Source organism: Syngnathoides biaculeatus, chromosome 11, assembly GCF_019802595.1.
Source record: "Syngnathoides biaculeatus isolate LvHL_M chromosome 11, ASM1980259v1, whole genome shotgun sequence".
NCBI classification, from domain to species: Eukaryota; Metazoa; Chordata; class Actinopteri; order Syngnathiformes; family Syngnathidae; genus Syngnathoides; species Syngnathoides biaculeatus.
The window spans coordinates 17,521,876-17,666,054 of NC_084650.1; the positions used below are offsets into that span (position 1 = coordinate 17,521,876).

A 144,179-nucleotide genomic window follows, 5' to 3' on the forward strand; every position below is an offset into this window, starting at 1 on the left:
GGACCAAAAAGCCATTTGAAAATTTATTCTATATCCTTCATAGGTGGTTGAAGGTGTACTAGTACACCCTTTGTCCTTATTCATAAAATAATTTACACCATTTGTATAATGACAATCTTTCTAGTTTTTTTCTCACTCGCAGAGCAACTTTTGGTCTACTAGTGCACGGATTAAATAAATGCTCGAACATCTTTAAAACTACTAAGACAGTTTAGCGCACTAGTAGAACAACCTTTTTTCCAATTATTATTATTATTATTTTTTTTGTGCTACAACTGCCTTGCACAAATTTCTATACTCTTGTAGGACAATTTATGAGCATTTTGATGCTACTTGTTGGTTCCTGGACGCTAGTAGTGCATTACTATTTGAGCCTGGTAGTCTTAACAGTGCAGAACAATAGCTAACTTCTAAGGTTCAATTGTGTACTCGACCGAGAGTGACACTAGTCGTGGCAAAATATTAGTAGTAACGCAAATTCATTGTACTAGTGAGCTGATTTGTCTTTGTCGTGAGGACAAAAAGCGTACTCTTACACGGACCTTGAGGTGGATACCAAGGATGGTGATCAAATGGGCTTCCATATGCCCCTGCGTGCACTTGACTTCATATTCAAGAGTTGGGAGGGATGTGAAACTATTCATAAGGATGACTCAATCCAGGTGGGAGGGGGTGCAATGGCATCAACATGGGCAAGAGGGAAGAGCAAAAGAGTACAGCCAAACCTGCAGCACACAAATACTGCAGCAACAACACTGCAAAAACTTTAATCTGCCGCCCCCCCCACAAAAAAAAACCCAACAGGATATAGATATACAGCATTCCTTCATTTATCACGGGGAATTATGTTCCAGAGGCGTTGAGAAAAACTGCAAAGAGTATATAGTATATTATTTATATATTGAGAAGTGCCTTGATTTGATTTACGTGTTTTTGTAATTTATGTCTTCCTCTTCAGGGTAGTACAATTAATCAAATTTTTTTCATTTACCGTAATTGCCAGCCTACAAGCCGCGAATTTTTGCACACGCTTTCAAGCCTGCGGTTTTATGTGATGATGCGGCTAATTTGTGCATTTTTTTTTCTAACAGCCACAAAGGGGCACTCTAGCGGAAAAGGTAAGAGTGAGACCGGTGGAATACATGTGCCGAGGAAGTGACTTTTACCGGTCTGGCCCTGTTAGCACTGCGCTTGGGTGTTACTGTTGTATCTCTGTGATTTTTACCAGTATGTGCCAAGGGAGTGACTTTTACCAGCCCAGATAGCGCTGTGCTAGCGTTAGCGCTGTGCTAGCGTGTTGCTGCTGTGTTACTGGCGTGTCTCAGTGACCGGTAAGTTTTATTTTAGCATTAGCGCTAGCGTTAGCAGCACTAGCACGGCGCTAGCGTTAGCATTAAACTGTTTCTGTGTACCGTTTTTCTTTGTAATAATCTCATGTTTCAATGTGGGCACTCGGGGCTTTTACACAGCTGCGGCGCATGTATGTACCAAATAGTATTTTTCTTTGCAAATGTACTCGGTGAGGCTTGTAACCAGATGCGCTCTGTAGGCTGGGAATTACGGTAGCTGTTAAACTCAAGGGACACACGGTCTTAAATGTGGAAAAGTTGGTACGAGAGGATTTTAGAGTAAAATGGATCACGTACCTAAACTGAATGGAGGTAATATTTGTGTTTCCCATCTAAGTCTTCTTCAGTTTAGCTGGTCTAAGCCACGGACCTATTGTAGTACAGACCACAATTCCAATACAGTTGGAATGTTGTGTAAAACTTAAATATATAACCAGAATATGTTTTGATATAAATACATGGTATGAACCTTTTCAACCATCCATCCATTTTCTGGATCCTTACAAGAGTTGAGGGAAATCCTTTTCAACCAGAGCATTCAGGAAGGGCATCCGGTGTAAAAACTGTGCCAAACAAATATAAGCGTTTCATCTGAGAAGACACGCTGCGGCGACCCCTAATGGGACAAGCCGAAAGAAACTTACTCTATTCAATTGAAAACATTACAATATATTTAACGCCCCCCCCGCGCCGCACAAATATTCTGTCATTTTGAATTTAATGCCTGCAACACGTTCCCTGGTTCCAGGTATTTTGTCCACTTGTGGGTCACCACCCTCGCATTCTACACTGTATTATCTGTGACTTTGAATGCACAATGCGTGTGGTTCTTAAAAGGCGGGGCTTGGCCTGGTGAGTCAGCAAACGAGTGTAGAGTGTAGAGTTGGCTTACCGTTAATTAGTGCACATATGGGAAAATAATTAACGCAAAATACCAAGCTATAGCAACAAATCTGCGTTGTAAAATTAAAATATGTAGTATGATTTGAAAAATCAGCCGGCACGGTGGATCATCTGGTAAAGAATTGGCCTCACAGTTCTGAGGTCCCGGGTTCAATCCCAGACCTGCCTGTGTGGAGTTTGCATGTTCTCGCCGTGCCTGCGTGGGTTTCCTCCGGGCGCTCCGGTTTCCTCCCACATCCCAAAAACATGCAACGTTAATTTGGACGCTCTAAATTGCCCCGAGGTGTGATCGTTAGTGCGGATGTTTTGTCTCCACCTGCCCTGCGATTGGCCGGCAACCAGTTCAGGGTGTACCCTGCCTACTGCCCGTTGACAGCTGGGTTAGGCTCCAGCACTCCCCGCGACCCTCGTGAGGTTAAGCGGCAAAGAAAATGGGTGGATGGAAGTTAATTTCATAAGCAGGACATTAAAGAAATGGCCTTGATGCTCAGTTACCGCCGTGCTTATTGGTTTTCACTGCAATGTTTAATATCTATGGCATGAATGCTTTTAATACAGATGTACTGTAATTATAACTTTACTACGACCTTAGCATAGGTTAGTGATTGACTACGATTGGCTTACGTTGTTTTTAAACTTTTTTTTTTTTTACACCACCAGTTTTATTTTTCTATTGATTCGGATTATCTGACAGAATATTACTCTTAATTAAACAGCCTCTTTAAAAAAAGCAACCAAAACAAACACACAACACAACAAAAGCATTTCATCAGCAGAACCAAATGAGGACACGAAGCAATAGAATAACACTGTACTCAAATAAACACAGACATACAGTAGTAGTCATAGTAATAACAATCCACTGGGGAAATTTCTTTGTCTAGATGTATTCAAAATAAACATTTTAGGGAGTATTTAGACTTAGTTCTATAATATGTACATAAGTGCAAGCGAGGTGAAGGTTACACATTCGTAGAGGCTGAAACATTTGTCAGCAGCTGACCCCCTCTCCCTCCCCGCACCCCAAAAAATAGGAGACTTGTGGATTTGTATGAGTTTAAAAAAATAATAATAATTCAAAATTCAGTCCAAAAGACCTTTCTTTCGACACACAATCAGTTGGTTAGTATGGAAATATAGCTGTGCCATCAGCTACAATTTGAATTTATTGTACTCAAATTTTCCATGAAATCTCAAATCCAGGATGTTTATTAACAATAACAAATGTAATGTAAAAATATAAATTTAAAGGTGGCCCTGAATTATTGAAAATTTTTTGAGACTCAATGTTTTTGATGATTTAAAAAAAATGGTAAAAATTCAGAATAAATCTGAAATAAATTAAATCTTTAAAGTTATATAGTTTTAGAAAATGACAAAATTTTACATGTAATTTTCATCCACAAATTATAAAAACTTCTGACAGAATTTTGAAATTTTTTTTTACAGAATTTTAATATTTTGACAAAGAATTTGGATTTTTTTAAAAAACTAAACTACCACTAATTTGTTAATATGGTAAATCAAGTGATATATTTTATTGCAGAAAGAAAAAAAAATGTTAGAAATTTGTTTGTAAGAAAAATTAGTGGTAGAAATTCAGTTTAAAAAATACCCAGAAATTTCATCAGGGAAATTAGCATTTTTTGACAGAATTTTGAATTCTTGAAAGAAAATGTTTGACCATGAATTTTATTCACAGTAAAAAAAAAAAAAAAAAAAGTTTGAAACGGTTAAAAAAAAACATTTAAAAATGGCGCTGAATTTCGGACAATGAATTTAAAAATGTTTCGACACTGAATTTACACAGCAATACTTCCATAGTTTTAATCCCAAAACACCACATACAGTACAAGGATTAAAAAACAAACAAAATAAAATAAAAACATGGTGGACTAAATAAGACACCTGATCTCACAAAAGAACCTTTGGATATTTCCATAATTCAGCATAATCATTCCTTTTTTTTGTTTGTATATGTTAATGATGTGTTCCCCTCGCTCTATATAGAGGATACTAGAGATGTAGCCATGTTGTCATTTGTCGCCATAGCAACTAGCATCAACAATCACTCCACTATTGTGTACAAATGTCAAATATTTGATATTATAAGTTTCTTGTTGCTATCGACTATGTATAAAGATTTTTGTATTTCCATGCTGTCTTTTCCCTCTCAAATCAAACAAAAAGATTCAAAACGATTGATTCATCTTTATACATACAGTATGTTTTTACAATGAAGACGAGATGTGATCCATTTTTGTTTGAAACCGGACTAAAGCGGGGTACACACAGGTTCCCATGCTACCATAATCACATTTGTAAAATTTAAACCTGGTCAATATTTACAGTTACAAATCTTAACATGAATCGCAAAAATCCACTGATTCTTTTCCTTGTTGCGGTGAAAAAAATTGGATATGGAAAATGAAAAATTGGTATGGAGTACCGCGCTTTAGTTCTCCAGCAAACAGTAACGATCGGATTTCACACCTCTTAAAGACAGACGAGATTTTTCCACTATTGGGTGATTCAAAATAAAAATAAAGATATCCTTCCGTGTACTCGTATGCTCTTTGTTCTCACTAGTAGTATCACTTTGGCATACTAGTAGGACAACTACATGCTACTAGTGAGGCCAAACAAGTAGTGGACGCTCCAGAAAGTTACAAGTGCGTGACATTTGCCTAATCGTTGGGCCCAGTAGTGTTTAGTGCAGCACAGAAGTTTACTAGTAAGGTTTAATTGCCAAAAGCAGCCAACCACAATGTCAGCCTGCCATGAGAGACAGCCAATCACAGCGGGATGCCACAAGTATTTTTCGAAAATATATTTTAATGCTTTGTTGATCACGCAATCAGTGTCACCGTGTCCAACGGTCATCCCGATCCCGCCAATGTACTAGTTCCGATAGATCAAGTTTGTCTGTTTTTGTTGGTCGTGTGTCCAGCCTTCTGATTGGCAAACCCGAACGGCAATTCAACAAGGTTGAGGTTGCTGGTTTCTATGACTGTTGGATCAGCCTTTTCTGGTTTGGACCTTTTTCCTGGGTACCTGTGGCGGGTTGGGGATTCTGCCGAACGACCAACCACATGTTCTTTGCAAATCGTGAATTACCAATCGAGAAGTTTTCGGATTCCCGACCTCGACTTCCCGTGAGGATTCTGCGGATTATGCAGCATTGCATCATTTTTGTCCAATCTTCAAAGCTACGTCATCTCGACTGCGAAGTTGACCGCTCTGTACTTTGGCTTTGAAGTGATCGTTCACAATTGATCTCAAAAGTCATTCAAATCATTTTTCAATTATTCTCAAAGGTTTGGTGTGCTGTACTTGAATCGGACACCACACACGTATGATTTCATACGAGTGGTGGGAACAAAAAATGTTATTAGTAAGTAACAGTTGTCCTCCTAGTGTGCACTAGTTGTGCTAGTACTCTATGCTTAATTGTCTCACTAGTGAGGACACAGACCGAACAAGTACACGCAGCTTAAGATAGATATCAGAGACACGAAATAAATGCTCAAAAACAGATTTTCATAGACGGCAGAAAAAAAAAAAAAATCCAAAAAGCATCATGAGGAAATTAAGGCGGCATTAAATAAAGGGACGTGTGTTTCTTTTCTTGGGTGGACAAAACTCATGTTTAAGAGGGGAAGGTTCAACAAAATACACTTGTGTGCACGTTCCAAGTATTCATCATATGAGCTGAGAGAATAACACCTCGTGGCTTTGATTCCTTGAAGTAAGCCGGCCTCGGGATTGCAGTACAACAGGCAAACAATGTATTTGCTTTCATTTGTGCTAAAGATCATACACTTTTTAAATGGGTCAATATAAAAACTATGTATTTTTCATTTGATGGGCCACTGGGATACAGTTTTTTCTTTTTTTTAATTGAACACATTTTTATATATCCTAAAATACTATGACAAAATTGTAGGGCAAAAGTAAAAAGTTGTTTATATTTGAAAACGTTTAATGTGGTGTAATACATTTGGGAGAAAGTTTCAAATCTTTTCCTCATATTTTTATGGAAAAGTTGCAAAAAAAATTTGGGTTTTTCAAGGTGCAAAGTTGTATAATGCTACAACAATTTCATTGTAAATATTTACATAATAAAAGATTGCACATTATTTAGATTAAAGTGGTTATATAGCTAGAATAAGGTCATACATATTTTCAGAAAAGAAGATGGAAAAGTGTTAAAAAATAGATTGATGGATGGATGGATGGAGTTGGATATTTTTTAGATTAAAGTTGTAATGTTATAACAATAGGTAGAATATTTTTGGGAAAAATACATATTTCTGGGGGGATAAAAGTAGTATTCCAAGACAAAAAACTTTACATTCTTCAGAGATTTTTTTCTTTAAATTAAAGTCAATTTCCAATAATTAAGAAAAAAACATTGTTTGAGATTAAAAAAAAAAAAAAAGTACTTTGGGACTAAATTTATAGTCGTATGAGAGTCTGTGCATCTCTAATTCGCAGGCTAGCTAAGCGAGTTCATGACGAATTAATCCATAATGTTGTTACCGTAATTTCCGGCCTACAAGCCGCGACTTTTTTCCATACGCTTTGAACCCTGCGGTTTATGCGGTGACGCGGCTAATTTGTGCCGCATGGCGGGCACTCGAGCGGAAAAGGTAAGAATGAGACCGGTGGAATATATGTGCCGAGGAAGTGACTTTTACCGGCATTGTTAGGGTTAGCGCTGTGCTAGCGTGTTGCTGCTGTGTCTCAGTGACATTTACCGGAAAGTTTTATTTTAACCGCTGCTGCTAGCCGTAGCACGGTGCTAGTGTTAGCACTAGCGTTAGCACAGCGCTAGTGCTAGCATTAGCGCTACGCTAGCGTTAAACTCTTTCGGTGTCCTGTCTTTCTCTGTAAATATCTCGTGTTTCAATGTGGGCACCTGCAGCTTTTACACAGCTGCGGCGTACGTTATGTACCAAATGATATTTCCTTTACAACTTGGTGAGTCTTGTAACCAGGTGCGCTCCGTAGGCCGGGAATTACGATAGTTATCTTTTATATGGTTACGTTTAGCATCCGAGCTTTGGGTACATTCACAAAACTGTGACGCGATTTATCAAAAATGACTCTTGTTCAGTGTAAAATCTTCAGCACCCAACTAAACAAATACTTATTTCAACACAATTCACTGTCACTAGCAACCACACTTTTGACAAAACGAGACAGCACAGCTGCCCCGGCGACATCGGCAATGTGTTCACAAGCAATCGTTAATACACAAAATGAAACGTAAAAGTGTAGAAGGACGTCGAGGGAATTTGAAAGAGGCACATTTGAATGTCTACAGAAGGAAATTTGTAACACACGACACACACGACCGACAACCGAAAACAAATTCCCTTGTCAACATCTGACTATCTGCGGCTGGCATATTTACAGTCTGCCAACGTCGGACCGTCACAAAAACAATCGTAACGTGTTTTTTTTTTTCCCTTTTTTTTTCAAGTTTAGCGTGCCCTTCGAGAGCCACGAAAGAGGAATTTTATAGTGTCAGACATTCAACCCAAAAGGCTTCGAAAACAGACGGAAAATGACACAAAATGACACTTTAAAAAGTCCGTGTGTACATTATAATCCAGCATAACGTTAAATGGTGCAGCTCCTTTGCATATAACAACAGACTTTGGCCCGAATAAAATGTCCTCAATCATTGTGACACTCTTCACATCCTCATCATCATGTCACTTTTGTGGCGTGAGGCCAAAATGAAGATTCTAGAAGCTAACACCATGTTTCTTTGCCACGAACGAGAGAAAAAAAAAACTAAACAGTGACTCAAATCAAAATTCCACCCGTCTGTTCAGTTAATTATGGTTATATTATTCCTAAATCCTTCCAGAAACATTATTTTACTTCTACTGTTGCGTATACACTAAATAGACTCTTAATGAAACACATTTCAATGTTTCTGTAAATGGCTTTTTTTTTTTTTATTATTATTTTCTTTTACGGTACTGTACATAACTACAGTGAAAGTTTTTTTCATTTTTTTAATGTATTTTTCCCATAGGAATCATGGAAATTGAGTTCATCCACTCAAATGGTCAACGTTGGATTTAAAGTGTAAAAAGAAGAGCGGTAAAAAACGTCGCTTGTGCACCTGCCCTCGTCTTGACGGCGAGTGAGCAAAACGACTAGTTATTTTGAGAATGAAAATGACGTTCTTTTGACAGTAATCTATTATTATGAATTTTTCTCTGTTCTGTATTTTTATACAGCACATTTGAGAACCGCTGTCATACATGCCAAATATTTTTTGTGATTTAATCATTTTTATGCTGTCTTTCCATATTATGAATTTTCACCCATTGAATGTAGGTTTGTATTACTATTTTTTGGGGGGATTTTTCATTATTATTATTTTTTTTTAATACAATATGACAGTTGACTGTATGTTCCTTACAGGACTTTTGTGTTTGCGTTGAGCAGCTCAAACAGAAATCACATCCAACCTGACACGGTAAAGACCAACAAAATGTCACACAAGTTAAAAGTAAAAATTATGTTTTTTTTTGTTTTGTTTTGTTTTTTTACATGAGACGCCGCGCGTAAACGCGTCGTGACCGCAAAGCACATCTGCGGCAAGTCCGTCATTCGACTGGTCTCCATTTCATTGCTTCTGACCGGTCAGATATTTTCGTCTGCCTTCTGAGATGAGTCCAACGTATAAAGGGGTTGGGGGGGGGGGGGGGTTTAGTCATCTGTTTGTGCATGTCTTACGTTTTACAAGTTGAGCCACTTGGAACCAGAACGAGCCAACTGCATTTTATGTCATGAAGACCGGATCCAAATCGAGATGAAGTCTTCCGCATTCATCAGAGCAACACGAGGCCAAGTCCCGTTTCTGAGACGGGTGTCCCCATTACACCAGGCTACACCCACATATAGTGGGGCATTCCATTATTGCACCCGGCGCTTTTTTTGGACTCGTCAGTACGACACTGGGTCGACTCCATTTCCCAAATCTCAAAATGTTTGTAGAAAATAAGTAGTTTGTTCGCTTGTGTCATTGTATCTCCATGTTATCCATCCATCCATTTTCTTTGCCGCTTATCCTCACGAGGGTCGCTGGAGCCTATCCCAGCTGTCAACGGACAGGAGGCGGGGTACACCCTGAACTGGTTGCCAGCCAATCGCAGGGCACATGGAGACAAACAGCCACACTCACAATCGCACCTAGGGGCAATTTAGAGTGTCCAATTAATGTTGGATGCAGGCACAGGGAGAACATGCAAACTCCACACAGGCGGGTCCGGGATTGAACCCAGGACCTCAGAACTGTGAGGCCAACACTTTACCAGCTGAGCCATCTCTGTGTTAGTGAATTTTATGTACCATCTTTCATGACATATTTTTCAGATTTGATTGATGTTTAGACTTTGACATTATTGCACTTTTTTTTAGATAACCAATAATAATAATAATAATAAAAAGATTGTGATTGGGATCTAATCTATGAAACTGAAAAGGATGACAGTACCTAAATTGAGCATAAAAGCAATATGAATATCCAATATGATCCAAGTCCAAAATTCTTATATTTGGGAAAATGTGACGAAAACAAAACGTTCTGTAAAAAAAAATACATTTGGATGGCAGCCATAAAACTTTCAATCACTCTCCAAACAAAGGACAAAAAATGGGTAGTCAAACCGCTCTAGTCCTCATTGGCTCAGCCTGCACGTCTTCTGCACTTTTAAGGTATCGGTATGTACGGTATGGCTGAGAAAGAAGTTGGCGTCTCTCAAGCACAGCCTTCAAAGTGGGCGCGCAATTGGCGAGGCACACGTTTGTCTTTCGTCTATCCATTTTTTTTTTTATTTTTATTTTTTTTTTAGGGATCTTAAGTGGCGTTTGGAGAAAGGCTTACTGAATCGAGGGCCACTGGAGCCACCATCAGCAGTTTGGGCACGGGACACAGGTGGGTCTCCATGTCCGTGGGGAGACACGGGAGCTCCACCGGATCGGAAGTCAAAAGCTCTGAAGGGTCTACTGGGAGACACAAGAAAAACGGGGGGCCGGGTCAGCATCATTTTTATGTTATTATTTGTTATTTGCTTCTTTCCATTCATGCAGAACATTAAAAGCCAACCAGGCCCACATTTTCACAGCAAAGTTAATTTGCATGTAAATTAAGACAATTATTTTAATATGTGGGAGGATGGTGGAACAACTGGTTATAGCGCTGGCCTCACAGTTCTGAGGACCGGGGTTCAAATCCCTGGCCCCGCCTGTGTGGAGTTTGCATGTTCTCCCTGTGTCTGCGTGGGTTTTCGCCGGCCGCTTTGGTTTCCTCCTACATCCCAATAACACGGAGACTCTAAAATGCCCGTAGGTGGCTGGCAACCCGTTCGGGGGTGTGCTCTCATGTAAAATATCTGCCATAGCTTGATAACAGCTGGGCAACACGGCCTTAATAAACAACCATACAAATTACCATAATTTCTGGCCTACAAGCCCCAACTTTTTCCATGCGCTTTCAACCCTGCGGTTTATGCGGTGATGTGGCTAATTTGTAGCATTAGCGCTGTGCTAGCGTTGTGCTGCTGTGTTACTGGCATGTCTCAGGGTTATTTTAACTGGCCCAGTTAGCGCGGCGGCGCTAGGGTTAAACTCTGTGTACCATCTTTCTTAAAAGATAAATTAATTAGTTAATAATTCATAGATAAATTCTTTGTAATAAGAATGAGACCGGTGGAATATATGTGCTGAGGAAGTGACTTTTACCGGCCCTGTTAGCGCTGTGCTAGCGTGTTGCTCTTCTGTTATTGGCCTGTCTCAGTGATAATTTAACTACTTATTACCGTGGTGCCGCTAGCCTTAGCATTAGCGCGGCGGCACTAGCATGAAACTCTCTGTGTACCGTCTTTCTTTGTAATTAGATAAATTAATTAGTTAACAATTAAAAGATAAATTCTTTGTAATAAGAATGAGACCGACAGAATATATGTGCCGAGGAAGTGACTTTTACTGGCCCTGTTAGCGCTGCGCTAGCGTTAGTGCTGTGCTAGCGTGTTGCTGCTGTGTCTCAATATTTTAACCAGCCCTGTTAACGTGGCGGAGCTAGCATTAAACTCTCTGTGTACCGTCTTTGTAATTAGATAAATGGATAGATAAATTAGTTAATAATTAATAGATGAATTCTTTGTTACAAGACTGATGGAATATATGTGCTGAGGAAGGGACTTTTACCGGCACTATCAGCGCGCCGGTAGCGTTAGCGCTGCGCTGGCATTTGCGCACTGGTAGTGTGTTGCTGCTGTGTTACTGGCATGTCTCAGCGGTATTATAACCGGCCCTGTTAGCGTTAGCGCGGTGCTAGCGTTAGCACTAAACTCTTTGTGTCTCGTCTTTGTAAATATCTCGTGTTTCAATGTGGGCACTTGCGGCTTTTACACAGCTGTGGCGTACGTATGTCCCAAATGGTATTTCCTTTACAAATGTATTCATTGAGGCTTGTTAACAGGTGCGCTCTGTAGGTCAGGAATTACGGTAGTTTATTTGTAATTGCTCAAACTTAATTAATCGTGTCTGTCAATTATTGTTTGTGCTCATTTGCTCTTATGCAAAATGCACTGACAAGTGTAGAAAGATGAATATGTGACCACAATACACACATGCACGCACACACAAAATAACAATGCTGATGACAAAAGGAATGGAAAGCTGCTTCCGGATTTATTTGATATCCTTGAGGTCCGCGTCCTACTTTTGGTATCCTAGTGGGAAAACGACATGTGACTAATGAGGCCAAACAGTGCATACGTGCTACTAGTTCCTTCAGCTGCATATCAAGGATATGGAACAATGCGCCAAGGGGCTTTCCATACTCGAGAGCTCGGTTAAAAGACAAGATGAGGGCAAACCTGATCGGAGGCGGCGGATTCCGCAAAAGGAACATTGGCGACAGCACCGGAGGCCGAAGAAACAGTGGAGGAGGATGCGGGCGCGCCGTGCATCATGGGAACTTTTATTCAGGCAGGGTGAGACAACAGACGAGGATGGGGGAGGGCAGGAGGGGGGGGGGGGACAGGAATGATATGGTTACCGTGGCAACAGGTCAAGCCAGGATGAAACCGGAACGAGTACCGGCAAACGCGGAACACAAAATAAAAGACGCGATTGTCCAGTTTACCAACAAAATAGCCGAAGGAATCATACAATGTGATCAGAGTGTGATATCTGTCAATTGTATTCAAAATGGACATGAACATGGGGAGAGCAAATGATCAATAAACAACACGCCTATTACAGTAAGCTTTACATCAAACAAATTGAATGATCCATTTGGAATTGTAACTTTGATCTTCACTAGGCTTCACTGCTTCCCGTATGTGTGTAAATGGACATTAATATTATTTTTTTCATGCCCAATTAGAATTTACCTTCTGTGTGTTGCCATGTCAGTCTAATCTGCCCAGGAACTTCACAATCAGTTGTATATTCGTCCCACATTTATGTATTTATTCATTAGTAAGATGATTACCTTTTTCATGACAATGCAATTTTTTTTGTCCAAATGCAAAAATAAAAAATCAGAATTTAGTTATTTATTATTATTATTATTTATTTAACCTTTTTTTCTCAAAAATAGGCAACTTTTTAATTCCTATGAATACATGTATAGTATTTTCGCTCAGTGGTTAGAGCACTGGTTTGGTAAGGGACAAGCTGAAAGAAACTTACTTTTTTGACATGTATAGTATTTTTTCAATAAAGTATTTTGGCAGGAATGAAAAATATACAGTAAAATAATGAGAATAAAATTTCATTTTTAAAATTCAAGTGTTAAAATATGACTCTTTTAATATCATATTACAACTTTTTTCAAAGAAAAATTCGTGAGTCATAATATTACGACTTTCTTAAAAGAAAAGGTCGCGAGACATTTAATTCCTAGCAAAATTATTTTTCTTCTTTTTTTTTTCCCTTAAGAAAAACTTTTATTGTTACATTAAGACTTCAATGACTTTACAATTTAGAATTTTCAACTCGCAAAATACATCTGTGTTTTGAGGAATAAGACTTTTTTTTCTTTTTTTTTTTTTTAAATCCCCTGCAATAAACCCTTGCCTATTCTCATAACATTACAGCTTTATTTTCTCTGTAAAAACATGAATTCGTTCTGGTAACATTACAACTTTTGTCTTGGAAAAATGAAACAATTTTAACGTTATAATAATAGATAATAGATAATGTTTGTGTCCAAATGACATTTTTTTTTCTCACTTGAAAAAAATACAACTTTATCCTCATAAAATTTTAAATTTCCACTTTACAAGCGTGTTCCTCGAAAACAGGGCGTTTAAAAATGACTAGGGCACATGAGAGTACACTTAGGTTTTATGTTCAATTGATGCTTTTTTGGGGGGAAATTTCTTTGTTTGAGAAGCCTCCGGTGCTGTAGCCCAGGCTCAACTCACCAGCGGAGATGAAGGCAGGCTGTTGTAGCTGCATGCTGGCCAGGGCCTGCTGGTAGTGGAACATGTTGGGGTTGAAGACGGCGCTGCCGTTGCTCTTCTCAAACATCTGCCTCTTTGGCAGCAACTGCACGCCTCCCGCGGAATGACCCTGACACCGCAAAGCAAACAAAACTTTCATGACGCAAAATGAAATGGTTTGGTTGAACATTTCGGCTGTTTGAAGCTACAATGTTATATGTGTTTTTTGTTTTATGCTTAATTTTACAGAAAACAATTCAGAGTGACAAACATCTTGAACGTTGTGAATGTAAAATATGCACATTAGCTTGATAAACATTGGGAAACACTAAAGTATACCTTAATAATAATAATCGGTTATCTTTATAATGTTTATAGTGAGTCCTGGATGCAAATGTATGATGAAAAGATGCTTGTTAATTTGATTTACATGTTTGTTCATCTCGCCACAAGAGGGCGCTGCAGTATAAAATCAGTGCTTAAGTGACGTCAGTTTAGTAACAGCCAGGTCAGGACCAAAATAATTAAATAATTTAAAAAAAAAATCCCCTCTTTTTAAATGAGTTTGACTGTTTTTGTCCATACATTTTTTTCCAGTTATATTTTTAGGGCAGCACATTTGTGGTTGTGAGCGTGAATGCTAGTTTGGATGTGCAGCTGGTTGATTGGCTGGCGACCAGTGGTTAATTTGACAGTTTGAAGCAGATTTTTGAAGAATATTCAACTGCTGCTTGTTGAGAAGTGAGTGGAGCCGCCTGTCGCCGTACAGCACTTGGATCTCAAGTTTGGGCTCGTAAATCAAAGCAAAAAAACTCGTCCGAGCGATGGCTTGCATCTCAAGGAACCACTGTAATAAACTGTGTGATGTTAGGTTAGGCAGACTGCTTTTTTTGTTGGGATTTATTTAGATGAGCATCAGATGACATTTTGTGACCAATTTTGACAGAAAGATTTGGTAGTTCCAAAGAGCACACATAATTTCTCCTCTATCCACACTTACCTACCGAGCGAGCGACCTAGGATTTACCGTAATTTCCGGCCTATAAACCGCGACTTTTTTCACCTGCTTTCAACCCTGCGGCTTATGCGGCGATGCGGCTAATTTGTGCATTTTTTCTGACGGCGGCAAGCGGCAACTCGAGCGGAGAAGGTAAGAGTGGAAAATATGTGCCGAGGAAGTGACTTTTACCGGTCTGTCCCGGTTAGCACTGCACTAGCGTGTCACTGCCGTGTCTCAGTGATTTTTACCAGTATGTATTTTTTTTAACCGGGCCTGTTAGCTTGGTGGCGCTAGCGTTAGCATTAGAGTGGTGGCCCTAGCATTAAACTCTCTGTGTACCGTCTTTCTTTGTAAACATCTCGTGTTTCAATGTCGGTTTCAATGTGGGCACTTGCGACTTTCACACGGCTCCAGCCTATGTATGTACCAAATGGTATTTCCTTTACAAATGTAGTGGGTGAGGCTTATAACCAGGTGCGCTCTGTAGGCCGGGAATTACGGTACCTTTGGTGTAACTTACCAAGGCTGCAGAAGCTGTGTTGTGTCCAGCTTTGATCCTGGCCTGCAGGTGAGTAGGAGGGTGGAAGTACTTGCACTTGTCCCGGCCGCAGCGTCCCTTCACGTAGTCCATGCAAACGATCACCGAGTTCTCGTTGCAGTCCACCATGCCGGCCTCCAGGGGGTGAGCGTAGCGACAGTCGCTCTCCCCGCGGGTGCAATTTCCACGCTGGAATTCCCGACAAACCTGCGAGACCCGTGATCTGCGTTTAACTTTGGACGTAACACAAATAACGCACGTGCCGTACCTCCAGCTTGTCTGTGCGTGCGTGCTTTGACGTGGTCGTCCCGTTGCCGGTGGCTGCCAGGGCGGTGGGACTTCCGGAGACCAGCAGTGGAGTACTGGGGAGCAGGTCAGGCATCAAGCCCATGCCCGGGCCCATGTGGCTCAGGTAGGGACTGAACGGCATGCTGGGACTGGTTGCAAGGGAGGGCGTCACAGGGAATGTTGTCTATGGGTTTCAGAAAATCATCAGTTTCCAAACATTTACTGATTAGCCCACGCACATATCTTAAATTACAAAAATCTCATGGCATAAGACCGAATAATAAATGTCACCAAAAGTACGCAGTTCATTCGGTACCTTGTCTTTACTTTCTAGTCCCACAATATAAGTAGCAGTGAGAGAAGTATTGAAATAACTTTGTTAATTTCTATTAGCCAATTCATGGGATTTTCCTTCATATTTTAGCATTGAGTTTTTTTTAAAAAACTTGTACAACATTAAAAAAGACACGTGCATGATAACCAAATTTTAATGAAAATGAGCACAGAGAATCTTGTTTTTTTTTTCTATGCATTTTTCTGGATGATATTCATCCTTTCATTCACTTTGCGCTTATCCTCACGAGGGTCGCGGGGAGTGCCGGAGCCTATCCCAGCTGCCAAAACGGGGTACACCCCTGAACTGGTTGCCAGCTAATCGCAGGGCACATGGAGACAAACAGCCGCACTCATAATTACACCGAGGGGCAATTTTGGAGTGTCCAATTAATGTTGCATGTTTTTGGGATATGGAAAACCCACGCAGGCACGAGGAGAACATGCAAACTCCACGCAGGCGGAGCCGGGATCGAACCCGGTTTCTCAGAACTGTGAGGCCAACGCTTTACCAGCTGATCCACTGTGCCGCCTATGGGTGATATTTCACATTCAAATCTCCCTTTTAGATTGTCTACTCAAATAAACCCACCAAAGTCTTCTAAATGATTTGCAACCTAATTTGCAGAAAACTACAGTACATAAAAAATGTAATACAGTCTCTTTAAATCTGGATGGGTCTGGACTGTATCCCACGTCATAAACGGCGGGTTTACTGTAAGACTGAATTGTTATAATATTTGAGAATGTGGCCCATTCCCATCTACTCACGATGGGCTGCAGCTGCGCTCCGGGCAGCATGAACTGCATCTGTTGAGCCAACATGGCGGCGGCGGCCTTCTGCTGGATCAGGTTGTTCCTGCCGTTAATCTCCAGCTGGGTTTTTAGGTGCGGAGGGGGGTGCAGGTATTTGCAGTTCTCCCGCGCACAACGGCCCTGAAAAATGAAGAAAGGTTACGCTGCGGCGACTCGGAATACGTGGCCGTATATTTACTTAAACAAAATGATGCTATCGGGGCGCCACAAGAGATGAAGCTCACCGGTCAGAGGAGGAAATTTTATTTCAAGCATCACGTTGCTCAGACCAGCTTAAAACAAAGGTCAATTGTCAGAGTAAAATGTCGGCATTCTCGACAGAATCATTTGAAGGGTTGTAAAATGAACACCCATTTACCACATTCACCTGCCATTGATGGAAAAAAAATGCAATAAAGTGGAAAATATACAGTGAAGAAAATAAGTATTTCAACACCCTGCCAGTTGTTGCCGTCACTCCCTCCACGCCAAGTCCGTGCTTCAAATCTCTCCCTAGTATTCGCTAATAGTGCGGAGAACATGTCGCGAGTTGGGACTGTGATAGTGCCGTTTGAATGTGTTAATGAGCCAAAGTTAATTCAGAATTACTGAGTAAAAAATATCTCAATTTAGCTTTGTCCTCACATGTACTAGCCACGTTTTATGACCCCAGTGCCACATTTGACCAACTTCTATGCCATTAAATCGGACTAGTAAACTAATTTCGTGAATAAGGACAGGCTAGCTATCTTAGCAAATGTGCTAAAGTAATGGCTAGCTTTACCTTGTTTTACTTTCTAGCTAGCTAACATTCTACTTACCTCCGCATCTTTCAGTATAGCTGTATTTGTCTATTTGTATTATTTGTCGCCTCGTAATTTTCTAGTTAACTATACAGTGAGGAAAAGTATTTGAACACCCTGCTATATTGCAAGTTCTCCCACTTAGAAATCACGGACGGGTCTGAAATTTTCATCACAGGTGCATGTCCACTGTGAGAGATAATCTAAAAAGTCCAGAAATCACAATGTATGATTTTTTTTAATGATTTATTTGTGTGATACAGCTGCAAATAAGTATTTGAACACCTGTCTATCAGCTAGAATTCTGACCCTCAAAGACCTGTTAATCCGCCTTTTGGATGATACAGAGGAGTCATGGGAGAAGGTTTTGTGGTCAGATGAGACCAAAATGGAACTTTTGCGTCATAATTTCACAAACTGTGTTTGGAGGAAGATGAATGATGAGTTCCAGCTCAAGAACACCATCCCTACTGTGAAGCATGGGGGTAGTAGCAGGGGTGTTTTTCTGCACATGGGACAGGACAACTGCATTGTATTAAGGAGACGATGACCGCTTTTTGGGGAACAACCTCTTTCCCTCAGTCAGAGCATTGAAGATGGGTCATGGCTGGGTCTTTCAACATGACAATGACCCGAAGCACACAGCCAGGAAAACCAAGGAGTGGCTCCCTAAGAAGCATTTCAAGGTTCCGGCGTAGTCCAGCCAGTCTCCAGACCTAAACCCAATAGAAAATCTTTGAAGGCAGCTGAAACTCCGTGTTTCTCAGCGACAGCCCAGAAACCTGTCTGATCTTGAGAAGATCTGTGTGGAGGAGTGGGCCAAAATCCCTCCTGCAGTGTGTGCAAACCTGGTGAAAAACTACAGGAAACGTTTGACCTCTGTAATTGCAAACAAAGGCTACTGTACCAAATATTAACATTGGTTTTCTCAGGTGTTCAAATTCATATTTGCAAACGTATCACACAAATAATTCATTAAAAAAAAATTCTTTTTAGATTATCTCTCTCGCAGTGGAGATGCACCTACGATGAAAAGTTCAGACCCCTCCATGATTTCCAAGTTGGAGAACTTGCCATATCGCAGGGTGTTCAAATACTTATTTTCTTCACTGTATAAAAAGAAAAAAAACTTAAAAAATACAACACAAAACACACGCACACTTATTATACGACTTAACAGTTTTTCCAGTTCTTGCTGTTAAGAAACGTGGGGCTATTGTATCATAAAAATAGACGTGTTCGCACAATTCTCCTAAGTAGAGGTAAAGTGTGCTTGTTTCAAGCTATTTGTCACTCCCAGCTGACGTTTACTGGAAAAAAACAACACGTAAAGGAGAATCAAACATTTAAACACCAAAACATTCAAGCAAACCATCTCAAATTTATCTGATGAAAGCCTGCTAGATCAATGCTCACGGACCGTATAATGGACCTGGTAATAAAATTTGAGAGATGTTACGGTAACCCGACGCATCTCATTTGATTTTTTATTTATAGAGCACTTTAAAACAAACTCAGCTGCACGCAAAGTGCAACACCTTATATCAAAACTATTGAACAAATGAAAACAATAGATTACTAGTGCCTGAAATTTAGGGGGGAGTTTGTTCCATAGAGATGGATCCACAACGGAAAAAAGCTCCATTCCCTCTGAGGCTGAAGCAATGTTCAGGAGTGTAGGGGGGGGGGGGGGGGAACCAGCTAGGAGAGGTAAGGTGGCATGAGACCATTTAAAGACTTAAAAAAATACACAAGAATCTTAAAAAGGACTCTAAATTGCACACGATCCCAGTGAAGGTAGGTCAGAATTTGGGTCATGTGTTCCCTCCTACGTGCTCCAGTTAGGAGGCCAGCAACTGCCTTTGGAAGCAACTGAAGACGTCTGAGGGAGGACTGGCTGAAGTACGGTAATTCTAAACCTTTAAACTGCTGCTACTTATAGGTCAAGTGTCATCCCTGTAAACATTCTAAAATAGATATTGTAATGAAAAATACAAATAACATTATTCACTTCAATGTCGATATGAAAAAATAAAAATGAGCGAAGAGCGCATCATCCATGTGCAAAGTTGCGGAAGTCTCATTCGACACCTAGGTAGTCGCCATATTGCCTGCATCCTCTGTCCGTGATGTCACACTGGGACATTCCCTATTGAAAACACGCTATGCCACCTACTATGGGAGACAAACACGCCCCTTCTGACATGCAAGCTCTTTTCGAAGAAGAAGTGACCGGGGCAACATCGCCCTATTGTTTTCAAGCCATATTTAGATGATATGCGGATCTTGGCCGAACCACCTCCCTGCCGGATCCACCTCCGCGTGGCGGTAATAAAAACAACGCCGCCCGTGGGCAATGACGACTCCGCGGCCAAACCGCCTCCCCGTCCGATCCACCTCCATGGCGAAGATGAGCCACTGCGGTCCAGCGCCGCGATGAGCCATCCCGGCGGCGCAGCGTCCGCCGATCGCGGCTTCGGCTGGGGTGGGACATCGACACATTTAGCACCCCTGATTTATGGATTACGCCACACCCCAACTATTATTTTTTTCAGTAGCTGTATACACAACTACCTGTCATTTGGAACCCACAGAGCTCTCGTCATTTGCACCTGTGGAATCCATTTTTCATTACGAATCAGGTCTTTTTGAAAAGTCCTCCCGAGCGTTCAAGCAATATCCAGTAATGGAACGAGCTAGCATTTTGGCTAACACGAAGGAACAACAAGCTACCTTCCAGCAGGTAAAACTAGAGTAAACAAATGGGACCGTTTGAGTGCGCTACTGCGCCTCCATACGCTAAAAATCCATTAAAAAACAAAACAAAACAAAAAATCTGCGAATGCACATCTCAAATTTTATTTAAATTTAAACTCTCCAAAAACTCACAAGTTGAAGGGTTGTACGAATTGTGAAGCTATGATCAAATTAGCATCCTATCTCAAAATATGACTTATCATGGTTTTGATTTCAATATAAACAACCCTCCTCATGCTCCAAATTCGATAAATGACTTTCACTTCTTTAAAACCTGTCAAAAAGTGCATAATCGTTTGGAACAGTGCAAGTTTTTTTTCCCCAATAATAAATTCCAATAATGGGAAGTGTTGATGCAAATGTTCTTGTGGATTTGCACATAATTTTGTATTCCACTACTTTCAAAAAAAAAGAACCAAAACGAACGAATATGTGAATCAGATCTACATCTAATAATTACAAAACTTGCTTTTTTTTCCCTATTATCAATGCAAAATAGCGCAATTTGCTAGCTAAGCGTCGAGTGGGTTTGAAATATTTGGAGGTTCTGCTGGAATAAAATACTAATAAGGTCTCTGAGGAGCTCTCGCTGGATAATTTATGAGGAATGCACCAGCCGTCTCGAAAACTGTAAATGGTCAGACGCGCTTGGCGATCTTCTGTCTCAGCAAATCATCGACACGTAATACTATTGTGCAATAAAAATATCCATCCGTCCATTTTCTCTTACACTTCGGATCACAGGTGAGCCGTGACTCAGCTAACTTGAGGGCGAGGCGTGGGGTACGCCTGGACTGGTCGCCAGCCAATCGCCGGGCACATATAGATGAGTTCACACTCATATTTGCACCAATCAGTACCCGCAAAACGAGGAGTTACCTGTCATTGATTTTCATGTCATGCCCATCCATCCAACCATCCATTTTCTTTGCCGCTTATCCTCACGAGGGTTGCGGGGAGTGCGGGAGCCTATCCCAGCTGTCAACGGGCAGGAGGCAGGGTACACCCTGAACTGGTTGCCAGCCAATCGCAGGGCACATAGAAACGAACAACCAATCGCACTCACAATCACACCTAGGGACAATTTAGAGTGTCCAATTAATGTTGCATGTGGGAGAAAACCGGAGTGCCCGGAAAAAAAACACACAGGCACGGGGAAAAAACATGCAAGCTCCATACAGGCGTGGCCGGGATCAAACCCGGGTCCTTAGAACTGTGAGGCCAACGCTTTAATCAGCGGATCCATTGTACCGGTCATGTCATTTGATCAATTTTTTTTTTTTGCTCATGAAATACCAACAAAATTTGGGATACGAGTATTTCAGAACTCTCCACTAGAGGGTAGCAACATACGTTTCCCCGCAGAACAATGAGCAAGGATAATGTTATTACGTTGTTAGTTCATATTGTTGTGTTCTGCATTTTCCGTCTTTGCATTGTTATGCAGGGAGAAAACCTTGTTACTGTATGTTTTTATACATGAACTACAGTAAAATAGAGTGGTAAAAAGTCTTTAATAATATACAGCCGTTATGTTTAATATGTATTTGCAGCAGTTTTGGAATTTTCACCAGTCACAAGTTGAACAAAACACGAGTGACAAGAGATAAAGCTGGCGTGTGGAAACACATGGTCAAGTCTCACCACCTCAAGTTCACTATTTGCGACACACTCGTAAATTGAGGAACTTGTAAGTCAATGTCAGCATTATGACAAAATATATTTTCTCTAACTGTATTTAAGTTGGCAACTTGGTGGATCAGCTGGTAAAGCATTGGCCTCACAGTTCTGAGGTCCCGGGTTAAATCCCGGACCCGCCTGCGTGGAGTTGGCATGTTCTCCCCGTGCCTGCGTGGGTTTCCTCCGGGCACTCCGGTTTCCTCCCACATCCCCAAAAACACGCAACGTTAATTGGACACTCCAAATTGCCCCGAGGTGTGATTGTGAGTGCGACTGTAGTCTGTCTCCATGTGCCCTGTGATTGGCTGGCAACCAGTTCAGGGTGTACCCCGCCTCCTGCCCGTTGACAGCTGGGATAAGCTGGAGAAATCCCGTGACCCTCGTGAGGATAAGCGGCTAAGAAAATGGATGGATGGATGTATTTAAGTTCGACTTACAGCCAACCTTCGATTTTGTAAATTCCTTCTTCATTATCATTAATGTTCATGTAACCCTATGATAATGAACAGAGAATATTCTGTTTTTTATCCTGTAAAGGTAAATTTGTTCCATGACCAGGCTCATACGCTGACAAGCACTTGTATCTCAAATCATCTGTCCCCATTGAAATGCATTGAAATTCATTTAAATCGTTCCAACCTACTAATAATCTAATAATTTATTATACGCTGTTTAAGGGTTAGCGTTGTTAAAAAAAAAATAGCATTCCATAATATTGTGTACTCAGTGATGGTGTGCGTGTGTGTGATTGGTTGTGCATTGTCTATATGTGCCCTGCGACTGACAGGCAACAAGTTCGAGGTATGGTCCGCTTTTCGCCCCAAATCAGTTAAGACAGGTTCCAGCCGCCCACAACCCTAAACAGAATCAGCGGTACTGAGAATGGATGGATTGACAATAAAATAGTGGAAAGAAATTACAGTTTTTGCCACTTTTTTTTTTTTTTTCGGGTGACATTCAATGGACATCGCAGTGCTCCTTCTGGTGGCTCCACAGATTGCCCACCTGGGAGCAGCTGGGCAATTCATGGAGACGGTTACAAATTAAAATAATGTGTCCTTCTTTGCAGAAGAAAAAAATAGTTGCCTTTCAATATTGTTATAATCGGTCTACGTCTGTTGCTAAATGTTTACGACGCAACGACACCACATCGTTTGTTAGCATTAAGCTAACCGGAATTTAAAGCAAAGTTGTGGTTTTTTTTTTTTTCAATACAAAAATTTCAATCATTTTTTTTTTTTGTTGGGTTTGACAGTAGATTTGAACCGGGCATGGCATAAACCATCTTGAAACCTCTTTTTAAAAATGAATTTTTCACTGTCAAACTGCTGCTTATTATGACATTAATGGAGTTCACTGTCACTCGTACCTTAATTTTTTTACTCATAAGTCCAAGCAGAAATTTGTTCCATATCTATTAAAATTTGTAAGCCAGGTCACTCGCATCTCGCGGCTGAAGCAATTCCACATATCTGAAATGATTAGCATTAGTAGCTGTGATATTACTTGTGCGATAATGTCTTAAAAAGGAGTGTCCTGGCTCCTTGTTGGTGCAGGAGCACCGCAGGTCAGCCGGGAGGGCGGGGTGGGCATGTGGGGTGTGGGAGACTGCGGTTGCCATTAACCCCCCCCTTGCCCCCCGCCCCCCTGCAGAAGGGCTGTTAAAAATTACCTCTGCGTAGCTTCCGCCAGCCCCGCGCTTTGTCATTAAGCCCCACCCACGAACATCATCTCTCCACCAAAAGCGTCCACAGAAAAAATGGGGAGAATGTGACATGACCAAGCAAAAACTGTAATGGTATGCTACCTTTTTTGTAAAAAACAAAACAAAAGTAAATAATTATTAAAAAATAAATAAAGCTGAAGCAGTATAACAGGGATTCCCAGAGTTAACCCACTAAAAAAATTAATTCATACACTTCTGTTTTAGGTAAAACATTTTCTTATTTCAACCAGCAGAAACTGAGAGCAACTGTTTAGCGTGCCGGCCTCACAGTACTGAGGACCGGGGTTCAAATCCCGGCTCCGCCTGTGTGGAGATTGCATGTTCTCCCTGTGGATCCGGATGGAGAGCACATCTGTGATTCTAATAAAGAATCATTCCTGTTAGCTGAATGTCTCTTGTTCTTTGTTCTTGTGCGTTTGTTTGTTCTTTGTTCTGAATGACGTACCAGGGCGGCACGGACTGCCGGAGACAAATTCCTTGTGTGTCGTTACACACTTGGCCAATAAAGCTGATTTTGATGCCGGTCCAAAACTAGAGTGGCGTGCCTTAGGTGTAGTACCACATTACACCACAAAATGCCAGGCAGCACTGCGGTCTACTGGAAGACTGGCAGTGGAATTAAGAGCAAGAAGAAAAGGCAGAGAAGGTCCCCTACTAAGTGCAGTAACAGTTGCTACATGCTGCTTCATGTGTGTAAATTAGCAGTTGTTTGAAGGCGTATTGAGTATTTACCGTAACATCTATGCTAATGTCTGTTATCCTCCCTAGGGCATTTCACTTTTTATGTTAGCATTAAGCTAGATGACATATGTTATTACATGGTTTTGTTGATTTTGTTGTTTAAATATACAATATAAATACCTACAAAATTTTAAATCTGTTTTTCAGTACATTTAAACTGGAAATTAAAAAAAAAAAAAAAAGACTTGAATTACCATAAAATATTAGCTAATTTTCAATGGCCCTTTATGATGTTTTATGTTATACGTTTGAAAAAGCAAGCAGACATCCGTCAAGGTAAATTTTACTATGCAATATTTGAATCTGGCGGCACGGTGGCGCAGCTGGTAAAAAGCGTTGGCCTCACAGTTCTGAGGACCCAGGTTCAATGTGTGGAGTTTGCATGTTCTCCCCGTGCCTGTGTGGGTTTTCTCCAGGCACTCCGGTTTCTTCCCACATCCCCAAAACACCCAACATTAATTGGACACTCTAAATTGCCCCTAGGTGGGATTAGGAGCGCGACTGTCTCGATGTGCCCTGCGATTGGGTGGCGACCAGTTCAGGGTGTACCCCGCCTCCTGCCCGTTGAGAGCTGGGATTGGCTCCAGCACTCCCTTGTGAGGATAAGTGGCAAAGAAGATGGATGGATGATTGAATCTCTTTTATTTTACGTTGTCAATTTTACAGTATACACCAACCTTGGGGTAACAAATATATTTTAGAACTGTGCAGATGACTTGTTTTCCTTCTCCTCGTAGTGATGCTACGCGGCAGTCTTGACAGTGTGAAAATGAGACCAAGAAAGGAATACTTTGAAAAAGCACGTTTTAATGTTGTAATGTGCTTTGGTAAATGGTGTATCTAAAAAAGTATCGAAAAAATACATATTTTTTTTAATACAGTGGTACCTCGGTTTTCGAACGTCTTGGTTTTTGTACAAATCGGTTTTCGAACGAAAATGTAGAGGTTTTTTGTTGCTTTGGTTTTCGAACGAAAATCGGTATTCGAACATCCCGACAAGCGGATCTACGACGATTTGTTATTGTGCTTTCGAAAAAAAAAACCACGGAAAAGACGTAACACGCGCGACCGCGCGCCAACCAGTTGACTCACACATTCCTCTGCTCGGGGACGTTTCCCAGTATTGTAGTGACTTTTTTTTTCCTTCAAATTGAGCAACACTAACCCGCGATCATGGCGCCAAAGAAGGCAAGTGGAACTGCTGGTGCTGAAAAAAGGAAAGTGGTGCATAAAACTGTCGATTTCAAGAAGGATTTGATAGCCGAGCACGAATCTGGATAGTGTTGGCGAGGACGGAGGAGATGTCGTGTGATGAGGCCGGAAGGATGTCTCGATGTGCCGATATTAAAGCTATCTGCGCTAAATGGAACGGCATCCATAATTTTGTAGAACTTCATCACCTGAATAAAGCTGAATGTTGCACTGCACTGCAAAATTTTAATGATGTTATGAGCCACTTCAGAAAAGTGCTTAAAAATTCTTTGCCACCGAAGACATTTGAAACTGTTGTTTTGCATTGCTTTTTTCTTTTGCTCCATTAACCCTATCTCTAGTTGCAAGTTAATTTTTATTTTTTTACGTTACGCGCTTTCTTTGCAGATAAAAAACAATTTGTTTTTTATCCCCCTGATTATTGCTTGTTTAAAGTTATTCCGCACTTTTGTTAATAAAAAAAAGGTTTACAAGGCTGGAGGCAGAGTTGAGCATACAATTTAAGCAAAAAATAAATATTTTTAAATGATTTAATTATATGAAGTATTTAAACTATACATGTATTTCTACTATGCATTATTCTACTATTATTATCAGGAAAAGCTTAAAAAAAAAAAAAAAAAAAAAAAAAAAAAAAAAATCGCTTAAAAAATATTTTTTATGTTTGGAACGCATTTTTTCATTTTCCATTCATTGTAATGGGAAACTGGGCTTTGGTTTTCGAACGAGCCCTTCTGGAACGGATCGTTTTCGAGAACCAAGGCACCACTGTATGTAACGGAGGGCTGGTAAAGGGTTGGCCTCACAGTTCTGAGATCCCGGGTTCGATCCCGCCTATGTGGAGTTTGCATGTTCTCCCCGTGCCTGCGTGGGTTTACTCCGAGCACTCCGGTTTCCTCCCACATCCCAAAAACATGGAACATTAATTGGACACTCGAAATTGCCCCAAGGTGTGATTGTGAGTGCGACTGTTTGTCTCCATGTGCCCTGCGATTGGCTGGCAACCAGTTTAGGGTGTGCCCCGCCTCCTGCCCGTTGACAGCTGGGATAGGCTCCAGCACTCCCCGCGACCCTCTTGAGGATAAGAAAATGGATGGATGGATATGTAACAAAACTTCACCGATTGCGGCGGTTCGGAACATATCCCAGGCTAATGAAGCTATCTTCTATTTATCTTTAAACTCCTAAGTCGAGTCACCCTTATCTCAAGGCACCACTGTGGCTCGAGGGCATGACCTTCCAGAGGCACCAACTTGGAAGTCGTTCTCTCTCTCGACCTAACCATCATGACCTAGGAGCTTGCGACAGTCACACGTGACCTCGAGGCGTCCCCCTGGCCTTTGGCACAAAACGGCAGCAGGCCTCTTCCTGCCCTCGATGTCACCAATAACCGAGGCAGACTGTTGCTCGGTGCTAAAAACAGCTGTGACACTCAGGAAGATCAAACTAACCAATGGCTACTCGCTCCCGTGCTGTTGCTAGGCCCCCGTCTATTCTCCCTTCTCCATCTCCCTGCTGCTCTGAAGGACATAATGCAGAAAAATGGACCAATAATAAATTCAAACTCAATAAGCAGGGAAACTGTGGCTGCCGGATTAGCTGGTGCACAAACCATCATGTCTGGGTCACACTTTGTATTTTTGTGGCAGGAAACCCAACACCTCGCAAAGATACAATTGGAGTGGCTAAATGTAGCCTCTCTGGAGGATTTTGTTGGAGTTTTAGGACTAAGTAAGAGGGTGGCGCCAGAGGACCTCACGACCTGCGAGGGTCAATATGATAAATCAATCAAATTAATATGTCTGTGAGTATTGTTGTATGCGTTACTGCTCAGTTTTAAGGTTTATAAATCTATGCTAATTTCTGTTAGGCCATCTATGGCATTTAAATGTTAGCATTAGGCTAGAAGACTATTAGCTAACATTTTATTTTTTAATCTTCATCTCAAATTTTTTAAATTCAAGATGCACAATTCTACATATATTTAAGATATTTAATTTGTTCAAATATTGGTCAATAAAGTTAGAATTTAGGAGTTTCCTTGACACAAATGTAGTCTAAAGCCACCATTTTGTGGCATCTTGGCGCCATGTAACTACACTGAAAAATGTCCTTTAAACAAATGTACTTAATTTGAACTTGGACATCAGTTGCACAGAATTAAAATGTTGTAATTACACCCTCTTCTACCTCTCCTCTCAATTAAATGTATTATAACTCATATACAGGTATTAAAAATGAGCATTCTATTAAAACAGGGGTGTCAAACTAATTTTTGTGACGGGCCACATTGTAGTTACAGTTTCCCTCAGAGGGCCCTTATGACTGTGAAACCATAAAAACATTTAATAGTATTGTCATATTGCACACAAAATTTATGAGCTTGCGTTGGATTCAGAAATTGAGGGGAATGCGTTTTTCAACTATTCACATTTGCTTGCAATATCTCAACGTTATCATTAAAAATTAGAAATTTTACTTGCAGATTTTCACAAGACTCATGGAAGTTGACACACGTGATTTGCCTCTGTGGGCCACATAAAATAATGTGGCGGGCCGGATCTGGCCCCCAGCCCTCAAGTTTTACACCTGTATATTACAACATTATTTCATTGCATTAATTTAGCCACTTTCACTTACAATTGGTTAATAAAAATAAATGTATAAATTTGACAAATTCAACTTGTGCATTAAATAATGAATATACTACTGATTTATTGTAAATAAGAAAATAATGAGTATTAAATGCATAATAAAAATGCCAAAAAATCATAAAATCAATATATTAAACATTTTAAAATTACATTTGATTTCATTGCAACAATGTATTTTATAATAAAAATGTAGAATTTTTTTCACATTTTCTTTTTTTTTTTTTTTTTTCTTTAAACCTCATCTACAAATTACCAGACCTGATCCAGATACCAGATCTGTTCATTTTACAACTTGATTGTGGCCCTTGCACACCCACGCACCAAGGTAATGTCCACGCGGTGTTTCTACACTATATGATGTCGACGTACGATTGTTCGTGTAGCTGCATGCTACTGTCCCAAATTTGTCCTTCGGGAGACAAATAAAGATTGAACCTTAAACCTTGATGTGAAAATTACATCAAGTGTGACCTGAAACTTGGGAGCACAAAGCTTCATTGAAAGTCTGCAGGCGGTAAAGCAACATTTTCCGACGGTTTGGGTTGTGGTCGTGCAGAAAACGGGTGTGAGTCAGAAGCGCCGCTGCGGTGATGTTGAGGACACACCTTTGAGCGGCGCACATTATTGGGAGAAACGATAAAAACTCTTTGGGAAATTCACTTTCTATTTCCATTCATAGGGGATTTGAGCCCGACCTTGCCAAGAATAGTGGAAAACCGAAAGTAAATCGACAGCACCCCGAAATGTTTAGAATTGCCGATGGGAGTTTCCTGATCGTCTGACCACCGACTAAGCACCTGATCGTCGAAGAGGGGGGCTAGACTTACTCATGGAATTTCGCTAACGCTGGCATCTATGTGGCAGACTAGCAAGTGAAAGTATAGTGGCCCTGGCTCCCACGCTGCACACGGCAGAGAAACTCTCGCCTAAATAATATAAAACATTTCAGAGAAGAAGTATTTTATCATCAATATGGAAGGGGCAAATTACTCCTGTAATAAGTGTGCTTATGGAGTTGGGGAGGGCCGACTCATGCTAGGTGCTCGCTGCTTGCGTCACCAGGCCACCGTTGTAGCCACGCCCAGAAAATCTGGACAATTGAGATGTTGAAAAGGAGTTTAATGCTACAGTAGATCGCAATAAATCAGAACTACATTTTTCAGTCTTTTCACGTTTTCTCAGCCCTTACCTTCAAACAAATTAATTGCATTTAGGAAAAAAAAAAAACAACAAATGATTTTACCATGTATTTAAAGGGGAAATCCACTGGTTTGCATTAACAATGTATCCAATAGGTCATGTAATATGTACTCTATTTTGATAATGTGATGTTAAATCCTCTCTCATTTAATAGTGTTTTGAGAAGATTATCGAGTATGAATTTTCAGGGGCGCTGCCATTTTCGCGAGTCACATGACCTACGTGCGCGGATGAGACGTGTTAAGTGCCGCGACAAAGCCTCGATTACATGGGACACCATTTATGCCCAGCGCTGATTTCTCGGATTTATCCTCATCTGATGAAGAAATAGCAGTATCGATTGATCAGGAAGACGGAGGAATACTTTCATACAGATTTGAACCTGTGGCTGTAATTAATGTTGAATATTCAGATGGTTCTTCGGGTGCAATGACGCAGAGTCTGACTACTCGGAGGCCTACGCGCGACATACCTGTAAGTGTGTAAACAAAGGCCCCCGGGAGCTCCGGACCGGCACCCGCGGATGGTTCTTCGGACGGGTATGACGTAGAGTCTGACGAGCGAGCTCCGGCGGCCCCCGTGAGCCGAGGTTCCAGGCGGCGGAGGCTGTTAGCCATGGACGCCGAAGCTAGACTAAAGGCCTCCGCCACCACCGAAGCTCGGCTAAAAGCCTCCGCCACCTGAAAGCTTGGCCCGTGGCTTGCCGCCGCCCGGTTTGTTAGCCCCAGACGCCGAAGCTAAGCTAAAGGCCTCCACCAACGCCAAAGCTCGGCTAAAGGCCTCCGCCGCCCGAAAGCTCGGCTGGCGGCCCGCCGCCGGAGCTCGCTCGTCAGGCTCTGCGTCATTCCCGCCCAAAGAACCATCCGAATATTCAACATTAATTAGAGCCACAGTGGTGTCCCACGTAATCCAGCGTTTGGAACGGCACAGTACAGGTCACATATGGCCACGTACATAATGTGACTCTCGAAAATGGCAGCGCCCCTGAAAATTCATACTCGATAATCTTCTCCAAACACTATTTAATGAGAGAGGATTTAGCATCACATTGTCAAAATAGGGTACATATTACATGACCTATTGGATACATTGTTAATGCAAACCAGTGGATTTCCCCTTTAAGGAGGCTCTCCTCGGATCGCACAGCATACCTCCGACAAATTCATCGGGCAGACGGTAACAAGTCGGCGTGCGAACAAAAAGACACACCCTAAGGTGCCACATCTTTGGAGGGGATCCATATTCGAGCTGTCGCGTTAGTCTGGAACAATTCCAGGGGAACCTGTTTTATTGTGCTGCTCATGAAGGCACAGGGAGTGGTTTATGAAAATTAGCGGGTTGAAGGTACACTGACACCTTGACTTACGAGTGACCTAACCTGGAATTTTATTTGAGTAACGAGCCGTTGCTTGATCGATTTTTTGTGCTTTGTGTTGCGAGCCAAAATTTTACTTATGGGTGGAAAATGAAACTTAACTCACTACAACGTAGTTCCCTGGCACCAAGATCCCACAAGATGGTGGTCAAACCACAAATGTGTAAATGAAGCTCCTCATCTCACTTCAACATAATTCTGGTAACAATGGTGGTAAAGCACTACTTTTAGGTAAATAACACTCCATATCACACTTCAACATAGTTCCTTGGCAGCAAAGCGCTACTTTTGTGTACTGTAACTGAAGCTCCGTAACTCACTTCAACATAGTTACCTGGCACCAAGATGGAGCCAAAGTAGTACATTTGCACAAAAAGAGCAAAAAGTGGATTTATTCAATGAATAACGAAGGATACGTAACAAAATAAGCGTGACTAGGTAAATCCGTGAATGTTGAAGCGTGAATGCGGCGAGGGTTTTATGTATTGCACGTTGCTCAAATATTTTGCTGGCCCGTGGGTCAGCGAACCCGACACGGTGGCGCAACGTGTCCAAATAAAGAAACCGCCAGACAGCCGCTGGTTACCTTCAGGGAGTCGAAGCAGGCGATGACTCTGCCGTTGTCCACATGGCAGCTGCGCGAGGGGTGCGCAAACTTGCAGTCGGCGTCCGAGCGCGAGCAGGTACCTCTTTGGAACTCGCGGCACACTTCCAGGGTCAGCCATTTGGTGTCTCTCCCCACGCTCATGCTGACCGCCATGACTGCGTAGAAGCACTGGAGCAAGAACAGCAACGGCTGGAAAACTGTCGTCAGGGTGACTAATGGTGATGCACGTGTGGGATACCTCCAGCGGAAGATTTCCGAATCGCTCCTTTTCGCTTGCTGTGCTTTATTTACTCTTCCCGGGAAAAGTAGCAGCTGAAGTTTAACTGGGGTGAGATAGCAGGGTTGAATGTCCATGGGGAAAAATAAACTACAGTGAGGACATCAGTGTGGCATGGTGGGGAGTGGAGGAAAAGCAGGAGGAGGGGACTTGGAGGGGAGGGGGGGGTACCAGTGCCAGGCCCACCCTGTGTCGTTGTACCATTCACGTCAACATGCTGGAGGCAGAGGCAGTCACTGCAGCGCACGCTTATCCCGAGAAGTAGTGACTTAGCAGGTCAGCGTCCTTGAAATGTCCAAGACAAAAAAAGGTGGAGCTTAAAAAAATGAAGCCTGCATTCCAGTCCAACGGGCACTGTGCCGCCCTCATCCAGCAAAAAAAACAAAAAACAAAACAAAAAAAACCCACCATCAGATGATGACTCCTCCTCACTTCCGAGTTCCACTTCCTCCTCTTACTTTAGCCTCTTTTCCATCCTTTTCCCCCAACATCGTCATCTGCTTGGCTGGGAAAAAAAAAAAGAAAAAGAAAAAAGAAACACACAACGGTTGACATAGAAGGAACGTAGCACGACCAGGAAGATTGTGTGGAGCTGAAGGCGTAGGAGGAGGACGAGGCGGAGGAGGGCGGCTGATGAGGACCACGAGGCAGGAAGGGAAGGAAAGAAGCGATCGACGACAAACAAACAGGGGAGGGGAGCAGCCGGAGCAGTGACGATGGAGGGAGGGAGGCAGCAATGAACAGGAAAGGGCGAGCTACTGTAGTTCTTGATTAAATGATGCATCAGAGAGAGAGAGAGAGAGAGAGAGCGAGAGAGAGAGAGAGGGAGTGGATGGACAGAGACGTCACTTCAACTTCTCCTCGAAGCGGAAAGTCATTGGCTGCGTTTCGAATCAATCCCTCGCCGCTAATGTATACGCCAGTGCAGCGATTCTCAACCGGAGAATCGGGACCCAAAAGTGGGCCGTGGAGCCATTTTGGGTGGGTCATGGACAGATTTCTCAAAAATTTGCTAGGGGGGTTTTCGGTTTACGACAGCAGCAACATGCAAAATTTTGAGAGTACAGTTTACTAGTGCTACCTGAAGGCACCACCCTACAGTGCAGTTTGTGTTTTTCATACAAATATTTACTGTAATTATTGCTTTCAGACTACATTAGCATTGGGAAAACATATACAATGTGTGTTCGGACTTGCGTACAAATTTGGGTTATGTCGCTGCCACTACATCAAGTTTTTTTTGGGGGGGGGGGAATACCCAATTTAACAGGAATGTGTCAGAAATGTAATTCCTTTGGGCATTTACATGTTTTAAGTACGCCATTAGTGTTTTCATAGCATAATTAAGCCTTCATTCAGAATTCAATGAGAAATATTCACATTTAAACATGCATACTCCAAAATCTCAATCTTACCAAGAATATTTCTTATTTGAAGTCAAAACTAACCTGACTAAATGAAAAATAAAATTCATCACGTAAAATATTGTTTTTAAACAATTTTCTGTTATTTCAAGCAAATTTGTACTTAAAAATGGTAAAAAAAAAAAAAAAAAGTCTCTCCAAGGGAATTTGTTCTACTTGTTTCATTTACATGTTGAGTATGTAAAACAATCACACAACTTTGCCTTTAGTAAATTAATGCGAATGCATGAAACACAGCTCCATAGACAGACTAACAAAACTAGCATACATGTAGCAGCAATTATAACTTTTTAAAGGAATGGATATTTGAACACAAATGGTGCAGCAACACATGTAGACAGACAATAGAATAGGCATCTATTCTTTTGTCTTCTGTGTAAAGTCACTATTGCTGCATCATACAGGGTTAGTTTTTTTTAAATTAATGTCTGATGTACTGCCCCCTGGTAGACAAAGTGCAAAGACGAGAAGACCCAGAATGCCAAAGGGTATTATAATCATGAAATTATGGTTCACAAAATTTGTTTCTATTGAATTATGTTATTACTGTATGTTTTTAGAAAGTCATTCATCGTTCCCAACTCCCCAATCTCTTCAAAGGGATTTCTGTGTATGGGGGGGGGCTTTTTTTCATCAATTATACATTATAATAAGCACATGAAAATTTAAATACAACTGAACAAATCTTATTTAGGTATTAATCTTTCCAGTTGCTGTGTTGGGAATGATTCGCTCATTCCCAACACAGCCACGGACTAACTGGACATGAATCACACACACGGCGAGACAGGCGGCGTCCTTGAAAAGAGGCCGCGCCGATGATTAACACCCAAGAGACAGACACTAACGAGGACGGTGGAAAAGAGGTGCAAAGATGGAAGACGGCAGGGAGACTACTGACCACCTGCCACGGCAGCCAATCCGACGCTTCAACGAGCCGGAAGTCGCAAATGAGCGGCCAATGGCACGGAAAATCAGCGCTCTGTACCGAAAGCACCCCCTGACGTCGTTTCTTTAAATTGTATACCGCAATTTCCGGCCGACAGAGCTCACCTGCTTTATAACCCTCACCCAGTACATTTGTAAAGGAAATACCATTTGGTTCATACATATACCGCAGCCATGTAAAAGCCGCAACTGCCCACACTGAAACGCGAGATAATTACAAAGAAAGATGGTATACATAGAGAGTTTTCAAAGTTTTAATACCTTAGCTTAGGACAGCACTAACAGAGCCGGTTAAAATAAATAAATAAATAAATCACTGAGATGAGGCAGTAACACAGTAGAAACACACTAGTGCAGTGCTATCGCTAGCGCGGAGCTAACAGGGCTGGCTTAAAAAAAAAAAAATACCGGTAAAAGTCACTTCCTCGGCACATATATACCACTGGTCTGCCCTACCCACCTGCAGGCAAAGATCAAAGCTGGACACAACACAGCTTCTGCGGCTTTGGTGAGTTACACCAGAGGTACCGTAATTCCCGGTATACAGAGCGTACCTGGTTATAAGCCTCACCGAGTACATTTGTAAAGGAAATACCATTTGGTACATACATAGGCTGCGGCCGTGTAAAAGCCGTAAGTGCCCACGTTGAAACCGACATTGAAACAAGATATTTACCAAGAAAGACGGTTCACAGAGTTTAATGCTCGTGCGGCCGCACTAATGCTAACGCTAGCGCCACCACGTTAACAGGGGTGGTTTAAAAAAAAAAAATTACTGGTAAAAATCACTGAGACTCAGCAGTAACAAGCTAGCACAGCGCTAAAAGGGCCGGACCGGTAAAAGTAATTTCCTCGCCACATATATTCCACCGGTCTCACTCTTACCTTTTCCGCTAGAGTGCCCCTTGTTACCGCTAGAAAAAAAAATGCACAAATTAGCCGCATCACCGCATAAACAGCAGGGTTGAAAGCGTGTGAAAAAAGTCGCAGCTTATAGGCCGGAAATTAATACGTATTATACGGTATATTGTATATAAGGACTCCACAAGGAAGTAAAAAGCGATAACGTGACTACTGAGAAGATGACACTGGAATTCGCAAGTGTGCGACACGAGCTTCAACAATTAATATTTGTAAAATAAGAGAGGGGAGCAAAGACATACCAATATACGTCATCGATGCCAGAATTCTTTGTGGGTGCGTCATAACGCAATTTTTTTTTATATTTGAATAAAAATTCATAAATATGTAACTGGAAGGGACAGCGGTTGTATTTTAAAACTAATAATAGCCTGTGAAATGCCATAGACGGGCTACTGGAAATGATCATGTTTTCAAGCAACTGATACTTTACCACATAGAAACGCACGCAAACACATTCACATGTAAAAGTGTACAGCAATACTAACAGGTATGTACTCTATTTGCTCTGCGGGAACAATAAATATTACTGCGGTTTAGTTGGACGAAATTGGACTTGCATGACATTGTAAAAACCTATTTTTTTTAATTTTTTTTTTGGTTTAAAACGGACAATTTCGAGAGGGTGCGCTGCAATACGTATACCGTAAATTTCCGACTGTCGACTGCATTGCCGTACTCGGGCGGCACCGAATACCGGCGACAAATTCCTCGTGTGTGTCGTTACATGCTCGGCCGACAAAGCCGATTCTGATTCTGCGTGGAAATGAAAGGAGCTCGCAGGAGGAGGGCGACGGCGTTTTGGAGGAGATCTTGTCATGTCTGAGCGTCTGAGGGTGGCAGACACAGACGGAGGAAGCCGGGGGGGGGGGGGGATGTAAGGCAGCGTGTTTTTGTGTATATTTGTGTGTGAAAGCTAGAGAGCATGAAGATAAGACGACGTCGGAGGAGAACACTGCAGTGGAGATGGAGAAGGGGGAGGAGGAAATTGAATTTGAACATCCACCTCCAAAAGGAAAGAACAAAGGCACATTGACTTATCAAAAATAAAAAAAAATAATAACAGCGCATACGATGTCCAGTTTTTCCCCCCTTTCATCTCATCTTCCATTCGGATCGATACAAACTTGACTCAGGGGGTTGGTGGTGGTGGGGGGGGGGGGGTGGCCACATGCGGGCCCATTTCAGGGTCTGCACGTGACATCGTGAAAACGCTCCCCAGTTGCTGCCGTCACTCCCTCAACGCAAAGTCCGTGCTTCGAATCGCTCCCTAGTATCCGCTAATAGTGCGGAGACCATGTAGCGAGCTGGGACTGTGATAGTGCCGTTTGAATGTGTTAATGAGCCAAAGTTAATTCAGAATTACTTGGTAAAAAAAAAAAAAATCTCATTTTAGTTTTGTCCTCACATGTAAGACAATTAAGCGCACTAGTAGAATGAATGTGTCGTACTAGTCACGTTTTATGACTCCAGTGCCACATTTGACCAACTTCTATGCCATTAAATCTTACTAGTAAACTACTTTAGTGAATTTCCCTTGTGAATGAGAGCAGGCTAGCTATCTTAGCAAATGTGCTAAAATAATGGCTAGCTTTACCTTTGTTTTACTTTCTAGCTAGCTAACATTCTACTTACCTCCGCATCTTTCAATATAGCTGTATTTGTTTATTTGTATTATTTGTCGTCTTGTAATTTTCTACTTAACCATACAGTGAAGAAAATAAGTATTTGAACACACTGCTATATTGGAAGTTCTCCCACTTAGAAATCATGGAGGGGTTTGAAATTTTCACTGTAGGTGCATGTCCACTGTGAGAGAGATCATCTCAAAAGAAAAATCCAGAAACCACAATGTATGATTTTTTTAAATGATTTATTTGTGCGATACAGCTACAAATAAGTATTTGAACACCTGAGAAAACCATTGTTAAAATTTGGTACAGTGGCCTTTGTCTGCAATTACAGAGGTCAAATGTTTCCTGTACTCGTTCACCAGGTTTGCACACACTGCAGGAGTGATTTTGGCCCACTCCACCACACAGATCTTCTCTAGATCAGACAGGTTTCTGGGTTGTCGCTGAGAGAAACAGAGTTCCAAAGATTTTCTATTGGGCTTAAGTCTGGAGACTGGCTACGCCACGCCAGAACCTTGATATGCTTCTTACGGAGCCACTTCTTGTTTTTCCTGGCTGTGTGCTTCAGGTCATTGTCATGTTGAAAGACCCAGCCAGGACCCATCTTCAGTGTTCTGACTGAGGGAAAGAGGTTGTTTCCCAAAATCTCACACTACATTGCCGCGGTCATCTTCCCCTTTATACAGTGCCGTCGTCCTGTCCCATGTGCAGAAAGACACCCCCAAAGCTTCACAGTAGGGATGGTGTTCTTGGGATGGAACTAATCATTCGTCTCCCTCAAAACACGGTTAGTGGAATTACGATTGAAAAGTTCAAATTTGGTCTCATCTGACCACAAAACCTTCTCCCATGACTCCTCTGTATCATCCAAATGGTCATTGGAAAACTTAAGACGGGTCTTGACAAGTTGCTGGTTTAGGAAGGGGAATCTTCCGTGCCATGCGTGATTTCATACCATGACGTCTTTGTGTATTACCAACAGCCACCTTGGAAACGGTGATCCCTGCTCTTTTCAGGTCATTGACCAAGACCTGTCGTGTAGTCCTGGACTGATTCCTCACCTTTCTAAGGATCATTGAGACCCCATGAGGTGATATCTTCCACGGGGCTCCACTCCGATTTAGATTGACTGTCACGTTTAGCTTTTTCCATTTTCTAATGATTGCTCCAGCAGTGGACATTTTTTCACCAAGCTGCTTGGCAATTTGTCTGTAGCCCTTTTCAGCCGTGTGGAGTCGTACAATTTTGTCTCTGGTGTCTTTGGAGAGCACTTTGGTCTTGGCCAGGTTACAAGTTTGAGTTTTACTGATTGCATGGGGTGGACAGGTGTCTTTATCCAGCAAAAGACCTCACACAGGTGTTTCTGATTCAGGATAATACATCAGGTGGAGGTGGACTTTTAAAGGCGCACTAACAGGTCTTTGAGGGTCAGAACTCTCGCTGATAGACAGGTGTTCAAATACTTATTTGCAGCTGTATCACACAAATAAATCGTTAAAAAAAAAAAATCATACATTGTGATTTCTGGATTTTTCTTTTTAGATTCTCTCTCTCACAGTGGACATGCGCCTACGAAGAAAAAAAATCAGACCCCTCCATGATTTCTACGTGGGAGAACTTGCAATATAGCAGGGTGTTCAAATACTTATTTTCTTCAATGTACATGTACAAATATCTGACTATAAAAGGAGTGTGTAATCGTGTATACTAGATGAAAAAAAGATGTCATCCAGCATGTATAAAATCAGGAACCCATGTTTCATAAACATCTATATTCATTTAGTCAACACAAACAAAGGATCTCCACATGAGGCTCCTCAACAGTACTAGCTAGTATACAAGTAGCGCTGGGAACTCTTTGAATTGAAATTGCCGGTAATGTGAATGACAGGTGATTGATTAAAAAGGCACACGGCGCATGAGCCAAGAATCATAAGTAGGATTGAAAGTCAGGTAGGGAGGGAGGGACTTTGGAGAGTAATTAGGTTAAGTATCGGTAATCCTCCCTGCTCGTTAAAGCAGCAGGTTTTGTTTGCTCACCTGACCCGTCGCATTAAATGCAGACAACAAAGTACGGAGCGACGACGCTTCTGCGCTCGGCGGGTCTTGCAGATTCATGCACACTCTGTGTGAATATAAACTCATATTTTAGGAAAACATGGGCCTATGTGCTGTTGCATATTCATAAGGTGTGTGTCCACGCCCGTTTGCTTGATCATCTGTGTCGATATTAAATAAAAAAACTAGATAGACTAGTGCAGAGTCTACAGCCTTGAGCGTGAGCGTGTCATGACTGGTTTCACTGTTAAGTCAGCCAAAGAGCACTGCAACACAGTACTGTACTTCCTTTGGGAATGTGTACACCTGTGTGGAGGCAAGTTGTGGCAACACGGCGTGCAATGGTGGTGGAGTGTGTGACCCTCTGAAACGAGGGCAAGAATGAATTACAATGCAAATGGAACGCTCCAATAATCTCAAAATTCAGCGCAGGGCTTCTCAAAATTTTAGCATGCTACCATGATTACCCCTAAATGTCATGGGAATTTACATGTTGCTTAATTTGCAGAAAATGTTTATGACAATAAATTTTTACAGACCCCTGAAATTGTAACATTAGCTGCCCCCCCCCCCAATTTTTACATGAAAAATTATGTATATTGTTGATATAACGAGTCAATCCTTTGAGAGTAAACTTGTAAATTTCCACTATAAAATTGTAATATAGTGGCACCTACGACACGAGTGACCCGGTTGACAAATTTTTCGAGATAAGAGCCGTCATTCGGACAGCTTTTCGGATGATTGTTGTGCTTTTACAACAAGAATTTGAATACAAATGGTGGAACAACACATTCACATAGATAACATATCAAGCCTCACCGGAAGATATTCTTTATTCTCTATGAAAATCAGCACCCACTGATCTAAAAATCGAGCGGTATGTCGATTGGTTGAAGGCACTTGGCCGCCATTTTGGTACTCACAAAACGTGTGGAGGACACGATTTACAGGTTGGATTATGGCGGGGTTTTTCCTCAAAATTTGGCTTGTAGAATAAAAACTGGTCGTGTGAGCTTGACATTTTTTCAGTTCTGGTAACATGAAGGATTTTTTTATTGGACTTGGTTAGCCAAAAAAGGCTAATTAGGTCGAAGGAAAGCCGTAGAACACCGAGACTACCAAGAAGCCTTCCATATTACCGAGGACCCAATTTTCGTGACATGTTAACTTTTCTCAAAATACGCCGTGAAGCTCCAACAATCTTGAAATTTAGTGTAGGGGTTCTCAAACTTTTAGCTTAGCGTGCTACCATGATTATCCCTAAATGTAAAGGAATTAACCTGCTGTTTGGTTTTCAGAAAACGTGTCAATGTTATGAAAATAAATTCACATTTTTTTTTTTTTTACAGAACCCCGAAATTGTAACGTTAGCTGTGTTCTAAAAAATTATTTCATCTTTACATGAACAAAGATGTATTTTGTTGGTTTAACGAGTCAATCTTTTGAGAGTAAGCTTGTAAATTTCCACTGTAAAATTGTAACAAAGTGGCGCCAACGATACGACTGACCCGACTAACGAATTTTTCGAGGTAAGAGCCGTCATTCGGACAGCTTTTCGGATGATTGTTGTGCTTTTAAAACGCTTTACAATGATAATTTGAATACAAATGGAGGCACAGCACTTTTACACAAATAACTTATCAAGCCTCAATGGAAGACATTGTTTATCCTCTTTGAAAATCAGCTGATATTGCAGCACTTCACTGAGTAGCAGTAGAAGAAGGCGATTCTTCTACGTGTGTGCATGACTGTATCATGCAATACTACCCCCTGGTGGCCATTGCTGGTACACCAGAGGGAGCGGCACACTGATTGGATTGCACCATTAAATCATAATGCACATGCTGTTTAGTGTTTTATGATCTATATTGGATTCACGTTATTAATGTTTTTATAAAGTAAAACTTTATAGAGTGGAATTCGTTTGCATTCTGAACCCTAAAAATATAAATATATTTTTTTGGGGGGGCGGTTTCTGAGACAGAATATTATTTATGTAAATAGGAAAATATGTTGTTTTTTTTTAATGAGTGGGGCTACAAGCGTGTTCACGCCAAAATATTTAACTCGTATCTCGAGGCGCCACGCATGTGCATAAAAGAACGCAGTATACGTGATGTTAGACATAAAAGGAACGGTCCAATTCCCAACAGAAAATGAGACAACACAAAAGCGGAAGAGCAACAAAGTTAAATGTGTAAAGGAAAGCGCAAAACGGCACTGGCGCTATGAAGAAAATCTGCAACTTTTCCTTGAAAACTATCAAGCCCAACGACACTCTTTAATGTACTCTTTTGCGGCTCTTACCTGTTCTTGTTCCAGTTAAATCCACAAACGAGCGTGACTTGAAGAAGAAGTAATCAGTATTCCATCCAGATTTAATCTCTTTCACAGCAGTGAGTGGACACGATCGTGCATAAACAAATAAAAAAAAAGAAGGGTGGAGGGGGGGGGGTCAAGGAAGCCGCAATTTTACAATCCGTATGACGACGGAAATATATTTACTGTCATTTTTTTTCGTGGGCAGCAATGAATGATGGCAAAGGAAGCGAACAGATCCGGAAAATAACACGTGGGAGGGGATTGTGCTGAGGGAGGAGCTGGAAGAGAAAGAGAGAGAGAGTCAACGTCAAAGAACAGAAAGTCACGACTGCCCCTGAACGCCTCACAGGTGGTACGCAGTCAAAAATAAAAATAAAAGGAAGGAATTGGAATGTTCCATTTTACGCGTTTGTCCCTTATTGTATAACCACGGAAAAAACATTGCCATTCCAATATTTTTTACTCTTTTTGGGAAGGGGGAGGACAATCAAATTTTAATTTTTATTCAGCGTAATGAAGCTGAAGTCCAATTATATATGATTAAAGAATACACAGTCGCATTGAAACGGGTACATCATAAAAAGAAATCTTACGTTTTGGAAGAGGAGGAAGTGGATGTAACATTCGCGCCACATCCAGTAAAGACAAATATCTTTTATATATTCTATTGAAAAAAAAAAAGAGCTGTATATTACGGAGCAGCCCAAACTGTGCTACGCGGGCTCTCTCTAGCGGTTCGTATGAGAATTACATAAAAAACTACAGTTTGTGTATATATATATATATATATATATATATATATATATATATATTATATATATATATATATATAACACGAAATACGACACAAACCGTAGTGACCGAGTTGGTAGGGGCAACATTACAAAAAAAAATCTATTAAAAAAATGAAAATCTATTCATGGCTTGTGATGGTATTATGTGCAAATATTCTTGCTATTTTGTTTTTTGCTGCAGTCTACAAACAAAGTAGGCTGACACTTTGCCCCCATTAGTTTCGCGTGTTGTATTTACTTACTAGTTTTCATTTCAATGTGTGTCGCTGCTGTGCGGTGTTGTCTGGCGATCGATAACGTCAAGTTAGCTTCAATACTGTCGTGTAACAACAAAAAGTGGTAAAGCCAACACAAGAAAATGTTTGATTGCTATACAGTATGACTTCTTTTTAACAGTAAATATACGTTTTTTACATTAAAAAATGCGCACGTTGACCTGTCTCATTTCATATTTTGTATTTAATTGTATCAGATATTCAAATCCGCAACATTTAAAAACCGGAACTCCTATTCCCATTCCAGTCGAATTTTAGCTTGACTGTACAACCCGAGTTAGGTGGCGGATTCAGTCTTGTTTTTCCTGCTTCTTTCGTAATTACGTGGTAAAGGTTCATCTTCGGTGGGACGCGACATCATCATAAATATGCCCGTGAGTTGTCATGATGTTTAAACCGTACTAACACCCCCTCCCATTAGCCCCGTAACTGGGTTTAGTGCTTCCGTGGCGTCGGTGTTAAGCTAGCTGTCGAACCAGCGCATTATTATTATTTTCCCCCCCACGAGTAACACTTGATAAATGTTCCCAACGAGAAGGGGAATGTCCCGTATTGGTAATACGCACAAGGTTAGCTAAAAGTGCGGTGCCTTCGATTAAAAAAAAGCGTATTTTGTGCCATTAAAGTTGTTAGTTTTCGACACGCAAAATAGCCAAGTCGTCGCAAATCAGATGGATTGTGTTTGAGTCCTTCCAAAATTGAAGAAACATTTGATTTGGGCACCAACATTTAAATAATAACTATTTATCTTTTTGATGAGTTTTCAATAAAACAGGTAACAAGACATTATATAATTTTAACCCTTTCCGTGCAGGGGTCGCAAATTTGCAACAGGTTTATTCATATCATCGAAAATTTTAATTCCAGAGTATCGTTATCTGAAAGTATCAGATTTTTCTGTCTGGAAATTTTTTTATTTGTAACGTGTCCGGGTCAAGCATCTGGACTCCACTGCACTTTTGAACTATTCTCATATCTTATCGTTTGCCATATTTGCGAATTCGTGTTTTTTTGTGCGCAGCTGTGTTGACCTCACAGTTCTGAGGCCAGTTCACTTTCTCCAATTGATGCATGTTTTTGGGATGTGAGAGGAAACTGGAGTGCCCGGAGAAAACCCACGCAGGCACGGGGAGAACTTGCAAACTCCACACAGGCTCTCGGAACTGTGAGGCATATTCTCTAACCAGTTGCTCCACCGTGCAGCCGGGGAAATATTAAGAAAACGTTTTACCTAATACAGAAGTGTATGTAAATTGTGTCTAACCAGTTGCCCCACTGTACCCGCCTGATTGTCACCTTTCGGAGCAAAACAAACATGCAATTAAATAAACGGTCTGTTATGTTATTTAATGAACAAGCGTCCTTGTATAACTTGACAGAAACACGAGTTTGCGGTGGCCATGACGTGTGAAGGATGTTCAGGCGCTGTTAGCCGGATCCTCAGCAAGTTGGAAGGTGAGACTAAACACGGCGATATTTAACTTTGACTGAGTTTCAAAGTAAATTTTTATCTTAACGTGAGGGACCCCACACGCATGAAAAAATAGTTAGGAAAAGATATTAAGGGATCCTCTCTGAGCTGCTTGGGAAAATATTAGGCCTTATATTCAGGAAGGTTAAATCTATTCAATAATTACATTAAAATTACATTGACGACACAAAGTCTACATATCCCAGTTCAAATGCAAGGTTTTTGTGACTTAAAAATTAAGTAAATCGTTTCAAAACCTCTCACACCATTAATGTCTTTAATGTGTCCTACAACCTAATTGAGAAAAAAATAAATCGACAAGGGAAGTAAAAAAACAAAACTGAAATACTGTAGTTGCAAAAGTGCACACACACACCTGTCTCCATTTTAAATACCTCTGATTGACCCCAAAAAAATTCAATTGTAATATTTGATCAACTCTTGTGTGTATGGTTGAGGCACTTACTCTGTGATTATGATTTATGACCATTTTACGATCAGATTGCTGATGAAAAATCCTTCTTAACTTCACAATCACTCTTCTTCTTTTTGAGGAACGATTCCAAAAGTACTGTACCAATTTGTTTTATTTTACCATTAAGTAAATTTGCATTTAATCTTCAAGAACTGTTTAAGTGAAAGATTTTTTTATTTTAACAGTAATTCAATTATTAAATAATTATTTTTAAATGCAATAATGTTCCAACTGTTCATTATATTACAGTGGGTTAGAATAATTAAGTATATTTTTAGGAAAAATAGTCCTATTTTAAGATTACTACTTGCACTCCTTTTTCACGTTATTGTGGTATTACATAGAGAGACAAGTACTTTTTTAAGTGCTACTTGGTATAAAAATAAGATGTTTTAGAAACATCCAAGAATTAGCAGTTTGCCGACATTAATCAGAAAATCTGAAAAAAATAATGAAATACAGCCCGATTGCCAGTATGTGTGTACTCACTTACTTACTTCACTGCTCCTAATATATTTATTCACGGTGCACGCACACAGTCGAGAGTTGTCAGAGTGAAGAATTAGCTCCAGTGTCGTTTACGCTTCACAAACTGAGTTTTTTTTTTTTTTTTTGTTTGTTCGTTTAAAGACGTCAAATTTGAAATTGACCTCCCGAATCAACTTGTCTGGATCGAGTCAGACAAGGACGCGGACGTTCTGCTGGAGACGCTAAAGAAGTGCGGCAAACAGGTCACGTACAAGGGCATCAAATAAACACAGGTAACGTGGCTATCATTTGATTCTTCTTCTTTTGGCTTATCCCGTTTGGGGTCGCCACAGCGTGTCATCTTTTTCCATCTAAGCCTATCTCGTGCATCTTCCTCTCTAACACGGACTGTCCTCATGTCCTCCCTCACTACATCCATTGACCTTTTCTTTGGTCTTCCTCTCGCTCTTTTGCCTGGCAGCTCCATACTCAACACCCTTCTACCAACATACTCACAATCTCGCCTCTGGACATGTCCAAACCATCGAAGTCTGCTCTCTCGAACCTTGTCTCCAAAACATCCAACTTTGGCTGTCCCTCTCACAAGCTCATTTCTCATCCTATCCAACCTGTTCACACCAAGCGAGAACCTCAACATCTTCAGTTCTGCTTCCTGTTGATTCTTCACTGCCACCGTCTCTAATCCGTACATAATGGCCGGCCTCACCACTGTTTTACAGACTTTGCCCTTCATCCTAGCGGAGACTCTTCTGTCACATAGAACACCAGACACCTTTCGCCAGCTGTTCCACCCCGTTTTGACCCGTTTCTTCACTTCCTTAGCGCAGTCACCATTGCTCTGTATTGTTGACCCCAAGTATTTGAAGTCGTCCACCCTCGGTATCTCTTATCCCTGGAGCTTCACTCTTCCTCCTCCTCCCCTCTCATTCACGCACATATATTCTGTTTTTACTTCGGCTAATCTTCATTCCTCTCCTTTCCAGTGCGTACCTCCATCTTTCTAATTGTTCCTCCGCCTGCTACCTGCTTTCACTGCAGATCACAATGTAATCCGCGAACATCATGGTCCAAGGGGAATCCAGTCCAACCTCATCAGTCAGCCTATCCATTACTACAGCAAACAGAAAGGGGCTCAGCGCGGATCACTGATGCAGGCCCACCTCCACCTTAAATTCTTCTGACACAACTACGGCACATCTCACCGCTGTTCTGCCAACCTCATACATCATGTCCTGTCCTATTCTAACATATTTCTCCCCCAAACTGGACTTGCGCATGCAGTACCACAGTTCCTCTCTTGGTACTCTGTCATGGGCTTTCTCTCGGTCTACAAAGACACAACGTAGCTCCTTTTGACCTTCTCTGTACTTTTCCACCAGCATCCTCAAGGCAAATAATGCGTCTGTGGTACTCTTTCTAGGCATGAAACAATGCTGTTGCTCACAGATACGTACTTCTGTCCTGAGTCTAGCCTCCACTAATCTATCCCATAACTTCATTGTTTGGCTCATCATCTTTATTCCTATGTAGTTTCTACAGTTCTGTACATCGCCTTTGTTCTTAAAAATGGGGACTAGCACTTTTCCTCCATTCTTCTGGCATCTTCTCTCCTGCTAGTATTCTATTGAATAAGTTGGTCAAAAACTCCACAGCCACCTCTCCAAATTGCTTCCATACCTTCACCGGTATGTCATCGGGACCAACTGTCTTTCCATTTTTCATCCTGTTCAGTGCCTTTCTAACTTCCCCCTGACTGATCAATGCCACTTCCTGGTCATTCACGCTCGCCTCTTCTACTCTACCTTCTCTCCCATTTTCTTCATTCATTCACTTCTCAAAGTACTCTTTCCATCTCAAGACTGAAGCGTGAACCCGCAGTTATTACATTGCATACTCATTCCTAGTATGTGATATGATAAGACTAAAATTGGATTGAAGAAAAAAAAAGGATTGCCACTCCCACAAAGTGTAAACAGAGATTGAAACGAAATTAATTTATTAAAACACACTTTTAAAGTATACCTTAATGCCTGTTCACACCTTGTCATTGTCAAGTCATGGATTACATTACTAGGAAGAAAGGGTGGGGGCTTGGGGTGGGGTGACTGGATCACAAATATTGGGGAAGGGTGCTAGCTTCAAGCTGTTTGTTTACTACCAGTTGAGGTTCAGTTTAAAGCTGACATACTACAAAAATCAAATCAAATTATTATTTTTTTTGACTTGACGACACTAATTTCATGCTCACACACAATAGAATTGCCAATGGAAATATGCGTGGATGGGAATTATAAACCTTTCAACCACAACAGATACAACAAAATGTATCTTTTTGTATAGCTTTAAATTAGACACCCAAATATTCATCCAAACCTTACAATTTTGTTTCATAAAAGTATCATAGCACAATGCTAACAGGCTACAAGACGCCATTGAAGTGCTATGACAAATTAGCATCGATGTTACAGTAATTATAAACCTTTCAACAACTGCTACTGTAACACATGGAGGAGCAATGGATACAACAAAATATCTGTTTTGTATATATTTAAATTAAACACCCAAATATTCATCCAAACTATATAATTTTGTTTAGTAATTAATTAAATCCAGGTTGAAAACATGCTCTTTAGAATATATCAGCTTTTTGATCATATTGCATTGTATGTGATTTTTTTTTTTTTTAATGTTTGTCATTTTCATTGTTTTGATCACATTTGACATGTTTTATCTCTTTGTTTTCAAATGCCTTTAATCATTCAAAGCACATTGAGTTACCTCGTGTATGAAATGCGCTATACAAATAAATTTGCTTTGCTAATAAAAGTATCATAGCATAATGCTAACAGGCTACGAGACGCCATTGAAGTGCTAATACAAATTAGCATCGATGTTACAGTATTTATAAACCTTTCAACAACTGCTATTATAACATGGAGCAGCAGCGGATACAACAAAATGTATCTGTTTTGTATGCATTTGAATTAAACATCCATATATTCATCTAAACCATATAATTTTGTTTAGTAAAAGTATTATAGCTTGATGCTAACAGGCTACGAGACGCCATTGAAGTGCTAATACAAATCAGTATTGATGTTACACAACACAAACTACTGTTAAGAAAATTTCACACCACCTAAATTAAAAAATGTACATAACCAATTCATTTTTACCTCTGGGCAAGCTCCCAAAAATCCTCACATCAACTTGGGCGTAAACGACGAGTACAGTGACAGGCATGTCACCTAACTGCTTGCTCTTTCTTTCGTGTGCCATTTCTTTCTCAAGGACGAGGACTTTTTGTGGCGCCAAATGAAGTCATGAGCTTCAGTCGTGGACGCCACTGGAATGACTCTGACGTTTATTTGATGACATTCTTTAATCTGATGATCACTTACAGTCATTACTTTCTGCAGACCTTCATGCATTCCGCGCTTAAGCTGTCAAATGAAGAGATATGAATATGTAACACTAAAAAAAAATAAAATACTTCATTTTTTTTGTAGCAAGAAAAAAAATGGATTCTGTGTCTTGTAGGCTATCAATGCAATAATGTTCTAAAAATCTGTTTTCATGTTTTCAGCCTCCCTCCGAGTGGCTCTCGGCCATTAAGCATCTTTCAGCTGGCAACGCCGTGACTCGCGTCTGTTTGTGCATGCGGTAGCGCAAATTAGCTGCTCTCTGTTGAAGTAGAGATGGGCAAGTACCATTCCTAGGAATCGGTGTCAGACTGATATCTGCGTTATTTCATGGTATCGGGTTCTCGGGAAGGCTGCAGATACCAGCTGGCGATACTGTCGGACTAATTTGGTCACTTCCGATTGGACTATGTCAGACTAATGGCGTGAAATGTTGCTGTACCTCGGTCAGACACTGGCAACTCTACACGGCGTGTATTCCGATACCACCGCATTCAGTCTTTTATGATCACCGGACCTTATCTTGTCACGTGTGGTGGTCGTAACCGGTGCTCGGGAGAGGATTTTCGTTCAAGATCTTTTGAGGTATGTTCATGTACTTTTAATGCGATAGGCAACAACACTTTCTGTATCTTAGCAAGCTAGTGCTAGCACTCACAGGGGTAGGTAAACATGCCGGTGTTCTGTCAAATCATGCTCTAAAGTCTCGGTGAAAATTGGTGTGAGAGCACAGGCTGATCTAGGCGTAAAAAAGAAAAATCTGACATGGACTCAGTCCTCGCCAGTAGTTTATCTTGCAAAGGTAGTAATTGTATCGGTGAGAACTCAAAAAAAAGTATCAAATATCCCCATTTTTTTCTGGCACTGTGATTTGAAGCATACTTTTATTTTTGAATTGTAATTTATTTATTTTTTAATTATAATGAAATGTATTTTTTTCACAACAATTTTACATTAATTTTGGGTCAATCTTATTTTCAAGTTAATTAATTTTTTTTTAAATTAGGACTAATTTTACCCTGAAAACAAACAAGCTTTGAAATTGGGAATTCTATTTCACAGTATTAACTTGCATCAACCTCTACAGAAATGAAAAATATTTCACAGCTAATGTAAAAATAATTTCAGTTGGGAAGAATTGTTTTGTCAAAACATGAAACTTAAATTTATTCCAAGTTTATTGAGGATTGTGACAAGCAACGCTAAACCAGTACTCTGATAAATAATAAAATATTTTAGCTCTCCAACGTAAACAGAATTGTATTTTGTAATAAAGCACTTTACACAACCCATATAATTATAATAATGAAACCATTAAATAACTAAAAATGTTCTACAATCAAAAGACTCCATACCTCCCCTCACATTGGACATGCAAATTATGCGGGTTCTGGATAATGCAGTGGCGTTGGCACTTCTCAGCCACTAGAAAATAAACAGCCGAGCACTAACTTTTGTCTCCTTCAAGGTTCAATACAGAATCATTCGAGGATTCATTTGGCTGAAATAATGTTATGCGACTCGTGTGTGGCCCGGTAACAGTCCAAAAAAATCCAAGGACACAATATTAAAATACCTCAATGCAAAGCTCTGAGTAAGAAATAACAAAATAAATATTTTAGTGGAATTATGTATTTTACATGAGCAGAATTTGGGCTACAGTTGCCGTTGCGCTCATGTGCCGGCAGATGGCAGCAAAGCTCTGTCAAAGATGCATCCACCCGTCTGTCTATTTTCTGAGCCTATCCCACCACCCCGAACTGGTTGCCAGCCCAATAATCTCAGGGCACATGGAGACAGACAGCAGCCGCACTCACAAGCACACCTACGGGCAATTTAGAGTGTCCAAATAAATGGATGTTTTTGGGATGCGGGAGGAAATCCAAGCAGGCACAAGGAGAACACGCAAACTCCACAGAGGTGGGAGTCGGGATTTGAACCCTGGACCTCAGAACTGTGAGGCCAACGCTCTGTAGCAGTTGGTCCACTGTGCCGATGCCAAGAAAAAAAACATACTTTAAAATTTATAATAATAAATTCACTGTCCAAGAAAAACACTCATGATGAAAGTAATAAAACAGATATTTAAAAAATGTAATTAATCTTACAAAAATCTCAATAATGGAACATGTTTTCATAGATAATTAAAAAAAAGTAGGATATTTTGATTTCAAAATTGCATAAAAAAATGTAAATTTAGAATTTAGGTAAAAAATATTTTAAGGGATCAAAGTTAACATTTAAAAATTTCCCAAAGCATAAATATCAATTTTAATCAATTTATAATCATAATGATAATAATAAATCATTTAAATTTTAATAATGGGGATTCCATGGTGTAATGGTCAGCACTCTGGACTTTAACTCCAGTGACCCAAGTTCAAGTCTCGGTCAAACCTGAGAGTGTTTATTTCTCACATCAAACAATTTACCCTGTGACGCTTGTGAGGATAAGCAGCTAAGAAGATGGATGGATAAATTTTAATGTCCTTGAGGGATCAAAATCAATACAGTATTTAAAAACTGAGATTATCTATGACAAACTTTTAAAGTCATAATAATGAGACCAAAACATCCATCCATTTTCTTCACTGCTTATCCTCACGAGGTTCGCGGGGAGTGCTGGAGCCTATCCCAGCCGTCACTGGGCAGGAGCCAGGGTACACCCTGAACTGGTCGCCACCCAATCGCAGGGCACATGGAAACAAACTGTCACACTCACAATCACACCTCGGAGCAATTTAGAGTGTCCGATTAATGAGACCAAAACAGATTAAAAAAAAAAATTATGTATTCTTTAACGTATTTAATTTAGTTTTTTTTTCCTGTAATTTATGATTTTTAAAAATTTATCATTGAATATCTTTTACCCATCCAAAAGTTTTTATTCTATATTACTGTTAAATGGTATATTTTTATTATTTCCCAACAGGGATCATAAATAATACAACTGATAAAATGTCATTTTTTTCCCCTTGCTCCATAAACCTCCTTTTTGACTTCAAAATGACTTTTTAAAAGCAGTAAAAAAATACATAATTTAGCACAATTTCAAGGTGAAAAACACTTGGCGCTGCGATACATTTGCATTAATTACTCATAATCCAAATTGCTTTTGCGAGAAACAAATCGAACGCGGGGGCACAGAGGAGGCGACCAATCGGGAGCCTGAGGCGCATTTGGCGAGCGGCGCGAGGGCGGGTCTTATCTATCGGGGGCCCTGATGGATGCCTGTCGAGGGCGTCCTCTGACAGGATGCAGAAAATGATGATTTAAGAGGCCCCGCGTTTATTCACGCCGCGTCCCCAGATGAACGAGGATCAAATTAGAGCTTTATGAGCTCGCCCGTCCGCGCTGACATTTATATGAACGCCGTGATTTATGTTTACGGCCCCGGCGCCGCAATAAATAACACATAACAAATAAGCAAAGTAGCCTCGGAATCCGATTTGAAGGAAGAGCCGCGACCGTCGAGGTTCGGAGGTGAGAAGCGTTTGGAGCAAATCCGGCCACGCGAGCCCATGTAACAATGATACATGGAGGAATAAATCATTAATTAATTCTTGCGAGCGGGAGACAGCTGTTCATTTCCTGTTTGCAGCTGTTGTCGTTTACAGAAAAAAAAAAAAAAGATGTTGTTGTGACGTTTCTCCAGGTAGAAAGTTTTTCCATCATGAACAACTTTTTTCGGTATTATTTTGAGCTAAAATTGCTTGCGAGATTGTGTGGATAACTTTAGCACTTGGCTAAATTTGCCTTAGCTTAGCCTCCTTCAGTTAGCCTGTGTCAGCCATCTTAATATTAATATGCTATTTTTACATATTTGTTTACGTTTTTGTGCGCACTTTGAGTAAAAATTAGCCTCTACTCGGTTTACTTCACTCGAGGCACCTCTTTCAGAAACAGTGACCTCTTTGAGTGCCTGTTAGCGCTGTGTTTTTGTTACCGTAAATTAGCCTTTATTAGCGTCACTTAGCCTAGCGCTGGTCTTGTGTTCGCCTTGTTTTTGTAGCTATGGGTGTAGGTGCCGCTGACGAGCTGTCAGAGGGGGTCAGTCAGCTCGCCCCCCCCCCTCTTGATCGCGCAGTCGGAGTAGTGACAGTGCCGCTGTTTTTTTTTTTTATCTATTTGACTGCATTCATTGTTCTTGTTCACCAGCTCGCTTGCTACTTTCCATCATTTCATTCATCCATTCTCTCATTCCCTTCCTTCCTCTCTTTAAATCCTTGCTTCATCCCTTCTTTTATCCATCTCTTCCTTGCTGACGTCCTTCCCTTCCTTCCATCCATCCTTTTTCACTTTTCTATCATAGCATCCTTCCTTCCTTCAATCCTTGCTTCATCCCTTTTTTCATCCATTTCTTCCTTGCTGACGTCCTTCCCGTCCTTCCATCCATCCATCTTTTTCATACCATTCTTGCCTGCTTTTTTACTTTTATCATAACACCCTTCCTTCTTTCCTCACTCTCTTTAAATCCTTGCTTCATCCCTTTCATCCATTTTTCCTTACTGACTTCCTTCCTTCCCTCCATCTTTCTTTTCATACCATTCTTGCCTGCTTATTTACTTTTCTATCAAGGCACCTTTCCTTCCTTACTTCTAGCCTCACTCTCTAAATCCTTCCTTCCTTCCTTCCTTCCTTCCTTCCTTCCAGCCTCACTCTTTAAATCCTTGCTTCATCCATTTTTTCCCTTGCTGACTTCCTTTCCTTCCTTCCTTTCATACCATTCTTGCCTGCTTTTTTAATTTTCTATCATAGCACGCTTCCTTCCTTCCAGCCTCTTTTTAAATCCTTGCCTCATCCCTTCTTTCCCTTGCTGACTTCCTTCCTTTCCATCCATCTTTCTTTTCATACCATTCTTGCCTAGTTTTTTTTTACTTTTCCATCATACCACCCTTCCTTCCGTCCTTTCTCCGTCTTTGAATCCTTGCTTCATCCCTTCTTTCATCCATTTTTTCCCTTGCTGACTTCCTTTCCTTCCTTCCTTCTTTTCATACCATTCTTGCCTGTTTTTTTACTTTTCTATCATAGCACCCTTCCTTCCTTCCAGCCTCTTTTTAAATCCTTGCTTCATCCCTTCTTTCATCCATTTTTTCCCTTGCTGACTTCCTTCCTTTCCTTCCATCCATCTTTCTTTTCATACCATTCTTGCCTAGTTTTTTTTTTTACTTTTCTATCATACCACCCTTCCTTCCGTCCTTGAATCCTTGCTTCATCCCTTCTTTCCTCCATTTTTCCTGGCTGACTTCCTTCCACCCATCTTTCTTTACATACCATTCTTGCCTGCTTTTTTACTTTTCTCACACCCTGCTTTCCTTCCAGCCTCACTCTTTTTAAATCCTCGCTTCATCCATTTTTCCCTTGCAGACTTCCTTCCTTCTTTTCATACCATTCTTGCCTACTTTTTTACTTTTCTATCACAACACCCTTCCTTCCTTCCTTCCCTGCATTGTCCCCCCCCCAAATCCCACTTGATTCAGCACTCACTTCTTTCCATCCTTCCCTTCTCCCATCCTGTCATCCATACATCCTCCCTTCCATCCTTCTCTCCCCTTCCTACCTTCCATCCTCTCCTACTTCACTTACGACCTCGTTCCTTTTAATAATAACGCGCAGATATGGACCAGCCACTTGATGGTAGCAAAGTATCACATTTTGAGCCGAGGAAGGGAGCTCATGCTGAGGAAAAGTGGGCACAATGGCACAATTGTCGTAAGAAGCTGAGGGGGGCTCGGGGTAGAATGAGCATGAGGAGCATCCATAATGCATGCAGGAAGATGCATACTCAGGCTAATGATGGCACGCATGCTGGGGGAAAAAAATAAATCACCACAAATAACACACACACACACCTTTCTGTCTATCATGACCACTGGTAAAAATAATACAATAAGTCAAAACAGGCATTGAGTAACAAAAGTTGCAAATTGATTATTAATCAAAAGTGCATGCCTAGGAATTCATCAGTCAGAACATTAGGTACACCGGCAACAATGAGGGAATGTCTTTCATGAAGCAATTCACAAAAACGCAGTTTTAGACCTGATAGGCCATTTTTAGCGGTCCTTCGAAGACCAACTCTGAAAGATTTTGCCCGTTTTCTATCAAACTGAACCTGGTGTTGAAGACACATTGCTGTGAAATAATATTGGGGCCCTTCCTTCACTTTAATGCTTAAGATGATGAAACAAATTTCACTACCAGACCACAATAACCCAGCTATACATAAAATATCAATTTTAAATTATCTTATTGATGAAGGAAAAGACAAAAATATTGCAAAGCTACACCTGGCCCCTGTATGGAAAGCAAGCATTTTCTGTAACTCACAATAAGTGTCATTTGCGCAGTGTACGACCGATTGTTGTCCTACGGACAGACTTTCCCACCTCAGCTGTAGATCTCCGCAGTTCATCCAGAGTGATCACGGCCCTCTCGGTTGCATCTCTGATCACTCTTCTCCTTGTTCGAGGTGAAAGTTTACAGGGACGGCCGGGTCTCGGTAGATTTCCAGTGGTCTGATACTCGTTCCGTTTCAATATGATTTCTTGCACTGTGCTCCTTGAGATGCTTAAAGCAAATCTGGCTTTAAACCTCTCCAGAACAGTATCTCAGACCTGCTCGGTGTGTTCCTTGGTCTTCATGATGCTCTCTGGACTTTAAACAGAATCCTGAGACTGTCACAGAACAGGTGCATTTGTACGGAGACTTGATTGCACACAGGTGTGTTGCATTTATCATCATCACTCAACATCGGATCATTCAGTAAAGGGGCCGAATAATATTGCACATCCCACGTTTCAAAAAGTCCGAAATACCCGATCCATTTCGTTCCACTTCACGATTGTGTTCCACTTGATGTTGATCCTTGACAAAAAAATGAAATTTTATGTCTTTACGTTTGAAGGCTTACGGCTTCCACGCTACCCCGAGAACGTCCGATCTCGTCAGATCTCGGAAGCTAAAAGCGAGGTTTGGATCTGGTTAGTACTTAGATGGGAGACCGCCTGGGAATACCAGGTGTTCTAAGCTTCTCCCCCCCGGCTAAAATGCAAGAGGGGTTGCGTCGGGAAGGGCATCCGGCGTAAAAACTGTGCCAAACAAATATATGTGTTCATCTGAGACAAGCCAAAAGAAGAAGAAGAAGTCTTTATGTTTGAAGACTGAAATGTGGCCAAAGGTTGAAAAATTCAAGGGGGTCGAATACTTTCACAAGGCACCAACTGTGGCAATATTTTAGCCCAAGCTTCCTTGCGGAACGTCTGAGGGGTTTCATGCATAAACGGCCATTTTCACTTTCTCCTTCACGATTTTCTGGTCATGAGCAGAATTTGTGGTCCCATCAATCACAGGAAGCTGTCCAAGCCCCGAAGTAGAAAAGCCGCACCGTGCCATCGTACCACTGCCACCATGTTTGACAGTCAGTCGAAGTACTTTTAATAAAATGCTACTGCATTTTCGCCAGTTTCGACACCTTCCCAAAAGTTCAACTTTCATCCCGTCGGCCCATAGAATATCCCTCCAAGAGTCATCAGACCACCTCTTGGGTGAGTAAGACCACTCTCTCTCTCTCTCTCTTATTTTTTCATTGAACAGCTCTGGCGTTAATCAGGCTCGGGTGTGGTCAGTGAAAACGAACTAAAAAAAAAATAAAAATCTGACGAACCACCCACAGTTAATTAATGATTTACCAAGGGAGACCATTACTTCGTCACACAAGGCCAGTCGGCTTTGAATAAGATCTTTACCACCGCAGGAAGCTTTGCAGGAACATCCCTCGGTGCCCCGATAGCTCGAGTTTCCTCTGGGGGGGGGAAGAAACAATCTAGCAAGGTACAGAAGGTTCCCCCTGGATTATTCCGTTCCTCCTGTCAGATACGGTCTTCCTAGAGCTCCCAGGAACTCTTCAAGGGGGTGGTGGGCTGGTCTCTGTTGACGAACACTCATTGGTTGACGGACCTCTGCGAGGCGTTTACTTTTTTTCATTTTCAGAGCTGCCGTTATGCATCGTACGGGGAATTAAAAATGAGGGATTGAATCCATTCCGGAACAGAACGTCCAAACAACGATCTTTACGGTTGACGACAAAGTCTGTACTCGCTGATCCAACGCCGCCGGGGCCAAAGTGGGGCTCGCATTCCTTTTAATGACCTACTATTCATCGTGTGCTAGGATGCAATACAATATTTCACCTATTTATTGTCTGACATTGTACAGTTTGTATATGTATTTGCTTCTATTGTGCTTTGTTTTTAGTTTGGTGTCTGCAGCCAGGTTGGAATTGAAAATCCTCTCCCTGGGTGAGGCTCAATAAATAAATAAAACAATACACGACCTTATGGATAGCTCGTAGTCGCATTTTAAATAAGTATTTGGTGGATCAGCAGGTAAAGCGTTGGCCTCACAGTTCTGAGGTCTCGGGTTCAATCCCGGACCCGCCTGTGTGGAGTTTGCATATTCTTCCCGTGCCTGCAAAGGAGTTCTCCGGGCATTCTGGTTTCCTCCCATCTCTAAAAAACACACTTGAAAAAAAAAAAAAACCTTAACTTTTGGATGGGTAAAAAATATTCAATGGGAATTTTAAAAAATCCTAAATTACAGGAAAAAATAATCTCAATTAAAGACGTTAAAGAATACATAAATATTTTTTAAAAATCTTTTTTGGTCTCATTAATTGGACACTCTAAATTGCCCCTCGGTGTGATTGTGAGTGTGGCTGGTTGTCTCCATGTGTGCCGTGCGATTGGCTGGCATCCACTTCAGGGTGTACCCCGCCTCCTGCCAGCTGGGATAGGCTCCAGCACTCCCCGCGAACCTCGTGAGGATAAGCAGTGAAGAAAATGGATGGATGTTTTGGTCTCATTATTGTGATTTTAAAAGTTTGTCATAGATAATCTCAGTTTTAGATGTTGTATTGATTTTGATCCCTCAAGGACATTAAAATTTATCCATCCATTTTCTTAGCCGCTTATCCTCACAAGGGTTGCAGGGTAAATTGTTTGAAGTGAGAGATAGACACTCTCAGGTTCCACCGAGACTTGAACCCCGGCCTCCTGCCCGCTGACAGCTGGGATGGGCTCCAGCACGCCCCGTGACCCTCGTGAGGATCAGCAGCAAAGAAAATGGATGGATATTTAATATCTGTAAATGTGTTGCAATGCAAATACTTATTTGTGAACGGACAAAAAGCCGAGCTTCATTTATTTGTCTCACACTGTGACAAATGTGGCATTTTTGTGCAGGTCGGAGGAGCCCTTGGAAAGTTTTCAATGTATATTAATTCTCAAATATGTAACTTCGGTTTTAGTCCGTATAACGGTCACTCTGAATGAAAATATAAACTCCTACAAAGGCCTGTCAACCAGTCAGCGTTCGACAGCCCAGCCCGCCGCCTCAATGAGTTCCTGGTAGCTCTCGGAAGACCCTCGCCGCCATGGGGGACCAAATAATCCAGGTGGAACTTTCACTACCCTGGTAATGTTTTTATTTTTTTTCCCCGATGGGGACACACGGAGAACTCAAGATACTACCTCTGGAAATTTCCGCAAAGGTTCCTGCGGATGGAAAGCCGCTCATGTTCCTGGGCTGGTTGGTGGTAAAGCCCCTACTATTATTTTTCCCTTAAAAAGTAAAATCACCATTTAAAAATACATGTTTATTTAATTTACTAAAATAATTAATTGAATGTTTATTTGGGTTATCTTTGTGTGTGACTTAAATTTCTTTAGTGATGTTAATTAAAGTGGGTAAACTCCGGAAAAATAAGAATTTGAGAACGGGGCTGATATTTCTGTTTTCCCGGCACTGCAAATTGCAAATTATTTCAGTTTTTGCCAGTGCGCAAATGGACTCCAACTATCCCGTGTATGCAATTATATATTCAAACTATACTTTCTCTTCAGATTCTTTGAAGGATGATGACTATTAAAATATATATATATATTTTTTTGGTGCCTCAGATCTCTTTGTCTTTGGCCCCAGTTTAAAGTTTGATCTCAATTCTCCGCTTTAGGAACCTGCAAAGTTTTGGGCCTTATTAAAAAACTTTCCATCTTTTTTTTTTTTTTTTAACCGCGTAGAGACGACATCGTCTTAAAGATAGAGGCGACAAAGGCGGCGGGGATTAAAAGCACCTGAGCGAGGCGAGGAAAGCCGGCGCTAACTGGCTGCTAATGCCTTCGCGTTTAATCACGGCAGCCTCTCACCTTCATGGAAAATTCCGGGCAGACGCTCGTCCTCTAGACTCCCGGACTGCGATTCATCGCGCCGCGTTGTAATCTGTATAAATTGGCGTGAAAAGAAAGAAAAATGTCATTCATCGTCACCCGGAAGGTTTGTTTCCGCCGTCTGTCGCGTCCGAAGGAGCGTCATAATAGTCCCGCTTTATTATCGTGCGAGGAAACCGGCGAAATTTTAAGAACGAAATAGATTGCGTTCTAACGCTCGCGAAAACAAAGCGATTAATTTGAGAGACTTGGTGATGATAATTATGATCTTCCCGTGAAAGCAACGCAAACCTGTTTCTCCCGTTGGATCACGAAAAAGCATCCAATTCGCGACATGTTCCTTATACGTTACTTGTTCCTTTTTTGGAGAATGAGTTCCAAAATGGCCTCTTAAACCTAAATGTCAGACTTCCATTTTTTTTGTATTTTCAGACATGGCTACTTGAGACTTTTTTTTGTGGGTCTCCTCTTAAATGTCATGTGGCTCAGTGTAATTCGATTATAGGGCCAAATTTAATACCCCAAAAATGTATAAGTGCAATTGCGTTACAGTGAAGAAAATAAGTATTTGAACACCCTGCTATATTGCAAGTTCTCCCACTTAGAAATCGTGGAGGGGTCTGAAATTGTGACACAGTGAGAGAGATCATCTGAAAAGAAAAATCCAGAAATCACAATGTATGATTTTTTCTTACTGATTTATGTGTGTGATACAGCTGCAAATAAGTATTTGAACACCTGCGAAAACCAATGTTAATATTTGGTACAGTATCCTTTGTTTGCAATTACAGAGGTCAAACATTTCCCGTAGTTGTTCACCAGATTTGCACACACTGCGGGAGGGATTTTGGCCCACTCCTCCACACAGTTCTTCTCTAGATCAGACAAGTTTCTCTATTGGGTTTAGGTCTGGAGACTGGCTAGGCCACGGCAGAACCTTAATATGTTTCTTACGGAGCCACTCCTTGGTTTTCCTGGCTGTGTGCTTCGGGTCATTGTCATGTTGAAAGACCCAGCCACGACCCATCTTCAATGCTCTGACTGAGGGAAAGAGGTTGTTGCCCAATATCTCACAATATATGGCCGCGGTCATCCTCTCCTTAATACAGTGCAGTCGTCCTGTCCCACGTGCAGAAAAACACCCCCAATCTATGATGCTACCACCCCCCATGCTTCACAGTAGGGATGGTGTTCTTGGGATGGAATTCATCATTCGTCTTCCTCCAAACATGGTTAGTGGAATTATGACCAGAAATGCTCCATTATTGTCTCATCTGACACAAAACTTTCTCCTATGACTTCTCTGACTTATCCAAATGGTCATTGGCAAACTCAAGACAGGCCTTGACATGTGCTGGTTTAAGCAGGGGAACCCTCCGTTCCATGGAGGATTTAAAACCATGACATCTTAGTGTATTACCAAGAGTCACCTTGGAAACGGTGGTCCCAGCTCTTTTCAGATCTTTGAGCAAGTCCTGTCGTGTGGTCCTGGCCTGATTCCTCACCTTTCTCAGGATCATTGAGACCCTAAGAGGTGATATCTTGCATGGGGCTCCACTCTGATTGAGATTGACCGTCATGTTTAGCTTCTTCTATTTTCCAACAATTGCTCCAATAGTGGACCTTTTTTCACCAAGCTGCTTGACAATTTCTGCGTAGCCCTTTCCAGACGTGTGGAATTGTACAATTTTGTCTCTGGTTTCTTTGGACAGCTCTTTGGTCTTGGCCACGGTACAAGTTTGAGTCTTACTGATTGTATGGGGGTGGGGTGGGGTGGTGGGGTGTCTTTACGATGACCTCACCCAGGTGCATCTGATTCAGGATAATACATGGAGTGGAGGTGGACTTTTAAAGGCGGACTAACAGGTCTTTGAGGGTCAGAATTCTCGCTGATAGACAGGTGTTCAAATACTTATTTGCAGCTGTATCACACAAATAAATCGTTAAAAAAATCATACATTGTGATTTCTGGATTTTTCTTTTTAGATTCTCTCTCTCACAGTGGACATGCACCTACAATGAAAATTTCAGACCCCTCCATGATTTCTAAGTGGGAGAACTTTCAATATATAGCAGGGTGTTCGAATACTTATTTTATTCACTGTAAGTGTGCCCAAAATGGCACATTTCCTGTGTTGTTTTGGACAACTTGAGACTGTTTTGTGGGTCTCTTCATGATAGGAATGCCAAACAAGTTTCATGTTGCTAGGAGCCTGCATTTGAAATAATAATAAAAATGGTTGGGCACAAGTTAGTCAATGCAGTAGGGTGGTACTGAGCCAGGTTCTTGGGGTATGTGACCCAAATACTTTACTCCACCCTCGCTGTATTTGGAAGACAACACCTGAGATCCCGAAAACTAAGCAAACTCAAACCCTCGTATCCCACGGTCCCTGAACGCACCGTGTCCTGACCCTGCAAGAAAAAAAAAGTTCCCGCTGTAGAAAGTGCGCGCCGGCCCTTTAAAGGCGCTCGCATGAATAATACAAGATGGCGCTGAATTATTCATGCAGATTTTTGCACACAATCTGCGGCAGCCGTTCATCGGACGTGTGACAGATCTCGTTTAATCTGGCCCAGATTAGATGGATGGGCCCACCTGGAGGGATTATTACACTCAGATTCATCAGTGTGTTGAAATACATACTGGAGTTCAGGAGTTGTCAAAGTCAGATCCAGGGACCACCACGGGGTCTGCAAACCGTACCTTGGGGATCCAAACCAAAACATTTTATTGGATGACTAGCAAGATACAATGCACAATGGAGACTTTTCCTGAGTTAGTCATTTTAATGGTAATAACATGTTCATTCCTTTTTTTTTTGTGTCAGCAGATATGTTTTAATGGCAAAATGTTGTATTAAAATTAAAAAAAAAAACGGGCTTGTTCAAACAAAAATAAAACCTAGTATGGCTTTTAAGTAAACTATATAATTCATAATATAAAAAGAGTTTTAGTGACAGTATTGATTGTATTTTTGTGAGCAAATGTCATATTTTCATGGCACAATGTTACACTTAAATGTAAAGATATAAAATAATTTGAATTTTAATAATTAACACCAACACGACCATGACTTTTTGTAAGGAAATTTTCATTTTAATGGCAATATATATCCTTTGAATGGAAAATGTGGCTTAAATTTAAAGCAAAACTTGAGGCTTTATATATATTTTTTACATTACATTTATACATATACATCTGTACACCTATATAGTACCATTTTTGTGAATAATTCTAATATTTTGTGGAAAAAAATATTCCATATAAACGGGGAAACTAGCCTATCTAAGAAAAAAATAGGTAAACTATAATGGATATTAGCGCCTTTTCAGGAACAAAATCTACCAATATAGTGTCGTTTTCCATCACTTTCCCGGGCAAATATATCGGTTTTATGACAATATATGTCCTGAGATATATTTGGTGACAGAGAAAAGAAATGTAAGTAGCCCGATGAAGAATTAAGATTCCCATTGCGCACGATCACATCAGGCAACAATTGATAGGAGGGCCCACGCTCGCACATGAATAAATCTTTGTCTTCATAGGCTGTGACATGAATCACATTGCAATGATTTCGTCGCACTGCTTTCACTCAGCCAACTTTTGGACTTTTTATTAGTTCAGAAAGTACCAAAAAGAAAAAAAAAATGTCCCCATCACTCTAAAATAAAACCCGAGATCAAAGCATAAGAATGACAAGATTAATGCGACAAGATTTGACCATTTAATGGTATTTAAACCTATCTGCCGGACAATGGCAGGGATATTAAAAGTGTGAACGGATGTGAAAAGAATGAAATGAATCCACTTTGCCCCCCCCCCCCAAAAAAAAAAAATTGTGCTATATTTTAATTTAGATATACGGCACTTAGTTTACCAGGACCTCAGTGCAAATCAGAGGCACTTTTGCAAAAACGTATTGTTAATTATTATAATCAAGGAACGTATTAATTAGAGACTCTAAATTGCCTGTAGGTATAAATGTGATTGGTTGTTTGCTTCTTTGCGCCTTGCGATTGGCTGGCATCCAGTTCAGAGTGTACAACGCCTCCTGCCCAATTCTGGGATTGGCTCCAGAACTGAAAGGACAACGCATTACCTGCTGGTCCACTGTTACACCAATAATAATAATAATAATAAATTGACTATGTCCAAGAAAAACACTCATAATGAAAGTAATAAAATAGATTGATATTAAAAAAAAATTGTAAATAATCTTTCAAAAATCTCAATAATGGAACATGTCTTTATAGATTTAATTTTTTGAAAAGGTTGGTTGTTTTGATTTCAAAATTACATTAAAAAATTTTTAATTTAGAGTTTAAGTTATTTTTTTTTCCCAAAAATATTTTAAAATGTATAAAAGATTTGAGAATACATTTAAAAATAATGTAGATTTGTTTTGTGGAATTAAACATTTAGTAGAAAAAAAAATCGCAATGATGAATAGAAAAATAAACCATCATTTGGAGCCCAAAAGCCTCCAAACAACGGTTAAAAAAACCGGACTTTTTGATGTTCCACGAGGAGAACTAGGAGGTGCTTCTCCCCTTTTAGCCTGAATGTCTCTTCCTGATGATTTCATCCTCATCATCTTAAAGTAGCTCTGATCACAGAAACGCCACACAAATCACAGTGAGGAGGAGGAGGAGGAGGAGGAAGCTCCCCGGAGAGCAAGGAGATGGAAAAAAAAAAAAAAAACGTCTGCAAAGCATCAATTAACATGTCAACTCTTCTCCCCAAACATCCCCTGTGGAGGATGTGAGGAGGAAGAAGAAGAAGAAGAAGAAAAAAAAAAAATCAAGAAAACCCTCTGCGATACGTCTCCAAAGGCGAAAGGATCGACTCCTAACGGGCGTCACCTGTCACCAAAAGAGCAGGTGAAATATGAAATATAGACGCTGTAGGAACCGAATAAATAAATCCACCGAAAGCCTGCCGGAGAGCTTCAGCTCAATATTTGATGTTTTGAGGACAAACTTCATCTTAAATTGAACCAGTTAACAGTCTACGCTCGCGGAACACTTCATTAGGTACACCCGCAAGCGCGCTCCGAGTCGAGGCCCGCCAAGTCGTCGGTGACAAAATTAGCGATAATTATCAATTAATTGCTTAGAGACAGAGCTTAAAATTCTCCAAAGCTTCTAAATTTGAACATCTCGAAAGTAAATACTCTCAGATTTCTCTAATATCACAAAAACAGATTGATTATCTTCATTTTGTGAATAAATTTGCAAACGTGTGCTTTTACTTTGGAAAACATGGACAAACATTTTTGCCCATTTTATCACAGCTATTACAATAGAGACCAAAGCAGTGAGTCCTAATGCTGGTTACAACAAATTGTTGTATGGTAATATTTTAGCTGATTTAGGACACTTTTGACATGCCGAATCCAAATATCACGCTGGTTTTACTCAATCGAGTCACATTTTTGCTTTAGGGTTTCAAATAAACGGAAGTTCTTGCCTTGAATTTTGAGCAACAATGAAGTAACAATAAATTCACAGGTACTTACTTTTATCAATGTCTACTATTCATTTTACGCTAAGAAAAATTTGTAACATTTGATTAATATACCGTCAGCATCTTAGTATAAAACCTGACCTGAACATGAGAAACAAGTCATTTTTGGATTGAGTGATGTATAAATTGTCCTAAATCAGTTGAAAAAACAGACAATTTATACTTTTTTTAATAACTTTTTTTCTGCGCTGTCAATGCTGTGGGCTTATATAGTATTTATCATAACAAGATCCCACAAAAAGTCTCAAGGTCCAACACCCCAAATTCAACTATTTTATTTTTTTTAAATCAACTATTTTAGTCTGAAGTTGTCTGATGTGGGTCAAAGTTTGATTACCATTTTGAGGGTTCTTAGAAATTATAAAAAATAAATAAAAAAAAAGAACACGTGAAAATACCTCAGGGACTCGTGCCTGAAAAGAAGAACAGAAGTTGGTCAGACATCTAAAGTGGGTGGAAAATGGCGTCAATTCTTTGATCATTTTGAGGATTCTTGGAACGTATGAAATTAAAAAAATTACCACGAAATTGAATGTGTTTTTCATAAAAGGACGTGCAAAAAATATCTTCGGGACCAAAATTCAGAACTCAACAATAGCAAAAAACAAACAAACAAAACAAAAAAAAAAAAAGCAAGCATTGCAAGACCCTGTTTACCGTCGGATGAATTTCTGTATTATCATCCATAGTACTGCGATACCTCAATTTAGGAGATTAATTCGTTCAGCCACCAAGATTTCAACTTAATAAACTCTGCCAAACAAATATGACCGTTTCGCTGTGGCGATCCCTAATGGGACAAACCGGAAGAAACTTACTTTTACTCAGATGACAAATTATTATTATTATTATTATTCCTCATTGAAATGAAGTAAATTGCTCCCGGTTCTATACACCCAAAATACCAACATTTTGTAATGGAAAAAAAAATCATTGCATTGTTAAAAAATAAGGAATGATAGGGTAAAGATATATATATATATATATATATATATCCATCCATCCATTTTCTCAGCCGCTTATCCTCACAAGGTTCGCGGGGAGTGCTGGAGCCTATCCCAGCTGTCAATGAGCAGGAGGCGGGGTTACACCCTGAACTGGTTGCCAGCCAATCGCAGGGCACATGGAGACAGATAACAGTTGCACTCACAATCACACCTTGGGGCAATTTAGAGCGTCCAATTAATGTTGCATGTTTTTGAGATGTGGGAGGAAACCAGATTGCCCGGAGAAAACTCACGCAGGCTCGGTTAGAACATGCAAACTCTACACAGGCGGGTCCGGGATCGAACCCGGGTCCTCAGAAATGTGAGGCCAGCGCTTTACCAGATGGCCCACCGTGCCGCACGGGTAAAGAAATATATATATTATAATAAAGTGATTTTCCTCGATGTACTGTAGGATTTGTGTGCATTTGTAGGGTGTGTTCTAGTGAGTAACGCCAGGAGCTGGAGTCGGGTTCCCCGGTTAGTCCGCTTCAGCGACTGGGTGTGAGCTGTGGCCCACAGCAGCTTCTCGTGGATGTTTTCTTTGTATTTTGTGTTTGACTGTTGCGTTCACTAAACGTCTCAAAGTCTATAAGTAACTGCAGCTCTCCTTGGTCGCTCGAGAGAGTATTACAATATTTTCACTCCAGTGGCAGTGGAACAAAAACTTTGGCTCTTCATACCAAGGCAAAATCTATGATCAAGCGATGGCTCGTCACAAAAAAAAAAACCTTCGAAGTTGTGGCACACAGTGCAGTGCGTCCCCCTGTTCGAAAACAACGCCCCTAGAAAGCCCGGAACATTCCGCGGCTGCAGAGTAAAGCGAGAAAGCTTTCGAGTAAACAAAAGCAGCGGGTCGTATTGCGCGTACGTTCCGCTCCAGGCGTACACGCGGGATGAAAGCGACGCTTCTAAAGGTTAAACAAAAGCGTTGCGCCAATGTTCCTCTTGACACGCGCCGCCGCCGCCTTTTTCGTCAGATCAGTCAGAAACGCGAAAGCCGCCGCAACCGCTCGCTCGGCTCTATCACAGGAAATCATCGGGCTGTAATAGTTTTTTAATGAGTTTGCGGAATGCACTCTGGCGACAGGCCGTGCGCACGCGGAGCCGGGCTGAATAATGTATAAGGGCAGAGGTAGCGCTAATGAAAAGATGATGAGAGGCATTCCTGAGAGACAGAACGAGCGGTCGGCAGGACGGCGCACGCTAAAAGTTGAAAGAAATCGCCAATTAATCTTTGTGTGCTTATAGGAGAAATTAAACAAAAGGCTGGTGGGGGAGGAGGGCGGGAGAAAAATGCAGCGAGAGACGCGGACGTTGAGGGAAAGAGTAGAAAGCGAGCGTTCAGGTGAACAAAGAGATTCCGAAATAGCTTTTAATGATTGCACTTTGCTTTAAAAAAAAAAAGTTTGCCAAAGAAAGCGAGGGGGGCGGGGGAGTCAACCCCGAGCTAAATCTGGAACCTTCTGAAGTTTTTCGAAGCAAGGTTCACGTTTCCGGAAAGACGCAAAGGGGCCACATGAGAGAAGGAACCGTTTGGAAAATACACAATAATAAGAGAAAGTGTCAACCATGAGGACAACACTAAAGAACCCACCGGTGTGGACTTGAGTCATGAACTTAGTGACTTCAGATCCGACAAAATCATACAAGACTTTCAACCGACTGTTGCGACTTCACTCGGACTTGAGCCCATAGACTTGAAGACTTTCCACTTTTACCAAAGCACTAAGAACAAAATGCTATGGATCGCTTGCTGTAGCTTTACTTGCCAGTTAGTACTGGTCAGGAGGAATTTTTGAATGATGAAACCATAACGTTGATGTCCTTAGCGAATATCGTTCGGACCTACGGAGGCAAATTTGACCTTCAAATCTGCATCACATTGCAAATCAATTATTTCTAGCTGGATTTCGACCGGCAGATCAGAAACTTTAACTGTGAAAGGTTAGCGAAAAACTGAAAATTCTGTCTCAAGTTCACCAAATAACTGAAAACATTTCTCAAACTCCCACAGTAATCCTGCAATCTTGTCTTTGTACCGTTTCACGTCTGGATCAGCCGGGGAATACCAGGTGGTGTAAGCTTCTCTCCCCAGCTAAATGCAGAGGGGTTGCGTCAGGAAGGGCATCCAGCGTAAAACTGTGCCAAACAAATGTGCGTTCATCTAAGATGACACACTGTGGGGACCCCTAATGGGACAAGCCGAAAGGAAAAGAAGAAGAAGAAGTTCAGGTGGAAAATTCAGACAATGTGAACATTAAAGGTGTCTTAAGGCTTATTTTCTTTTAACAGCTAATGCGGTGATATTCACATGGCGGAATTCACCGGAACGCCACTCTTTCCCGCACTCATATTAATTAAACTAGACATTCCACCTAGAAAACAGAGACCGCAACCAAAACTAAAAATCCACATTGCATTGTGGGAATTTGATGTCACAACTGACTGTTTTTGTTAGTATTAGCAGCTAGCTGTGTGAGCAAGCCGGCAGATCGCAAGTTTCACAGCGGGGTGGTGGCCATGCGCTGTCTGGACTCCCCGTTTTTTACTGGGTGGTTTATTCAAGAGAATTCTAATTCTCTCTAAAGAGAATTATTCTCAATAAGCAATCTTGTATTTCTTTATTAATTAACACACAACTAGCATGTATTCGACGTGAAGCTACATTGTTCTTTCTTTCTATTTGATCGAACAATATTTTCACATAGTGGCCCCTAGTTTTTTTGTTCGATTTACCACTGTTGGATAAAATTGTCCCTTTATAACAAAATGACTGTTTAACTTTGCTCCTATTTTTTAAAATGAATGTCTCATGTTTTTGATATGTACAGGAAATGGCGAGTATAAACTGAAGTCAGTTTCTTTATATTTTGATTTGTGTTTTGAATTGCCTCACTCGAAATGAGAAGGTTTCCCGCTATATGCACAATGCGAATTTAAGAAAACACTTGATTATGTAAAAGAGGACACCAAATGGGAATTCATTATGTAAAATGTTTCATTTTCGTACGGACTCATAATTGCGCTTTCACCAAACAAAAATAGTTTATACCCGAATACAATGCACTTGATTATTCGATAGAAATGTCGCAAGGATACGTGATTACTAATTGCGGCTATACTGGATGCAAAGCCTCATTTGTGACTGTTTGTTCTGATTTCATTTTATAAATAAAGTAAGAAAAAGTATTTAGTATTGCATTTTCATACAACGTCTTCATCAGGAAACTTATATATATATATACTCTGAACCATTTGCTACAAGAAAGCTACCAGAAAGATTGTCAACCAGTCAAGAGAAAATAAAATGATGCCACATTAAAGAAACAGATAGCACAGGCTCCTTGCAGTTCTGAGGTTGCAGGTTCAAATCCAGCCTTCCTGTGTAGTTGGTGTAAGAAACTTGAGGTTTTGTGGAAGCAGTTTCATGTTTCCAAAAGATGCAAAGAAATAACACGAGGATAGAAACCATTAAGTGAATAAATAGCATACCGTAAGCCACTAGGAGCAATTAGCCTCGAAGAACCATTTAAAATTAGCAATTGTCTGGTTTTAAAAACCTTAAAGACAGTAGGAACAATTGAGTATCAGAAACCTTTATGTCACGAGGAACCATGGAGATGGGAAACTTTGGCAAATTTGTGTAGTTTACCTGCTGCTTGGAACACAGCAGTGATCTCCGAGCAGGGAGGGGAGGATTGCGTCAGTCGTGAGCAGGTCACAAATAAATGAATGTGCGGGAAGCACATTCGTGGAATCGATACGTTACCAAAACTCTCGGTACGCCACATCGCCAATCAGTAAAAGTCATCCAGTAACACCCCAGACCATAAGCCACGAGGAGCCATTAGTTGCCATTTGTTCCTGTATCATGTGCAATGCCTGGAACAATAGAACCAGCCCCTAGAAAAACATGAATCATCTGGTATGAGTAACCTTTAAAACACCATGAACCATTGGGCTGAAGCAACCTTTAAGGCTCTGGGGAGCTTAATGATTCTAAAATGTTTGGCAACAAGGGAACTCCAACCAAGCCGGTACCAGCAGACATTTAAGAAGCAGGTTAACACATCTAAAAGATGCAAAGGAACCACGTGAAAGTAAGAACTACTGGGAAAAACCAGACCAAAGGACCCCTTAAACACCAGAAATGATCTAGGCACTAGGAACCATTTGGACTCTTGAAAACTCTAAAAGATTTAGAATTATTTTGTACAAGAACCAACTTGGAAAATAAGAAACGCCAACGTTTAAGATATCAGGACATCTACTTTGAGCCATCAGGTACTAGCAACAACATCAAACCATCAAGACACTATGAATCACCAGGAAACAAGAAAGCATCAGGCACTCGGGGTCTTGTAGGCACATCAAGCAATCAAGACACGTGGAACTCCTCTGGAAGACGACAAATTGTGTTGTGATTTGGCTGCATACACAGTAAATAAAATGAAATTGAATGAACAAAGCAACGGACAAGACCGACCAACTAACCCAGCAAGCGACGAACCGAGAACTAGGAAGCTGTGAGACACTTGGCATCATCACAAACTTTCTAAGACAAGGAAGCACCAGGAAATGAAGAAAGCAGTACCACAACATGAACAAGCGCTAAGTCCCTTCAGACGAGAAAAGTATGTCACTGTCAGTCTTGAATAGAGACCTGATTTTTTTGGAGTCGTGCCGACGCTCAAACAATTATCTCCACTCGTTAGGTCCCCCTCTCCGTTTTAAATCCATCCTAAAAAATCCTCTGTTTCATAAAGCGATTTTATTAGTTTTATAAGTGTCTCCCCCAAAAATCCCAGCAGGTCAGGGCTGGTGTCTGCATCATTCTGCCCGAGTGTAATGTGTTTAATACGAGCAAAATGAAAGTTCTTAGTCTCTGTCTTCGAGAGAGAAACTGTGACGGAAAACCTTCCCGTCTTCGTCTGGTGGCAGCCAGATTAGCCTCATGCTAATTTCCACTCGAATCCTGAGCAGATTTAACATCTGTGCAGACGGCACAGGTGGAGCGTCGGCACACTCTGGATAAATCCAGCTGGCTTAGTGTTAATATTGTTCTCCGTGACTTATCCTCCATCACTCGGGCTCGCCGCTCAGATGAGGCGGCTGCTATGGCCCCGGCGGCCCGGCAGCCAACGCGAGTGCTGCCGCCATCTTTTATTATTTATGAATCTGATTAATAATCTGCCGTCCTGCTGCAGGAGAGAATAAGATCCATAACTGCACCCAGAAGGAAAGCAGCGGCTGGTAATTCCAACCTCTGTGTGGAGGAGAGAAAAGGCTGGGGTGGGAGGTGCCGTGGGTGGGGGGGGGGGGGAGAAACAATGCGAGGCTCCATATTCCAGGAGTCAGCTTGTTAAAGTTCACTTTTCATGGGAGTTAAATTGCAAGAGTCACGGGTTAAACACTGTTGGGAAAGAGGTGGACCAACACGCAGCTTTGCTGGCTCAAGACAAAGAAACAACACGGCAGAAGCGAGAGTCCATGAATTTGTTTACCTGGAAAGAGACAGAATTGCCTAAAGATAATCCGGACAATTTTGAGCGAGAGTCCCGCTTTCAGAACTAAGTCAGCAAAACATAACCCTCATACCTAAGTACAAAGTCTGTCCGAAAATTGGAACATTCTAAATGTAACTCATTTGTGGCAAAACCTTAACCCTAAACTGAGAATTTTTAACCTTTGACTTGGGAAATTCCCTCAACCCTCGCGAGGATAAGCGCCAAAGAAAATGGATGGATGGAACTTGAGAAATTGTTATTGGAATACAACTTGAATTCAGAAACCCAAACCACTTGCTCATTACCCTAAACCCAAACCCTCAAACTCCTAAACAGTTCACCAAAGCACAACCACCATCCCTAAACCTGTCGTCTTGTTTTTTCATTGGCTGGGAATGAACGCTCTGTCAATCTATTTAAAATTTGACCAAAAATATAGTTTGTTTCTAGCGGTTTCTCTTTCGTAATCGGCACTAGACCCCGCGCTTGTTTCACCAAAACGCCGTTTTTGCGAAAGGTCCGATTTATAAACATATCAGGAAAACGATCCACAAGTAACTGCTTTAAAATTTGTCATCTTACCACAGATATCTTTTTTTTAAATTTTTCTTTCTTGGTTTGAAATGTGGAAATGAGATTCAGCTGCGGCACGGTCCTGGGGTGGATCTAGTCTACCAGTATATAGGGCTGTGGGACACCCCAAAATCCTGAAAAATCCTATAGCCTACTATTTTACCGCCCTGAACTCTTATGTAGCAGTGATTATATACAAGCAATACATGATCGATAGACTTTTTAAATACTGTAGTACTTTTTTTGTGGTTCTGACATCCTTTCATTTTTCTGAATACTGTCAAATGGAAAAGTTCGAATGCCCCGATTAATTTGACAAGTTATATCGTTGCTACATTGTGTATTTGTAGACCTAGAAAAAGCCTATGACAGAGTACCAAGAGAGGAACTGTGGTACTGCATGCGCAAGTCTGGTGTGGGGGAGAAATATGTTAGAATAGAACAAGATATGTAAGAGGGCAGCAGAACAGCGGTGAGGGGTGCCGTTGGTGTGTCAGAAGAATTTAAGGTGGAGATGGGACTGCATCAGGGATCTGCGCTGAGCCCCTTCCTGTTTGCGGTAGTAATGGATGGGCTGGCAGATGAGGTTAGACTGGATTCCTCATGGACCATGATGTCCGCAGATGATATTGTGATCTGCAGTGAAAGCAGAGAACAGGCGGAGGAAAAGTTAGAAGGATGGAGGTGCGCACTGGAAAGGAGAGGAATGAGGATTAGCCAAAGTAAAACAGAATATATGTGCGTGAATGAGAGGGGTGGAGGAGGAGGAGTGAAGCTCCACGGAGAAGAGATACCGACAGATGACTTCAAGTACTTGGGGTCAATAATCCAGAGCAATCGTGAGTGTGGTAAGGAAATGAAGAAACGGGTCCAAGCGGGGTGGAACAGTTGGCGGAAGGTGTCTGGTGTTTTATGTGACAGAAGAAACTCCGCTAGGATGAAGGGCAAAGTTTATAAAACATTGGTGAGGCCGGCCATGATGTACAGATTAGAGACGGTGGCACTGAAGAAACAACAGGAAGCAGAACTGGAGGTGGCAGAAATGAAGATGTTGAGGTTCTCGCTTGGCGTGAACAGGTTGGGTCGGATTAGAAATGAGGTCATTAGAGGGACAGCCAGAGTTGGATGTTTTGAAGACAAGGTTCGAGAGACCAGACTTCGATGGGTTGGACATGTTCAGAGGGAAGAGAGTGAGAGGAACACCAAAGAAAAGGTTGATGGATGTTGTGAGGGAGGACATGAGGACAGTGGGTGTTAGAGAGGAGGATGCACGAGATAGGCTTACATGGAAAAGGATGACACGCTGTGGCGACCCCTGACGGGACAAGCCGACAGGAAAAGAAGTTGCATCGTTGCTACCGTTTACTATCGCCACCATGCTTTACTTCTTTTTACACTTTGCAGTGTCCAATGCTAATGAATGCTAATCCAGGAAGTGTGTGTAAATGTATGGACGTTTTATGCTAATTATTCAAATCAGCCTCTGAATGGCGGTTAACCTTTTGAAGCGGAACCGACTGAACCTTCCTCCCTCGCACTCCGGGGTGAACATTTTAAAGCGAGCTCTGTGTTTGCACCCCACTTATCGACGGGACGGCGGCCTCTGCCCGCGTTGATGAGCGGCGGCTGTTCTGATAAGAGCGGCTGCTGTTTAGGGGGCAAAGGTGGCGAGCGGCAGGCCATGCAAATGAGCGCTGCTTTTTGCACCGGCCGTGTGATAAGCGTGACGCTAATACCTCACCTCCGCTCGTCTGCTTCCTTTTTACTTTTAATTTTTTTTTAAAAAGGTCAAGCGATATAACATCCCTAAACAGGTCATGCTCTCTCACTTTGCCGCCCGTGTCGTTTCATTTGCCTCCCACCCCACCTCGTGGTGTACCTTCTTCCCGACTTGCTCCCATTTTACCGACCAACACACATTTATTCCAAAATGAAAAGTTTGCTTAATGTGTGAAGTACCCACGGACAATATCTGCCGTGGTTTGCTGCGGTAAATAAAATTGAACTGAAATTTGATTGCATCAACTTATTCTTCAAACTTTAATTTGAAACCCTAAGCTAGACCTGGAACCCTATGTTTAAACCCTAACCAGAGACCAACAACTCCCTAACTCCTTGTTTGAAACCTTAATCCTGATTTGAAACGCTACTTTGAAACCAACACTTGCTTGAAACTACCACTGGCTTGCAACCCTATTTCGAATTCTTAACCCTCGTTTGAAACCTCTGGCGGCACGGTGGGGGAGCTGGTAAAAGTATTGGCCTCACAGTTCTGAGATCCTGGGTTCAATCACACACCCGCCTGTTTGGAGTTTGCATATTCTCCCCGTGCCTGCGTGGGTTTTCTCCGGGCACTTCGGTTTCCTCCCAAATTCCAAATACATGCAACATTAATTGGACCCTCTAAATTGCCCCAGGGTGTGATTGTGAGTGCGACTGGCTGGCAACCACTTCAGGGTGTACCCCGCTTCCTGCACATTGACAGCTGGGATAGGCTCTAGCACTCCCCACGACCCTTGTGAGGATAAGCAGAAAAGAAAATGGATGCATGGATGGATGCTTGAAACCTCAACCCAAGCTTAAAAGCCTACTTTGAACCCATAAACCTCCTTTCAAACTTTGACACCCTAATTTTAACCTCTAACCCATGTTTAAAACTTAACCCTGGTTTGAAACCATATTTAGAAATTCTTATCCTGGCTTGAAAACCCAATTTGAGTCATTCATTTTTTTTTGGAAGCCATAATACTGTCCCGAAACTGTATTTTGAGGCCTTTATCTAGACTACAAACCCTACTTTGAACCTGCAAAGCTCATCTAAAACTTAACTTGGATTTGAAACCCATCCATCCATCCATTTTCTTAGCAGCTTATCCTCACGAGGGTCAATCGCTGTGCACATCGAGACAAATAGCCGCGCTCACAATCACACCTATGGGCAATTTAGAGTATCCAATTAATGTTGCATGTTTTTGGGATGTGGGAGGAAACTGGAGGGCCCAGAGAAAACACATGTGGGGACAGGGAGAACATGCAAACTCAACACAAGCGGGTCCACGATTGAACCCGGGACCTCAAAACTGTGAGGCCAATGCTTTCCAGCTGACCCACTGTGCCGCCCGGTTTGAAACCATATTTAGAAATCCTTATCCTGGCTTGAAAACCAGTCACTAACTTTTTTTGGAAGCCATGACACTGTCTTTAAAATCTATTTTGAGGCCTTTATCTAGACTACAAACCCTACTTTGAAGCTGTAATGCTAATCTAAAACTTAACTCAGATTTGAAACCCTATTTTGAAATCATCATACAGTGTTGAACGCCCAATTTGAAGCACTGATCTTTTCTTTTAATATCCTGAGATTGTTTTGAAACGTTAACCAATGACTGAAGCCTCAACCCCATCCCGAAGCCCTATTTTGAACCCATTGTCTAGACTTGCGTTCTGGTCCCATGTTCCCCGTGGAACGCCTTGCGAGAGTTAATACCCGAGCATCTCTGAGCGTCCTCTTTGACTCTCACCGTGTCTTGTTTGCATTGCAACTCTCCGGTGTCTCGTTTGACGCTTTGGCGCTTTTCCTTCTCATGTGGTCCCGTGCGCCCCCGCCCGCCTGTGCCGGTCGCTGGCGCCTGCTGATTTATGGGCCGACTGCCAGCCACACTGATGGATGTTTTTGTTTCCACGCCGTCGCCGCCGACGGCAGTCCTACTGCCAGTGTCGCTGTGCATCTTGACTTGGCGCGACGGGCTTTCGAACACGCGCTTGCAACTTAGCTGCTCATGTGAGATTCAGCCTGAATAGTGAAGCAGGATGTGGCTCATTATTGTACAATTAAGTGTAAACAATTACATTGTAAAGGCTCCATCACGCCATGACGTTCTGGTCAACGTTCTCTGAACATTTCAATTGTTCTATTTTTCAGCGTTCTCAAATGAGGATGACACATCTGGTGTGTGATTAACGTGTGTCTTATACATGACTAACGTGTGTCTGACGCACGAGAAGCGTGTAACAGCGACCAAATAAGACACCCCTAAAATCCATTAGCGTGTGCTAACGTGTCACCGGTGCGCGACGAGCGATTTGTGAACGTTACACGAGCGTGTTGAGCATGTGACTAACGGGTGAATAACGACAGAATGGCGTTTTGCTGGCGTGTAATTTTTACAGTGGAACGGGAACGAAAACGTTGGAAATTTCAGTCACTTCTGTTGTTCTCGTGAGTTTGAACAGTCAGCATCATGCCGCCTAGACGAAAAAAAGGTGGGGTGCGGACTGCAAGTAAGAATGCAAAGCATCGGTTTATATACCCGTATGCACGGACGTTCGGGAAACGCATGAATGATGGTCATTGGACGCCAAAGAACGTTCATTTGACTTTAGTTGCACGCTGTGTGCGCTAGGGGATTGTTCAGTGGTCGATGACAGGTCGCCAGTGAGTCGTTCGCTGTAAAGTAAACGATTAAGTAACAACCGAGTAACGCTAGAGTAACGACTGACTAACGATAGCCAAACGCGTGCAATGCTCGGCGAACGTTAGTAAAACGTTCCACGAACGTTCTTGAACGTTCTGCAGCGTTTAAAATTAAACGTTGATGAACGCTGGTCTCGGTGAGAACTTTCGTGCATGTTCAAAACTTTTTTTCCGGACCGGCGTTCTCCGCCGATTCCCAGCGATCATTGACGTTCACTAGCGTTCAAACAACGCTCTTCTGGCGCTATTCCGGCGACCATGGACGACTACCAACGTTTCCTCAAACGCTATATAACGCTGAGCAGAACATCATGGTGTGACGGGGCCATAACCCTGGTGTGAAAGCTTAGTTTGAAGCCCTAACTCAGACTTAAAGCCATAATTTAAAACCCTAACCCTTGAAGAAACCTTAATTTTAAAGTTACGTTTATCTGCAAGTACTTACCTATTGTGGAATGATGCAGCCACAGTGAAGAAAATAAGTATTAGAACACCCTGCTATATTGCAAGTTCTCCCACTTTGAAATCATGGAGGGGTCTGAAACTTTCATCGTAGGTGCATGTCCACTGTGAGAGATCATCTGAAAAGAAAAATCCAGAAATCACAATGTATGATTTTTTTTTAACAATTTATTTGTGTGACACAGCTACAAGTTTTCAGTGATTGATTAAATAAAAAAAAAAAAATTCAAAATACCATGCGTTGCGTGCTTGATGTGTCAAACTGTGACAGGCTTTCTTGACCAAAATGTGGACAGGCCGAAATCACCCTGAAAATTAAAGGGGGAATTCCGGTGGTTTGGATTAACAATGTATCCAATAGGTCATGTCATATGTACTGTATCCTCAAAATGTGATGCTAACCTTCTCTCATTTAATAGTGTTTTGAGAAGATTTTTATCGGCAATTCCGAATTTTCATGGGTGTCGCCATTTTGGCCAGTCACATGACCTACGTGCGCGGATGTGACGTGTACCGTCCCGCAACAAAGGCTCGATTACATGGGACACCATTGATGCCCAGCCCCGATTTCTCGGATTTATCCTCATCTGATGAAGAAATAGCAGTATCAGTTGATTGGGAAGACGGAGGAATACTTCCATACAGATTTTAAACTGTGGCTATAAACAATGTTGAATTTTCGGATGGTTCTTCGGACGAACAAAGGCCCCTGGAGCGAGCTCGCGGCCGGTCGCCGGAGCTCGCCACCGGAGCTTGCTCGTCAGATTCCACGTCATTCCCGTCCGAAGAACCAGCCGAATATTCAACGTTATTTACAGCCACAGGTTCAAATCTGTATGTACGTATTTACTCCGTCTTCCCGATCAACTGATACTACTATTTCTTCATCAGATGAGGATAAATCCGACCAATCACCGCTGGGCATAACGGTGTCCCATGTAATCCAGCGTTTGGAACCCCACGTAACACGTCACATCCGCGCACGTAGGTCACGTGACTCACGAAAATGACGCCGCACCTGAAAATTCGGAATTGCCAATATAAATCTTCCCAAAAAAACATTAAATGAGAGCGGATTAACATCACATTTTCAAGAGACAGTTCATATGACACGACGTATTGGATACATTGTTCATCCAAACTACCAGAATTCCCCTTTAAAAACTACTAGTGAGTCTATTTTTTAAATTCATTCATAAATCCAGAACTTTGGAACAAGTGTCAATGTTCACAGTATAAGAGGTCCTGAATCCTAACCCCACTTTCACACATTCCTTGTTTGAATTCAAACTTTGGCCTGAAACGCTACCCCCCCCCCCCCCACCTCATACAACAGAAATATGATGACAAAGAGTCTTGAAATATTGTGTAATAATATTGGTCTCAGATTGGTCACATTTAGTGAAGGCGAGGCGTTAAATCTCGCTTCTTTCAGATAAGGGCGTAACTGCGCACACACTTTACGGTCTACGAGCCAGGAAATTAACGCAACCCATTTTCTCCCCCCCACCCCCTTTTTTTCCCCTTCCTGCTGCTTCATGCGAATCATGCTCATGAATCTCAAACAGCGCGTTTGCGTTGCACCTCCTGCGTTGGAATCACTTTGGACAATTTGCCTTCGATGGCATGAATACCGGCTTGGACCTGAATCCCGTTTGGACCCCGAGCAGGTAGATGACACACTTTCTTTTACTTCCTACCATCAATTGGAAAATAATAAACAACAGGCAGATTACATCGGTACTGGGGGCCCAGGGATTTCCCCGAAAATGCACGTTTTCTGTTGAATTTCAGCCACGGGTCTTTGAAACTTTTTCGCCCATCTTGTTGTGAGAGATTATTCCACTGGATTTTCTGTCTCTTCATCGGCGAAACTGGTCTCGGTGGCTAAGTTTTCAAATTTGCAGAACAGGCGGTTCCAAACTATAATGGCTGATTTCCTGTGAAATTAAATGTTGAAATACTTGAGACATTTTAAACACTTCCTGTTATGATAGAAACGTCCCGCTAATCTTGCAGCGAGCTGTGATTTTTTTCAATTTGGATGAATGGCCAAATTGTCCCCTTCCCCCAAAAAATGTTGCTTAAAACCCAAATGGATGACTTCCTGTTCAAGGTTGTGTATAAGTTGTTGAGTCCTGTTTCCCAATTTTATGTCGATTAATGCAACCAGTGTCAAAGTTATTTTTAAAAATTGATGGGAATGACCAAAATGACTGGATTTCTGCTCAATATATGGCCCGAGTACTTGAGACACACAATTTTGTGTCAATCGGTGAAACTGGTCTCGGGGCTAATTTTTCAGTTCATTTTTTTAAATCTCTTGAAAGGCCAAATCGCCCCCAAAATTTCAGTTTAAAATCAAAATGGCCGACTTCCTGTTCAAATTTAACCAAGGGTCTTTTTAAAAAAAAAAAAAAATGTGGGCCCTCTTATGCTAGACATGTCCACCCAATTTCATTGCAGATTGGTGACAGTGGTGTTGGGGGGACATTTTGAAATCCAACTGAAAGACCAAGTCAGAATCAGAATCAGCTTTATTGGCCAAGTGTGTAAAAACACACAAGGATTTGTTCTCCGGCAGTCGGTCCTACCCTGATACGACATTCAGAACAAAGAACAACAAAGCAACAAGAACAAAGGACAACACATTTCTGTTTATGAGAACTAATTATTCCTTATAACAGTCATGTAAGATATAAAATCTTCATTTAAACAGGTAAGAGATAAGTTTGTCAATGTCCCACATTGTGTTAAGCTTGTACAGAGTACCTTTACCCATTCGCGGTTCCCGTTATAGTGCAATAACGATTGTGCAAAGGGAGCAGTTTTAAGTGACGAATCGCGCGATAGTCTACAAAATATATTACTAATACTAATACTAATACTGATTGGACCAGCAGGATGTGAGTGAGTGAGTGTCCTAACATGGCACAAACCAGAAAAATAGTAGGTTTGCTGATCAACAACTTAATGACAAAGAACTGTTCGAATACCTGTGACTTTTGACTTTCATTGATCTGTAGCACTTTCCTGATAGAAAGAGCTGGAAGAGCTGGTGGCCAAGATGTGGAGGATCCGAAAGGATCCTGCCTGCTCTGGACCTAGTTCGCGTTGCGTGCAAGTCCTCAATAGTGGGTAGCATGGTGCTGACAATCCCTTCAGCAGTTTTGATTGTCCGTTGCAGTCGGAGTTTGTCCTTTTTTGTGGCGCAGCCAAACCAGACTGTGATGGAGGTACACAGTACTGATTGGATGACCGCAGTTTAGAACTGTCTCAGCAGCTCTTGTGACAGGCCGTGCTTCCTCAGAAGCCGCGAGAAGTCCATCCTTTGCTGGGCTTTTTTGAGGATGGAGTTGATGTTCGTCTCCCACTTCAGGTCCTCTGAAACTGTAATTCCCAAGAACTTGAAGGTCTTGCCGGTTGACACAAGACAGTTGGACAGCGTCAGGGGCAGCTGTGGTGAAGGATGCCTCCTGAAGTCCACAATCATCGCCACACTCTTTAGTGTTCAACGCAATGGCTGACTTCCTGTTCAATTTCAAGCCCAGATCCTCAAGACTTTCTCATCCATCGTTTTGCAAAACTTGTGCCTGGTGCTGATTTTTAAAAGCCAGTCCACGGGGGGCGACTGTGTGAGTTTTTGATGGTTGTGATTAAGGACCCCCGATGTCCATAAATTTGTAATTTTTTGCCAGCCAAAAGCGGTGGGTTTTTCGAGCGTGTAGTTCCGAGCTTGTTGAGAGCCCAACATGCAAAATCCAAAAGGTCGGATAAAAATGACAAACAGCAATTCCGCAAGCAGGCTCGCGCCAACAATAATCACAATAATAATAACAACAACAACAAGGGGCTTTGTGTGCTTATGACATGATTGACAGCCAATAAATAACCCGTTTGAATTCGCAAGGCAACGGCGGTGATAAACTCCAGGAGAGCGGCTCACCTCCGCCGATGCATTGCATGACAAAGTGGCTGTTTAATCACAAATCTGTTGCCATTTTACAGCGGCGGCGAAGGCGAAATAGGCGGCGGAGGAGGCGCGTTATAAAGACCGCACGAGCCAAGCGTGTCGCACATAAATCACACACCTCTGTCAGAGCATTATTCATGGTAATGGGGGGTGGGGGGGGAATCCCAGGCTTTTATTGGACTGCTCACAAAGCACTGTTAGTCATAAAGTCAGATACTAGTAGTTATGGTAATCTTCATTTACTAGCAAATGAACTGCGCTCACAAAATCAACCGTGTCAAATTAGATTAAACTCATCCCAGCTGCCAATGGGCAGGAGGCTGGGGACGCCCTGAATTGGTCGCCAGCCAATCGCAGGGCACATCGAGACAAACAGCCGCAGTCACAATCACACCAAGGGACAATTTAGAGTGTCCAATGAATGTTGCATGTTTTTGGGGTGTGGGAGGAAAACAGAGAGCCCGGAGAAAACCCACGCAGGCACGGGGAGAACATGCAAACTCCATGATCGAACCCGGGACCTCAGAACTGTGAGGCCAACGCTTTCCAGCTGACCCACCGTGCCGCCACAGACCGTAACCCTGTCTTGTAAAATTGCTTGAAATTCTCATTTAAACCCCTCAAAATTCTTTAAAATCCTCATGCAGAATCGCACGCCTAATTTTCAACCCTAAACCAACGTTTGAAACCCAAACCCCTAATTTTGAACACTAACCCTTGACGCCCAACCCCATCTCGAATTTCTAACGCTCTCGAAACTCGGATTTGAAACACTTAACTGTGCCTTGCCATCGCGTGATGATTAAGTGGCTGTCGAGTCACAAACCTGTCGCCATTTTACTGTGGCGCATTAGTCACGGAAAAGGAAACGGGGGTCGTTTTCAAAAAAAAAAAAAAAAAGAAAAACCTCCCGTCCGTCCTTTTATCGGAATCCTCACCCGCCTAACTCAAGTCAATATACCGGCAAATGAACCGCGCTCATAAAAGCCGCCGTGTCAAATTAGATTAAACATGCCAGGCATTAGCGGGTCTACCTGCGGAGGCATTTTCATTTTCACGACATTACGTGGCAATTATGAGTTATTATTTGTTAATTTTTGCCCTGCGGATAAAGCAGCAAAGCCAGCAGGGCTAACAAACAAGCAAAAAAAAAAAAAAAAAAAAAAAAACCCACACTGAAACGCTCACAAATGAGAGGCACAGGTGGGGAGGACAGCAGGGCGGGCAGGAGGCTAATCGGGTAGTCGGGAAAAAAGGTGGAAAAGAAGAGGACACAGCTGGGGAGCACGCCGGGGCAAGCAAGGAGGTTATTGGCGGCAAAAAGTATGGACAACTAATTTTGCAGGCATGTTCACCACGGTGAAAGCGTACGCTTGGTATGAGCTGCGGGTGTGAAAGCCAAATGGCTCGGCGGCACCTCACGGAATAGTTTGAAAAGGAAGCCTTCCGAGCGGACACGTCGCAACAACGGAATTTTGGAAACTGGTCTATCACGAAGCGGGACGGTGGAGCAGCTGGTAGAGCGTTGGCCACACAGTTCTGAGGTCCCGGGTTCGATCCGGGCCCCGCCTGTGTGGAGTTTCCATGTTCTCCCCGTGCCTGCGTGGGTTTTCTCCAGGTGGGCACTCTGGTTTCCTCTCACATCCCAAAAAAATGCAACATTAGTTGGACACTCTAAATTTCCCATAGGTGTGATCATGAGTGCGGCTGTTTGTCTCTATGTGCCCTGCGATTGGCTGGAGACCAGTTCAGGTTGTCTCCCGCCTCCTGCCCGCTGACAGCTGGGATGGGCTCCGGAACCCCCCGTGACCCTCATGAGGATAAGCGACAAGAAAATGGATGGATGGACTGGCCATTTTAGATTGGAACAATTTTTTAAAAGTTTTTTTTTCATTTTATTTAAATCGCTGAAGCCAAATTCCCAAATCAATATTCAATTTGGTTGACTGGTTTGTCATGGGTAGAACCACTCAGCAGTTTTGAGAACCTGTGCCGGAAAAGACAGAAAATCAGACATTTTTGTTGCAATTGCCCATTTTAAGCTGAATTGACTCAAATGTTCCAAAATGAGGGGAAAAAAAAGACCCTGAAGCCAGTTTCACTGAACAACAAGAAACACAAAAAGAAATGGCCACAAAGGCAGGAAAGACAAGATTCCTCCCATTTTGGCTCCAAGGGTCCATTTTAGGCTCAATTGGGCAATTTGGTTCTACTTGATTTCTTTTTATTTTGAAATTGAGCTACTGAAAGCAAATTCAGCTATCAACATGCAATTTGGGATCCGTCTCTGTTTTGACCAGGTCGAGCGGGTGAGAAATGACCGAGCAATGGAGGAAATGTTTGCTGGAGCACATTTTTTTTTAAAGAACAAGGTTGATGTGCAGAGCTATAAAGCTCGTGCACTGATGTCATAAGATCACGTGACTTTTGTTTACGTCGCCATATTGCCGGTGACGACACGGAAATGTATGTCTTGTAGCACGACGTCCAGTCTTGTCCGATACCGTTAGACATTTAGAAGGTGAAAATAAACAACGGTACGTGGAAAAATTAGATAAACTCAGCACAAGGATCCGTATTTAATGCTGAAATCGATGTTTTCGCCGATAAGAAATTGGACTGTTAATTTGCTTCCACTTGTCTTGGAAAACTGGATCCACACATGGATCTGGTGAGTAAGTCGTCGAGATTTACACGGAAAAGTTTGAAGCCTGGACGCATACGAATACTTTGTTCCTGGATCTGTTCTCATCAGGAACAAATCCCACATATTGACGGTTTTGACGGCTTGTGAGCCTTAGCCGGAATCCATCAGTCTTTTCAGCTAGTGTTCAATACAAATACCGATATTTAAATAAATGACCCCTGGCTTTACACAAATTCTCATTAATTAACTATGATTAAAATAAATAAATAAATAGAGGACAGAGTTATCTCCATGGAACGTACACGGAAGCGATTGCAGCCACACTTAACCTCCGTAAACCTCTGCGACAGACAGTTTTTATTTATTTTTTAAATACGCATTGTTCTCAAATGACCCAATTTAGCATTATAAATACTTTTTGCTAATTTGAGATTGAGAAGAATAATTCCTACCTGAAGTGAAGCGTGCGTGTATTTTGGTTCGGCACCATCCGTCATGTTTAATTGCCGAAATCCATCGATCCTTTCTGGTCTTTTCAGCTGGTATTCCATAGAATGACCTCTTCGAATATCTGTCTCGTCTGTTGTGACAACCAACAGTACAACAGGTCTCGGGTATTGTAAGTATTCTCCTCCAGTTGTCTCTTGCAATGTCGAGCAGCTCTGTTTGACCGGGAATATGCACGAGCTCTATAGGAAGTATAGACGCTATATCAGTGATGAGCCACACAATGAGGTTATAGGTAAGAGGCTCAACTCAGGACAGAAGTGAGTATTTGCAAAAAAACAATACAGTTTCATGCCTAGAACATTGTACAAACACATTGTACAGATGCATCATTCTCAATCAGGGTGTTGATGGGAAAGTACAGAGAAGGAGTTAGATTGTGTCTTTGTGGATCTAGAAAAAGCCTATGACAGAGTACTACACAAAAGAACTGTGGTACTGCATGTGGAAAAGTGAAGTCGTATGTTAGAATAAAAACAGGGCATGTAAACAACGCTGAGGTGTGCCGCAGGTGTAACAGAGGAATTTAAGGCGGAGGTGGAAGTGCACCAGGGCTCCGCGCTGAGCCCCTTCCTGTTTGCGGTAGTAATGAATAGGCTGACAGAAGAGGTTAGACTGGAATCCCCTTGGACCATAATGTTTGCAGATTATATTGTGATATGTAGTGAAAGCAGGGAGCAGGTGGAGGAACAATTAGAAAGATGGAGGCATGCAGCGGAAAGGAGAGGAATGAAGATTAGCCGAATTAAAACGGAAGATATGTGCATTAATGAAAGGGGGGGGGGAGAGTGACGCTCCAGGGAGAAGAGATAGCGACGGTGGACGACTTCAAATACTTGGGGTCGACAATCCAGAGCAATGGTGAGTGTGGTGAGGAAGTGAAGAAGTCGGCAGAAGGTGTCTGGTGTGTTATGTGACTGACGAGTCTCTGCCAGGATGAAGGGCAAAGTTTATGAAGCAGTGCTGAGGCCGGCCACGATGTACGGATTAGAAATGAGACAACGGGAAGACGAGGTGGAGGTGACGGTTGGATAGGATTAGAAAGTAGCTCAGTAGAGGGCCGGCCGAGGTTAGGAGAGAGCAGACTTTAATGGTTTCGAGGAGAAAAAGGGAGTGTATTGGTAGGTTGATGAGGGGGGACCTGACGGGAAAGAGAGAAAAACCAAAAAAAAAAAAAGGTTGATAGATGTAGAGAAGGAAGACATCAGGGCAGTCGGTGTTAGACTGTGGCGACCCTTAACAGGACAAACCCAAAAGGGAAAGAAGTAGTCGTCAAAAAAAAAATCGAAAAGAATTCAAAGAAATGAACTCGCTTTATGAAGTGTAATAAAGTCAAAAGTCTCTCCCTCGCTCCCTCGCTCCATCCCCAAACTTGCTCGAGCCTCGCTTATAGCGAGCAGCATTTCTAGTCCTGTGTGTGTCTCGTCAGCATGCGGCTATGTGGCCAAAACTTTGGTTTTATGGCTTTTAATAATGAAAAAAAACTTGCATTCAGCAGTGTTTGCATTGTATACACACACAAAAAAAACAGTAGCAACATTTGCACCCCGTGACTTTCCGTTCTCCTTTAATAATTTTATCCGAGCCGATCGATCTCGCTTTCGAGTGAATCCTCCAAAATCAATGACTCGCGACTTCTGCAGACCTCCACGGCTTCGACTAGTTTTAAACACCTGGCTGGTGTTAAAGGTATTATATTTTTGCCAAATTAAAACCCAAAGTATTTGGGATGTAATTTTGTCTCCGTGGTGCCTCAGAAAACATGTAAAATATGAATTTAAATTTTCCACACGTTCCTGCGTTTCAGACGGTTTTCTGCCAGAAATTAGATCGTTCCAATTTCTTGTGCTTATCTACATCGCTAGCGAAAGTTTCTACCTTCCTTTTAGTCTCCTGATTCAACGCTGTCAACAGGAATATGTTTATCGGCTATTTTTAGTCTTTTAAAGTCTTTCAAAGTAATCACTATGGAAGGGAATAAGTGTGCTTATAGAGTTTGGGAGGGCCGACTCACGCTAAGTGCGAGCTGCTTGCGTCACCAGCCCCACCATTGTAGCGACGCCCAAGAAAAATCTGGAAAACTGAGATGCCGAAAGAGTTTTGCTACAGTGGATAACACACACACACAAAAAAAAAAAACAGAGCTACATTTTTCAATCTTTGCACGTTTTCTCAGCCTTTACCTTCAAACACATTAAATGCATTTAGAAAAAAAGACGCAAAAAGCATTTTACTGCGTATTTAAAGGGGAAATCCACTGGTTTGCATTAACAATGTATCCAATAGGTCATGTAATATGTACTCTATTTTGACAATGCGATGTTAAATCCTCTCTCACTTAATAGTGTTTTGAAAAGATTTTTATCAACAATTACGAATTTTCAGGGGCGCTGCCATTTTCGCGAGTCACATGACCTACGTGCGCGGATGTGACGTGTACCGTGCCGTTCCAAATGCTCGAATACACGGGACACCATTCATGCCCAGCGCCGATTTCTCAAATTTATCCTCATCTGATATGCAAATAGCATTATCGGTTGATCGGGAAAACGGAGGAATACTTCCAGACAGATTTGAAGCTGTGGCTGTAAATGTTAAATATTCGGATGGTTCTTGGGGCGGAATGACGCGGAGTCTGTCTACTCTGAGGCCTACGCGCGGGACATAAGTGCGTAATCAAAGTCCCCCGAAGCTCCGGGCCAGCAGCCGCGGGTGGCTCTTCGGACAGGAGTGACGCGGAGTCTGACGAGCGAGCTCCGGCGGCGGGCCTCGTCTACTAGTTAGATGGGAAGGCCAATGAAACCCCGAATTCTAATCAGACAAGCCTACAAGGTCAGACCATGTAACAAACAACACATGACCTTCCCCTCTAAAGTTCTAATTTCCTTCAAGTGCGCCACACTGAATGCTCCAGCGGGCCAAGTCTGGGTCCACGGCCCTCCAATTTCACACCCGGCGCTTTAGCTGAAGGGCACTGAAAAGACAAACAGAAGAGCACCTCGATAATTGGCTGTCTTTAATTAGCCAGCTGAGGTCTTCCATCCCCGCGGTACCAGCACACTCGAATACTTGTCGGAGCGAGACTTTTCCCGCGGCTCAGCGCTGGGACCTCCTGATTGGGCCCTCAGCTTTTCTCGCCGACGTTTGCAGAGAGTTGTTTGGTTTACCTGAAAAAGGCAAGCTATATTTTTGCCGTGTGTGTGTGTGTGTGTGTGCGCGCGTGCGTGTTGTTACCAGGTAACAGAGCGCCTCTCAGCCATTTCGACAGCTTGTTGTTTGTTTTCTTTCGACGTCGCCTCTCGCCCTCCGAGGGCCAATAAAATGAGCACTCTCTAATTTAACTTATTTGATTTAGCGGTCAAATTAAATGCACTCGTCGTGGAGGGCTTCTCGGGAAGGCGGAAGCATTAGCGCCCCGTGTTTGCTTTGAATTTTTTTTTTTTGCCTGAAAAGCAATCATTTCTCCCAAAGTGCATCTCTGTAACTGCATTTGCTCTGATTAGTTTTGTAAAAAGACGACACGCTGATTGGCCTTCCCGAGAAATAGCCCAGCGCCGCGCGAGTGCGCTCGGGTCAAATCGTGGCGGTTGTTTCTTCGTCCTCGCCATCATGATGAGAAACAGCTTCTCATTTTACAGAGGTGAAAATGAACACTCAGCCTCCGGCGTGATTATTTTTGTTTTTCGTGCGAGAAGCGACAATGCCGCTCACGTTTATGGCCAGCGCTCATCTTCAAATCGAGCATTATTGCGTTTAGTACATTTCTGCCAGGAGAAGGGATTGACCTTCATCCCGCACAATGATTGTTCACGTTTTAGTCTCTTCCGTTTGTCTAGTATTCGAGGTTTAAATTGGGTACAATTGGCGATGTAGAATGTCTTTCTTTGAAGAATATGTATGCTAAACCCAAATGGCAAACTACCCGTTCAGGCTTCTTGAAACTTTGAGGCGTGTGTTATTAGATTTTGTCCCCTTACAACATCCAAACACAACTTCTTAATTTGAATTTATCCATCTGACCAGTATACAATATTTAAAGCCCAAGTGTCATGCCTATAAACGTTCTAAAATAGATATTGTAATGAAAAATACACATAATATTATTCACTTCAATGTCTATCGGAAAAAATAAATATGAACGAAGAGCGTGTCATCCACGCGCAAAGTTGTGGAAGTCTCATTCGACATCCAAGTATTATATATATATATATATATATATATATATATATATATATATATATTGCCTGCTAGGTCTGTTCATGATGTCACACCGGGACACTTGCAGTGGAACAACAGAGATCTTTGGATTTTTCCTACGTCCCTTCTGACACGGAAGCTCTTTTGGAAGAAAACATTTTGCAATCGAATGAAATGACCTGGGCAATATTACCCTATCATTTTGAACCATATTTTGATGATATGCGATCACTTCTAATTAACAACTGACTCCACAACAGTATGTATGACAGTATGTAGCGTACTCAGCCGCGAGCAACGACAACGCCGTAAAGCGGCTCGGCGGCGGCATGAGCCACCTCGGCTCACGCACATCGACACATTTAGCACCCCTGATTTACGGATTACGACTCCCCAACAGTATGTAGCGTACTCAGGAGGATCCATGCCTGGGGGGGATCCTTTCTCCTCCCGCACGCGGAGAAACCACCTCCACATCGTGGCCGACGCAGAAGCCTTCGCCGGCGAGCCCGACGCGGTAGCCGTCTGACACGCACAACGACACATTTAGCACCCCGGCCTTATGTACGCTGATCTTTTTTTACGTTCTGAGAGGATTACGGCACCCCCCCCCCCCAACTATTATGTCTTCTTAGTAGCTCTCTACACACCTATCTGTCATTTGGAACCCCACGAAGCTCTCGTCCTTTGCACCCATGCAATCAATTTTTCATGAGGAACAGGATCTCTTGCAAACTTACCAAGGGTAAATCCATCCTCCCGAGTCTTCGAGCAACATCCAGCAATACGACGAGCCGGCATTTTGGCTAACACTAAGGAACAACGAGCTACCTTCCAGCAAGTAAAACTCGAGGAAACATATGAGACCACCTGTGTGGGCGTCTGGTACCAACGTCACTTCCTGCTGCTTCTCCAAAACAAATCCATCGAGAGGATTTTCACCGCGGGAGTGACAAAAAACCATATACGTCAAAATCATGTTGTGTGGTGAAAAAAATGGATGGGTCCATTCCGGCTGTCTATGTCTACTAAAAATCCTCCATTTCATGACAGTGGACCTTTAACTTTAGTAGTAAATGTACAAAATCTCTGGTAGTAATTTGCCTTTTAAGGGCCACCCCAAATGCCAAAAACGGTTGCTTCCAACCAAAATGAAGCCTTCTCACACACCGATTCCAGAGACTTTTTTTGTTAGTCCACTCATGATAGAGATTTCTCCCAATTTTCATGGTTTTATGTCAAAGTGGCTGCAGGGGCTGAATTTTCAAAAAGAATTGCAGGGACCAAGAATCCCTGGGAATGACCCGTAAACCTGGCTGCTTCAAACCAAAATGGCAGACTCTCTGTACTTTTTGGCATATCATAGTGAATTTTGGTGTGCCTCCCCATGATAAACACCAAATTTAATGTTGTTAGCCAAAAGCTGGCTTCGCGGGCTGAAGTTCAAACCAAAATGGCAGTCTTTTTGTGTTTTTTTCCCACATCGGCTTGTTGAGATTTTTTTTTTTGTGTGGGTGGACACATGTATGTACAGGTATGCTAATTTCAAAAATTCAAAATTCATGTTGCTCTGTAAAAGCGGCTTCGGAGGCTGTTAAATTCAATGTTATTCTCCCGTCATCAGCGCAAGTATTCCAAAATGTGTTTGAATGTTAATGAAGCCTCCTCAGTCTCCACCGCCATTAGAGGCTCCAGGCGGCGCTGATGCATGCTGGGAGAGGCGAGCGGGCGTGACGCGGGCCTGGCAGGCCTTAATGCAGCTGTCAGGCATCCTCCTACACCCCCGAGCCCCCCCACCCCTACTCTGCCACAGACAGGATTAAATGAGTTTTAAATGAAAAGGCCCGTCGCCGCTCCAGCATCAGCCACGAATCACGTGAAATGTGACTGTTTGAGTCCAGGTGACTTGGCCACGCCCCCAACATCAGCAGACAATCAGGAGCCGAGAGGCAATCATGACGACTCACTCTTACGTGATAGCACGGGACAACGGTTTGTGATTTATTTATTTTGTGCCAGGTTTGAATGTGCGCGTATGATAACTTAACCCCTGAAGTTAATTTCTTAGCGACATGAAACGTAAGCGGGATGTCAATCACAAGCAGAACCACAAAATAAAAGTCTCAAGAAGCCATGGCTGAAAAGAATTCTACCATTCTGGTTTGAAGCTGCCATTTTGGGATCATCCATCCATCCATTTTCTACCGCTTTTCCGGGTCGGGTCACGGAGGAAGTAGCTTTAGCAGCGATACCCAGACTTCCCTTTCCCCAGCCACTTCTTCAAGCTCTTCCAGAGAGATCCCAAGGAGTTCCCAAGCTCGCCGAGAGACACGGTCTCTCCAGCGTGTTCTGGGTCATCCACGGGGTCGGAACACCTCACCAGGGAGGCGTCCAGGGGGCGTCCAAATCAGATGCCCCAGCCACCTCATCTGGCTCCTCTCAATGTGGAGGAACAGCGGCTCGATACTGAGCCCCTCCCTGATGACCGAGCTTCTCACCCTTTCTCTAAGGGCGAGCCCAGACACCCTGCGGAGGAAACACATTTCGGCCGCTTCTATCAGGGATCTTGTTCTAGTCTTGTTCATTTTGGGATCAACTGACTAAAAAGCAATTTTCTTATTTAAAATTCAGCCCCTAGTGTCTCTTTGCAACATCAAATTCTCTATCTTGCGAAAACGCTTCGGGAACTCATACAGGGTCCGCCAATTTGGTTTGAAGTTATGACATTAGGCTGCAGAAGCTCATGTGTGGCCAAACTTGCCAGCCCCCCCTCAGCAAAAAATAACAAGAAAATAAACATAAATCAGCCGCTGAAGCCAGTTTCACCTAGCAGGGTCCGACGTTAAACCTGCGTGGCCCACTCAGAACCTGTACTAGTCCTGTATATTTATATGTTATGTTTTAGTGTTTCTTTCATGGTTACTCTTTATAGTGTATTATTTATGCCCCTTTAAGAAATCCATCCATCCATTTTCTTTGCCGCTTATCCTCACAAGGGCCGCGGGGGAGTGCTGGAGCCTATCCCAGCTGTCAACGGGCAGGAGGCGGAGTACACCCTGAACTGGTTGCCATCTAATCTCAGGGCACGTGGAGACAAACAGCTGCGCTAAGAATCACACCTAGGGGCAATTTAGAGTGTCCAATTAAAGTTGCATGTTTTTGGGATGTGGGAGGAAACCGGAGTGCGCGGAGAAAACCCACGCAAGCACGGGGAGAACATGCAAGGTCCACACAGGCGGGTCCGGGATTGAACCTGGCACCTCAGATCTGTGAGGCCAAGGATTTTCCATCTGACCCACCGTGCCACTGCAATTCAACATAATAATAATACAATACATAGGCAATACATAGGTGGTGGCCCGACAAAACAGTGCAGTGACCACGGGCCAGCATTAATGTCGGACTCTGCTTGGCGACATGAGATTTCATGTCTATTATAAGAAGAATAAAAAAATTAAATAAAAATAATGAAAAAAGTCACAATACACAGAAACACTGCCATGTGCAAGCTCAGCTGGAGAAAAATGTTGAAAAGTAGAATTTGCTCTAAACTCAGTGTATAGCGCATCACTTGCAAATTTCTATGTAAAAGTGTATCCTACCTATTCAAATAAAGTCCATTCATTCATTTGGGTTCGAAACGATCACTTTACGGGTCATTTCCAGGGATCCTTGTGCTGTGAAATTAATTTGGAAAAATCCAGCCCTGCGGCCAGTTTGACCGAGCACCATAAAATTCGGCAGGCATCTCGATCATGGGTAGAGCCACGAGAAACACGGAGAGAAGCCAAGGCCTGAAATGATACAGAAAGTCTGCCCACTTCAGGTTTGAAGTGATCGTTTTGCCTTGCCCTTTTCCAGGGATCCTTCTTCTCAGGAATTATTATTATTATTATTTTTTTTTTTATTCAACACCATCCAGTCTGCCAGGCTTGTTTACCACGAGTAGACACAGGAAAAGGTCTCAAGATGCTATGTCCAAAAATATCCACAAAGTTTGGCAGTTTGATTTGAAGCAGCTATTTAAAAGAATTTAATAATAATTTTTTTAAAAAAAAAGGTAATTTCCAGGGATCCTTGCCCCGTGGAATTAATTGTGTAAATTCGGCCCCTGAAGTCAGTCTTGACCAAGCAACCTGAGATTTGGTCGGCATGCATGAGAGGTGTCTTAAAAAGCCGATGCCCAAAATGCACAGAAAGTCTTCCCCTCGAATTCATTTTGAAAAGTCAATCCTGGCGATATGTAATCTGGTAATTATTTTGATAATAAGTAGACCAAAAAAAAAGTCCTACAAAAAAAAAAAAAAAACGTGGAAAATTTGCTTCCTTGCCCCCTAGATTTATTTTTGTAAACTCAGCTCTGGAAACCAGTTTTTCTTAGCGAGGTGCAAGAAGCCACACCCAAAAAGACAGACATTTCTGTGTCGAATATGGATTTTAAAAATGCAACTTTAGAGTATGTTTTGATTTTTTTCTACTTGTCCTTCAAAGACAATCTCGTTTTACAGATTTCATCTTATTGCTACCAAATTTTAACCACATATGGAAGACAGAAGCGGCACAGAGGATAAGCTGTAAAGCGTTGGCCTGGGTTCAATCCCGGACCTGGCTGTGTAGAATTTGCATGTTCTCCCCGTGCTTGTGTGGGTTTTCTACGGGCACTCCGGTTTCCTCACACATCCCAAAAACATGTTTTGATCGGACACTCTAAATTGCCCCAAGGTGTGATTGTGAGTGCGTCTGTTTGTCTCCATGTGCCCTGCGATTGGCTGGCAACCAGTTCAGGGTGTACCCCGCCTACTGCCTGTTGACAGCTGGGATAGGGTCCAGCACTCCAGGGACCCCTGTGAGCGTAAGCGGCTAAGAAAATGGACGGATGGATAGAAGACAGATGGGCAACATAAAATTCACTAAAAATCAAAACCGTCATTGTCATGACGTTTGGGCTGAACATGGCAGTGAAGTTCGGTGACTCGCCCAGAAACCCCAAACCCAAGTTTTAGGAACAAGAACCCAGTCCATAAAGAAAGCTATCCAGAGTAACCAGAGGCGTCGAGTGGTTCCGAGCCACAACAGAGTCATACCAGCATTTCTTTCCAGGAAAAGTTTTGCCTCCCTAACTTGCACGCACGTGTCCGCATCCCTCGCGTCTGATTTTCTGTCTTCTCGCCGCGGCGAGGAAGTAAATTTAGCACGTCGTAGTCGGGATTGGATTCCTGAAGAGAAAAAAGGCAAATGTGCTTTTATAGGACAAACGCTCCATGACGCTCCCACAGGCAAAGAAGCCAGCCTGCAGGCTTTGACTTATGAGGCGGCTGCGGCGGACTCCTCCCAAGATGCTTTGCTGCTCGGCGGAGGGTGGGGGGGGGTGGATGGGAGGGTCCGGTGAGACCAGTTAGAGCAGCCAAGCGACCCGTACCTCGGCCCATTAAAAGTTTGCCTCGCAGCTTGTGGCTCAACAATAACAACAACAACAACAACAAAACGAGCGCACCGCGGACAAGGAGGGCTGCTGGCCGGCTGCCTGAAGGCCATCCTACGAGGCCACATTGGGGAAAACAAAGCAGAGCCACTGGAGTCCCTCTGGAGTCCGTCTGCAGTCCCCGTGGGGGCTGAGAACAAGAAAACCGCAAAGATCAAACAGAACTACACAAAAATAACAGAAGAACAAGTACAAACATCTGCTCTCTATTTCAGTAGCTACTTACCTACGCTGTCTACCTCTGCCTATCTACGTACCTACCAAATAGGCCGGTAGCAAGATAAACAACTATCTACAGTCAGCTACTTTATCTAGTAAACCGGCCGACCCAATGAGAAACAATTTTCATTTGACTTTTGTGATGGACTGTTGCAGTTTGTCTTTTTTGGGGGGAGAGATTGTGGCGTGGGGTACTTCTGTGAGGATTGACCGAACTCTACGTTCTCTCATTTTCTGCTTTACTTTAGTGATGTTGGACAGGTTCAAGATCATGTAACTTTATTGTCAGATGTGTTATACAATGAGGAAAATAAATATTTGAACACCCTGCTATATTGCAAGTTCTCCCACTTAGAAATCATGGAGGGATCTGAAATTTATTTGTGTGATACAGCTGCAAATAAGTGTTTGAACACCTGAGAAAACAAACGTTAATATTTGGTACAGTAGCATTTGTTTGAAATTACAGAGGTCAAACGTTTCCTGTAGTTGTTCACCAGGTTTGCACACACTGCAGGAGGGATTTTGGCCCACTCCACCACACAGATCTTCTCTAGATCAGACAGGTTTCTGGGCTGTCGCTCAGAGAAACAGAGTTTCAGCTCCTTCCGATGATTTTCTATTGGGTTTAAGTCTGGAGACTGGCTAGGCCACGCCAGAACCTTGATACGCTTCTTATGGAGCCACTCGTTGGTTTTCCTGGCTGTGTGCTTCAGGTCATTGTCATTTTTGTCCATTTTGTCCGATTGAGATTGACCGTCATGTTTAGCTTCTTCCATTTTCTAATGATTGTTCCAACAGTAGACCTTTTCTCACCAAGCCGCTTGGCAATTTCTCAGTAGTCCTTTCCAGCCGTATGGAGTTGTACAATTTTGTCTCTGGTGCCTTTGAACTGCTCTTTGGTCTTGGCCATGTTACAAGTTTAAGTCTTACTGACATTATAGGGTGGGCAAGTGTTTTCATGCAGCTAACAACCTCTCACAGCTGCATCTGATTCAGGATAATAGATGGAGTGGAGGTAGACATTTTTAAGGCAGACTAACAGGTCTTTGAGGGTCAGAATTCTAGCTGGTAGACAGGTGTTCAAATACTTATTTGCAGCTCTATCGCACAAATAAATCATGTGATTTCTGGATTTTTCTCTCTCACAGTGGACATGCACCTACGATGAAAATTTCAGACCCCTCCATGATTTCCAAGCGGGAGAACTCGCAATATAGCAGGGTGTTCAAATACTTATTTTCTTCACTGTACGTATGACATACAACATACTGGAAATAGCATTCCTCTCAGACCCGCGGTGCTATAATAGACTAAACAGTTAAAAATAAATGAATAAAATATAAATAAACTGCTCTGTTCAAAATATGTACATTGTGCCTTATATCATGGACAATATAACCAATATGATCAATCTGGCTAAGTTAACTGCAATTCCTCTATACAGCATACATAGATGTGTGGTACTGACATTATGAGCCGCATTGTACACGGTCGAGTATTATGCACGGCGTATTAAATTACAGACATTTATCAAGTGTGTAGCAGAGTAATCAGTTGAGTAAATGTGCACAGTGTTGCAAGGGCAAGGTACAAAATTCATCCATTTTCTAATTTTACGTTTGCTATGGGCAGCAGCTACATTGTCATTTTCCCATTTTACTTCTGTGATGATGGACAGTTCTGACATTTTCTTGCCATTTTTTTTCTTAATATGGGCAATTTTGTGTTGATAAATTTTTGGGACTAACTTTGTTATGAGACAGCAGCAACATGTTCTCATTCTTTTCATTCTATTTCACAGATTTTGACTGACCAACAATTTTATTTTTTGCATCGTCGTGCAACATGAACAAGACAAATAACAAAACATTAAGAATAGCAAACATTTTAAAAAGAGTGAGATTATTCGATAAGAGGGGGAAAAAGCAACAAAACACCACAACCATAACAATGATTGAATATGGAATAATAATTGTATTCAAATTCATTTTAACAACAAAAATATTCCCATGACGACGACAACTGCTACTTTCTCATCTTTTTCGTTCTCCCCCGCCCAAAAAAGCCTTCCGATTCTAAAACGCACGGTTGTCAGAGCCTATTTTGACGCTATTGCCGAACTAGCGCAAATCCTCCTAGCGCTCCGCCCACAATCCCCGCCGCGCCGTTTGCGAGACGGACTTAATTAAGGCCAAAGTCGCGCGGCAGAGGTGGTAAAGCCGCAGTTCTGCGCCGCTGATCCGAAAAGGTGCGATGCAGGTATTTGCTCCAGCTGGGTGGCGGGCGGGGCAAAGCGCTAACTTGCTAATGCCGGATTAGCGGCGGGGCCCTGTCAGCTCGTTTTCGCGCCAGAGGGGCGCCGTGTTGGAAGCTAGCGCATCATCGGTGGTTTTATTTTTTATTTATTTTTTTTAACTTCCCAGGTGGGCTAAGAATCATTTCTCGCAGAATGAGTCCATCTTAGTCTCCATTTTTTTTTTTAGGTGTTAGTTTTATTTCTGTGTGAACGGGCAGTAACATCATTTTGTGGTTTTTACTCCTGCAATGATGCACATCTCAGATTTTGTCAGTTTACTTCAGTGATGATGGAAATATACGACACATTGAAAGATGTACACTTTTTTAAAAATAATTTTCAATAATTCCGTCACAATATATTAACTGAATAACAAAACATTTTCGTATTCATGCGATATAGACAGTTAGTGATTTCCCAATTTACTTCAGTGATGACTTCTATAACTACACAATTTTGAAATGTGCCCTTTTTTATTGCTCAGATAATGGGCAATAACTTCTCATTTCATTTCAGTTTCAAATTCTCATTTTCTCATTTTTTGCTAATGTAATGAATGGTTGACATTTAAGATACATTCTGATATCATAAAAACATTTTGTAATTTCCTCCCAAGATTATGGACATTTGCAGTGAAGAAAATAAGTATTTGAACACCCTGCTATATTGCAAGTTCTCCCACTTAGAAATCATGGAGGGGTCTGAAATTTTCATCGTATGTGCATGTCCATCGTGAGAGAGATCATCTAAAAAGAAAACTCCAGAAATGACAATGTATGATTTCTTTTAAGGATTTATTTATGTGATACAGCTGCAAATAAGTATTTGAACACCTTTTTATCAGCAAGAACTCTGACCCTCAAAGACCTGTTAGTACGCCTTTAAAAGTCCACCTCCACCCGAATCAGAAACACCTGTGTGAGGTCTTTAGCTGGATAAAGACACCTGTCCACCCCATGCAATCCGTAAGACTCAAACTTGTAACATGCCAAGACCAAAGAGCTGTCCAAGGACACCAGAGACAGAATTGGACAACTCCACACGGCTGGAAAGGCCTACGGAGAAATTGCCAAGCAGCTTGGTGAAAAAAGCTGAACCGACAGAGACAGCCCAGAAACCTGTCTGATCTAGAGAAGATCTGCGTGGAGGAGTGGGCCAAAATCCCTCCTGCAGTGTGTGCAAACCTGGTGAACAACTGCAGGAAACGTTTGACCTCTGTAATTGCAAACAAAGGCCACTGTACCAAATATTAACATTGGTTTTCTCAGGTGTTCAAATACTGATTTGCAGCTGTATCACACAAATAAATCGTGATTTCTGTATTATTCTTTTTAGATTATTTCTCTTACAGTGGACATGCACCTACAATGAACATTTCAGACCCCTCCATGATTTCTACGTGGGAGAACTTGCAATATAGCAGGGTGTTCAAATACTTATTTTCTTCACTGTAAGACCCATTTCTAAGTTTTTCCTGTGTTGGACACAGCACATTTCTAGTTTCATTTCAGTCATGATGAAGAGTTACTTTTCTCATTTTCTCATTTTACTTCTTTCCTGGAGATGTGGATATTCTCATTTGAGTTCAGACTGAAGTCAATTGTATTTCTTTTGCACCAATTCACAACGTAGCTAAAAAGTAAAATGGGAAAACCTTCACTGTTGGAGCTTTCCATGTTCACTGAAGTCAAATGAGAAAAAGTTGCAAGTACTGTGTTCAACAAAATTCACATTAAAACATCTTTTGCAATCGGTGCGCTCCATTCGTGCGCGCGCACTTCGCCAAGAAACTGAAGCGTTTCCGACGAGTCTGCCGGTCACAATCCTCCCTCATATTGGAACCAAAAAGTAGAAGACGACGCATTCGTTCTAGTTCCGACTGAGCGCTCGCGTCGCTTTAGTTTGCCGTGTTTGCGCGTCTCAAAATGTCCGTGGAGGGCTTTTCGCCAAGGATTTTCTTAAGTCGTACGGACGCTGATGAGGCTAAGCGGAAGCTCGGGCTTTGGCGGAGATGCGCCGAGGAAGATGAAGAGCGCGGAGGGGAGGATGAAGAGCGGCCGGAAGATTGTCTTAATCCACGCCGGAGATTTGCAGGCACAAAGAGCCGAAGATGACGACGACTTTCGCCGAGATCTTTACAAAGACTTGCGACATGTCATCACGTCCTTGGTGAAGCAGCGTGTGGCTCGTCCCCCCCGTAGCTATGCTGAATGTGTCAACAATAGTATTTACAGGGTGGCTCGATATTTAATAAATTCTTTAATAGTTTTAAGGGTACTGCATATCAAAATATTTAAAAAAAAAATCAAAATAAGCATGACACATGATATTAATTCTTAAATCAAATATATAAATAAATACATTCAAAAAATAATAAAAATGTATAATATATAATAATAAATATATGTGGAAAATATATGTGTAGAATTTTATATTTCTCTTTTGAATGGCCATAAATATACACTTTATTTCCCTGAAAATGTTGCATTTTAATTGCCTTCACAGAGGATTTTTGTTTCCTTGATGTTACTTTATATTTGCAATAAATGACAATGAAATAGCGGCATGGTGGATCAGCTGGTAAAGCGTTGGCCTCGCAGTTCTGAGGACACGGGTTCGGCCTCGCCTGTGTGGAGTTTGCATGTTCTCCCTGTGCCTGCGTGGGTTTTCTCCAGGCAGTCCGGTTTCCTCCCACATCCCAAAAACATGCAACATTAATTGGAAACTCTAAATTGCCCCTAGGTGTGATTGTGAGCATGTGCCCTGCGATTGGCTGGCAACCAGTACAGGGTGTACCCTGCGCCTCCTGCCCGTTAACAGCTGGGATCAGCTCCAGCACTCCCCTCGACCCTCGTGAGGATAAGCGGCAAAGAAAATGGATGGGCGGACAATGAAATACATGCATTACAATCATTTCAAGTGTCCATTGTATATTGTGAAAACTCTTACAACGGCCCCCAAAATCTTGCATTTTAGTTATTTTTAAAGACAATTCATATGTTTGAAGTGAACTTGTAAAAATGTAGTACTGATTTTATTTTTATTTCGTTTTTTTTTGGTGTGTGTCCTGTTCAGGTGTTAGATCAGGCCGAATCTGAATCCGCTTTTATGCCGGAACAGTTTTACTGTATCACAGTGCAGTTTTTGAGCTTCCTCTGTGATTTCTTAGTATTTTAATTGAAGTTTATTGAGGATCAGAGTCGATCCGAACAGAATTTCTAGAGGGGCGAGAGCGACAAAGACGAAGATAACGCGCTCACTGTAAACAGAATGAGAAAAGTAAATCATTCCATATCTACAGCAAAGAAGCATTAAATATGGATGTTGCACGAGACCGGAGCGCTACACCCTGTGAAGGAAAGATGGGACAAGATAGGACAGGAGGAGAAACAGACAGGACCAGGATCGGGAACCCGGCTATGCAACTGAAATGTGAAAAGTGAATTAAATAATTCTATAGAATGAGAATATAAGTAGGGGTGGGGGGCGGCGGGGGAGTTCAATCAAAAAGCCCGACAGAGATGTAGTATAATTGCTGCATCCGCGACTGGGAGGCTAAGGACCCTACCCAATCAAGCGAGGACAGGAAGTAGTAGTAGTGAAAACTCTTTAGCATCTCAGCTGGTCAGATTGTCCGGTTTTGCAAGAGTTACCTACCACATTACATACATTAAACACTAGCACCTTTCTTCCATCCATCCATCCATCCATCCATCCATCCATCCATCCATCCATCCATCCATCCATCCATCCATCCATCCATCCATTTTCTTGGCTGCTTATCCTCACAAGGGTCGTGGGAGTGCTGGAGCCCATCCTAGCTGTCAACAGGCAGGAGGCGGAGTACGTCCTGAACTGGTTGCCAGCCAATCGCAGGGCATAGAGACAAACAGCCACATTCACAATCACACCTAGGGGCAATTTAGAGTGTCCGGTTAATGTTGCATGTTTTTGGGATGTGGGAGGAAACCGGAGAAAACCCACGCAGGGATGGGGAGAACATGCAAACTCCACACAGGTGGGTCCGGGATTGAACCGGGGACCTCAGAACTGTGAGGCCAACGCTTTGAACATTTCCGGAATCATCAGCGTGCAATCGGCCATCAAAGTGCGCCTGCAACTCGAAGAAATAATCTTCCCTGAAGTGTCGTGTTTTGTATTAATTTGGGCCGCTGGTGCATTGTTGGGAAGGAGAAGGTACACATTTGAGTGACAGCTAAATGTGCCGGGGGGAGGGCGGAATCTTCAGAGAATTCAGTGACACTTCGTCTGTAAGCGCAAAAAACCTCTCACTTGTTGACCAGTCTCAAGCCCGATTTCATTTACAGTACTTTGCATTTTCATACAAATTTATTCTGTCGAGCTTGTTAACTGCACTCTTCTCGGTGGTGTGTCAAATTTACAAAACATTTGACACATGACCAAGAGAGTAATATTTAAAAAAAAAAAATCTTCATGTAATATCTGTGATTTTATGTGATTTTTTTTTGGGACTCATTACAATTAGTCCAATAAATAAAATAGAATAAAAGTGAAGGATCAAATCCATGTATTCACTGGTACTTCTTATTGAATTTGTATTGATTTAGTATTGTTAAAATTGGATTCAGCTAGTTTTAAAATATAGAAATAAAAATGTAATTTCATCATACCAGATCATATCACAGTTTTATTGCTGTACATTTATAATGTAAACATAAGTACTTAAATTAATACCCCTGTGACAGTAAAAAAGTGAGCATCATACTAAATTAAATTATTTTAGGAAAATTATTCCAATTTTTAATTTAGTACTCATTCAATTTGTATTCTGGGAATTCGAGTTTGATCCAATTTGTATTCAAATTTTAAATTGAATAATTTTAGACTTCTGTTTTTTTTTTTACATATTCATACAAACATATTAAAATAAATACCCCTCTGAGAGTGAGAATTAAAAAGTAAACATTATGACCAAATCCCAAAAATATTTGCATTATCTATAAACTTGTATATGGAGTTAATCACGACATACAATTTAATAAGGTGCTCGCTCCGACTATATTCTGCTCACTTCACATCTTATTTATGAATATATTTCTCCGGATGATATTAAAAAAAGGAGAGCTATTCTGATGATTTGGCCGGGGAACAAATTACAGCCATTGAATTATAAAAATATTCATGTTTCTTGGTAGACAGTCGTCCGCCGTTTTCACGATTAATATGACGACTTGGAAATAGTAACCAGAGTCTTACTTTTTTCCCTTCTATATATTTCCAGCAGTCCGCGTCGGATGTCACAGACTCCATTTTGGGTCGGCGGTGAAATACGAGCGTGCTAATCACCGTGAGCGACGAGCCGGGCTGCAGAGTTCACGCCGTCTTAATTAGTTTGCGCCGTATGTGTAATTATTCCTGCATTTTTAAATTCACTTAAGGCACCGCTAGCCAGCTGGCTTCATTTGTGAGGATCTGGTTCAAGGATGTCCCGCAGTTACGAATCAATCCCGCATTAGCCCCTCAAAGCTCCGTGTAATTACAGTGTTGTCTTTTTTTTTTTTTTTTTTTTTTTACCGTACAGAAATGAACCGACAGCGTTTAAAAGTGGCGACAGGCTGCCGAGTTACGCTCAAAAATAATCTATCAAGCATCTAAAAAAAATTAATAATTTTTGAGCAGGTCCTCAACATTAGGCTACAAAAGGAAAAAAAAGTAAGTCAAGAAAAGTCAGTTTGAAAATTTTAAATATAGATTAAAAAAAATGGAAAAAAACAAAATTAATACAATAATATTACAAAAAAAAACAAGGTAAAACATTTTTAGAAAAAGATGAACATGAATTAAGAGTTGCATCTGTCCCATAACCATGCTCCTAACTCAAAACATACATCTCAAATCACATTTTCCCATTGGAATGAATGGAAATGCCATCAATCCATTCCAGCCTAAAGCCCAAAACAACAGTGTTATAACATTCCTTTTAACAAGAAGATATCGCAGTACTTGCCTCTTTGCAGCGTGCAGTCATATTACAGAGGGGCATATCCGTTACTTAAAGGCTTAACACACTGCAACATAGATGCTCATTTGTTTTAGCATTTAGCATTTTTTTAGACTGTTCCATCATCTATACTGGCAACCCCCCATGCGTAACTCCTTGTTTCGTATTCGCAGTTTCTACTTTGTTTGTCCCTACAAACCCAAATTCTACTGAGGTTGGGACATTCTGTAAAACATAATTAATTAAAAACAAGACAGTGTTTTGCAAATCCTTGAACCTATTCTCAATTGAATACATCACAAGAACAATTTTGAAAGGCCGAATGTCCCCCCCCATGGGGGCACGGTGGATCAGCTGGAACACGTTGGCCTCACAGTAGGCTCCGGCACTCCCTGTGACCCCTGTGAGGATATGCGTCTAAGAAAATGGATAGTTATTAATTGGAGACTCTAAATTGCCCCAAGGTGTGATTGTGAGTGTGACTGTAGTCTGTCTCGATGTGCCCTGCGATCGGCTCGCAACCACTTCAAGACGTACCCTGCCTCCTGCCCGTTGACAGCTGGGATTGGCTCCGGCACTCCTCCCGACCCTTGTGAGGATAAGCGGCTGAGAAAATGGTTGACTGGATTTATTTTTTTAATAAAGATTTTCTGGAATAGTGTAAAAAGTGTGCCATTTGTTCTACTGTGTCAAAAAAGACTTGCTTTGGAGAATTGTTTTTGCCGTCTGGTGAACCCACTTGTGCAAAATACGACATCGGGTAAGACGTCCATCCCTCCATCTTAGAAAGGGAAGTCTGGGTATCCCTGCTGAAGCTACTTCCCCCATGACCCGACCCGAAGAAGCGCTAGAAAATGGATGGATAGATGGAAAATGGAAATCACCATAGACAGGATAGATGGTCTAACATTGAAAGCAATAGATATTTGAACACAGTAACTAGTAACTGTAGTTTCTTTAAGGGTACATGCAGTAATATCAAGTCCAAATTTTCCATGTCCAAAGGGTCAATTCTCCCGTACTTGGAAGACGATTTGGAGGGTGGGGAGATCATTCTTATAGAAGTCAGTCTCTGTCCATCCTCTTGCATTTGGTGGGCAACAAAAAGTCAGGTAAGGTCATCGCGCTACAACTTTAAAGCAGGGGTCACCAACGCCAACGGTAGCCCGCAAGGTATGTTCTAAAAATACACAAATTGTGACTATTATTTGTGCTTTAAATTCTGAATCTGACTTGCTTACGTGAATTCAAATTTGAAAATGCCTGTGATGTCATTTATTACGACAAATTAAAACAACAATATTTTATGTACGTGAAATGAACTGAGTCTGAAATTTGCCGCAAACGGGTCACGTAGCCCTTCATACGATCGGCGCTCACGAAGTAGCCCTCAGCCTCAAAAAGGTTGCTGAGCCCTGCTTTAAAGGATCCTTCAAATGTGGCCTTCTTTCCATATTTTTCATAACAGCATTCAAGTAGTTTGACAAGATATTTAAGTTCACGGCACATGCTGCCATGTTTAAATATGAAGTTTTCCTTCAAATACAGCCTCGGACATCATTACCTCATGATATACATAAAATTTAATGCGTTTTGCTCCTAATTCCTGAAAATTCTGACCGATTTTCCTCTTGCGGTTCAAGTTTGTCTATAACGGAAAGCAAAGTTTACCATCCAAATATTCTTGATATTTTCAGCGCAAAGCGACGCGATTGGCTGGGCCCGTAACGCCTGGCGCGGCGTTTTTTGACGAGACGCGAAGGCTGCCGCTGAATGCGTCGCCCTCGCAGCTCTTTGTGGCGCTCTCTTGTTTGTTTGTTTTCGGCGGTGAATGAATGGCAGCCTCGTTAGCGACATTAGACGAGACAAAAGACGGCAAAGGTTCCGATTTTTTTTTTTTTTCCCCCAGATGAGACCTTGGAGCGAAGTGAACGCACGCACGTCGAGATTGAAAAGTGATGCTTGATGATGAAGGGCCATGAAAGCACAGGCAATTAGTTGCCACGTACAAAGTTGTCATTAATTTTTCCTTTATGTTTTTTTTTTTTTTTTTATGGTTCGAGTTGCCACCGCAGGAAGTCCACGGCGTGTTGTTTTCATATTTAAATGTGTTCTGTCGTGTCTCTTTAGAATAAAAGACAACTAAAAATACGCTGAGGTTTATAAAGTAGAACGCAGTAGGAAGCCCCGCTATAGTTAAAAAGAAGACAAGGCGAGGAGGCAAGGTTGGATTTTGGGTTGGGGGTTCATGGCAGGAGGCTCGGATTACGAGTTTGGGTTGTTAAAGAGACAATGTTAGAAATGCGGGTGTTTTTGTCCCAATTTCTACCCTTCCCGACAAACTACCACAAGAACCAGACTGTTTGATATCCTGGGATTATTCTAAACATTACCCCGTGGTCCAAAGCGTGTTATTGTGACTTCTCCTCCGAGAACAAGGGAGTCAATATTTATGACCAAGAAGCTTCATAAGTTTGTCAAGTCATAACTCCATCATTTGTGACGTGAAATGTCTGACCCGAGTAAAAGGAAGCATGTTCTCCCCGTGCCTGTGTGGGTTTTCTCTGGGCACTCCGGTGTCCTCCCACATCCCAAAAACATGCGAAAAAACAAAAACACTTCTTCCAGCTCTTCCGGAGGGTTCCCGAGGCATTCCCAAGCCAGCCGAGACACATAGTCTCTTCAGTGTGTCCTGGGTCACCCCCGGGTCTCTTTCCGTTGGGACATACCGGAAACAATTCACCAGGGAGGCGTCCTGGGAGCCATCCGGATCAGGTGCCCCAGCCACCTCACCTGGCTCCTCTCAATGCGGAGGAGCAGCGGCTCGACACTGAGCCCCTCCCTGATGACCGAGCTTCTCACCCGTTCTCTAAGGGAGAGGCCGGACGCCCTGCGGAGGAAACCCATTTCGGCCGCTTGCATCCGGGATCTTGTTCTTTCGGTCACGACCCACAGCTCGTGCACATAGGTGAGGGTAGGAACGTAGATCGACTGGTAAATTGGTAAACACAACGGACCGATACAAAGTCCGCATCACTGCAGACGCTGCACCGACCAGTCTGTCGATCTCCTGCTCCATTCTTCCCTCATTTGCAAACAAGACCCCAAGATACTTGAACTACTCCACTTGGGGGCAGGATCTCATCCCCGACCCGGAGAGGGCACCCCACCCTTTTCCGCCTGAGGACCACGGTTCTATTATGTGGTAGCCTTACGCTAACGAATGATGAGGCAAAGCTACAGTATGTTATCACATAGAATCTGTTTTCAATGCACAACGCATTAGCATTAGCAGTTTCATTCGCTTATGGCGTTTCCAATTGTGTTACCATAAAGTTGTAGTTTGGTTAAATAATTTTTTAAAAATATTTTATATATATATTTTTTACAGTAAAGTTCAACTTGGGAGTTGGAGTAAACAGCTAGTCGGCTTTCCGAATTCATCACCGAGATCCCAGGCGGTCGTCGCTGTTTTTGCCGATTACCCGCAAGGAAGCAGGTGGCGCATGACGTCAGTCCATTTCCTGTCTGACTGTCACATCTTTCCACTCATGTTTGCAGTTCAAATGAAAACATGGAGCGGCGTCCGCGTGCGGGTTTGATATCCTGCTGCGGCGGCGAGACGGCGGGTTTTTATCCGCCGCCTCCATCGCGCACAAATAACACCCGGGGCCAGCCTGCCGAAATCTCATTAAGTCACAAACTACGGGCCAGACTGCAATTGCGTTTTATGTTTTTCTATGTACTCACACATCCCAAAAAAAAAAAAAAAAAAAAAAAATGTATATATATATATATATATATATATATATATATATATATATATGTGTGTGTGTGTGTGTGTAATAAAAAGTGCTTCAGCTCGCGGCGACGATGTGAAATCATTACTTTTATTAACGGTCAGATGGCATTTTAATAGAATCACTTTAGGGACAGGCTCCGACTCTGGGAAATTTCACCCAACCGCCCCCCCCCCCCCCCACACTTTTTTTTGGGGTTGTTTTTCATATTTACGTCTCTTGGTCGCCGCAGCCGCCGGCGGCCCTTGCTTCTCGTGACGTCCTGATGATTTCCTCGCAGGTGGCGTGGCGTTTTCACAAGGAATTCTATCTATTAAACGCGAGGAGGCGGCGGACGACGACGGGGGGAGGAAAAAAAAAAAAAAGCTCAAACTGGAAAGAAATAAACCGCTTGGAGGGGTGAAAACATGGAGACGACCTGAGCACTTGAAACCCAGATGGCACCTGAAGGCACCGCACCTCATTGGACTGGAACCTGATGAATTGTCAAATACTTTATTCATTTTCCATTCACTCATTTAGCGCACATTCTTACTAATACAGTTAATAATTTGTAATATGAATATTTAATAACGGTTTCGATCATAATCATTATTTAACAGCCTGCAGCTTTTAATATTAAATCAACCAAATAAAATAATTGAAAAATTACAAATCATTTTTTGCTATTCGCATCAAGTCAATGTCAAGAGGATGTTGCAAAAAAGTCCAAATGGTTGAATAGATTAAAACACAAATTTATCAAGGAAAAAAAAAATAATCATTTGAAATAGTCTTCCTTTTTTTCCCCTTGCATAATTGCAGCTGACGTTTTAGAATAATTTGAAAAGTCAGCCATCAGAACCACTTCAGCTTTGCAACATGCAATTTTGTCGACGTGTCTACGCTTGAGTAGACCACATCGAGGTCTCAAGAACCCAAAAAGACAGACAGTGTTCCATTTTTAGGGTCTTTTTTTTGCCAGGTACATTGAGCAACATTAATTTTGTCGGTATGATTAGCCCCCCCCCCCCCCCCCCCGCCTTGAAAAAAAAAATAAAGTCTCCAAATACAAATGAAACCTTCCATTTTTGGGGCGCAACGTGCCGGCAAAATTTGATGACTTGCCGTCGAGCGGGCGACTGATAACTCGTCGTCCCCGTGGCCTGATATTCCAAATATTCCAGGTGGATAATGACCGCGCGCAGCGAATGACTATCTGGAAGTAAAACAGGAATTATCAAGGCAAAAGCGCGCGAGTGTGATGTGCCAAAAGAGTCAAATAATTAGATTTGGAGTATGAAACGTTTAGGGAAGAAAGCACCTTATGGTGAAAGTTTATCCGGCGCGAACCTTTGATTAGCGGGAAGGAGGCTGAGGCGAAAGGAGCTAATTATTGTCAAGATCAAGCTTTGAGCCGTCTCATTATCGGCTCGTCATTGCGCCTCACTTCCCGACGGTGGGTGTGCTCGCCTCGCCTTCGCTAACGCCAACAGGTCCGTTTGGGGGGCGTCAATTAGAGCCTGGCGCCAACGCCTCCGCCTCCTCCTCCGCCGCCGCCGTCACCTCATCGGCGTAATGGCGATAACGATGCATCTAATTGGTGCCACAAAAGTGGCACCTCGCTCGACTTTTAGCGGAGATCAGTCGCACGCCAGCCTGCTGATTAAAGACGGAGCATAAAAGGTCAAGACAGATTTGCCCGTTATCCATCTTTCTTTTAGATTATTACATGATTTCGTGCTGTTATTTCTGCAGGTTAATAATAATGAACTACAAGAATGTTAACTTTGAACAAGTTGGTAACTATGTGAAGGAATCGTACCAATTGTGCTCTGGTTATACAATACTGTACATTTTGAAAATACACTAAGGTGATCATCACACAAGGACATTTTTCTAAAACAAAAAACTAAATTAAAAGGGCATTTTCATGAAGAAACGCAAATAAAAAAAGACTCCAAAATTCTCAGTTTGAAATAAATATATATTTAATCTCCAAAAATGCAGAATTTAATAAATACAAAAAGGGTCATAAAACCTTACAAAACATTTTATTAAAAAATAAAAGTTACATTATTTTTCAAGTAAAAGGGTCAGGTAAATGGTTAATTTTATTTCTTAAATCTTTTTAAAATAAAAAGCAATATTTTCTTCTAAAATATAATCTTTAATGTTTTCTGATAAAAAATTACATTATGTGGTAAAAATTTAATTGTCAAAAAATATTTTCATCATAATTTCAAATCACGGAATAAATATTTTTTTTGAATAACAAGTGCCTTTTTGTGTTCTCAAAACAATTATTTAAAATAAAATCTAAAAAAAATTGAAAATAATATAATTAAAAGTAAAAAAAAAAATACTTTAGTGGACTATTTTCCTCCTTCTACATATAAAAAAAATATATTTTTGTTTTCTCCCCCAAAAAATAGTATATATATATATATATATATTTTTTTTTTAAACATCCACCCATCCATTTTCGGGCGAGAGCGGGGGAATACACCCTAAACTGGTTTCTAGCCAATCGTAGGGCACACAAACAAACAACCTTTCATGCACACGTTAACACCTACAGGCAATTTAGAGTCTTCAATTAGCCTGCCATAAACTGCATGTTTTCGGGATGTGGGAGGAGACTGGAGTAGTCGGAGAATAGACGTAGATCAAGATGCTGTCACTGAGTAGGAACTGAACCCAGTCTTCCTGCACCAAAGTCAAGCGAGTGGACCACTACACCATCAGTGACTCTTATTTCTTTACTGCCAAAATATGTAATAATGTTTTATCCCCCCCCCCCCCCACAAATAGCGGCACAAATCAGTCTTTCCACTTCTGATACTGCCTCAAACTCCGTCAAATCTGCACTTGAATTCAACACCTCGTTTGGCGTGAGTACCTTTCACAAAGGACAATGAGAAAGGAGGACGCGGACTTTGATTCCGCGAGAAAGAGGCGAGCGGTGCGGTCCGTCAAACTCCCCCCGTCCCCCACACCTCGCGCTCCCCCTCCAGCTGTGTGAATATTTGATAGGCGGCGATATGACGACTCACCTGCAGCTGCGCGAAGAAGAAGACGAAAAAAAAAGACTTATTATTCTTTGATTTGAGCTGGCTCACTCTGCCACTTTCACAGTGTGAATTATTAACTCCGTCTCAGCGAGGCGGCAACGTGGCCTACGTGACGTTTTCTCCTTCGACACTTTTGTAGATCGGACAAGCACTTCAAAGCCCGTCGGCGTCATGCAAAATATGTTGCGGGGGAGCCAGCGAGTGTTCCGGCAAGGAAAAAGCCTTGTTTGTCTGGCTGAAAGGAGAAGACAAAGTCTTTCAAGTACTCTTACGGCCTCCGCTGCGACATTTTAGCTGGAGACGGCTGCAGGAAGCAGTCATTCAGTTTTACATTTGAGGGATCCTGTTCTTCGTTTTATTTCCCTTGGAATCAATACCAGTGTCGAAATGGAATGTATGCAATTATTACAGTGTAATTTTGTGCAAAGTAAGGGTGGTGTATCTGAGTACTGATATTTCCGTATCAATCTGCCTAAAACAAAACTAATTGTCTGATTCTCTGGTTCTTCAAATAACGGACCAACTAATAGACTGACGGAAAAATAAACAACTAACCAATCAACAAATTGAACCATCGACCATCCCACCAATGGACCTTTCTGACCTGTCAATCACTCGTACAATAGTAGCCAATCAGATAGCCGCATTGTCTTAACCCCTGGCTTGGCACACCCCTCTCGCCAAATTGTCCCACAAGCTATGCTGGTTGTCAGCAGCGTGCGCTTGGAAAAGTTCCTGTTACGAAGAAAATGGTCCTCAGATGTGCAATTCTGATGAAAGATATCCAGCTAGGTGACAAGGGGCCCGGTTGATTCATTTTCCAAAACCTAAAACACAGTTGACGAAGTCTCTTTGATGGATTAAGGCCCGCGGAAGAGCGCACGTACAACTCAATGTGGACAAAATCAATAAACACAAGGCTGTATGTTCGAAGGGAAGTGAGGGAGAAGTAACTTCTCTGAGTTTGATTGAATTATCATCAGTACTTTATACATTGCAGGAGAACAACTTTCACTTTGTTAGCGTATCACTGACCCGCTGAGCGAAGTGTGTCATGTTTTATGCCAAAGAGTCGGTCCGGTGAGTGATACTAAGTGCTCCATATCATGCAAGAGAAATGTCTACTTGCCCATTTGGATCACATTAGACTTTTAAGACAGAGCCGCGTCAAATGTATACACCCACTCACTTATATAGACTACAATATTACTTGTGATCTTTCCAAGTAAAAAGTATTCACCCTGCTTTACATGTGCAGTACGATTCCACTATTTTATCCTGTTGGATTTCAATATGAAATTTGTGAGGCGTCAAACGTTTTTTTGCATCGAGCGCCGACGTTTCCCTGTAACTCTGACAGTGCATCCTGCTCCGTCCAAAATCTTAATTCCGTGTACATATCCTTGCGTGAAATAGTCGAAACCTCTCTGTAGAACTCTCTTGGCAAAATCTGATGCATTTGGCGAAAAACATACCCCAATATTATCTGGAATACGCGACAGAGAATCCACTTCAAACATGTTCTGTTCAATCGACATTTTCGAAGCTTGTGGGACATGGCTAAGGGGGCGGAGCTTAAAATCGCCATCGGAAAGGTCCAATGGCTGACTCTCTGAGCAACAAACAAACTGGTTCTTCGAATAATTAAACACAATTATCAGCCAACCGACTAACAGGTATACAACCAGCCAGACAACCAAACAACAATTTGAACCATTGACCACCCAAACAAATGGCTGACTGATTGGCCAACAGACCAACCGGCTGTCAAATAAACAGCTAATTGGTTTGACTACTAACTGACAGACTAACTAAGAAATTGAATGCCTGACCGACCTACCGATTGGCTAACGGAGACACCAACAGACCAACTGGTTCTTCGACTAATCCACTGACCAACTAACCCGATCAACCAACCATGTTCCCAATCATCCAAGCAAGAGACTAAGAACCAATTGCCTGACAGACAAACTGGCTGACCGACCAAGCCACTAACCATACAATAGTTTCTGATTAATTATGCATATTTTATGACAAAGCTTGGTTTTTCTTTATTTTTACCTATGCCTAACCTGTAAAAAAAAAAAAAAAAACAAAAAAAATCAATACAACGAAGGCTGCACAGGACTTCTATTTCAAGCTTTAATGGACTTTCATAGTTTTGAGGCCGCAACTTTAACTTTCCATGTTTTTCTTTGTTTCCTCTGTATTTTTTTTGTACTTTATTTTTTTCCTTCCACGTAACGAGCTCGGCGCGGCGACCTTCTGGCCGGCCGAACATTTGCTTTAAATCAGTCGATAACGCGGCGGCTTCCAGCGAAGGCGGTGATTATTTTGCTCTTTGCGCCGAGGCCTCGGTCTGACGGGGAAAACAGCATTGATGTGGCACAAAAGACGGGCGAGAGGGGGAGGCTTAGCGGACAAAAGGTCAGCGTCTCTTTCTGCAAGGGAGGCAGCGCCGTGCTCCTCCTCGTACCGGTTTTATTGATACCGGCCCGACGCCGTGCGACGCCCCTGCGGCGCCAACATTAGCGTTAAATAGCTCGCCTCTGCCGCATCCGGCTTCGTTTTAAACAGACAACCGTTCAATGCCCATCACAGTTATACCTGGAGTATACGCACAAAAAAATACCGCACTATTGTCCTTGTGGTACTTTAGTAAAAATCATTTGACGAGAGACATTCAGCTGTTATTTTATGCTGATGTAAATTATATTGACTATATTGTATGTTCTCAGGAAAGAAAAAGAACGGAAAATACAATTTGTGGAAGAATGCATCCATTAAAAAATTGTTTAATACTGATCCACCAACTTTTTAGCCAACCAATCGATTTATTTATTTTTTTTGTTTTTAACTCTTTGAATTGCTAAGTGGAATCTACTGCCACTGATATTGATAGTCATCTTAAGTTTATGCTAATAGGCATTAACGATAAAATAGGCTCAAAGGGATTTACACGCCCGTAGTTGACAAAGTTATATCTGTTATTGCCACAAACCTCCGGTACAGGGGCGGACCCAAATGCAGGACTTCGAGGCAGAGGGATAATGTTCAATGTGGTTTGTCATACACGGCGTAGCAGTCCGACAAGGCAGAGGCACAGAAACGCTAGGCGGGATCCAAAAGACATACAGCAAGTGCTCGATGACTGTGAAGCAAACTAACTTAACAGGACAGGATCAAAGAAAAAGGGCACAGAATCGCTGTGACTAGGGTTACTCTAACTCACGCGTAGAAGGGGAGAGTCCCACAGAGAGTGAATGCATCGCACTAATGCAAGGCAACGAACTGGCAAAAACTCCAACTTAAATGCCTGTCTAATTACAGTCCAAATGTGAAACAGCTGTGACAGGTGACATCGCCCAGAGCAGTGGCCAAGCCTTGCTCGTGACAGTTCTGCCTCTCTGAGTATATAAATACCCGACCAGTAGAGCGCACGTGTCGTCGTCGCGTTCCGAGCTCGGTCTCACAACAGACCCAAAGTCCCACCGTACATTCATTAGGTACTTTGCCGTACCTAATGAAGCGACCTTGGGCGTGTACTAGAGCCATCAAAGCTTGTCGCGTCTCCCCGGGATGACATCACATCTTTCACGCCGGCGCTCGCCGGCCCTGGAGTCACGTTTTGCGCGCACGCAATTAGATTGGGATGCTTTGCCGCGCCCCCCTCGTCACCCGCCCATGGCCGACGGGAGGACACTGATGAAAACTAATGCTCTAATTTGGTTGCCATATTGCCACCTGACTATTAGATTTTTGCCCTTTGTCCCGCTCGCCAGCCACTGCGGCTGCTCGGCTAACGCAATTAGCCACGGCGGCTGTGTTATTGCTTCATGTTCACACCCAGAGGACACTTTTCATAATAAGCTGAGGAAGACGAGAAGGAAGAGGGCGGGTTTGGGGGGGGGGGGGGGGTCCAGAGTCGGAACAAACAATTCGATCTTCCCTTAAAAAGTCTTTGCTTTTCCTCCACAAAAATACAAACAATAGCCAACTTTGACAGTAATAGTTGGACACCAGTGCAAAGGGCAAAGATAATCAGAGCATATTTTTCATGTTCAGTCTAGACAGAAAATATATGTATTTAAATGCAATAAAAAAACGGAAATACATTTTATTTTAATTTATCCACAGCAAATCTCAAGCATATATTTTTTCTTAAATTGTGTGTATGTGAAGGAATAGATATTTTCATGATATGTGGATGGACATATATTTGATAATTTGACCAATATGTTTGGATTAATAATATTTATGCTTTATTGTATTATTTTGTAATCAAAATTTTGACTCGTATACTTCCAAGCATTCTACCCATGGATGGATAGATTATTTTCGTGATATGTGGATGGAAAGATATTTTACTGTTTATGTTAGATTATTTGACTATTATATTTTGATGACTATGTGCATTAATATTTATAGTTTTATTGTGTTATTTTTTAATCTAATTTTTGGCCCATATTGACCTCACATACTTTCAAGCATTATACCCTTGAATCTCTCTCACTTCATTGTACAATATTTCTTTTTATTATTATTATGACTACCAGTCAGAACAACTCACATATAAAAAGTGTAACCCAATGATGAGATCAGAGGCCAACATGCAATTGTTACAAATGGCATCGAAAGCGTGTAAACTTTGTGTTCTTCCCAGCCGGAATGAACATAAAATGTCAATAAAGTGCAACAAAAGCTACTTTTGCTCAAATCTTCCCTTTTGTTGCCCCCGCGGGGGTTCAATATCAACACCGGTTGGCCCTTGCCAATAAACACACGTGCGCACACTCTCAGGTCTTCCGTGCGCCTCGAGGTTCCTTCCTTTCTGTTCAATACGTTATGAATACGTGATGCCGTTGTGCATTATTCAAGGATCGTGATGATGTTAGCCAAGATTACTTTTTTTTTTTTTGAATGCCTCTTAGAGAAATTGGCTCCACTCCTCCTTGAAATTCACCGACGAATGACCAGGTATGGAAATGTTGGATATGGATTTAAAAAAAAAAAAAAAAAAAAAAGCTCAAGGACTTCGGAAAAAAAACAGACACATACAAATTATGCCACTGAATGTGAGATAAGATTTTTGCCATTTTTTTAAACCGCCACTGTCATGCCGATAAATATTCTAAAATAGATATTGTGATGAAAAATACATAACATTATTCACTTCAATGTCTACATGAAAAAATAAATGAGCGGAGAGCGCGTCATCCATGCGCAAAGTTGCGGAAGTCTCATTCGACATCCAAGTGGTCGCCATATTGCCTGCAACGTCATCAGCAGATCTTACGCCGGGACATTCGCCATTGAAAACACGTAGTTGCAACTTGCTATGGAACACAGAAGCTCTTTTCGAAGAAGGGAACATCTCACAGTCGAGTGAAATGACCTGGACAATATTACCCGATCATTTCGCCGCCATATTTTGATGATACGCGGACCACTTCTAACTAACAACAGACTCCCCGACGGTATGTAGCGTACTCAGGAGGACCCATGCCGGGCGGGGGGGGGCTACTTTCTCCTCCCACATGTGGCCAAACCAACTCCGCGGAATCTCGCTGCCGGGCAAGCCGTGGCAAGAGAGAAGACGCGGAAGCCGTCGTTGGCTAGCCGACACGCGAAGTGGGGTGCCGGGCGGACACGGGTGGCCGGTGGGGGGAGAGCCCTCGCCAAAGCCTCTACCCGCCCGATTCACCTCTGTGTTGGGGCTAACGCCAGGCCCAGGCCTTGCGGTGATCCACAAGGCCGTACGGAGGCAGTCCTTCCGCGGCTACTGTGCGGAAGCGCACATCGACACATTCAGCACCCCTGACTTAAGAAAAATCTTTTGTAATGTTATGAGAGGATTACGCCTGCCCCCCCCCCCACTCCCAACTATTGTATTTTTTTAGTATATATACTATATACACACCTACCTGTGATTTGGAACCCACGAAGCTCTCATCCTTCGCACCAGTGCAGTCCTTTTTTCACAACGAAGTATGAAGAGTAAATCCATCCTCCCGAGTGTTCCAACAATATCCAGCAAGTCAAGGAGGCGGCCTTTTGGCTAACACGAAGGAACGACGAGCTACCTTCCCGGCAGGTAAAACTAGTAGAAACAGACGAGCCAGCCTGAGTGCACGGCTGCTGCTAACGTCACTTCCTGCTTCTTCTCAAAAACAAATCCCTCAAGAGGATTTTCATGGCGGGAATGACAAAAAGCCAAATATGTAAAAATCATGTTTTGTGGTGAAAAAACAGATGGGTCCATTCCGGCTGCCTTTTTTTCCATTAATTACATACTAGTAATCATGCATTTCATGACAGTGGACCTTTAAGTATGGCAGTGACAGTTCATTCAGCCCCAAATTGCCCAAGTGGGTCGTTTTCCCAAATAGAAATTACCGCGGTGAAAGGATATAAAACCGAGAAGAGAAGAGAAACCACTTGCACGGATCAAATCCATATTTTCAGGATGGCACTAACATAGAACTTTTGTTAGAAGGGAAATAAGCACTTTCTGCCTTCGTGACAGATGCCACGTTGGACCTCGCAGATTCGTCCACCATCCCGCTGCCTGTTCCTGATGTTGTTAGCGGCGGGCTAATTAGCAGCCGGGCTTCTAATAGCGGCGCGGACCGCACTCGAGTTGAACTGAGACCCGGTGTGAGGCCGCCTAATGCGTCCCACAGAGGACTGGCAAAAATCACGCGCACTTCATATTCCGTAAACAAACCGCGGCTAGCGTAGCCGACGATGTCTGGAGGCCAAACTTGAACCGGGCTGGCGCTCTGTGACAGGCCTTAATTGCACAAATGAATTTTTGATGACAAGTTCATCAATGGTGACGACGTTTGATTTTACAGAAAGAGGAAAGTCCAGATGGATGCTAAGTGCAGCTGTTATGTCGTGACGTCAGACGAATTCATCATCGTTTAGGCGATGGCGGAGGACTTAGGGATGCCTGAAAACTGCGTATGCTTCAATAAGTAGCATAACTACAAATTTGATGAAATGGTGATTGGAACCCAAACTTCTCAGCTCCTAAATTGTTTTTCTGCATCTATATTTTGTGCAATATCCTGGAATTTAGCTTGGAATGAATTAAAAATAAATACCATTATTATCAGGTGACATTTTATAAGTCTAATGGTGAGAACCTTTTGAAAATAGGATAAAAACCCAATGAAGTGATTTAAGTTTTGTACCAGCCATCTCTTGTGACTCAAACGGCGCAGATTGGAGCTCGCGGCCATGAGCTCGTCGTTTAGAATAGATTCCGATTCACTAACATTTTCACTCTGCTTTGGAAGTTTTCAAGCGTCCTTGGCCCGAGTTACACACGCGCCGCTCGCGTTTTCGTGCCTTCATATAAATCCTTTCAAGCAGATGCTTTAACTTGTTGCCAGGCAGCCTTCCTGGGGCTCAAACCGAGCCGCCCCATTGATTGATAAAAGCTTTCCTACGCTCTCCAACCCCAGTTTGAAACCTGAACCAAAGTTTGAAATCCGAAAGCCTGACTCAAAACCTTAACTTGAGACTCGCAGCGAGGTTTGAAACCCTTTTTATAAACCTGAACTTGAAACACTCGCCATATCTTCAAACTCTACTTTGAAGCCCCGATTTAAAACACCAAGGCTTGAATCTAGGTTTTACACCTTAATTTGAAACCCTACTCCTGTCTTGGTAACTTCATTTCAAATTGTAGCCCCTGCCTAAAATCTTAATGTGAGAGCCTAACCCTGACTTGAAAATAAATATCGCTTTAAAACCCCAATTTAAAACCCTAACCTCGTTTGGAAGCCCTAACCTCATGTTGAAACCCTAATCATTAAACCTCTTCTAAAACCCGAACTATCATATGAAAATCTTATTTGAAACCATAACTGTGGCCCCAAACCCTAACCTTTTTTTTTTTTCCCCAAAACCTACTTCGTATCCCTAACCCAAACTTGAAACTCTAACACCGGTTTGAAACACCAACTTAAAACCCTCACTTTAATTTGAAACCCTAATTACTCTTGTTAGAAACCCGAACCAAGTTTTGGACCTGTAATTTTGCAAATAATCGTATTTGAAAGCCTTTTCCTAGCTTCAAAGGCTAAACCAAACTTAAAACTCCAAGAAACGCCAACACAATTTCAAACCCCACTTTAAAATTCTTAACGTGACTTGAAAACCTCATATTACACCCTAAACCAGCACTGAAACAATTGTTTTAAGGTTTGAAACTGCAATCTGACAAAACTAACCTTTTTGAGCAGCACAGTGATGCACCTGGAAAGCATTGGCCTCACAGTTCTGAGGTCCCAGGTTCGATCCCAGCCCTCCATGTGTGGAGTTTGCATGTTCTCCCATTGCCTGCGTGGGTTTCCTCTGAGTACTGCGGTTTCCTCCCACCTGCCACAAACATGCAACATTAATTGGACACTCTAAATTGCCACAAGGTGTGATTGTGAGCGCGGCTGTTTGTCTCTATGCGCCCTGCGATTGGCTGGCGACCAGTTCAGGGTGTACCCCGCCTCCTGCCCGTCAACAGCTGGGATAGGCTCCAGCACTCCCGGTACCCTTGTGAGGATAAACGGCTAGGAACATGGATGGATAGTTATTAATTAGAGAGACTAAATTGCCCCAGGGCGTGATTGTGAGTGCGGCTGTTTGTCTCTATGTGCCCTGCGATTGGCTGGCGACCAGTTCAGGGTGTACCCCGCCTCCTGCCCGTCAACAGCTGGGATAGGCTCCAGCACTCCCGGTACCCTTGTGAGGATAAGCGGCTAGGAACATGGATGGATAGTTATTAATTAGAGACTAAATTGCCCCAGGGCGTGATTGTGAGTGCGGCTGTTTGTCTCTATGTGCCCTGCGGTTATATGCCGACCAGTTCAGGGTGTACACCGCCTTCTGCCCGTCAACAGCTGGGATAGGCTCCAGCACTCCCTGCGACCCTTGTAAGGATAAGCGGCTAAGAAAATGAATGGATAACCTGTTTGAAAGCCTTATCCTGCATTAAAACTTTACTTTAAATCCCTAACCGAGGCTTGAAACCCGACTTTGAAAATATTACTGCTCAAATTTGCTCCCTTCACCTTCAAGTTTTGTCAATAAAACTCATTTTTAGAAAAATCACTATTCCCCACCAAGTTGAAAAGTCCCACTCAATTTGTGACTTGATCTTATTGTACAGAAGCGGAGGCCCGTGCATATATCTGTATGTTTTTTTTTTTTTTCCTTCTTCCATAATTCAAGTTGAAGTACTTGCAGTGTATTGTTGTCCTATTATTTCACTTTGTGTGGTCATGTGATAATGTACAAAGCGGAGTGGACGTTTCTTGGTCTCCTTCTTTGTCATCCGGCAGAATTTTAATTAGCCCGGCATGCTTGAAGATGCCCAATTTAATGAACAAAACGTCTGTGGCGCGTGTCAGCGTCGTTTGGCCGTATCACCGGCCGCGATCGCGCCGCAGAAAAGGGAAAGTTAATTAAAAAAGATATGACAAAAGGCTGCCGGTGCTCCAGCCACCTTTTCAATTACGCCTTCATTGTGGCTTTAAAGCTCTCAATCAGCAAACATCCTTCTTCGTCTTCTTCTCCTGCTTGTTCGTCTTCACAAACGGGATGGGGGGGAGGGGAATGCCCCCCCCCAGCCCCCAACCAGTGGAAGACTTTTTACAAGCGGCCACTATTCATCAGAGACTTTCCTCCCAAATTTCCTCTTACCCATTGAAACCAATCTATTTTTTTTTAATCATGTAAAAGGACAAAATACACTTAAAATAAATCCTTCAGACCAAAATGTCCAACTTTCTACGTCTTTTTAAGCATAGATTACAGAGACGACCAGATTTCATGCTGCTTAGTCGAAATGACAGTGTGGGCAAAAAAACAAAAACAAAATCATTTAAAGCACATGAATGGTGAAAATTTGCCCATAATTACATTTTTTTGTGTGTGTTCAGGTATCCATTGTTCAAAGGGTGGCTTAATTTTAAACCTGACTTTGAATCCGTAATCCTGACTTAAAGCGCTATTTATGTGGGGCAAATTTATGTGTACAGCATAATTCATAGGACAAATTTAAAGTTCTCTCCAAGGGTTGAAAAGAATGTATTCCACGCTGGACTTTAAAATGAATAAAAAAAAAGAAGTTAAAGGTAGTCACTTAAAATCAGACTTTAAAATCATTGAAAAAAAAAAAAACAGTTAAAAGTGAATTGACATATCAAGGGAAAAGTTGAGCATTCATCATAAGAGAAACTTACAGGACAAAATCGGGTTTCCGGACCTGATTTCAAAGAGCTGAAAGTATTAGCAGACTTGTCGTTTTCTACGTTTTGGTTGATTTGGGTTTCTTTCACGTTTTCCACGTCTTGTGTGTTCATTTCATTACTTCACCTGTTCATGTTTAGCCCCTTTTGCGTGTTGACCAATCAGCTCCCTCCACCCACTTGTGGCTTGTGCAGTTGTTCGTCGTTATCTCATCAAGCTTTGTATTTAGCTTTTTTCCAGTTCTTGTTGGTCCATCGATGGGAGTTGAAATCTTGTTTGTCCGTCCCCATGCCGCGATCTCTCTGTGTCACGTCTTGCCTCGTTTCCACTTGAGGTTTACTTGAGATTTTCCGCTCCTTTGATTGTTGGGTGTTGAACTCTGTTTAGTTTGCAGTTTTTGGTGTCACAGTTCTGAGGACCCAGGTTCGATCCCGGCCCCACCTGTGTGGAGTTTGCATGTTCTCCCTGTGCCTGCGTGGATTTTCTCCGGGCATTCCAGTTTCCTCCCACATCCCTAAAACATTAAATGGAGACTCTAAATTGCCCCTAGGTGTGATTGTGAGTCTGGCTGTTTGTCTCAATGTGCCCTGCAATTGGCTGGCAACCGGTTCTGGGTGTACCCTGCCTCCTGCCCGTTGACAGCTGGGATAGGCTCCAGCCCTCCCCGGGACCCTTGCGAGGATAAGCGGCAAAGAAAATGGATGGATGGATGGACAAATTTCCCCTAGGCGTGATTGTGAGTGCAGCTGTTGTCTGTCTCCATGTGCCCTGTGACTGGCTGGCAACCAGTTCAGGGTGTCCCTCTGCCCATTGATAGCTGGGATAGCACTCCCGCGACCCTCGTGAGGATAAGTGGCAAAGAAAATGGATGGAATATGGCCTTGCTTTCCCGTGCTTAAGTCCTCCACGCCTTGTCTAACCTTCCTCGCCTTCCAAACCTTAGCATGAAACCCCAAGACTGGCTTTGAATTTCTATTTAAAAAACCTAACCTTTATTTAAAACCGGAACTGAAGGCTGAATCCTTTTTTTTAAAGCAGACTTTGAAACTGTAGCCATGGTTTAAAACCGTAATTTGGGATACTAAGTTGTTGTTTGAAACCCTAAGCAAAGTTTGATCCCTACTTCGAAACCCTCAACCTTGTTTGAAAACGCATGTCCAGTTCTGACTGCCTTGAACTTTGAACCACCCAAACATCATCATTCAGGTCACTAGATCTAATTTCAGACAGCCTTATTTTGCTTCTTGTTCTGTTGTGTATTCGTCTCGGATTCTGAATGGGTTTTATGAAGAATATCCACTGGAAGTTACCCTAAAATTTGTACATAACTCAACAGGTTTGTTCTATTTGGAAACAAGTGCAACCAATTAAGAGCTGAGGATTAAACAGGACTCGTTTTGCAAGGGATTTGGAAGAATTACAAATTCGAGAGCGCAGACCTTGGTTCGGATCAAACATTTGCCAGTGGTGAACTACGATATTATTACAGTCACATTTCATCCAGATATGTCACGCCATCTGGATCTACAGGAGGATAAGCCTGAGATTTACTAAGATATACTTAAAAGCTCTTGATATCCCAAATGGGATTGTTCATATTAACCTTTAATTCTGGATCAGATCTAGATTAAATTTTGTGTAGCGGTATAATCACAGACCCTTAATAGAGTTATCTTGGTTTTAGCGATCAGCACAGCATATTGACAGTATTTTGAGGGTCTACTCACGACAGGACTTCCCTACCAAATTCGATGTTGCTGAGTGCAGCTCAAAAATCTGGTGAGGTTTTGAACAGGGCAAAGCCGTCATAATGGTGGACAATTTTGCTTACAGGTGCTGTAATGTAAAGATCCAGGCAATATTCCGACTTGACTGTTTTGTGCTTGAAACATCAAAGGGGATACGTGATAATGAAGGAGTTTTGAAAGTTTCTTTTCAACTCCCGTTCCAGATGTTGTCTTTGAAGCAATTAATGACAGGAGACCAGCGATCAAGAGTGATCTGAAGACCAAGAGCGGGAAGTGAAGAGTAAGAACAGATTTGTTGCTCTTGCCTCCTCCTCTTCTTCCTTCTCCACAGTTCTTTTTTTTTTTCTTTGCGTGCAGGAAGAGCGGAGACAAGAAGTTCATTTCAGGGCCGACTAATTCCTCCATTACAGGTGCAGCGTGACGCAGCCGAGAAACACAGATAGGAAGGATGACGCTGCTGAGACAGTCCGAGGGGGGAAAGGTGAAGGGAGGGAGGGATGAAGGAAGGAAGGATGCTTTAAAAGCTGTGATGTTTGGGTAACCCACAATAGAAAACAGTGAACATTTGCCTCACTTCTGTCCAGTAGGTGCTGGTAGAGTATTCTAAATGTTTGATGAGGGGAAAAATAAACAAAAAAATCAAGAAGAACGATGGTCTCTGGACACAAATTAACCGTAGCTTGAAACCGGTGGCAGCTGGTTGAGTTTTCCCCAGGCAGGGAGGGTGCCGTATGTGTGTGTGTACCCCGCCCTGAGCTATCGCTTCATTGTGGAGGTATTTGCGTCCCTAAAGATACCGATGGCAGGCTCACCCCATGTCAAACCGGTCCACGGTGAAGGACCAGACAAAGTACAGCTCAAAATACCCCCTCTGAAAACTAAATTGATTGGACAGCAAGACTCCTCAGCTTTCTAGGTAAGGTCCATTCAGGAGGTTTTGGAGAGGAGGATCAATCAGGAAGTCGTGTTTATTTTTTATCCTGCTGTAGAGGCTAGGAACATGGATGGATAGTTATTAATTAGAGAGACGAAATTGCCCCAAGGCGCACCCAAAGAAGGGTCCTTAAGGGTGCATGGGAGCTTCCCCAAGCAGTTTACGTATGCTCTGCGGACACGGAGAAGGGATTCAACCGTGTATCTCTGGGAGTCAGCCTATATATATATATATATATATATATATATATATATATATTATATATATATATATATATATTTTTTTTTTTTTTTTACAGATGTCGTTCTGTTTGCTTTGTCGAGCTGTAATCTTTAATTTTCAACGTAGCATTTTGTAGGCAAGTGTTACCTGGTTCAGATGAAAATTGGCACCTCCATTGTATCAGTCAGAAAAAGGTTCTGTGCCCTTTCCAGGTCAGGAATGAGATCCTCCAAGTGGAGGATTTCAGGTATCTTATAGGGTCTTGTTCACGAGTGAGAGAACACTGGAGTGGGAGATTCACAGGCAATGATGCGGACTCTGTATTGGTCTTTTCTCGTGAAGAAGGACCTGAGCCAAAAAGCAAAGCTCTGAAGCTACTGGTCGATCTACATTACCACGCTCACCTGTGGTCGCGCCCGATTGGACAAGATCGCGGACCGTAATAATTTTCCTTCACAGGGAGTCTGGGGTAAGCTCTCCCTGAAAGAAAACATGAGAAGCACGGTCACCAGAAGGGGTCTCAGAGTTGAGCCACTGCTCTACCACGTCAAGACAGGTGATACGGTGGGCCTGGCATTTAGTTTGGATCCCTCCAGAAGGCATCACTGCAAAGTTTTCCCTTCTTCACCGCCCCAGGGACGACGCAGAACACCCTGGAGGGTCTACGTCTCTCGGCTGGCCTGGGAATGCCTCGGTATCTCCCTGGAAGACCGTGACAAAGTGGCTAGGGAAAGAAAAGTCTTGGCCTCCCAGGTTAAGCTGCTACCTTCGTGAACTGACCTCATATAAGCAGAAGAAAATGGATGGATGATAACTCCTCAGGAAAATTAATGTAACGTAGTTATATAATGTTAAAGTTAGGTATGGGTCTCGTATTGATGGTTTCTATAATTGCTAAGTAAAAGTGGTGGCCCGAAGAGGCGGCCTTAATTGCCTAGCGGGGATAAATGAATAGGTTTCTGAATCTGAATCAGGATCAAATCTCAACGGAAGGCCCAGGTCGGAGTCAATATCACAACTTTAGAGCTTTAAACTTCCCGGAGAGGATAAAGTGTTTCACACGCGCGTTACCTTCTTTTCACCCCACTTTAGCCGCTCCGCCACAGCGGAATGTCTGGTTAATGGCGTAAGCGCTGCCCCACCAGCTTAGCAGCAGTCAGAACACCCTCGTAGGCGGCGGCCTAATCGATGGCGAGCGCTCGTGATTTATTACGTTTGCTGAAGTCAGCACCGAGGCGGGTCGCGGGGGATTCTCGCCGCGAGGAATTCCCCTCGCCGGTCGCCCGGCACACGCCGCCCTCGCTCGCCTCCTAATTACACCCGAGAAGTTTTTTTTTCAAGACCCCCACCGACCTCCCGCCAATAACCTGCATTGCTAATGGAGACAAATGCTGCAGTGCATCCTGGGAGGCTTCACTAATTGGACGACGGAATGGGGTAAGAAAGGCATTGTGGGAAGCCACAAGTGGCATTCAGGTGTTTAGTTCTTTAGTTGTCAGGAAGTTGGCTGGAACGCTCTAAATGGATCCTGCTGAATATGTCCAGAAGTGAACATGATCAGTGGTAAGAATAGTCAGCAGATTTGTACATGGCAGAAAAAGCTAAAGAACTGGGATTGGTAAATAATCCGATTTATCTTCAAAAAATGAGACTCGCCTAATAATTCTGCACAGATTTGAATGTAAACAAAAGCAGCGAGAATAGTTTGCGGCGCCGCACGTATGTGACGGCTGTTCCGTTGTCCTCTGTGAGTTCTGTATTTATGATAACGCTACAAAAAAAGAGCGTTTTGATCTCCTTTCATCTTGTGTCTTTCCTCAAGAGTTTTCCCATGAAGAAATAATTGGAGCGCCCCCACTTGCACCCCCCCCCCAATCCCTTTTCCCATCCTCAGTCTCATCCTGTGGGAACAAGCTCATTTCAATTCCCGCGCATAAACGCTTTCTCACTCGGGCCCTTCACAAAGCCGCCCAAACGTTCTTCCTCTGAGAACTTCCCCTTCGCCCTCGCCGACGACCACAGACTGATCGCGTCTTTTCCCACAACCGAGTGCATTTGGGGGACCGGTCTCAGCAGGCCCCCCCCCCCGGAGGCTCCTCACGGATCACTTTTTTTTTTTTTTTTTTGTTCTCTGAAAAATATCCTCCCACAAGAGTCGCTCGGCTTAAAGGACCCGATTAAGCCGCAAATGTGGGCTATTTTTACACGCTATTATTTCCTCTTCACCTTGAACCTATAGATTCTAATGGGTTTGTCTGTTCTGCCCATTTTTTTGACAAGATATTCCTGAATGTCGCGTTCCGCTTACATTTAGAGAATTATGCCATATGGAAATGAGGCGGGCAGGGAAACAGCGCGTCCGAGGGGAAAGAAGGTTTAATTAATTTAAATTAAATGAATGGATGAAGAAATGAGTATGAAAAACATTTCGGCACAAATATAAATGCAACAATTTTTTTTTTTTATGAATACAATAATGTGCGTATGGGTGTGTGTACACACACACACACACACACACACACACACACATTATATATATGAGAGAGAGAGAGAGGGAGAGAGAGAGATACTAAAAATGATCTTTTTTTTTACTATACAATAAGTACTCTATATAAAACTAAAACGATGACATAGGCACCAGTTTTCTTTGGTTAAATAAAATATTAGATACAGTAACCCACATTAAAAACGCAACAAGTTAAATACAGTGAAATAATACATAAATGAAGAATAAGCTGATTGTTTTTCTTGAGAAAAAGGATTCACTAATAAACAAATATACAACCTAAATTAAAAAACATTTCTAGATAACAAAGGTTTATTTTGTGTTTCTTTAACTAAATCAATAAAAAGATAACACGTGTGAAAATAAGATAAACGATATATGGAATGAAGTATATTTGTTTTTCTTAAATAACTCAATCGATAATCATATTGAATGACAAATTAATAATAATTAACAAATAAAACCATAACAAGTACCAAACAAGAAAATAAATGTAAAAAATGATGTTTAAATGCTGTTAAATGTTTATATTTTCTTTGGCGAAATTAAATAATAAATGCATTTATAAAATATGTCAAAGTCAGATGTACATATTCATTGAAAATTTTGTACTGTAAGTTAAGAAATCATAAAAAAATAAAATAATAAAATACACGCCAATTGTGAAATAGTCAAGGTTTTGTGTTTATAATAATAAAAATAATACATACAAATCCGACTGAAAAGATGACACGGAAAACAAAACGAAAAACGCTTTGGATGAAACGAGCGCTAAAAGATGCGAGGTCACGTGGACCAAAGCCGTAGAGATTTCTCCGCTTCTTAACGACACTCCGCAGCGCCCCCTCCCACCCTCAAGGCCACTTTTGTTGCAGATGTGTGGGCACGTGTGCCTCAGCATTCATCCAAAATGCAAATAACGCACCATTTACATATGAATGTGCGTTTATCATATAGACTGTATGTACACTATTTCCAGAAATGTAAATTCATTCTAATTTCCGCAAATCTCGGCTCCCCTTTGCATTGTCCTGTCAATCATCTTGCATCCTCAAAAAATAAATAAATAAATAAAAATGTAAAAACATTTCTTTCTTTACGCGCAAAATGTTACGACACCTTTATTGCAGTTTATGATTCATGAACTGAACTGAGCTTTTTGGATAACACATTTATTTATGTTATTAATTCTAATGACACCCATTTACACTGCTTCCTTTCACATTTGTCGAGCGATTTAAACGTTTCTAACCTAAAAATTTCAGCTCATTGGGCACTCTATTTGGTGTTTGGATCTATGAATCGAATTTTAAAAAATTCCACACTTTCACGTTGAAATTCCATAATCGAGGCATTTTCATCTCCTTCCACATTTGATTCCCAATTCAAACCATTCCAACTTCAAAATCCCAAATTATTGCAGACATTTAACGATTGACCTCTCCCCCTTCCACGGTTCTGGACCAAATCACACAATTCTGACTTCAAAACGAAACAATTGATCACATTTCCACAATTTTCCAGTCGAACATCTTCCAAATTTACCAGTATCATGAAAAATTTCAGTCTTCCATTTGGTACTTCCCAGTATTTGAGTCCAGCATGAGCCCTCCAGCCTACGCATGCAATTTCCAAAGAAATTTCACTTTCCGGTTTATTGTTAATACAGCATTAATAATGCGAGTATTGCGGCTCACGAGTGGAACAAATTGCCATAAATGAACAAACGCGTCATTAAAAATGCATCGCAGTAATGTCTACTTACTGTGTAATTCCAAGTTATGCAATACAAAGAGACGTTTTATGATATCAAATGTACAAGATATCCAACAAGTACGTCCGTCTCGCCGGTCTTCCCAAAACTAATCGACGATTACTGCAGAATTTACCCGCTTGCGTGCTGATGAAGACCAGAGGGGGGCATAAACACATTAAAATCATAATTTTAAGATCACTGCATCAGCTCCCTCTGTGTTTTGGGAAAGATTTTAAGGTTCTTGTATTTTTTTGTTTATAATATCTTAACAATCTTTGGGCCATCTTATATACAGTGTCCGATATGCTTTCATCACTTTAATGCTAAGTCTGCGTTGTACTTCCTTTGCTCCCCAAATGTCTTTTCCCATCATTATTAATCTCCACGTTTCCATAAATAAATAGATGAATGAGCACATAAATGAGGTCAGAGTACTTGACTGTTTGTGTGTTTTCTTTCCCTCTTCCCGACGGAGGGTGGACACGCATGAAATGTGGCCATTAGCCGCGGCCTGCCGGATGCGCCGCATTAGTCCTCTTCTAACTCCTCGATACGCACGCGGCGGCCGCGAGGGACTCATCGTTGTCGACGTTGTTGTCGTCGTCATACGTGTTTGCACAGCGGCACGTGACGACGAACATCACGCGTGGACAACCTTGTGACTCCCTATTAAAAATAACAAATGTGAAAATCTGGGAAAGCTCACAAGATCGAGCTCAAATTTGCAATAAATGACACAAGAACTACTCTTGGGCTTCGTTACCGTACTGATCCCAAAATGAAAAAGTTTAAAATTCTAAAGAATATAGCTGTATCATCCATCCATCCATTTTTTTTTAGCCGACTATCCTCACAAGGGTCACGGGAGTGCTGGAGCCTATCCCAGGGTACACCCTGAACTGTTTGCCAGCCAATCGCAAGGCACATGGAGACAAACAACTGTACTCTCAATCACACCTAGAGGCAATTTAGAGGTTACAATTAATGTTGCGTGTTTTTGTGATGTGGGAAGAAACCGGAGTGCCCGGAGAAAACCCACGCAGGCGCGAGGAGAACATGCAAACTCCACACAGAGGGGGGCTGGGATTTGAACCCTAGTTCTCAGTATTGTGAGGCCAGCATGCCGCCCAGCTGTATCATTCGAAAACGTAATTTTAATACCGGTACACTGCATGTTGAATCAGTATCAGGAGATGCTTGTACACTGGACACTAGTATCTTTGGATACTTCTAGCATTGTACCTACTGAATGTGTGATTGGATGTGGTACATGACTGTTGTGTGTTTTGTATTATAAACCTATACCACTTGTATACCACTAATGTGATTCCTTGACAACTATCTTCTTTTTCTTTCGGCTTGTCCCGTTAGGAGTCGCCATATCATGTCATCTTTTTCCATCCAAGCCCATCTCGTGCATGCTCCTCTCTAACACCCACTGTCCTCATGTCTTCCCTCACAACATCCATCAACCATTTTCTTTGGTCTTCCTCTCACTCTTTTGCCTGGGAGCTCCATCCTCAGCAACCTGCTACCAATATACTCACTCTCTCGCCTCATGATCAAACCATCGAAGTCTGCTCTCTTGAACCTTGTCTCCAAAACATCCAACTCTGGCTGTCCCTCCAATGAGCTCATTTCTAATCTTATCCAACATGCTCACTCCGAGCGAGAACCTCAACATCTTGATTTCTGCCACCTCCAGTTCTGCTTCCTGCCGTCTCTAATCTGTACATCATGGCCGGCCTCACCACTGTTTTATAAACTTTGCCTTTCATCCTAGCGGAGACTCTTCTTTCACATAGAACACCAGACACCTTTTGCCAGCTGTTCCACCCCGCTTGGACCCGTTTCTTCATTTCCTTACCCCACACTCACTATTGCTCTGTATTGTTGACCCCAAGTATTTGAAGTCGTCCACCCTCGGTATCTCTAATCCCTGGAGCTTCACTCTTCCTCCTCTGCCCCTCTCATTCGCGCACATATATTCTGTTTTACTTCGGCTAATCTTCATTCCTCTCCTTTCCAGTGCGTACCTCCATCTTTCTAATTGTTCCTCCACCTGCTTCCTGCTTTCCCTGCAGATCACTATCATCGAGAACATCATGGTCCAAGGAGATTCCAGTCTAACCTCATCTGTCTCGCCTATCCATTACTACAGCAAACAGGAAGGGGCTCAGTGCGGATCACTGATGCAGGCCCACCTCCACCTTAAATTCTACTGGCACATCTCACCGCTGTTCTGCTGCGCTCATACATGTCCTGTACTATTCTAACATATTTCTCCGCCACACCGGACTTGCCCATGTAATACCACAGTTCCTGTCTTGGTACTCTATCATAGGCTTTCTCTAGGTCTACAAAGACACAATGTAGCTCCTTCTGACCTTCTGTGTACTTTTCCACGAATGTCCTCAAGGCAAATAACGCATCTGTGGTACTCTTTCTAGGCATGAAACCATACTGTTGCACACAGATACTTACTTCTGTCCTGAGTCTAGCCTCCACTAACTTCCCCCAACTTCATTGTGTGGCTCATCATCTTTATTCCACTGGAGTTTCCACAGTTCTGAACGTCGCCTTTGTTTTTGAAAAATGGATACTAGCACACTTTTCCTCCATTCTTGTGGGATCTTTTCTCTTGCTAGTATTCTATTGAACCATAACTCCACTGGTATATCATCGGGTCCAACTGTCTTTTCATTTTTCATTCTGTTCTGTACCTTTCTAGCTTCTCCCTTACTCATCAATGCCACTTCCCGGTCATTCAACTATACCACTCCAAAAATACTGTGTGTACTATTGAGCACCTATATCATTGGATACCGGTATCGATACACAACCGTGTAACTGATTAAACACCTGTATTGCTCAACTGCTGTGCCTTTTGACGTGCATTATCGGACCTACAAGTGTATCCTTGGAAATTAAAAATTTTCCACATCTGCAACCCTACCACTTGACCTATCAATGATTTTACGACTTTCCCCGGAGACTTGCACCGAAGGCTTTCACGGGGCTTCAGGACCGGTGGATTAAAAGCGCATTTTGGGTCTCAGGTGTCAGGGGGGGAGAAAAATGGAAGTGATTGACATAAATTGCAGGTGAATCTGCGACGTGTTCTTGAAATCTTTCATTTGAATGCGGTTGAACATCAGCGGCGGCTCTTTTGTGCCCGCGCCAGCCTCACACAGAACTTTGATAATGAGTCATTGAAGGGAATTCAGTCGGCTTGTGTTTGCCATGAAAAGAGGAGCCACTTCATCTTCTAATTATTCACGCGCGCACACATGCACTTGAGTGACGAGGCCTTTCAATTCGCACACGGCTACCTAACGAGGTTCAAAACACAAGCAAACCGCGATGCCGCTCCGCCGACCTTGGTTCGGATCGTACAAATAATAATTACAATGATTAAAGATGCAACTAGTCTGCCTTTCTGAGAAAACTCAAAAATGATCATTAAACTTTGACACCATGGTCGCAGTAGGCGAAATCAAAAAACACTTTTGGACTTCGATGTAACTGTATTTGACTTTGTTATTGACAGTTTAACAGTACTTGACTTGTTTTTTGACGGTATTCTGATGTGGTTGCACTTTTAAATTATAGTTTGTATGGTTTACTGAGTGTTATTGACTTTACCTTTAACTCATTTTGAAAAAAACTTTGTTTTTGGCCGTTCTCAGACACTTCTTGACTCGGATAATGCTCATTTTTGAGTGACACATTCAAAGAAGCCTGAGCCTTGGACGATTTACCATTACTACAATTGCATATAAAATGTGGTATACACACATTATCCATCCATCCATTTTCTTAGCCGCTTATCCTCATGAGGGCCGCGGAAGAAGTGCTGGAGCCTACGCCAGCTGTCAACGGGCAGGGGGCGGGGTACACCCTGAACTGGTTGCCAGCCAATCGCAGGGCACATCGAGATAAATAGCCACAGTCACAATCACACCTAGGGGCAATTTAGAATGTCTAATTAATGTTACATGTTTTTGGAATGTGGGAGGAAACCAGAGCGCTCGGAGAAAACCCACGCAAGCACGGGGAGAACATGCAAACACCACACGAGGTTGTCCGTGACCTCAGAACTGTGAGGCCAACGCTTTTACCAGCTGATCCACTGTGCCGCTCATCCATATATTAATTGAGTGGAAAAAAAAAGATTGTTTTAGCTCCATGTAAAACACAGGAGGCCCTAGTAAAGGTCCCTGGGGAACTCCAAATTAGAACTTGCACTTTGTTTTTTTTTTTTGGTCTTGTGAACGAATGAAGCAAACACATGGAATCATTTTCATCTGACAGAAGAAGAAAGTTACCCTTCACATACCGTCTGTTTTGTTTTTCAAATCCTCGCTGCTGTGCCCCCCGAGGAGAACACGCCGATTTAACCGCATCCCCCCCCCCCCCCCCGCTTTGAAGCCGAAAATGTTACAAATGAGGGCGAAGTTGACACGCAAGTATTTCACCTCCAGGACGTTCTTCTTCTCTCCGAGATGCGAAGAGAAGAAAAGCTTTGATTGTGTCAGTCTGACATAACATCACGGCGGAGCTAAAGAACTGTACACTGCGTGACGACTCGTGTTTTACAATGAAAATCGAGAAACTTAAATTGACAATGATAAGACTGTAAACTTGTATCATTAGAAATGTGTATCCCGAAAGGCCTGTATCCCTGGAAACCACTATTAGTAGACCCCAATACCATTTAACACCTTTAATATTGGCCAGGAGCACCTTTTTTTTTTGAAGGAAATGTCAGGTTTAAGCAGCATAGGATATTTAAAGTACAAATTCTCAAGGAAGGAAGACAAGAGGAACTTCTGGCTCGCGAGGAGAACGTGGGATGTGTCTCTTTCACAATATCCAACTCGCTCTAATCACGTCTCCACTTTTTTTTTTTTTTTTTGTATTCCTGAGCGTGGTCCGCATCACAACAAAGCAACCGTGACAAAAATAGTCCATGTGACTCTTTGCGATGTCTTCACCATCCTCTTGATGTTGTCTTCTGCATCACTGTCTGGTGTTTCCACGGCACCCAATCTAACTTGATTGCATCACATTAAAGCCCAAGTCTCATCCCTATAAACATTCTAAAATAGAGATTGTCATGAAAAATACATGTTTCATTATTCACTTAAATGTCTATACGAAAAAATAAATGTGAGCGGAGAGCATGTCATCCATGCGCAAAGTTGCGGAAGTGTCATTCTACGAAATCCAAGTGGTCGCCATATTGGCTGCATTCTCTGTACGTGACGTCACCCCGACATTCACCAATGAAAACACGCGTTGCACCCGAACTACGGGAGACAAACCCGCCCCGTCTGACACGGAAGCTATTTTTGAAAACGAAAACACCACACAACCGAGTGAAGTTACCGGGGCAATATTACATTATTGTTTCGACCCCTCGGGGCAATATTACACTATTGTTTCGAGCCATATTCAGATGATATGCGATCACGGCCAAACCGCATCCCCGTCCCGGAGATGAGCCATCGCGACTCATCGCAAGCCAGCCAGTGTGGCCGTGCTGCTTTAGGGGTTGTTCATAGCTGCCGCAGTACGCAATGAACAACACCGTTGAGCCAGGGCGCTTTTCTGCGCGCACGCGGCTGAGTGAGGCATTCTCGGCTGGGTTCTTCAGAGCCGCCCCCGTCCGCGAGCCCAAACCGCAGCCTTCGCTGGCGAAGTGACGCAGCAGCCCGACGCCGTCCGACGCGCACATCGACACATTTCGTACGCGGATCTTTTGTTACGTTATGAGAGACCGATTACGTGGTCCCCCCCCAAACTATTATTTTTGTGGTAGCTGTATAAACACACGGGGGTGCCTCTGTCCTTTACGTCACTTCCTGCTTCTTCTCGAAAACAAATCCCTCGAGAGGATTTTCATGGCGGGAGTTACAAAAAGCTGTATGCGTCAAAATCATGTTTTGTGGTGAAAAAAAACCACATGGGCCCATATTGGCTGACATTTTTTCATTAATAACATACTAAAAATCATGCATTTCATGACAGTAGCCATTTAAGTACATCATAGCAAAGTTTCCATGCCACCCAATGGGCCTCTCGATTGCATACATCACATAAGCAATGAAGCATTAAAAACTAAGAAAGCAAATATGAGACAACTTTATATCCAATTAATCCAACAGGAAACGCAAATGACCAAAACTGCGTACACAGAACGCCTGCAGTACTGGACATATGTATCCTGATAAACATGAAACTCAGCTTAGCATTGGACACCTGTGTTACTGGACAGGTACACCTGTAGTAAAGGATTTCTACGTTACTAAACTCCTGTATCATTGTACACCTATTTTTTGGAGACTTGTATCTTTCGAGATTTATATTGATGAACACCTGTATCATTAGACAGGTGCACCTGTATCACATGCCTATTCTATAGCCAGCTGTATGCTTGTACTTTATTGAAGGTACACCTGTTTTGATTCAAAGGGAACATGCATCACTAGACACCAGTATCATTGGACTAATGAGTAACTAAATACCTGTATCACTGGACACTTGTACTACTGGAAACTGATATAATTACACCACAGTATATCACCTATATGATTGGATACTGGATTAGTGGAGTCCTTGTATCAACATTAACATCTGTATCAGTAGCTACCTGCACTATTGGACACCTGTTTGAGTGGACAATTGCACCACGGAACATATAAGTTACCGTAATTCCCGGCCTACAAAGCCCACCTGGTGATAAGCCTCACAGAATACAGTTGTAAAGGAAATACTATTTGGTACATACATATGTCGCAGCTGTGTAAAAGCCAAAAGTCCCCACAGTGAAACCCGCATTAGAGATATTTACAAAAACGGTACACAGAGTTTAATGCCATGATGGCGCCGCGCTAGCGCTAATGCTAACGCTAGGGCTGAGCTAAAGCTAGAGCTAACACCAGTGCCACACTAACACTAACAGGGCCGGTTAACGCAGCGCAGCGGTAACAGGGCCGGTAAAAGTCACTTCCTCGGCACATATGTTTCACCGGTCTCATTCTTACCTTTCCCGCTCGAGTGGCCCCTTGCGGCCGTTAGGAAAAAAATGCACAAATTAGCCGCATCAACGCATAAACCGGAGGGTTTTTGGAATGCTTTATTCCTGGAGACCTGTATGATTGTGCACCTTTAATTTTGGACAGTTTAACTCTGATTTCAAAGGAAACCTGTAGCAAAACATCTATGTCAATATACACCCATATCGTGTGACACCTGTAAGACTGCACAGTTGTATAATTGTATACTGGTATCACTGTACACCCGCATCCCAGGACACCACTGTCACTGGCACAAGTATCTTCGAATACCTGTATGACTGAAGACTTATATCATAGAACACATATAACTAGATACCTTTGTCATTGCGTATCTGCATCACTGGACACCTGTATCGTTGGGCCGTATCAGCCCAAAAGAGAATAAATAGTAACTAAATGTTTAAATATCAAAGTACCTTTGAACAAGTTTGTCACGTTTTCACAACTGATATCGAATCAGATGCTTTCACATCCACATTCTAAAATGAGGCTAAAGGAGCATGAAAATTCTCATGCAAATCGATAGTAAAATGTACTAATATCCTCCACCAGTGTAGCGTGACACAGTTTAGCTTATATTGACAATTAAAAGCGCCGTAAAAACCACTCCCTCGGTCTGTTCCGCCACGTCCATTTAATGCTCGGCTCGCTTTGATGATGTACTGGCTGGCGCGGAGGTGATGAAAGTCAACATTGTCACATTACACGTCGATGTCGGGGATAAACAGGGCCCGTTAAAGCTCCGACGAGCTTTGTCACCTTGTTATCGGGCGCTAATGAGCGCACGGAGAGAAGTGTGGCGGTTTTCCTGCCGTCCTTTGGCGCATCACTCTGCGGTCGCGGCGGGACGCCGAAGGCGGGTGGTCTCACGCTTAACATATAGGAGGATGTTAACATTCCTCAACCGTACCGAAGGCTCGAAGTGGAAAGAAAACGTGCTAACGGTGTCCCGAAGTGTTTTTCTCTTTTCGGTAATATCAGTTTTACTTTCAGTTTTTTTTTTTTTTTTAAAACAACCTATTTCAAATAATCATTTGAAGCCGTCTTATATGACTTATACAACTGTATCTCGACACCGGTTTCCCTAGCAACATTTATCAGTCGCTACACGTATCACTGGACAACTCTATTAATGGACATCATTATGTTCAGAAATGTATCAGTGGCAAAGTATCCAGGGGCACCTTCAGAGCTAAATCCCTGTATCGCAGGATACCCGCATCTTAGTATCATTTGTCAGTGGCAACGTATCACTGGATATCTGCATCATTGGAACCCTGTATCTATGACCCGTATCATTGGATATGTAGATCACTAGTTTGTCATAAGGCGAGAAATGATTCGTAAAAAATAAGTTGGACAGCTTTGGCATTGTTATGGGAAGTTGTAGTTGTGGTTTAAAATGAGGTTTTCAAGTCTGGTTTGGGTTTCAAAGGAGGTTGTGGGTTCAAGTCAGGTTTAGGGTGGCAAATTGGGGTTTACGGGCTGCACGGTGGTTCAGCTGGTAAAGCGTTGGCCTCACAGTTCTCAGGACTCAGGTTTGCATGTTCTCCCCGTGCCTGCGGGGGTTTTCTCCGGGCATTCCTCCCACATCCCAAAAACAAGCAACATTAATTGGACACTCTGAATTGCCCCTAGGTGTGATTGTGAGTGCGGCTGTTTGTCTAAATGTGCCCTGCGATTGGCTGGCAAACAGTTCAGGTTGCACCCTGCCTATTGACAACTGGGATAGGCTCCAACTCCCCGCGACCCTCGTGAGGATAAGCGACAAAGAAAATGGATAGATGGATGAATTAGGGTTTGCAGACACAGTTAGGCTATTAAAGTTTGGGTTTGGGTAAGGATTTCACATCACGCTGCAACTCACAATTATTTTGATAATTGTATAAATGTGTTGATTTTTTTCACTTAATCAAAGAATCTATTTTTAATCCATTTTTCATTGTTTTTTTTATTTCATTTTAATCCATTGAATCAAAAAACAAGACAATATTTCGATTGGTATTGCAGAAAATGCACAAATATTAAGGGGATACCGATTCAGTTACTGATTTGTTCTGTTAAATGTCAGAAATAGGCAAACATTTTGTTGATTGTCTTATTTTGTTGTGAGGCAAAAATAATGATTTCTCAGAGGTACTTTAGAGAGGGTGAAAAAGATTAATCAATTATATTAAAAAAAAAAAAACACCATTCCATTAGTTGTGTCGTGAACCTCCGGTATGGCAGCGAACCCAAACGCAGGACTTCGAGGCAGAGGTATAATGTTCAATGTGGTTCATTCCGCAAAGCGGGTCATACACGGTGTAGCAGTCCGACAAGGCACAGGCGGGATCCAAAAAACATACGGCAAGGTCCGATGACTCTGGGGCAAACTAACAAACTCAACAGGACAGGACCAGACAAAAGGGCACAGAATCGCTGTGACTAGGCTTACTCTAACGAAGCGGAGTGTCCCACGGGCAGTGAATGCAACTCACTAACACAAGGCAACGAACTGGCAAATGCCAGTGACAAAAACTCCAACTTAAATGCCTGTCTAATTACAATCTGAAACAGTTGTGACCACGCCCCTCTTGGCAGTGGCCAATCCTTGCTCATGACAAGTTGTTAATTTACCAATTAATCGATGGACCTTTACTTTGAAGACAGGGTGAGAGTTTTGAATTCAGGTTTCAAACAAAGACCAGCTTTGAAATTAATGTTTCGAACAAGGGTTCAGTTTTCAATTTAGTCATTCTAGGGAAGGTTCGGTTGTCAAGTTAAGGTTTCAAGCTTTGCTTTAGGGCTCAAATAAAGGTTAGGGTTTTGAAATCATGTTTGGAGCCTGGGTTAATCTTTCAAAAACGTCGGTTTGGGCTTCACAGTCGGGCTCCAACTCGTATTTCAAGTTGTTATTGTGACAAGTGTTTCGATTCTCCTTTCGTTTTGTCTGACTGTTTTTGTTGTGCCGGCACGACATTGTGTTTGTCTACAACCGGTTGTTGTTCCTTCTTTACGCTTTCTTAGCTTTACTCTATTGCGTTTTTTTTTTTTTTTCTTCCGCGACACAGGCAGCAACATTTCCCTCAGGCTTGACTTTGCAAAACAGACTCTCGTCTCCCCGGGTGACCTCCACCTGCCATATTTACCCACAATGCATCCACGGAGCACAATAATGAAAAGCAATCTCAACCCAAATGTCACAGGCGGCGAGAGCTTTGCTTAAAAAAAAAAAATGGAAAAAAAAATGAAAAAGGAAAAGAAAGGCTCGTCGGAAGTGAGCCGTCACGCCTCACCTTTAATGAAACGACGAGGCGGCGGCTTTTAACCTCGAGCGGACGCATTTCCGACGTTCGTTTGTTCGGAGGCGGCGGCGGGCGGCGCAGCCCGCTGCAGCGGGGTTCAAAGTTCAAATGAGAGGAGAGCAACGGCGACGTGGCGCTAACGCAACGCGGCGACATCACGTTCGGAAATGCGCAGGTAGGATGATGGCCGGCCAGCGGGGACATTAGGGGAATGGTTTGGGTTTCAAATAAGACAGAATGAGGGTTTCTAGTAATTCGGAAAAAAAAGAGGCGAAGGTTGATGGTTTAAAAGTCAAGCTGATCGGGTTTTCAAACAGTGGTTTGGGTTTCAAATGAGGTCTTCAAGTCAGGATCAGGGATTTCATTTATGGTTTTAAACTGGGGTCAGGGTTTAAAGAAGGGACGGAATTGAAAAATACTGTATGGTTTCAAAAAAAAGTAGGGTTAGGGTTCGAAAGGAGGGATTCAAGTCTGGATTATGGTTTCAAATTAGGGTGAGAGTTTTAAGGAAGGTTTCGGGTGTGGTGGGGTGGGGGTCAAACTCGATTTTGTCACGGGCCACATTGTAGTTACGGTTTCCCTCAGAGGGCCGTTACGTGAAACCGTGTCATCTCATTATCCAAGCCGCTTATCCTCACATGTGTCGCGGGAAAGATGGAGCCGATCCTAACGAGCTTCGGCCGAAAGGCGGACTACACCCTGAACTGGTCGGCAGTCAGTCGCAGGGCAGATATTGACACAATCACTCAGCGGGAATCGATCCCATGCTTCCCGCAACGAAGGCAGGCGTGTGTGCCGCTACACCATGGGTCACCAACGCGGTGCCCGCGGACGAATGGTAGCCCGCGAGGACCATATAAGTCGCCCGCGAGATATGTTCTAAAAATTCCATGGGCCACAAATTCTTACTATTATTTGTGCTTTAAATTCTGAATCTGACTTGCTTACGTGAATTCAAATTTGAAAATACCTGTAATGTCATTGACTACAATAAATTAAAACTAAAATATTTTATGTAGGTGTAATAAAGTCTGAAATTTGCCGCAAACAGGTAGCGTAGCCCTTCATACGATCGGTGCTCACGAAGTCGCCCCCAGCCTCACAAAGGTTGCTGAGACCTGCGCTACACCATCAGTGACGCCACTGTGAAAACATAAAAATCTTTAAATCGTCTCATCATATTTATACAGGAAATGTATATTTGGAAGAAAAAATAAAGGGAAATAATTTTTTCAACTACAGTATTGTTGTTTGGTAACACAAAACCCCTTGCAATATCTCGTTACCATTTATGGTATGACAATTTGAAATTTTGGTTCAGCGATACGCATCATTTGCCTTCACGGGCCGCATGAAATAATGCAGCGGGCCGGATCTGGGCCCCGGGCCTTGCGTTTCACACCTGTGGTTTAGGGTTTCAAAGTAGGGATCCAAACCAGGAAAATAGGGAATTCTGTTTGTTTTATGGTTTCAAATTAGGATTTCTAATGAGATTTAGGCTTTTTAAATGAGATTTTTTTTTTTTTAAAGCAAACAGGGGTGACGTTTTTAGGTAGGGACAGGTTTAATGTTTCAAGACAGCCAATGTCGTGGTTTCAAATTAAGGTTTTAAAGACGTTTTGTATGTGAACGCCTCACCCCAGTAAATGCCTCACGTTCGCAAACACCTCAGTCAGTCCACAACCCAGGCAGAGTGGCACTGAATTAGTCTCCCCCCCCCCCCCCACCAACCGCCACCACACCAATCTTTTCTGTTCTACCACTTGTACTTACCACAAAGTCAAAAAGGCATCAAGAGGAAGAGGAGGAGGAAGAGGAGGCATCAAGAGGTGAGAGAGCCCCCCCCCCCCAACCCCGACACGCTTTGCGTTCGCCTCGCCTCAGCAAATACCAGCCGCCAATCATCCACCTGGTAACCTTTTCGCGGTTCTTCAGCTGGAGGGCGGTTAAACTCTCGCAACGAGCCTCTCGCCTCTTTAATTCCTGACGCCGACCTCGGTGACAACACTGAAAATTTGACGCCGCCTCTGTAGTATTTCGACACGTGAAAGCATTTCGAACTCGTCTCGTTTTAATACCGACATTCGCCGTGCAGCGCCGCTGAATGACTCTCAGCAGTCAGTGAAGGCCTCCTGTCAGTTAACGCCACATTCCAGTCAACGCATGTGAATGCTTCATACAAGAGCAACATCCGTAATTAATTCTGCACGGCAATGAACGCTTATCATCAATAAACGCCTCATGTCATCAAATGTTTGATGCCAGTGAATGCCTCATGACAATAAAAAGTCCATCCCAGTGAACCCCTCACAGCCATTAAAGGGAAATCCAGTGTATGCACGAATAGTGTATCAATAGTTCATGTAACATGTCCCCTATTTTGACAAAATGTTGTTAAATCCTCTCTCATTTAATTGTGTTTTGACGAGATTTTTATCGACAATGACGAATTTTCAGGGGCGCTGCCATTTTCGCGAGTCACATGACCTACGTGTGCGGATGTGACGTGTACCGTGCTGTTCAAAACGCTGGATTACGTGGGACACCATTATGCCTTGCGCTGATTTCTCAGATTTATCCTCATCTGGTGAAGAAATAGCAGTATCGATTGATCTGGAAGGAGGAGGAATACTTCCATACAGATTTTTCAAAGTGTGGCTGTAATTCATGTTGAATATTTGGATGGTTCTTCGGGCAGAATGACGCAGAGTCAGAGTCTAGTAGGCCTACGTGTGACATAAATGCGTAAACAAAGGCTCCCGAGAGCTCCGAGCTGGCAGCCCCAGATGGTTCTTTGGACGGGAATGACGCGGAGTCTGACGAACGAGCTTGGCGGCGGGCCGCGAGCCGAGCTTTCAAGTGGCGGGGGCCTTTAGCTGAGATTCGGTGGTGGCGGAGGCTTGAGGCTAGCTTTGGCGTCCGGGCCTAACGGCCTCCGACCGCTTCGTTAGCCCTGGATGCCGAAGCTAGGCTAAAGTCCTCCGCCACCACCGAAGGCTGGCCACATGCTCCGGCGGAGGCCTTTAGCTGAGCTTCGATGGTGGCGGAGGCCTTTAGCCTAGCTTCGGCGTCCGGGGCTAACAGCCTCCGCCGCTTGGAAGCTCGCTCGTGGCCGCCGCCGGAGCTTGTGGCCCGCTTTCGGTGGTGGCGGAGGCCTTTAGCCTAGATTCGGCGTCCGGGGCTAACGAAGCGGGCGGAGGCCGTTACCCGAACCTAGCCTAAAGGCCTCCGCCACCACCGAAGCTCAGCTAAAGGCCTCCGGCAACTGAAAGCTCGCCCTGCGGCCCGCCGCCTAGCTTGCTCGTCAGACTCCGCGTCATTACCATCCAAAGAACCATCTCGGGGGCAGCGCCCCTGAAAATTCCTCACTGTCGATAAAAATCTTCTCAAAACACTATTAAATGAGAGAGGATTTAACATCACATTGTCAAAATAGGGTAGATATTACATGAACTATTGATACACTGTTCATGCAAAGCGCTGGATTTCGCCTTTAATGCCTGACGGCGACGAACGCTTCATTTTATTGAACGTCTCATGCCGGTAAACAATTCATTGCAGCGAATGCCTTTATGTTCTTCTCCTCGGGCCGGCACAAAATAAATCCGCCCTTGGCCCCTCTTGAGCGAACGAGCTTTGAGAAAACACTCGACGGCAACCGGTCGTTGTGCAACTTCCCCCTCTTCGCGTTTTTACATTCTAACCAAAATTAAAAAAACACAAACAGAACGCGGCACGCAAGGTCACCCGAAGCACACTCGACAAACGCTCTCGCGCTTTTGCGAACCATCGAGCCGCACTGAGATCATAAACATGCAATTATGAGCAATAACCCGACCAAGAGTTGGATCTTATTTTACAAGGACGAACATTTTCCATGCAAAGATGGAACGGTGGAGACAAGGTCCTATGACACATAACAGCTACTAAACATTGAGTTGCTCAAAGGTACTTGACCAAGCCATTTGTCTTATTTTGAAACCAATAGAAGAACTTCTCTAGAGCCTGGATTGCGGTACACAAGGACTTCTGACTGAAGCGGCAGGTGCTGTCAGACAAATTCTAAACACAGAATAGAACGAGGCACCTTGCCATCACAAATATCCTTCCATTTTCTTTGATATTGAGAAGAATAACTCCTACCTGAAATGATCGCTACACCCTGGTGTGTATTTGGTTGGGCACCCTCCATCACATTTAATTGCCGAAATCCATCGATCTTTTCCGGTCTTTTCAGCTGGTATTATATAAAATGACCTCTTTGAAAATCTGTCTCGTCTGTTGGAACGACCGACAGCACAACAGGTCTCGGGTATTGTAAGTATTCTCCTCCGGTTCAATGTCTCCAGCTCTGTATGACCGACCGGCAAGATGGCGCCGTGAAAACGGTGACGTCACGTGCACGAGGTCGAAGCACCCCCAGATCACAAATGCACAATTGTTGACAGCTACTCTGACAATTTTTGTCTTTTACTTTGCGAGGGAGGGCAAAATTGTCTAGAGCAAACGCACAAATGCAGTATACAAGGTCTTTTGGCAGACGCGTCAGCTACTAAACATCCAGCTGCTTCGCCATCACAGACATACAATTGTAAAGAAAAAAAATTCCACAATAGTGATGCAGAAAATGCAAGAGTTCAAAATCAAAAAAGACTAAAAAGTCGGCTGCTGTCACATTAGCGAAACATCGACACGCGTCGCGATCACAAACGTACAATTGATAACAGTCACTTGATTGGCCAAGAATCGTCCTTTGTCTTGCGGGAAAAGCAAAAAAAAAAAAAAAAAAATTGCGCAGCTCGCGGAACGCGGCACCCGAGGTCTCCTGACAAACACGACTTCGGCTGTTCGACTTCCTCTAAGCAGCGAGCCACTTCAAGATCACAAACCTAAAACTGTTGACAGGCGCCCGACAGACTCCATTGTGCGGCGGCGGCCGCTCCATTGTTTGCCGCGACAATATGGCAGTGAATGATGAAATGTGTTAGCGATAGCGGCGGCTTGATAAACAGCAGACGGCATAACAATGGCTGCCCGGGTTTAATGAAAACGCGCCCGCGCACGCACGCAGAGAAAGAACTATTGAAATTAGCAGTCAGAGAAGTACATCCTAATTAACAAACAACTGCGGTATTATTTACCGTTTTAATGAAGTGTTGGTTTGGGGATTTTCCTGAGAGTGTCAAAGTTTTTTAATCCCTTCATAAAATGCTGCGTGGATTCATCTGAAGCTGATTTATTCTCTGCTTTTACTGATTATTTCTAGTTGAATTGGGTTGTGTGTGCAAATAAATGTCGACAAATACTAAAAGTACTTCCAACCTCCCAAAATTGACTCATAATATGTTACACTAGTCTTGTGACATATTAAAATCTTTCCAATTTCAGATGATATCCATCCTAGTCCCAGCACAATTTTTTTACCGTGTGGATTATTTCTGGTCGTTATGTTGATTTCTGATGATCGCATCAATAATTACATTTTAATCTTGATGAAAAAAATGTTGATTTCCGATGATCATATTCATAATTACATTTTAATCTTGATGAAAACTCCGTGAATTCTCGGTTCTCGAACGTCTCTGTTCTCAAACAAAATCGGTTTTCGGACGAAAATTTCGAGATTTTTTTGCTTCTGTTTTCGAACGAAAATTCCGAGATTTTTTTGCTTCTGTTTTCGAACGAAAATCGGTACTCGAACGCCTGCGGCAAAACCCGGAAATAACATATCGCGTGCGGCCCGACCAGCTGAAAGCGCGCAACCCAATCAGCTGACCCATGACGTGCTCTGTTATTGTAAATTCGAATGCACCGTGAAAAAAAAAATGGAAACAACATAACGCGTGCGGCCCGATCAGCTGACCCACGACGCAGCCTCTGTACTCAGACGTGGAAAATATGAGTTCGATTTCCGAACAAATCGCTTCTCGAACCGCCTTCTGGAACGGATTGTAGACGAGAACCGAGGTTGTGCTGTACCTAAAAGCAAAACGGCAAGAATGTAATGTAATATCATTGTAATATCATTGTAATTACATGGCAGGCTTTCAGACGGTACGCATGCGCATCACAAGAGCATTATATAACAATGAAATAATCCACGTCACCACATTCCACCTTGAACCGACATCCACAATCATGTCTCGGCGCTTCAGTACTGACTGATTTCAATTTTTTATGTTTTTTTTTTTTTTCCCCCCACCTCAACTTTTTTATATGTGCGGCGTTCGCGCGCCGCCCGCAGCTATTTCCTGTCAGGCATCAGACGCGCTGCCGGCATCATCGTTAGCGACGTCGTTATCTGATTCCCTCAGAAGACTGCGGGGAGTGATGAAATAAATAAAAATCCCAGGATGAATCCTTCACAAGCCTCAAATGCACGTGTGATGATGAGAATGATGAGGATGAGGATGGGGGTCGGGGTGGGGGGATGAGAGGGATGCGACTGATGACAATTCCAAATGATTTTTGATCAAGCAAATGAAATAAGGCAGGCTAATACATGGGGGGGGGGGGTGGAAAAAGTCTTCAGAGGACTTTTGAGCTTGTCATGTTTAGTTTGTGTGCACTGCAGGTGCCACTTTGAATGCAACATCTCTTAAAGGTACGGCACCCTTTGCTAGATGACACAAACTTCATTTTATATGATGTTAACAGGAGTTTATAGACATTAAATATAATGATTATGTTACATTATGCATTAATATAATGTCATTATCACAAATGAGGTGTGTATGTATGATGAATATGCCATAGACGTGCTAACCATATCCACCCATCCATCCATTTTCTTAGCCACTTATCCTCACAAGGGTCACAGGACTGCTGGAGCCTACCAGACATACTGTTGAAATACGCACTTGACGAACATATACGTCAATGGCAGTAAAAGGATCGGTTCCAGTTGCCAACTATAAATATTCAGAGACTAATGCCTCACTTGAACAATATCCATCCATTTTCTTTGCCGCTTATCCTAACGAGGGTCACGGGGAGTGCTGGAGCCTATCCCAGCTGTCATTAGGCAGGAGGCAGGGTACACCCTGAACTGGTCGCCAGCCAATCGCAGGGCACATCAAGACAAACAGCCGCACTCACAATCACACCTATGGGAATTTTAGAGTGTCCGATTAATGTTGCATGTTTTGGGGATGTGGGAGGAAACCGGTGTGCCCGGAGAAAACCCACACAGGCGCAGGGAGAACATGCAAACGCCACGCAGGCGGGGCCGGGATTGAACCCGGGACCTCAGAACTGTGAGGCTAACTCTTTCTAGCTGAGGCACCGCGCTGCCTCTAACCATATCTAATTTTAAATATACCCTGAAGTTCAATTCGAGTGGCATAAAACAGGAGTAAGGAATCACTATAGCATGGAAAAAAAGCACTTGTATTTGATAACTTTCATAAAAGCAGCACTGGAAAAAAAAATTACAAATATATGAAACATAGATGCCAGTGAGAGTTGTTACGTAACAATTTGACCATGCCAGCGGTGGTGCGTGTGTGCTAATTGATCAATTTACATCACATTTGTACATCCGGAATCCCAGAAAAATACGGTACATATGTTAATATGATGTAAATATTACATTATATGAATATAAATAATATATCAATTTGTAAAATGCTCAATTAGAGATATTAAGACCATTAAATGTAAATATGGTACTGGTATATTATATATGCAAATAAGGTACATTAGGGGTGTAAATATTAACTACAACACGAATACAGTACATTATATATTAAATATGCTGCAGTAGAGTCAACGATGGGCCCGGCACATCCGGCTGACTTTGGTGCGGCCAGCGTGGGTTGAGTTCCCGCTCAGTGACGGTCTGAACGTGAACGCGAATGGTCGTCCGTGTCGACATGTTGCCCTGCGACCGACCGGGCGACCAGTTCAGGGTGTACGTCGCCTTTCACCCGCAGGCTGCTGCGGAAGGTTACAACGCCCCACGATCCTAACCGGGGTAAGCGGTGTTGAAAATGGATGGATGTATGCTGCAATAGGAGTCAAGAGATTGGAGGCTTCGAGAAATGAAATATGATGTACATAAAGTATGACATAGATAAGAATCAGAATCAGATTTATTGGCCAAGTGTGTAAGAACACACGAGGAATTTTTCTCCGGTAGTTTGTGCTGCCCTGGTACAACATTCACAACAAACAACAGATATTTATATACTGTATGGTGTAAATATGCGACATTTGGCATGTGTTTTATGTTTTCATCTAAATAGGGACAATTTCATATTTTTCAAGGGAATAAAAACAAGCTTGAAAACAAACATGTGAACTCTCTTGAAGATCTGTTTTGTTAAAAATGGATTGCTTTGGTGCTGAAGGAAGGGCCCCGAAGGTAACTGCGTACAGATTCATCCATCCATGCTTTTTCTTAGCCGCTTATCCTCACAATGGTTGCGGGGAGTGCTGGAGCCTATCCCAGCTGTCAACGGGCAGGAGGCGGGGTGCACCCTAAACCCAATCGCAAGGATCATTG

The 144,179-nt window shown here is 42.4% G+C and overlaps 2 protein-coding genes and 1 long non-coding RNA gene across 10 annotated transcripts; 2 read left to right on the forward strand and 1 right to left on the reverse strand.

Annotated features, from left to right (window-relative positions):
* Positions 1-9,813: 9,813 nt before the first annotated feature.
* On the reverse strand, positions 9,814-54,746 carry mbnl3 (muscleblind-like splicing regulator 3). Of its 7 annotated transcripts, none has more exons than XM_061834736.1 (12): positions 54,347-54,620; positions 41,017-41,309; positions 32,130-32,226; positions 31,923-32,006; positions 31,683-31,767; positions 31,424-31,612; positions 16,666-16,830; positions 15,542-15,745; positions 15,256-15,480; positions 13,718-13,865; positions 12,161-12,261; positions 9,814-10,286 (listed from the first exon to the last, which is right to left on the reverse strand). In XM_061834736.1, the coding sequence occupies exons 6-12, from the start codon at positions 31,595-31,597 to the stop codon at positions 10,284-10,286; spliced, it is 1,020 nt and encodes a 339-aa protein (XP_061690720.1). In that variant the 5' UTR covers positions 31,598-31,612; positions 31,683-31,767; positions 31,923-32,006; positions 32,130-32,226; positions 41,017-41,309; positions 54,347-54,620; the 3' UTR covers positions 9,814-10,283. The 7 variants fall into 7 exon arrangements, with proteins under 7 accessions (XP_061690720.1, XP_061690718.1, XP_061690715.1 ...); XM_061834734.1 differs by having other exon boundaries at positions 31,908-32,006; XM_061834731.1 differs by adding an exon at positions 34,979-35,007 and having other exon boundaries at positions 31,424-32,006; positions 54,347-54,746.
* On the forward strand, positions 42,316-48,066 carry atox1 (antioxidant 1 copper chaperone). Of its 2 annotated transcripts, none has more exons than XM_061834741.1 (4): positions 42,316-42,474; positions 43,480-43,555; positions 44,677-44,807; positions 47,827-48,066. In XM_061834741.1, exons 1-3 carry the CDS (start codon positions 42,469-42,471, stop codon positions 44,799-44,801), a joined length of 207 nt encoding a protein of 68 aa, XP_061690725.1. In that variant the 5' UTR covers positions 42,316-42,468; the 3' UTR covers positions 44,802-44,807; positions 47,827-48,066. The 2 variants fall into 2 exon arrangements, with proteins under 2 accessions (XP_061690725.1, XP_061690727.1); XM_061834743.1 differs by lacking the exon at positions 47,827-48,066 and adding an exon at positions 45,574-47,819.
* A 63,656-nt stretch (positions 54,747-118,402) lies between the features above and the next one.
* On the forward strand, positions 118,403-121,699 carry LOC133508557 (uncharacterized). Its single transcript, XR_009797090.1, has 4 exons — positions 118,403-118,874; positions 120,090-120,166; positions 120,244-120,367; positions 121,502-121,699. It is a non-coding gene; the product is annotated as an uncharacterized LOC133508557 (long non-coding RNA).
* The last annotated feature ends 22,480 nt before the right edge of the window (positions 121,700-144,179 follow it).

Excerpts from the sequence above, each read along its gene's own strand:
- mbnl3 (XM_061834732.1), bottom strand. The coding sequence starts at position 31,798 with ATGGACATTCAACCCTGCTATCTCACCCCAGTTAAACTTCAGCTGCTA. Across the intron at positions 16,831-31,423 it reads CCTGCTTCGACTCCCTGAAG|GGCCGTTGTGCGCGGGAGAA; the intron begins GTAACCAGCGGC and ends TTCATTTTTCAG. Across the intron at positions 12,262-13,717 it reads GCCTGCCTTCATCTCCGCTG|TTCCCATGATGCACGGCGCG; the intron begins GTGAGTTGAGCC and ends CCTGAATAAAAG.
- atox1 (XM_061834741.1), top strand. Across the intron at positions 43,556-44,676 it reads GATCCTCAGCAAGTTGGAAG|ACGTCAAATTTGAAATTGAC; the intron begins GTGAGACTAAAC and ends GTTCGTTTAAAG.